The sequence below is a fragment of the Coenobita brevimanus genome, chromosome 25, assembly GCF_032717465.1.
Source record: "Coenobita brevimanus isolate Jiangsu-jjx chromosome 25, ASM3271746v2, whole genome shotgun sequence".
NCBI classification, from domain to species: Eukaryota; Metazoa; Arthropoda; class Malacostraca; order Decapoda; family Coenobitidae; genus Coenobita; species Coenobita brevimanus.
The window spans coordinates 15,134,408-15,256,303 of record NC_136978.1 but is presented as its reverse complement, the minus strand read 5'-3'; the positions used below and the strand labels follow the sequence as shown (position 1 = coordinate 15,256,303).

Sequence of the window (121,896 nt, the reverse complement as noted above, 5' to 3'; positions counted from 1 at the left end):
GAATTCATCTGGATGGATTCCTGCCGAGGATACGACGGGCAAAACAGTGTGACCAAAACCCAGGCGACTCGACAGAGAATGTATCGTACTACAGCATTGAACATTTAGCCTGACACTGAATACATATTTATATTTTAGAATAAATGTCAATCGTTTTGAAACCCTTCTCATCGGCGTGTGTACCAGTTTATAAACAAAGTTGCTTCTCCTTATTCTCTACCGAGTCAGCGACAGCAATCACTTTCCACAGTTACGAGGTGGGGCTCTGGCAACAGTGTGAGAAGCATGCCCTTTGCCGAGGATTACAGAGTGCTAGGACAGGCAGAAGCAGGACCTTCCATGGCTGTGGACGAAGATAGTGATTCTGAGTGTGATTTCGAAGGATTTATGAGGGAGGTTGAGGAGGAGCAACAGCTATTACCCGCTAGTGACGCCAGCAGCCATCCTCCGGGGACCCAGTAGGACTACCTACAGCCTTGGATACCACCTTCCATTCCCAGCAAGCCCACCAACACTATCCTAAAAGGTTAGGTATCATTCATAGCACAGTACCATTTATTATAATTACAATAGTACCAATATATGTATATGTATATGGTAGGTATTTAGGGTGACTTTTCCTAGGGTTGCTGACATAATTCATTTTTCCCCATAAGCTCTATTGTTTGTCCAACACGTTTTTGGTCCAACACGTGACCCATGCATGAAAATATTAGAGTACCTTGTTGGACACGTGGGTACTGTGTATAGGGATTGCTTACTTATGAATGCTGAAGCAGTGTGTGGTGTGGCATGAGTAACAACAAAGAAGAAAGGTATAGCATGGTGGGATGAAGAGGTTAAGAAAGCAGTGGAGGAAAAGAGGAAGAAATGGCTAGAAGAGTTACAGCACAGGGGTGCAGTTGAAATTAGTACATTGAGATTAAGAAGCACAAAGAGACTAGTGAAGAGGAAAAACATGGATGTAAATGATGATCTAAGAAGAAAAATTAATGCAGATTATTCTGGAAGTAGGAACTTATTCTGGAAAAACATGCAGAAATATAGAAGTAACAGTGAAAAGATATGTGAGTGTGAAGGATGTAAGTGGTAGATTATTAACCCATGGGGATGAAGTAAGGATCCGATGGAAAGAATATTTTGAAATTATGAGGAGGAGGCTGTAGCACGGGCCAAACAGGGTGGTACTCCCGAGGGGACTGGGAATGCTGGTGATAGGGAGAGCTGGAGCTCCTGTTTCACTGGCTATTTAACCATCCCCCTTTGGTGACCTTTTCAGTGTGACAGTAACATGGAGAGTAGACCAGCATACTCTCCCAAACATTTCCTCTAACTATCTTATGCACCACACCACATGCACTTTACATTTCACACAACGTATCCCACTACGTTACAGGGGTTGGCACTAGCAAGGGCATGCGGCCAGAAAACTTTCCCCCCGCTACCTAGTGGCGGACTTCTGGGGGGAGGCGTGACGGGGGTTCCGCCGGCACAGATCATGGGTCCAGGGCGAGATGGGGATCAGGCCAGTGCTAGAGGGTACAGGGCATTGCGGTTCCCAGGCTGCCGCTTCCGCCCAATAGAGAGGGGCCCGAACCTGGGAGTAGCGCCCCAGGAGACTGCCCTATTGGTGGATGTATAATGGTGGGATAGTTGCAGTGCTAAGGCACGCTTGGAGGGTGTCACTGCAGCTGTCCTGGCAGGGTGCCCTGAGGCCACTACCACAGCCACTGGTTAGTGGGCTAGGGTTCCCAGATCCATTGCCCAGACCTGGGACTGTGCAGTGACTGGGGCCTGTGGTATGTCTGTCCCCCTTTATTAATCCTGACTATGACAGAACACAAGAATAAGTTTCAAAGCAAGCCTGAGGACAGTAAATCACTCAGGGGGATGAGGGTGGGTTCATGGAATGTGGGAAGTTTGAGGGGAAGAGCGGGGGAAGTCGTTGAGGCATTCAGTAGGAGGTGGGTGGATGTGGCGTGTTTGCAGGAAGTCTGGTACAGGGGTGGATCAGCCAGAAAGATTGTTGGGAAGGACTGTTACTATAAGTTGTTTTGGCAGGGGGGGACAGACGGATATGGGATGTTGGTGTGATGGTTGCGGAGAAGTGGGTGGAATATGTTATGAATGTTATAAGAGTAAAGGGGCCCACACACGATCAGTAATATTGACATCAGTATATTCACATCAGCAAACTGTAAAAACCCGGCAGCCACAAACGGTTCAATATTATTGATCAATATTCAGTTGTGGAGCTGCTGTCAAACTGCCAGCATCAGACGGACTGTGACGGTGCTACTCCTTGAAACTGAAGGGGTTTCTTGATCATTGAGGAAAAGCATATCTTCAAAGTACCATAGACTTGATTCACAAACTTCATCTGTCGCCACTCCTGATTTTTGTGAGTCACAAACTTCTTTTAGTTTCTTCTTGAAATTTGAACAGAGAGTATTGATTTTTTTTTCTTCATGTCATCAATGGTAGCCTCTGGGAATTTCTCTTTGTATTTTCTGTGCAAAGTTTTGTATGACTGCAACTTCTTGTTCTGATCACTATAATCATCTGATTTTACTATCCAGAGGGCTGGAATGTTCCGGTACACTTCAATAAATTCAAGAATAAACTTCCTTTCATCTTTTTTGTGGTGCCTGACATCCTTCCTTCTTGAGCTTTTAGGAGAAACTGGGAAAATTTTGATCAGTATTATCGAAACTACCACACACGATCAATAATACTGACATCATGCCAATATTATTGACAGAAAATCAAACTCATTTTGATGTTGTCAATATATTGATCAGTCCTTCAATATAACCCACACACAGTCAATAATATTGATCAACACCCAAAACTGATCAATATTATTGAACGTGTGTGGGCCCCTTAAGCAATAGGATATTGGTAGTGAAAATTCTATTCGGTAGATAGCTTCAGTTATATCGGCATATGCTCCACAGTAAGGATTGGATGAAGCAGAGAAAGATAGATTTTGGGATGATTTAATACGTGTGGTAGGTGGTATGCGGGATGATGAGATAATGGTTTTGAGAGGGGACTTAAATGGTCATGTAGGTGAAGCAGCACAAGGTTATGAAGGAGTACATGGGGGATGTGTGTATTATATAAGGAATGCAGAAGGGGAAAGGATACTCGAGTTTGGGGAGGCGACAGACATGATTGTGTGCAACACATATTTTAGGAAAAGAGAGAGTAGGTTAATTACGTATGAGTCTGGGGGAAATAGCAGTCAGATAGATTATTTTCTGATTAGGAGGGCTGATAGGAGGTTAGTGAGGGATGTTAAAGTTATAAGAAGTGAGGAGTGTGCGCAGCAGCACAAACCATTGATTTGTGATATGGTGCTTAAAGAATGAGTGATGAAAAAGAGGACTTGTGTACCTAGGAGGAAAATATGGAAGCTGAAAAACCAAGCAGTAAGGGATGCCTTCTATAGCAAGATGAGGAGAGTGGTGGCTGAACAAGGAGCTGTAGACAAAGGCATTAATGAACAGTACAGAGCCCTCAAGAACAATCTCTTGAGAGTTACTGATATAACATGCGGTTGGACAAGAGGACCACCCAGACATAAAGTAACTTGGTGGTGGGATGAGGGTGTAGAAGCTGCAGTTAAGGAGAAAAGAAGGCTTTTCCGGGAATGGAAGAAGGGTGGTAGCAGACAGGAATACTTGGCTGCTAAGCGTAGGGCTAGAAGAGAGGTATATAGGGTGAGGTCTGAGTCACAGAGACTTTTACTTGATAACCTAAATCAAGAGGAAAGGGAAAATATGATATTTAAGGTGGCAAATTAGATGAAGAGGGATAATCGGGATATTATAGGTGAGCAGTGTGTCAAGAATGATGAAGGAAGGGTAGTGGTGAACAGTGAGGATCTTAAAGATTCATGGAGAGAGCATTATAGCTGGTTGTTGAGTGAGGAGTTTAACTGGGACAGGGAAGGTTTGGAGCCAGCTGATCCAGTGTTTGGCCCTTGGCCTCTAATTTGATGCTGCTATTGTGAATGAGGCAACAGGCAGGATGAAGGTGGGGAAGGCAGCAGGTGTGTCTGGGTTGACTGCTGAAAAGTTGAAGGCCTCAGGAGATATAGGGGTGAGGTTAGTCACTGACCTGATAAATGTGATTATCTATGAGTGTGTTGTCCCAGATGATTGGCTGAAGAGTGTAATTGTAAATGTGTATAAAGGGAAGGGTGATGCCCTGGAAAGGGGAAATTATAGAGGTACCGTAAACCGGGGTGACATCGGACACAGGGTAAATTCGGACATTATTTGGGTAAAAAGTTTAAATGCTACACCACTGCTAAAAGAAGGAAACAAAAATAATTATTTTAACAGCAAAATGTTGCATTGGAACTGTACATTTTTCCATATGATTATCTCTTTCTAAGTTAATGTTTCAGTGGTGAATTTTAATTAGTGCAGAAAATACTTAAATTTTTTTGGAAAAATGAGAATTGCAAAACTTTCTCTGGTGGGAACGAGTCATAACACATAGCATGATTCTACAGGTTCAGAGGTTTGTGTTAATCTCTATCTTGAAGACTGAAACAGAAAGAGGGTTAAGATCTGTACTGCAAATATGTCAAAACATGACATGAGTGTACAGTATGTGTATGAATTTTGGAGATTTAAAGGGGTGACTTTGGACACCACAGCTTAACTAGAGACAGATGTGCAGTGTACTCCAAAGCTACATGAATGGGTAGTTGTTCAAATCTCAGATGAGAAAAGAAAGATGATGAAATATTTTGTAGCTATAGTCATAGTTGTTGTGCCAACATTAAAAGTTCGGTTCTTAAAACATGTCAGGTGTACAAAAAAACGTACTTGTCATTTCTAACATTCCGGGTGATGAAATGTGTGTCATAGATGAGTCAGATATTGTAATGTACTTACAGGAACCACTCATGGACAAACAAGAATGTATGATTTTTGACCTTGATGTTAATTCATGGCCACACTAAATCACCATAATGCCAGGTGCACAGTATGATATGCTTTTCATTTTTCTAGTCTGAGACAAAGATATGGTATATTCTTTTCATTTTTCTAGTCAGAGAAGAGATATTATTTAGTTTAGTTTAGGTAGTTTAATCTGAGAAGAGATATTATTTATATAACTTTTGATAGTATCTTTAAATATTTTAACTTAAAGTTGTCTTTTTCTTTGCCAAACCACTATTATCCATTTTTTTCCTTCAAACTAAAGTTCCTGTTACATTTTGATGTGTTCTCTTTATATTCAAGCTCATAGTCGTGCCTTAAAGTAGCAGACAGGCTTGTAATCCCAGTAGTCCTGAAAGTGTCGGCCTATGTAAGTTCAGAAAGTGTCTATTTTTTTCAGTCGTTTTACAAAAATTTCCCTGCACTGTTGGGTGATGATTATCATAAAAACTAAATTATTGCAGTATAGTTTGATGATTTTTCTTTAATATTTTACTTAAAAGGAGGCCATCAGCTTTTAAATTTTTTATTAATATTATCAGTGAATCTTTTCTTTGAAAACACCAACAGATATATCAAAATTTTCAAATTGGTTGCTCTGTATTTTTTTTTAATTTTTGCAGCATTTTTTTTTTAAACTCCAAAGGTGTCCGAAGTCCCCCCAGACTTGTCCGGAAATGCATCTGAGCTACTGGAGGCCTGTTTCAGTATATTTTAAAGGGATGTCCAAAGTCACCCCAGGGCTGTCCGAAGTCACCCCAAAGTGGAGGTGACTTCGGACACCTATAAACTATTTTCTTCCAGAATAATGGAGCTACTGAGGTTTTCGTGTTGATAAGTACTGAGAGGTTACCGTCTCACGCACATATGCAGTACTTAACAACTGTATTTTGTCCCAAATATTTTGCAGCAGGTTGAAAAAACCCTCAAAATCGTCTGAAGCCACCCCAGTTTACAGTATAAAGCTTTTAGATCAGATAATGAAGGTAATGGAGAGAGTTTTAGAAGGTATGATTAGAGAAAGAGTGCATATTGATGAGATGCAGTTTGGGTTTATGCCAGGTAGGGAGACCACTGATGCCATATTCATTGTTCAACAGCTTCAGGAAAAATATAATTGTAGGAGAAGGGATCTGTATTTTGTTTTTGTTGATTTGGAAAAGGCCTTTGACAGAGTACCTAGAGAGGTGGTGAAGTGGGCAATGAGAAAGCTTGGCTCGGAGGAGTGGCTGGTTAGGGTGGTTATGACCATGTATGTGGGTGCTTGCACCCAGGTAAGAGTGAATGGAGATTTGAGTGATGAGTTTTCCATGAATGTTGGTGTGCATCAGGGGTCAGTTTTGAGTCCCATGTTGTTTATACAGTAATAGTACTTGAAACCCTCTCACGTGACTGAAGAAACGGACTCCCGTGGGAGATGTTGTATGCTGATGATTTGGTGTTGATTGCAGAGAAAGAAAGGGAGGCGGAGGAAAGGTTTAGGATGTGGAGAGATGGTATGGGGCACAAGGGCTTAAGGGTAAATGCAAATAAAACAAAAGTGATGATATCTAGGGTTGGTGGCGGTGCTGTCAAAGATGAGGGAGAGTGGCCATGTGCAGTTTGCCACAAGGGCGTGGGAAGTAATTCTAAAACAAAAGTGATGATATCTAGGGTTGGTGGTGGTGCTGTCAAAGACAAGGGAGAGTGGCCATGTACAGTTTGCCACAAGGGCGTGGGAAGTAATTCTATCTTGTGCGGTGTTTGTGATAAATGGGTGCACAAGAGATGTAGTGGTATCAGAGGTAGACTGTGAGATAATGCTGATTTTATGTGTACGGCATGTCAGGGAGAGCAGGTGGAGATTGTCAGGCATGAAAGGATTGAACTTGCTGGTGAATCTCTTGAGTGTGTGGAAGAGTTTTGTTATTTGGGAGACATGTTATGCGCTGGAGGTGGGGCTGGAGCTAGCTCTGTGGCTAGGGTGAGAAGTGGTTGGAAGAAGTTCAGGGAGCTCTTGCCCCTTCTGACATTGAGAGGGCTCTCCCTATGTGCTAAGTTTTCTTTGTATGCAGCATGTGTTAGGAGTGTAATGCTATATGGTAGTGAGACCTGGGCAGTAAAGGAGGAGGATACTCGCCGGCTCAGACGTACAGAAATGACAATGATTAGGTGGATGTGTAGTGTGTCCCTGCGTGCAAGGTCCGGGGGGGCTGGGTTTACGATAGAAGAGTTGAGAGAAAGGATGGGACTGGAGTGTATTGGTGTTGTGATGAGGAGAGGTAGATTGAGATGGTTTGGACATGTGGAGAGGATGGGGGATGATAATTGGGTGAGGAAGGTGAGAAGTGTTAATATTGGGGGTGGGGTTATGAGGGGTAGACCGAGAAAGACATGGGACGAGGTCATTAAGCGTGACCTCAGGGTTAAGGGACTGAACAGGGAGGCTGCAATGGATCGTGCAGCATGGAAAGCCACCATTAGGTGACCAAGGCCGACGCATGCAAGCATGTTGGAGCCTTTAAAAACGAAACAATGAATGGGAATGGAAAGAGCAAAGCAACTGCTAACATGATTGGTTTTAGAGATGTACGGAGAAGGAATGCAGTGTCAGGAAATGTGACACTCGCACAGGTGAAGAATGCTGTGAAGCGACTGAAAAATGGGCAAGCAGCTGAGGTTGATGAGGTGTATGCAGAGATGATTAAGTGTAGTGGAGAGAGTGGAATGAAATGCTTGTTGAAGAAATGTAAGAAGGCGTGGATGAGTGAAACTGTGCCAGTAGAGTGGAAAAGTGTAGTGATTGTACCCCTGTACAAAAATAAAGGTGAGCAAAGTGAGTGCTAGAATTATCATGGCATAAGTTTATTGAATGTGGTAGGGAAGGTATTTGGAAGAATTATTATAGAGAAAGTAAGAGAGTGAGATTAGAAGTCCTAGTGAGTGATGAACAGGGTGGATTTAGGAGTGGCAGAGGATGTGTGAATCAAGTATTTGCAGTAAAACAGACAGTAGAAAAGACGTGTGAGAAAGACTATAAGGTGTTTATGGCATTTATGGATCTGGAAAAAGCATACGACAAAGTGGACAGAGAAGGATTGTGGAAGGTTCTGCACATGTACGTTGTAGATGGTAAGCTGCTAGATGGCGTCAAGTTTTTATGATGGTAGTAAGGCATGTGTGAGGGTAAATGGTCATCTAAGCGATTTGTTCACGATCAGTGTGGGTGTGCAACAAGGTTGCGTGATGTTCCTGTGGTTGTTCAATATATATATGGATGGGGTGATGAGAGAAGTAAAAATATGAGTAATGGAGAGAGGGATGGCATTAGCAGTGATGGGTATATGAGCATCTAAGTGATTGATTCACGATCATTGTGGGTGTGCGACAAGGTTGCGTGATGTCCCGGTGGTTGTTCAGTATATATACAGTATATGGATGGGATGATGAGAGATGTATAAAACATGAGTAATGGAGAGAGGGATGGTGTTGACAGTGAATGGTGATGGATGCAATATCTCAAATTTGTTGTATGCTGATGATGCGTTGCTACTTGCAAATACCGGACCAGAGCTTGGTAGATTAGTGCAGAGTTTTGTAGATGTCTGTGAGCATTGTGCTTTGAGAGTAAATGTAGAAAAAAGTAAAGTGATGGTTATGGAGAGAGAAGGTGGCTCCCAGTGTGATGTTACAGTGAATGGAGAGAGACTGGAATTGGTAAGAGAGTTGAAATACCTGGGTACAGTGGTAGAAAAGAGAGAAAAATGTGCAAAATTAGTGGAAAGTAGAGTGACACAAGGAAGGAAAGTAACTGGTGCTATGAAAGCATTGATAAGAAACAGAGGTTAAAGTGTTGCAGCTGCACTAGGTTTACATGAAGGAGTGTTAGTACCAACTTTAACATACGGATGTGAGATTATGATGTGGCATGGAAATCAAAAGTCAAGAGTAGGAGCAGTAGAGATGGTAATGCTGAGGAATGTATATATGTGAAGTACAGAGAGTGGATAGGATATGGAATAATGTGATTCATGAAAGATGTTGAGTGAGGAAGTCTTTGGACACCAGAATGGAAGAGAGTTTCTGAGATGGTGTGGTCGTGTGGAGAGAATGGATGATAATACAGATATAATGGTGAAAAAGGTAAATCTGAGCGAATTTGAAGGAGGGATGAGGCGAGGTAGGCCAAGAAGGAGGTGGAGGGATATGGTGGATGAATGTGTGAGGAAGAGAGGTATGGAAGTTGGTGAGGCTAAGGAACTGACAAGAGATCGAGCTGGCTGGATGAATTTTGTGCGGAGAAGTGCATAACCAGGGATTTGGCACCCCTTTTTAACCTGACATCGTTTGAATTGACTCTGTCAGATAGGTATATGTGAAGCTACAGAACGTGGTGAAATTTTTTTTTGCCTATGTGATGGAGCCAGGATTCCGTGGATTTCAGTGATGAGTCAGTTGCAATGTGGCCCACTGACTTTGGCAAACTCAGGTTGTCTGGATGTTGCTACTCCTGTCCCTGCCCTAGGGTGAGAAAGGAGGTCCAGATGATGATGATGATGATTTTATTATTTTGAGTCAGTCCAAGTGCCAAACAAAATTGATTCCAGAGCCAGATTTTGCCTGCTGGCTGCCAGTTGAATAGCCCTGCTTTAATGGGTTGATAGGTAAACTGAGTACCATGGGTAATATCTAGGAGAGGTACTGGTAAGTGGTACGGTAATCTGAATGATGCAGTGGTCCAAGTCAAGTGATGCTACCTGCCCACACCAGGATTTGAACCCTGGCATTAACAGGCCAGCAGCTTTGCAGTCATTGATTCTGAACACTCAGCCACAGCAGCGAATTAAAGTAAAAAGTTATTTTTAGAAACTGAGTGACTCTTGTGAGTGGCCTCAACAGTCTTGGAGAGAAAAAGGTAAGGACTGAAAGGTTCAACTTCCAGGATGGAAGATGGTGTTCAGCAAAGAAGTTGAGGACAGGCCACAGATGTTACAAAAACTGATGGAAAGTGAATCAGACACAAATTTATAACCAATTTCAGTCGTAACTGTATTGCTTTTCCAGTTTTTGCAGGAAAAGGAAGAGTTATAGGAAGTCTCTGCATACTCCTGTCCTGTTCTTTCAAAACAAAATTACTTAATTGTTCCCCTGGAGCAAAGATTTTAGTAGGATGAAAAGAGACCTTGGGAGATTCTGAATTCATCTTGTCCATCTTGCCAAAACAAATCTGTGTTAAGAGAGTGAGTAGAATGGAGTAGAATGTATGTTAGTGAAACCAGAGATAATCTTGAATGTTTGTCGCCAGAGGGGCCATGGTAGTATTTAGGTTCTTCTCCCAGAGGATTCCTGGGCCCATATTACTATCTATCTATCTCTCTATCTATCTATCTATAGCCCGACGCCCTAATCCCACAAAGGGTGGCCGCAGACAAAACACCTCCATGTCGCTCTGTTACCCACCATTTGACTACCCTCCCCCAACTCACCCCCCCCTCCCTCATATACCTCTCAACTCCATCCTTCCACCTCATCCTCGGTCTACCCCTCCCTCTCCCTCCCTCCACCTCACCTACATACACACTCTTAGTCAGTCTTTCATTCTCCATTCTCTTCACATGTCCAAACCACCTCAGTGTATTTCTCCTAATCTTCTCAACCACATCCACATCCACTCCACAACATTCCTTCACTTCTTCATTTGTCAACCTGCCCATGTCACTCCACATGCTCCTCTCAAGTAACTCATTTCCACTGCTCTCACTCTTGACTTGTTCCCCTCTTGCAAGGTCCACGCCTCGCTTCCATACGTCAGGGTAGGGATCACAATACTATCTTGCAGTGACTTCTTAACTTCCATACCCACCTCCCTATTTCTCATCACTGCTTTCAGTGTACCAACAACCTTCCTTCCCTGCTGTACCCTTTCACGCACTTCATCCCCCAAAGTTCCATCCTTACTCATCACACTATCCAAGTACTTGATTGCACTCACATTTTCCATATCCTCACCATCCAACCTCACTGCACATATTACTAACGATGGTTAAAAAAAAAAAAAAGTGATTGGCAGCTGAAGGGTGCCCTGGAAGTACACCAACTTCAGCTGGTGCTACAGACCCTAATTACCTGCCTGAGTGACTGATTGACCGAAACGTTTATTGTTGTAAAGGTATACCGAGTACATTTACTGTACAACAAAACGAGGTGCTTTTTCCTCCTATCTCAATTATATTATATGACTGCCAGTCACTCTGGGAGTTTATACTGTCAGCATGGTACTGAAATCCAAATTAAACTCTTCTACTTATACGACTTTTTACAGTTTTGTTAGCCTCCCTGGTTGGTGCTGACCACCTCTGACCTAATGCAATAAACAGGGTGAGCAAGAGCTTTGCCAACATGGAACTACAAACCCTGAAAGTTGTTTGTGCACTTATTAATCATAGGGGCATTTGTCTTCTTAGTGCAATAGGAAAAGTATATGGTAGGATATTTATTGACAGTTGGGAAAATAACAGAGGAATTAGTTGGAGAAGAACAGGGAGGTTTGAGGAGTGGGGTGGCTCAGTGGTAGAGCGTGGACAGGAGATTGTGAGGTCGAGAGTTCACACCTCGCCCGACTAGCTGCCTTTGCTGGGAGGGGTAGCGCTCTCCTTTAACTTCAGCAAGACTGTATGATCTATCTAGGTCTAGCTTGGTAGAATAATCCCTTTAAACAGGGAGGTTTTTAGGAAGGGGAGAGGTTGTGCAGATCAGATATTCATCCGAAGGTCTTTAGTGGATAAGCTTCTAGAGAAGGGAAAGAAGTTGTATGCAACTTTCATGGATTTGGAGAAAATATATGACAGAGTGGGTAATAAGGGATGTGGAAAATAATAAGAATGTATGGCATAAGTGGGAAGCTGTTGAAAACTCTGAAGAGTATGTGTGAGGGCACTAAGACTACACTGTGTGTGGATGGTGAATTGAGTGAATTTTTTTCTTCATGTTGGATTGAAATAGGGATGTGTCATGTCTCCATGGTTTTTCAATCTGTGTATGAATGGAGTTATAAAGGAGATACACGGTAGGGCAGTGGATGTTGCAGCAACCCTAATGAGAGAGGTAGTGTGTGGGAACTTCCTGTTACATTGTTTGCAGATGAGACCGTACTGTATTGGTAAGTGAAAATGAAGGGGAACTGCAAGGCTTGGTGAATGAGTTTGGGAGAGTATGTAAGAGCTGGAATCTAAAGGTGAATGTAGGGAAGAGTAAAGCTGTGGTCTCGAAGAGGAATGAAGTCACTGAATGCAGTGTGAGGTTGCATGAGGAAACGGAAAATGTGAGTGCATTTAAATATGTGGGTAATGTGATGAGTAAGGATGGAAGATTAGAGGAGAAAGTGCTTGAAAGACTACAACAGGGAAGAAAGGTTGCTAGTCCTTTGAAAGCAGTGATAAGAAATAGGAAAGTGAGCTTGGAAGGAAAAGTGGCTACATGATACAGTACCAACTCTAGTGAATGGAGGTGAAGCTTGGACCTTGTTGGAGGGACACAAGTCAAGAGTTAGAACGGTGGAAATGAGTTATTTGAGAGAAGCATGTGGAGTTACATGGAGAGAGAAACTGAAAAATAAGGAAGTGAAGGAGCATTGTGGTGTGGCTGTGATAGAAAGCATTAGGAGAAGTGCACTGAGGTGATTTGGCCTTGTGGAAAAGATTGAGAGGGAAAGACTAACTAGGAGAATGTATGTGGGTGATGTGGAAGGGGAGACTGGAGGGATGGAGTGGAGAGGTATATGAGAGAGGGGGGTGTGAGCTGGGGGAAGGGCTGCGATATGGCAAGGGACAGGACGACATGGAGGCGATTTGTTTGTGGTCACCTCTTATAGGATCAAGGCGTCTGGCTATAGATAAATATACTGTAGGGCACTTGGGTATTTTGTTCTACTAAAAGATTTCATATCTTTTAAATCTGTCAAAACTATCTCGAGTAACCCTCCACTGCCACTGATGTACTGCAGCAGTTTGTTCAACAGTACTAATGCAGAGTGCCAACAATACCATTTCACTGGGGACTATCCATGCGTAATTATATATTGGGCTTCTGATTATGAGAATTTCTTCCGTATTATAGCAGATATACCGAAATAATGTGACGAATATCGGAGTACAAATACATTATTGTGATATTGGAAAAAAAAAAATGGTAGCTTTTACTTTACTGCACACTAGTTTTTCGAAAAATAAAAAGCATTTTCCGACGCTTATTATGTAGAAAGTAACTGTGATTAAAGAATTTGTTGGTGTGTGGCAAGACCCTCCACCTTCTTTTGTTGTATAAGTACTCTGTACCCGTTACAACAATATTCAATAGGCATTTGGTAACGACCGTCCCCAAGAGCAGACTGTCCAAAGTAAGCATCCAAACATGTCGTCGTGGAGGTTTCTGACACGGAGAGTGTGTTGGTTCGGTATATTATAGAAAACACGATATATACCGTACTTCAGTATGATAAACATCACAGACACACAGAGTAAGTCTTTACTGGTATTAAGTATCTCATGTGTTTGCAGATAGTATTGTTTTGGAGGAAGAAGTAGCCTGTTGAGGGTTTGTTACGTGGATCGACCAGACCGTATTGTAATTTGCAACTGAGGTGCCATCATTTGTTTGCTGACAGTATCTGCCTCTGTAGGCCAATCACACCATTTAGTACCATCAGGAGCGGAAGATCCCGGGGCTAGGCTACTCAGTCCGGACATATAAAGCAAGGGTGTCCAGCCTCGCTCGCGCGAGTGGCGAGTTTTCTGAGCAACAAACTTGAACCATCCGTTGACTGAAGAAAGAAAAATATATATATATATATATATATATATATATATACACTGGCAGACGAAAATGATTTATTTTCAAACGGTTTCGGTGACAGTTGTCGCCCTTTTCAGTGATTCTACAGACCAGTAGTGGTAGGCTACATACAGTTGCTGAGAATCTACTTATATGAAGGGTAACCATTTTTTTTCTTCCAACTGTGCCAGATGTGACCTCACTTGACACTCCCTCTACGCTGTCCATGACCAGAGTGAGGGATTGCTAGGGGCAATATAAGAAAGAACAACAACTGGTGTGGAAACGCTTTCGGTATTTCCAACAAATCTCGAGTCTTTCTCAAACAAATTGTACGAGAAACATTACTATAATCATGATAAGTGACTAGTGAACATAAGAATCAAGAGTGATAGTAATTATCTTGGTGAATTTCATGGAAATCCTGAGGTATAATTGAACATCGACAACATGACCCATTACATGGTAAACGTAAATGGTACCGGAACCCAGGCTAGCACCACCACAGGCACAGCCACTGAGTCCATTTCTAAAAAATAGGAGATATCTACCCCTGTAAGGTTTGCAAGGTCCATATTGATACTGGCATAAAGTGCAGTGACTGTCAAGTGTTTATCTGCCTGTTGGTAGACACCTTAATCCCATCAGGGGTGGCCACAAACAAACTGCCTTCATGTTGCTCTGGCCCCCACCATTTTACTGCCCTGCTCCTATCTCACACCCCCAACTCTCATATATCTCTCCACTCCATCCCTCCATCACATCCTTGGTCTCCCCCTCCTTCTTCCTCCCCTCCACCTCACATACTTTCTCCTCATCAGTCTCTCTCTCTCCATCCTCTCCACATGGCCAAACCACCTCAGTGTGTTTCTCGTAACACTTCCTATCACAACCACATTCACACCACACTGCTTCTTCACTGCCTCATTTATCAGTCTGTGTCTCCATGTGACTCAACATGCTCCTTTCAAATAACTCATTTCCACTGCCCTCACTCTTGACTTGTGTCCCTCCAACTAGGCCCAAGCATCACTTCTATATGGTAGAATTGGTATCACAATTCTGTCATGCAGTACCTTTTTCACTTCCATGCTCACTTCTCTGTTTCTTATCACTACTTTCAAAGAACCAGTATCCTATCTTCCTTGTTGTACCCTTTCAAGCACTTCGCCCTCTAAGCTTCCATCCTTACTCATCACACTACTCAGGTACATAATCCACTCTCATTTTCCATTTCCTCCTCATTCATCCTCACTGTACATTCATTGACTTCATTTCTCTCGAAGACCATAATTTTACTCTTCCCTATATTCACCTTTAGATTCCGTTTTTTACACACACTCCCACACCCATTCACCAAGCCTTGCAGCTCCCCTTTGTTTTCACTTAAGAACACAGTTTCATCTGCAAGCAATAGTACCTTACTGGAAGTTTTCACACACTGCCCTTTTTCATTAGGGCCACACCAACATCCACTGCCCTACCTTGTATATGTCTCATTTATAACCTCATCCTTATACAGATTGAACAACCTTGGAGGCATGACACATTCCTTTTTCAAGCCAACCTTCAAATAGAAAAATTAACTCAGTCCACTGTCCACACAAATTGCAGCCTTAGCACCCTCATGCATACTCTTCATGGCATTCAACAACTTTCCATTTACAGTACTCCAGGTATTCTTAATACATTCAACGATCCTTGTCTATCCAGCATGTCATATGCTTTCTCCAAATCCATGAAGGTCACATACAACTTCTTCTTGAGACTTTTCCACTAAAGACCTGACAATGAAAATCTGATCATCACAATCTCTTCCCTTCCTAAAACCTCCCTGTTTTTCTCCAACTAATTCCTATTTCCCTAACTCTGTCAATAAGTATCACCAATATCCCTCTCCTATTACACTAATAAGATAAATTCCCCTATGATTACCACACACTTCTTTTTCCTCTTTTCCTTTGTACAGGGATATAATTATACCTGACTTCCAATCCTCTGGGACTTTACCTTCCTCTCAGGCCAACCTACACATCTTCCACATCTATTCTACTACCACCTCTACCCCTTGCTTCAGCATTTCACCACACGCTTCATCAATTCCTGGGGCTTTCCCCTTTTTGACTTTCTTCTTTGCTTCCACAACTTCCATTCTACTGATTTCTTCATCTCTTCTCACATCCCTCCTTCTCCCAGGCATTCCCCAGCCACTTATACTCGCATTACTTTCATTCATTTTGGGGGAGGCGTGGCTCAATCGGTAGAGAGGCGGCCTGCGGTTCTAACGGACCCAGGTTCAAATCCCGGCTGGGGCAGGGAACAGTTTAAGGATATGAATTTCATTAAATCAGGCTTTACTGATCTACCAGTAGACCCACCGACATGTCGTAAAAATACCCCCGCTAATACAAATACACCAGTCCTGTATGAGACAGCCCTGGCATGTACCGTATTCAATATGGACGGTGGGTGTTAGTGCCGAAGTGGTGACATGTAGAGGTGTATGGTATGTAGGAGGACTGCTGTGCCTTGATAGCAGGCTGTGAAGCCTTTGCCCAGAGTCGAACACATAAAAAAAAAAATAAAAAATAAAAAAATAATAATAATAATTCTCTGTGTCCAAGAATTCCTTAAAGTATTGTCTCCATCTGCTCACTTTTTCTCCCTTCTGCACTAGTAATTTACCATTTTTATCTTTCACTCCCCTACTAACTTTATTGCCACCCTGTCTGACTCTCATTACCTCTTTCCAGAACAGTTTCTTAAATTCCCTCTCCTTTATACTCAAATTCCTTCCAAATTCCTTATCCACTCTCTTCTTACTCTCTCTTATCTTTTCACCCCTCTCTTCCTCTCTGCTTTTAACTCTCTCTTCCATCTCACAACTTACTCCACACCCCTGTTTCTCATCCACTCACTGTATGCTTTCTTCTTTTGTGCCACAGCCTGTCTCACCTCTTCATTCCACCATGCTATTCCTTGCATCCCCTTTCGTCTTCGCTTCACCCCACACACCACCTCGCATACTGCACAGATTTCTTCTGTGAATATCTTGCATGCACCTTCCACGTCCCCCATCTGCTCCAAATCATATTTACTCAGTCGCTCCTCCACTTCTCTCTTATATTCTGCCTTTTTTCCATTCTCATTTATCCTTTCTACCCTCCTTGTATGAACAACTTCCTCTCGTCCTTCCATTCTTCTATTCCTCCATTTCATTTGAACCTTGACTTTCACCACCACCAAGTGGTGGTCAGATAGTCCACTCCCCCAACTACTATACACTCTTGCATCCATTACGCATCTTCTCATTCTGTGATCCACACACACACATAATCAGTCATTGCCTTCTGTTCGTTCAGTTCACCACTTACCCTTCTCATCACTCACCATGTATACCTGTGGATCATTTTGTGTCTGAAGAGGGTATTTGTTATCACCAACTCACTCCCAACACAAATGTCCACTATAGCACTGCCATTCTTATTCACTTTTGCAGGCGCACCCCACTCACCAACTACTCCATCCATCATCACGTTCCCAACTTTTCCATTCATATGCAATCAAAAACACTCTCTCATTCCTTTCGAACTTTTCCATGCATGCTTCTATGTTTGTCCAGAACTCCTCTTTCACTCTGCTTGCACGATCTTGCATTGGTGCATACACACACAATCGTCCACATTTGTAGTTTAACTTTCAATCTTACCCACACAGTCCTCAAGACAACTGATCCATACTCTCCTATATTCTCCTTCCATCTCTTGCACACAACCATATACTGTATGGTACACTTCTTTCTTTGCCCTCTGATTCTCACCCACTCCCTTGCATATATCCCATTCTCTCACACTCTCACATATCCATTTAGTTTCAGTTAATCCACATACAGTAATCACTCCAATATCCGGCGTAATAGAGCCATAGGTAGGTCCGGACATTGCTTCTGTCCGGATATTGGGCCCCAGCTTATGGACTTGTACTTATGAACCCTAACTCAGAGAAACACCTATACAATTCCCTCTGGACATGCATAGCACCTATTTAAGACCCAAATCACACCAATAAGGCACATAAATGACTGAAATAAATGCAAAAGAAACATAAAATGAGGGTTTAGAAGTAGGTTCATACAATAATAAACATTCTGGTGACTGGCTCCTGGACTGGTACTTATGGACCCTAACCTAGCCTAACTCAGAAAAACACCTTCCTACTGCACATGCATAGCTCCTAACACCCTATTCACACCAATAAAGGACATTAAAGAGTGAAATGAGGTAAGTATAGTATGGAAAAAAGTACAGTATGAAACATTCTTATGTCCGGATAGTGGGGATGTTCGGATATTGGGCGTCCCGATATTAGAGTGCTTACTGTACATCCACTTTTGCACCCTCAAGCACCTGTATAATCTCTCACTCTTTCACCGCATCATTTGCACCCCTTACATTCCATTTTGCAATCCATACCAGTCCTTTGTTTGGTCCTTAGTCGTCACCTGTTGGTCAGTCCTGGTCTGAGGCTTCTTATTTGTATTTTTCTTTAGTTGTTTTCCAGGGAGAGGCACTGACCCTCCGCCAGCCCACTTGTTGTCACGTAAGGAACTGGTGTTGGGTATTTGTAAAGTTACCACCCAGCATTATCAATAGTTTCTTGGGTTACAGGAAATCATTTGACTTGCCACTCAGTGTAGAGCTAGCTACCCTAAAAACAGAGTACAGTACCCTCGCGTCCAACGCGGTAATATTGTCATGCATGGGTCACGTGTTGGACCAAAAACGTGTTGAACTAACAATAGAGCTTATGGGGAAAAATGAATTATGTCAGCAACCCTAGGAAGAGTCACCCTAAATACCTACCATATACATATGCATATATTGGTACTGTTGTAATTATAATAAATGGTACTGTGCTATGAATGATAACTAACCTTTTAGGATAGTGTTGGTGGGCTTGCTGGGAATGGAAGATGGTATCCAAGGCTGTAGGTAGTCCTACTGGGTCCCCGGAGGATGGCTGCTGGCGTCACTTGCGGGTAATGGCTGTTGCTCCTCCTCAACCTCCCTCATAAATCCTTCAAAATCATACTCAGAATCACTATCTTTGTCCACAGCCATGGAAGGTCCTGCTTCTGCCTGTCCTAGCACTCTGTAATCCTCGGCAAAGGGCATGCTTCTCACACTGTTGCCAGAGCCCCGTCTCGTGACTGTGGAAAGTGATCGCTGTTGCTGACTCGGTTGAGAATAAGGAGAAGCAACTTTGTTTTTAAACTGGTACACATGCCGATGAGAAGGGTTTCAAAACGATTGATATTTATTCTGAAATATTAATATGTATTCAGTGTCAGGCTAAATGTTCAATGCTGTAGTACGATACATTCTCTGTCGAGTCGCCTGGGTTTTGGTCACACTGTTTTGCCCGTCGTATCCTTGGCAGGAATCCATCCAGATGAATTCCAAATGCCCGTGTTATCGTCGGCAATTTTACCACGTTACCGTTCCGATTTATCATCGTATCCTCGGCAAACCTGGTATGAAGTGCCGTGTGATAGCCTACGGCTTTTTTTTTTTTTTTTTTTTTTTTTTTTTTTTTTTTTTTATGCGAGGAAGAAGGAACCAAAGGCCATGAGCCCGCAGTAACAGTTCCCTCCAAGAGAAAAGCAAAATACAATAGAGAGCCAAATTCAAGATCCGATCATTTTGAGATGCCTGGACACACTACGTTTGAAAGACTGGAGATCATAGGCAGCAGGAAATACAGACAGAGGGAGACAGTTCCAGAGCTGACCTGTTGCATAAATGAAAGACTGGGAGTAACGGTTAACTCTTGCATTAGAGAGTTGGACAGAAAAGGGATGAGAGTTTGCTGCCAGACGGGTGCTACGCGCCCGTCGTAGAGGTGGAGGAATGCAAGCAGACAGTTCAGAGGAGCAGTGACCATTAAAGTAGCAATAGAAAAGAGATAAAGATGCAACAGTGCGGCGAAGAGACAGAGGTTGAAGGGAGTCAGTAAGAGGAGGAGAGTTAATGAGACGAAAAGCCTTTGACTCAACCCTATTGCGAAGAGCTGTATGTGGGGAGCCTCCCCACACATGAGAGTTGTACTCCACACAGGGGCAGATAAAACCCCTGTATAGAGTCAACAATTGTGCAGGGGTAAAGAAAGAGCGGAGTCGGCTTAGCACACCCAATCTCTTGGAAGCGGATTTTACAAGAGATGTAATATGATCCTTCCAAGACAAGTCCCGAGTAAATGAAACCCCAAGCATGTTCAAGGATGATGCAGGATTAAGCTGAATATTATTAAACATTAGTGGGTATACCTGTGGAAGATTTTGTCGGGTTGATAGGTGTAAGAACTGAGTCTTAGATACATTAAAGACAACCATATTATTTTTACCCCAGTCAGAGATATGAGCCAAGTCAGACATTAGGTGTGCCATAGCCTCATCCCTTGTTTCTTGAAGTAACTGTTGAGATGGGCGTTGCAGGAACCGAATGGAAAGGTGAAGGGTGGAGTCATCAGCGTATGAGTGGATAGGGTTAGATGTACAGCTTAGAAGATCATTGATGAATAAAAGGAAGAGAGTTGGTGATAGGACAGAGCCCTGAGGAACACCACTGTTGATAGATCTAGGAGAAGAACGATGGCCGTCTACAACAGCGGCTATAGAACGACCAGAAAGGAAGCTAGCGATGAAGGCACAGATAGAAGGATAGAAACCGTAGGAGGGCAGTTTGGAAATTAAGGATTTATGCCAGACTCGATCGAAAGCCTTTGAGGCTGCCAGGATCTTGTCTTGGTTTTTCATTATGGTCCTCACGTTGGCTTCATGTCGTAGGCCTTGGCAATGTCAACTTTCCTCTCCTCTTTCTTCTTCCTCTCGATGCTTTCTAGCTTGGTGGCCTGAGGGAGGTGCCGACGCTTCTTGGGGTTCTCAGAAGGCTTCCTAGGCATCGTGAGCAGGGTAAAATGCAATAACAAGGGCAGAAAATGCAGCAAGAAAAAAGCACCTTCCAATGCGAATTATGCGACTGAGTGGCGCTGTGGCGGGAGAAATTTAAACAAAACATCACGTGACAGCAGAAGCGTTTTTAATTGGGCGGCATCACGATCACGTCACGATAGCGGGCGGGGAAGGCTACTTGATCAGAAGTTTTCATTGGCTATCATCATCATGGGAATGTCCAGTATGACTGTGTTGGACCGTGGGTGATCGTGCTACAGGTGAACTCAGCGGATTTCGCCCACTTCTCGGAGCTCTGTGCGTGTTATGCTAACACACTTGTGTTGCAGTAATTAAATCGTATTAAATAATACTAATTATTTGCTCTCCGTGCTGGACGTGAATCGTGCTGGACTAACGCATGTTGGACGCGAGGGTACTGTACCACTATACTAAGTTGGTGGGTAATGGGCACCCCCACCTTCCTGTCAAATGTGGATTCATTATTATTGTACAGAAATGCTTACATATTTCCTGAACATGTTCACCACATGAAACATGCAGTACGCTTGCCAAATGTACACCAAGAATAACCATGCAAACAATAAGGAGCTCTACACCAAAATTGAAAATTGTATAATTCAAGAACAAAAGACAAACAAACCTAGGCCTAGGTCTGTACCAGAAGAGCAGAGGAAAGAACATCCCAGAGAAACCACACAAACCACATCAGTCACCCCAAGTGAGCCTAAACCTAATGTAACCTAGGAATCTACTTGTACATTGGACCTGGGGAGCACCAGAGGACCTCATCATGTCTGCACTAGTTCCATCACTTCAGGAAGTTGAACCCAATCAGCCCATGTGAGACCAAACATCAGCTGAAGGCAGCACCCAGTCTGTGAAACCCAAGGCCAGCCCAAACAACCCTTCTGCAGTCGAACCCACGGCAAGGACTGAAGTATGCAGGTACTATAGGTGGGGGATCTGTCGGTATGGTCGAGCAGGACAAAATTGTAAGTACAGCCATCCTGAGTTTTGCTGCAAACTCTTGAGTCATGGACCAAATAGTGATTTAGGCTGCAAGCTGGGTAAAAATTATAGGTTCACTCACCCCTTACTATGTGAATCTCCTCTCAAGAAACATGAATGCTTTGATAGAAATTGACAACATATCCACATTAATGGAACCAAAAGAATTCAAATTGAGCAGCCACCAAGTTCGTAACCGCAGCTGCCCCTCAAACTGAATATTCTAATAAAACCCACCTGCCCCTTTCTGCCGACTCTGCCCTTGTTTTTTTTAGAGTAGATGATGGGGATGAAAACACCATTAGATACCCTCACAAAATTCATGGAAGCCCAGTCATCCATAATAACCAACTACATGACAGCAAATCAGCCAGCTTAAATCCAAACCGGTACCTCAGTCCTGTCTACCCCAGAATCCCCAGAACCAAATGTTTCCCCTGGCTGAACGCTGTCAAAGCCCACTAGAAAGTGCCTTGTTAGGTAATATTCGAGGCTTGTACCCAGAGTTTAACCAGAACATGATACCATTCCTCTCAGAACTGTCCAAAGAGGAAAAATACCAGGTATGCCTTTATTGCCTTAACAGAGTCATACCACACTAAAGAAATATATGATGCTGAAATACAGTCAGAAAATTATGCCCCACTCGTAACTGAGAGGATTGGGCGATATCTTGGAGGTGTCGTAACCTGTGTAAGAAATTATTTGGTCATTACTGTTGATACTTTGCTGTCATTCTCGAAGGGACAAGTTGAATTAAATGTTGTTCATATCAGAGGAATAGCCTTAGTCTTGGTCAGTACAGACTGACCTCCAATCTGCACCAAGGAAAACTTCCAAACTGCAATTGGAGCAATAGAAATGGCACTTGATTCCCTTTCGGCACCAGTGCCAGATATAATTATAAAAGGAGACTTACACTTCTCTGTAATACAATGGCCATCAAGAAAAAAAACAGGAGGCACACGCAATGACAAGGACTAAACAAATGATCTAATAAACCTAGCAGACAAATACTTCCTTTCCCAAGTCATAGAGAAAGCCACAAGAGGTTAAAGTATATTAGACTGGTATCCATTTACAAATAACCATGAACTAATACATGGCTGCCAGTTAGAAAAAACTACTGTATCTGCTCAGACCATAATCTCATCAAGATAAGAATACATTGCAGAAAAGAAGGAAAATATCCAACTGAAGCAGAAATAAATCCTTAAGACCTCAGTGCCCCAACCTTCTTTCATGACAATATTGGATGGGATGAAGTCAACAAAAACCTGCAGTAAATTGGGACCTGACCCTGGAAATCAAAGATCTTTATGGTATACTAGAGACATTCCTGTCTTTGCATCTCCATGTATGCAAGAACTGGATACCACCAAAGAAAACTTCTGGATCAGCTAGAACCAAAGCCTTACCACGGACTAGAAAAATAATCTGAGAAAAAAGACATCTCTATGGAAACAACTCAACTTAGCAACCAGTGTCCAAAGAAACACTAAAAACTTGAACTAAAACCACAGAGATTGAGAGTGAGTCATGACTTGGATGTAAACATGGCATTTAGATATACTTCCACTTAAGATCGGTGTTAGTAAAGAATAAACCCATTGTAACGAAACTGCAGGGGCATACAAAAACCCATGTAGAGACTGTGACATAGTTTACTGTATATTGGTGAAACTGCATGGGATTTGGACACACTTTAAGGAACACAAGTATGCTTGTAACATAGGCAACATAAATAATGCAGTGTATGTTCACTTTTCAGAAAATGACCATAGAATCAACTGGAATTCTTGGAATATTTTGTACAAAATAGTACAGTAGATGCTCGATTTAACAAACAAATTCAGCCAACCCCTATTCTGTTATCTGAAATATTCCGCCAAATCAAGTTCCATAGCCAAGGTTCAGTACAGTATAAGGGAAACTTTTCCAGTATTTTGAGGTGCTTTCCACTGTATCCTTGAACCCACCAGTCAAGCCGAGTTCCTGACAATAAACGTCCAAACCTAACAAATAATGCTAACTCTCAGTGCTACACACAGCAGTCTGAAGCCATAATTAATACCCCTGATTAAATGTATGACAGTACTGTAATCTCTGTATCATCTGGACAGCCATTATCCGGACCATCCATTATCTGTACTTTGTGATGTGGCTGTATTAAACCATTAGTCGAACATTTTTTCCCACTATCTGGATAAAATTCTAGTGTCCGATTGGAAATTATAGTTGCGCCAAAAAAATCCCCCCAGCCGGGTGGGAATAGCCCCGCAGCACCACCGTGTCTGCCTTGTTAGTTCACCCAACGTCCGCGAGAGACCCTCCTCACTCACCTTCAGTTCCCGTTCATCATCTCCATAGTGAGCAGCTCTTCGTAGACAATTATGGTGGAGCATGGTGGTTCCCTACCAACTTCAGGCCTTGCTATTCCTTGCATGCCTCTTCCTAGTGTGTGTGATGATGGCCCCTCCACCTGGGAAAAGGAAGAGGGTAGTGTTGACTCTGGAGAAGAAGCGGGAGATCCTGAGTAAGAATGATGCGGGATGGTCCACTTCTCGCATCCTTAAGGAGTACGATCTGGCCTGCTGAACCCTACACAGTGTCAGGAAAGCCTGTAACAAACTCACCCAGTACACAACAGACTTTGACGAGAAAAACAGACGCAATACCAAATGGAAGGCCATGAGTTTGACCCACCAGGCTGAAGTCAGTTATTGGACATTGATCTGGTACTGGCAACAACGGGCCGCAGGCGTGCTACTGAGAGGCACCAAGTTGAAGGCTGCTACTGAGAGGTTTGCCAACCTTCACAACATCCCAGACTTCAAGCTATCTGCAGGTTGGCTGTTCAGGTTCAAGCTTTGACATAGCCTTCCCAATTGCAAGACCCATGGCAAAGCTTTGGACACTAGTGAGGAGAGAGTGGAGGAATTTCATCAGAATTTGTTAGGCTTGATTGAGAAGAAAGGCCTTGCTCTCAGTCAGGTTCATAATGCTGACGAAACTGGCCTCTTCTGCCACTCAGTGCCCACCAACACCCTGGTAAATAAGGAGAAGCATGTGCCTGGCCACAAGTTGTCTAACCAACATATATCTATTTTGTTTTGTTCCAGTGCTAACAGGCCGCTCTGGCTGACACCCATTGTTGTTGGATGGGCAAAACAGCCCTGTTGCCTTCGTGGGCTGATGGATGTCCTTCCTGTTGCATGGTCCCATTCTGTGAAGGCCTGGTACCTACAAGATCTACACAGATTGGTTCCACAGGAATTTTATCAAGGAAGTCATATATTATCGGACAGAGGAACTTGGAATCCCTCATGACCAGGTAAAGGCTCTTCTCCTGGACAGTGCCCCCTTGCATCCCTCCGAGAAAGAATTGGTTGCAGATGACGATTGCATTGGGTGCATGTTTTTGCCACCTAATTCCACTGCTCTGATTCAGCCAATGGACCAGGGTGTTTTTGTGGCCACAAAGAGGCTGTACCAACAGAGGTTCCTGGATGAGGTGATGGTTGTTCTTGATGACGAGGATGAGCAGAATCGGGCTGGACACACGAGGGCAGAGGACACTGGAAAACCTGTGGCGCTACAACCTCAAGTCAGGTGTGTGCACATGGGGGAGTGCATGGAAGGAAGTCTCCATGAAAACTCTCAAGAGTGGTTGGTCTCGTCTCCTTCAGGGACATGAAGCAGACACGGCATTCTGGGCTTTGACGTGGACGACTTCCATACTTGCCTTCGTACTGCAGACAAGGTTGTGGATGTCAGTGATGTGTGGGAGTGGTTAGATGATGATGGGGGCTATCCCGGCCACCAGGTGTTGTCAGACATTTAGAACACCACTTCTGTTGCTGCTTCCCGGCCAGAAGAGAGTGACGAGGATGATGCGGACAACCTGAAGAAGGGCAGTACTCCAGCCATTCCCTGCCTGAGCACATTCCCGGCCACACCTCGAGCAGATACTTGAGTATGCAGAGCACCCAGAATGTGACAGAGAGATAGTTCCTCTTCTCCTTGTGGAGGATCTCTGTTCTGTGCGGGAAAGTCATTTGACGCCAGAATTGCCACTCTTGTCACCAGTCCAAGATTGACTCCTTTTTCAGGCCTCTGACCCCCACCCAGGTCACCTCTGCTCTGCAACCACCACAGCATCACACCACACCTTCAACGACAGAGCCTTCACCTAGCACGTTGTCAGCCATTGTTCCTCTCCTGGACATGAGTTTGCAGCTGAAGTAGGCAGTCCATCACCACATCCCACAGCTGCTCCCCTGGGCCTACTGCCAGAGATCCTCCTTGCTTTTGACTTGGACTAAACTCTTCAGGCTGTGCCACTAGACCACATGGGATTTATTGTGCTGTGCAACAGCTTTTCTAGCCACAGTACAACGGTTAGAGTCAAGGAAGTAATGGGTTATTCAGCAAAACGTCCAGCGAGGAATTGTGAATGTTTATGTTGATTTTAATCTATCATACTGTACCATACCATGATTTTATTCTGTTTTACCATGATTTCATTCCATTGTACCCTTAGGTTTTTTGTGGCCACTGCTTTTTTCTTGTGTAGCCAGTTTTATTCTAGCAGACTGTACTGTTCCTTGATTTTATTCTAGCTTAATGTACTGTACCATGATTTTATTCTATTTTACCTTGATTTTATTCCATTTTACCATTATCTTTTGTGTGCCCATTCTTGAGTGGCCTTTTTTTTTTTTTTTTTCACTGCATGGCGTGGCCCTGCAGTAGTGATTACCTGTCTGTGGTTGATGGATCTGCTTGACCATGCTAATTGCTTGGCTGTGGTTTATAAGTCTACCTGACCAGACAGAGTGGTGTTAAACAACAAGAACAAGTGTTGTACAATATATTGTAGGAGCCTTTAACACTGGCTTTCAAACTTAGGTTATGTACAAATGGGGGGCAGGGGAGAGGTCCATAATCCGGATGGAGCCATTACCTGGACATGCCTTTGTCTTTGTTACGTCAGATAATTGAGGGATTACTGCATTGTGTACGTGTTAACAGTGATAAATGCACTACTGACTTAGTAATAAAATATACACATAGAGAATAAGGTGAGGACAGTAGTGTACCAAATACTGTAGTGTAGTAAACAGATGGTGATGTGGAATGTAAGGGGTGCAAATGATGACATGAGAGGCAGATTGTCCAGGTACTTGAGGGTGCAAATGTGGATGTATGTGAATTAACTGAAACTAAATGGAGAGGAGAGAGTGTGAGAGAATGGTAGTATGGATGGGGTATATGTGCAGGAGTAGGTGAGAATGAGAGGGCAAGAGAAGGAGTGTGTATTGTTGTGAGTAACAGATGGAAGGAGAATATAAGAGAGTGTGGATCATTTAGCTCAAGGATTGTGTGGGTAAGATTGAAAGTTGGACTACAAATGTGGCCAATTGTGTGCGTGTATGCGCCAACGCAAGATCATGCAAGCAGAGTGAGAGAAGAGTTCTGGACAAATGTGGAAGTGTGCATGGAAAAGTTTGAAAGGAATGAGAGTGTTTTTGATTGGTGATAGGAATGTAAAGTAGGGAATGTGAAGGTTGATGGAGTAGTTGGTGAGTGGGGTGTTCCTGCTGAGATAGATAAGAATGGCAGTGCTTTAGTGGACATTTGTGCCAGGAGGGGGTTGGTGATAGCCAGTACCCACTTCAGGCACAAAATGAGCCCCAGGTATACATGGCGAGTGATGAGAAGGGTGGATGGTGAACTGAATGAAAGGAAGGCAATGATTGATTATGTGTGTGTGGATGAAAGGATGCAAAGATGTGTAGTGGATGCAAGAGCATATAGAGGTTGAGGGAATGGACTTTCTGACCACCACTTGTGGTCAGAATCAAAGTCCAAGTAAAACAGAGAAATAGAAGAAGGGAAGGACGGGAAGAAGGAGTAGATGCAAGGAGAGTGGAAAGGTTACAAGAGGATGAGAATAAGGCAGAGTATAAGAGAGAAGTGGAGGAACGATTGGGTAAATATGGATTGGAGCAGATGGGGAACAAGGAAGGTGTGTGCAAGATATTCACAGAAGAAATATGTGCAGCATGTCAGGCAGTGTGTGGTATGAAGAGAAGGCGAAAGAGGATGCAAGGAACAGCATGGTGGAATGAAGAGGTGAGACAGGCTGTGGCACAAAAGAAGACAGCATTTAATGAATGGATGAGAAATAGGGGCGTGGAACAAGTTGAGCGACGGAAGAGAGAGTTATGTGTAGAAAGGAAGAGAGTGGTGAAAAGATTAGTAAGAGACAGTAAGAAGAGAGTGGATGAGGAATTTGGAAGGAATTTGAGTGTAAAGTGGAGGGAATTGAAGAAACTGTTCTGGACAGAGGTAAAGAGAGTTAGACAGGGTGGCAATGAAGTTAGTAGGGGAGTGAAAGATAAAAATGGTAAATTACTAGTGGAGAAGGGATAAAAAGTGAGCAGATGGAGAGAACACTTTAAGGAATTGTTGAACATAGAGAATGAAAGTAATGTGAGTATAAGTGGCTGGGGAATGGCTGGGAGGAGGGATGTAAGAAGACAGGAAGAAATCAGTAGGATGGAAGTTGTGGAAACAATCAAGAAAGTCAAAATGGGGAAAGCCCCAGGAATTGATGGAGTGTGTGGTGAAATGCTGAAGCATGAGGGAGAGGTAGTAGTAGAATGGATGTGGAAGATGTGCAGATTGGCCTGGGAGGAAGGTAGAGTCCCAGAGGATTGGAAGTCAGGTATAATTATTCCCTTGTACAAAGGGAAAGGGGAAAAAGAAGTGTGTGATAATCATAGGGGCATTTGTCTTCTTAGTGTAATAGGAAAAGTATATGGTAGGATACTTATCGACAGAGTTAGGGAAATAACTGAGGAATTAGTTGGAGAAGAACAGGGAGGCTTTAGGAAGGGAAGAGATTGTGTAGATCAGATATTCATTCTTAGATCTTTAATGGAAAAGTTTCTAGAGAAGGGAAAGAAGTTGTATGTGGCCTTCATGGATTTGGAGGAAGCATATGACAGGGTGGATAGACAAGGATTGTGGAAAGTATTAAGAACATATGGAGTAGATGAGAAGTTGTTGAATGCTGTGAATAGTATGTATGAGGGTGCTAAGGCTGAAGTGCACATGGATAGTGAACTGAGTGAATTTTCCTGTTTGAAGGTTGGGTTGAAACAGGAATGTGTCATGTCTCCATGGTTGTTCAATCTGTACATGAATGGGGTTATAAAAGAGATACAAGGTAGGGCAGTGGATGTTGGAGTGGCCCTTGTGAGAGAGGGCAGTGTTTGGAAGCTCCCTGCACTGTTGTTTGCAGATGATACTGGGTTCTTAAGTGAAGACGAAGGGGAGCTGCAAGGCTTGGTGGATGAGTTTGGGAGAGTGTGTAAGAAGCGGAATCTAAAGGTGTATGTAGGGAAGAGTAAAGTTATGGTCTTCGAGAGAAGGGAAGCCAGTGAATGTACAGTGAGGCTGGACGATGAGGAAATGGAAAATGTGAGTACGTTTAAGTACTTTGGTAGTGTGATGAGTAAAGATGAATGTTTAGAGGGTGAAGTGCTTGAAAGGGTACAACAAAGAAGAAAGGTTGCCGGTTCCTTGAAAGCAGTGGTAAGAAACAGGGAAGTGAGTGTGGAAGTGAAAATGTTACCACATGACAGTATTGTGATACCAACTCTAACGTATGGAAGTGAAGCTTGGACGTTGTTGGAAGGACACAAATCAAGAGTGAGAGCATTGGAAATGAGTTATTTGAGTGGAGCCTGTGAGTCACATGGAGAGACAGACTGACAAATGAGGATGTGAAGGAGTATTGTGGTGTGGATGTGGACGTGATAGGAGGCTTTAGGAGAAACACACTGAGGTGGTTTGGCCTTGTGGAGAGGATGGAGAGTGAGAGACTGACGAGGAGAGTGTATATGAGTAATGTGGAAGGGGAGAGAGGGAGGGGGAGGCCAAGGATGAGAGGGAGCGATGGAGTGGAGAGGTATATGAGAGAGGGGGATGTGAATTGGGAGTGGGGCAATGAAATGGCGGGGGACAGGGCGACGTGGAGGTGATTTGTTTGTGGCCACCCCGTATGGGATTAAAGCGTCTGGCAATAGATAAATGGATAGTAAACAGGGATAGTAAGCTACAGTAAGGCTTACCTCCAAAAGTAGGGGCCCTGCACCTGTTGCAGAAATATGCTTGACACAGGTAACCATACCGGCCCCCTCAAACCTGTGTCAGGCCTGAGTGTGGTTTAGTCACTGTCAGAGTCACCCTCCATCAGCACTTGAGGTGGGACGGGAGTGACAGAGAGGCTAGGGAGCATCAGGGATGGCACTCCATCTACTCATTTATTTGCAATTTATGGCCAAGAGAAAGCCTCATCCTCTCCTTTTCCTGAACCACAAGCATGGTTCATAAAAGCTTACACTGAAAAGAAACACAAATAAGGCCACAGTACCAAGGCAAAGCTGCACACACACAGAGCAATTGTTTATAGTTGGAGTATCACGTGAAGACTGCATCCTGGGCGGAGACATGTGGCAACACCGCACACTGCCGGTCAGGTGAGTGTTTCCGGAATGAGCTTGATGATACACTCGATTTACGGGACTTTCCGATAATTAGGTGGTTTTTGGAATGGAAATTCCATAACAGGATTAGCATCATCATTATCTAATCCTGTGTTGCCCCATGAGGAGCGTAGGAGCCCGGGACTAGCAAGTTGGTCCTGACATTTATGATGAGAGTGACCAGTCTCACTCATCCCTGAGTGGCATTACATGAGCAACAAACCCCAACTACCCTTTGGATAGAAACCCGCACAGGCTTAATCCGATTGGAGCGCCTAATTACCCACTAAATCACCAGGTGCCATAATTTGGTTATATGGTTACTACCCAGCATAGTAAATGGTTTCCTGATGTACAGGAAACCATTTGGCTTCAGTGTAGAGTCAACCATAGGCAGAAGAAGAGAAACGAATGAAAGAAAGAGAGAGAGAGTATAAAGTCACACATAGGCAAAAGGAAAAGGAAAGAATGAAGGTAAAGGCAGAGGAGGAAGGAAGGAAGAGAGGAAAGGGCAGTCACCCGAGGGCAGCATATACTCATTTTAATCGAAATTTTCCCATTAAATTGGGCAAAAAAATACCAGAAAAAAATGATTCCGCTAAATAGGTGTTTGTTAAATCGAGCATCTACTGTAATTATAAGTAACGTGGGATACTAGAAGTTGTATGTCTGGAGAGATATAATAATTTTAACTACAGTGAAGGAATGTATAAATTAGATCCGGTAATTAGAGGATTAGTGGCCAGGTCCTTGCCATCGCTTGTAATCCCTCACTCAGGTTGTGGACAGTGTAGAGGGAGTGTCAGGTGAGATCACATCTGGTGCAGTTGGAAAAAAAAAGAATGTTTCCTTGCATATAAGCAGCTTCTCAGCAATTGTATGTATGACTCTTCATCCGTAGATCCACTGAAGAGGACGACAGCTGTCACGAAAACTGGAAATATTGTACATCTTTTTCATCTGCCAGTGTGGGATTTTTGTATCCTATTTCATTTTCACAATAGTGTGACTCTTCAGCCATCCTTTGGCTACAAGCTCTTATGGGCCTCATCCTGTTTGAGCGCCTTAACCCACTATACGACCAAGCATCACCTGGCTCTATGGCTACTACCAGTGTCGTAAATAGTTCAGGCCATAAGAAACCATTTGGCTTAAGTTAGTACTGTTACTTGGTGTTTGCCAATACTAATCTGATGGCAGCACTACATCAGTAAAGTGGATGGTGGCATCCTTACCTACCACCATTAGTAATCTATCCATCCATCCATCATCTAATTCTACATTGCCCCATGAGGAGCGTAGGAGCCCGGGGCTAGGCAGTTGGTCCCGACATTTAAAAGAGAGTGGCCAGCCTCACTCATCCCTGAGTGGCATTACATGAGCAGTCAACCCCAACCACCCCTTGGATATAAACCTTCACCGGCTCAGTCCGATTGGAACACAGTAATTACCCACTAAACCACCAGGCGCCAAAATTTGGTTATATGGTTACCACCCAGTGTAGTAAAGGGTTTCCTGGTGTACAGGAAACCATTTGGCTTGTCACTCAGTGTAGAGTCACCCACAGGCAGAAGGAAGAGGAAAGAATGAAGAAAAGAAAGACAGAAGAGGGAGTGTAAAGTTACCTGTAGGCAGAAAGACGAGGAAAGAGTGAAGGAAAGGAAAACAGAAGTGGATGGAAGGAAAGAAGAATGGAGGAGAGGAAAGGGCAGACACCCGACAGCAGCACTACATCGAGTGAGTGGATGGTGGGCGCCCCCACCTAAACCATTAGTAATAATAATAATGAAAGATAGAAGAACAGTCCATCTATCCATCATTCAGTATTTGTTGCCCCATCAAGGCCATACTGTTAGTAATTTTTTACCTTTATTGGTAGTAAAGAGACTAGGGAGCATGACCCAGATAAATTCCTCAGTAATCCTTAACCCGCCCTGTACCAACTAATTTATTACAAAACCCACCTCCAAAACCCAACTTCCCCCCCCCCCCCTCAAACCTCCGCTTTTGGTGAAAAACAATAGAAAATTACAAGAAAGTGCTCACCTGTGGTTAAAAATGGTCTAGACAGGTGACCCTCTGACCACCTGATAGTGTGTTTTCTATAGCTATGCTGCTACTGTCGTGTTTTCTATGGTAGGGTAACTATTGGAAGCCATTCAAAACACGTAGATATTAATTTGGCACAAATTTACGTGTAGTACAAGAATATATTGGTTTTCACATAAAAATTTAGGCAGTGTGTGTTGTTTTATTCACGAACACATGAAAATTGCCGAATTCTTGCACAGTTTACTCACTATGACTGTTGTTTCAACGTACATTCTATTTTTCAACTTACATTATACTTTTCCAATAACATTATACCAGTTTCCACCTTATATAACTTATCACATTTTTACAGGCCTCACTGTTGTAGTGAGCTTCCTATTATTGCATATTTACAGGCCATACTGTTATAGCAAACCTAGTATTATCTGAAGCACACACAGTATCAGTAATGTACAGTACTAAAATGTATTAAGGTGTAAAGTGTGGTAGAGGAAGGTGTCCTGTGTACAGTATATGTACCAAAAATCATGCGTGAAATTTGAAAAATGTGCAAACAGCGGATCTTGCAATTTCTAAACATACACCATACATTGTGGGGACTCAGCATGAAAAAAAGTTGCAACGTGCACTGTGCGTTGTGGGTACGGGGCGCGTTAAGGAGACACATGACCACCTTATTTTGCAGTTTTTTTTTTTTTTTTTTTTTTTTTTTTTTTTTTTTTTAAGGGGGGAAGGAGTCTTTGAGTATTGTATTTTATGATTGCATTTTCAGTGTTTTTTATTTCTTTTGAATATAGTGAAAAGCATTTGAAAAGTGATGTTTGTTTACAGTCCCTAACTGCACCAAAGGCGAGCAGATGGCATCTTGTGGTGCGCAAAGGCAGATAGTTGTGGGTGTGGTGAATTACTGAATCAGCACAGCACTTTTAATTGGAAAATATTATAATTTTTATCACTATAGGTTCATACACACCTAATTAACTGAAATCTGGTCCAAAAATGTCTCTAATTTAACAGTTAATAAAAAATCAGGATTCAGAGCAAAAACTTGATAAAGTTAGTGAAAATGTTTTGCCTTTAGCTTAACTACTTGCCTTGACAGATTTCTGTTTAGATTTCTGTTTTGTATAACTTGATTTACACTGTAAATACATTTAATTGCACAACCCCTCAATAGCTGCTGGTGTCAAATGACATTTTACTGTACCAGTGCCGGTGATGTCGAATTAGCATGAGCTATAAAAAACTGCGAAAAAGTATGGGAAGGGAACAAAGGTCACTGGTATGTTTACACGACCCTACTCTACCATCCCAGGCACTTGGGCGGTCACTTCATCTCAGATGTTTTCACCCATATGCTTACATGTTAATGGCACATGTGCCATAATTTTATTAATTCTTCTGCAAATCATAGAGAATCACAGGATGGATTTAGGAAGCTCAAAAACACATTGCAAGGGGCCATATTAGTCATACTGGCCTTCCCCTTTCACAAGATTCCATTCCCAAGCTCCAAAACATTTCACTCCTGTGAGATGTTCATAGGAGTTATTTACCCTTATGGGATTATGGTGTCTGGCAATAGATAGATAGATAGATGATAGTCTTGTGAACGCCGCCCATGAGTCAAAACCTTGTACCTTGCAATCAGTGGAGGAATGCTAAAGTTAGCATGAATATGATCATTATATTTATAAAAACAGTATGCTGATGTTGTCTTTGACTTGATTACACAATAGATAAATCAATCAATCAATCAATCATTTCCTGTGGCACCCTCGGGGATGCATAGGGCCTCGATGAACTCACACCACCACATCCTATCTTGTGCTAACTCCTCAAGATCTCCCCAACACTCATCTCCAGCTTCCCGTCTCATTGTCCTCACCCACGTCTCTTTTCGCCTTCCTCTACCTCTCCTACCAAGTGCCACCCACCCTGGTGTACCTCGTACTATTCCCTGTCTCCTATACACATGTCCTAGCCACTTCCATCGTGAGAATCTAACATATTCATCGATTGGCTGCACTCCCGTTATTTCTCTAATTCTACTATTTGGTATCCTTTCCCACCACTTAACTCCTAATATTCTTCTAAGTGCTTTATTTTCAAACACCAAGAATTTATTCTCCATAGTCACTGTGCTGTACCAAGACTCGTGTCCATAAATTAAGATACTCCTAACCATTACCTTATAAAGTTTGATTTTTGTATGCACAGAAAAATTGTTATTATTCCAAATATTTTTAAGCATTCCCATTGCCTGATTAGCCTTCTTTAACCTTTCCTTGAATTCAAAGTTCAAAGAACCATCCTTGGCTAAATAAGTACCTAAATATTTAAACCTATCAACTTGCTTTACAACCATACCTCCAATTACACATTCCTGCGCATTTTCCATATTCATATTGATTATTTCAGTTTTTCCACAATTAATAACCAAACCCACCTTGCGACCTTCACTCACCAAACAGTCCAACACTCTCTGCATCTCTTCTGGCCCATCACAAATCAAAACTATATCATCTGCATAATCTAAATCCAAAAGTTTCCTGTTCTCTCCCCAAAGTATACCTGCACCGGTTTCTGTTCCAACGCGTTTCATAATGTAATCAATGACCAATATAAATAGTAAAGGCGATAGAACACCACCTTGAATTACTCCGGACTTGACTTCAAACGAATCACTCAGACAACCATCAACCATCACTTTACAAAATGTATCCTCATGCATGTTCATAATGACCCTCACAAACTCCTCTGGTATTCCATAATGTCTCATGATCTTCCCCATAGTCTCTCTCGAAACACTATCAAAAGCCTTTTCAAAATCAACAAAACAAAGACTTAACGGTACTCTCATTTCATTAACTTGCTGCATCAAATGCCTAACTATAAAGATATGATCATTGCAACCACGTCCCTTTCTAAAACCAGCCTGTTCATCCCTCAGAATACCCTCAACCACCGGCTCCAACCTATTTAACAACACTCTACTGAAAACTTTCAAAGCTATCGGTGACAAAGAGATTCCCCTCCAATTACCACATTCACTCAGGTCTCCCTTCTTCGGAACTTTAACAATTACACCATTCTTCCAAACTGATGGTAGTAACCCCGTCACCCATATCTTATTGAATAGCTTGGTCAAGATCATTATTAATCTATCCCCCTCCACTTTAAACATTTCCGGAAATAAACCATCCTCCCCTGGTGCCTTATTATTCTTTAAATGTTTTAATGCTTTCTCCACTTCTGCAAGCCTCAACTCTCCTGTATCTATATTTAAATCTTCCTGAGCAGACGGTATATCCTCTTCTGGTGGTATTGGTCTATTAAGAACTGTCTCAAAATGCTCTTTCCATCTATTTTTAATATCTCCATTTTTGGTCAATAAATTTCCTTCCCTGTCTCTAACTGGTATTTCCTTGCGTTTACCTGCATTACCACTCAGTTCTGTAATCGATTCATATGCTATTCTTTGACTCTGTCCATCATTTTTGTTTATTAAGATTTCAGTCTCTGCAACCTTTTCATCCACACATCTTCTTTTATCTCTCCTAGCTAACCTTCTTACTTCTGAATTCAAACTCCAGTACGCAGCTCTTGCTAATTCAATCTCTTGTTCATCAACGCATTGCATCTCACTCCTCAATTTAGCCTCACCTCTCTTTTTTATCATATCCCACGTTTCCTCTGACATCCATTTCTTTCTCCTGAATCTATGTCTCCTTCCAATCGTACATTCAGCAGTCTCATGCAAAACTTTGTTCACATCCTCCCACATCTCATCTACACTTCTCTCCCCCTCTTCCATAAATAATTTTTTTTTTTTTTTTCCCCATCCATCCATCCATTATCCAATTGTATGTCGCCCCATAAGGGGTGTAGGAATCCGGGGCTAGGCAAGTATGTCCTGACATGTAAGATGAGACAAAAGTTTAATAAAAGTGTGATTAAAATAGCAGTTACTTTAACCCCCCCCCATCCCGATGTTTTCTGGGCAGTGGTACGCCCCAGTCCCGACGTTTTTGGACCTTTGTTTTTTTTTGGCTCAAACATCCGCTTTTGGTGAGAAACACCGAAAATTCATAGAGAAATCGCTCACCTGAGGTTTAAAATACTCGATCCAGGTAGGAGTACCTCCTTACCTTACAGGGTTTTCTATCAGGCTGGCTGCAAAGAAAACGAGTTCTATGGGAGGATAACTATTTCACACCACTCATAAACGGTATTTATTTATTTATTTGGTACGAATTTATATGTAGTACGAGAGTATATTGGTTTTCAAACGGTAATATAGGCATTATAAGCATTGTTTCACTTACTAACTCATCACCATTCCTGACCTTTTTTTTTGCCACATTACCTGATCATCATTTCTGACTGTTTCTTCCTCTAATGTTTGTCCTCCACATTGTCATCGATTGGGGAATCACTCTGGCCCTGAATTTCATACCGTGGCATGACATGGCTTTACTGGCCAGGTCACTGGTAACAGGTGAATTGCTGAGAAAAGGGCATGCAGGGGGGGGAGGAGGTCATGCCAGGTAAGGCATTGTCCCTGCCTGGCATCTTGTAGAGGAAGGTGTCCTGTGTATATGTGCCAAAAATCACTCGCAAAAATTGAAAATTGTGCAAATTAAATTGAAAATTGTGCAAATTAGGGACCTTGCAATGTTGCCGCGTTAATTTACGTCTCCGGGATATGAGTGCACATCATGTAAGGACGTGAATTCACGTCTCCGGGACAAGGCAGGTTAAAAAGCATTACATATTTTTTTTTTTTTTTTTTTTTTTTTTTTTTTTTTTTTTTTTAACTGCCAGTTGTTGACCTCAAAGTGGGGTGAGCCAGGGTGGACTGGCAGATAGCCAGGGAAAAAAAAAAAAAAAAAAAAAAAAAAAAAAAGGATAAAGTGAGATAACCAAAGTACAGTATCTAAATTCCTTCTCTACTCATCAAAGCCTCTTTACTCTCATGATTTCCATTCATCAACCTTTTGAAAAATTCTTTCCTTCTGCTCCTTACTTCATTTCCACGTCTTTCCAGAAGAGTTTCCTATTTTCAGTACTTTATGTTTTTTTGTTTTTTTTCCAAGATCCTCATTTACCTACTTCCCCCCCCCCCTCCTCATAGTAGTGTCTCTGATGCTTTTCTGTCAGTATGCTTTTATCTTTCACTTGAGTCCCTTTTCTGCATCAACTCTAGCCACTTCTCCCTCTTTTTCCTCCACTACTCTTCAGCCTCATTATCCCACCACGCTGTATCATTATCTACTGCATCTGGCTCCTCCACATATTCATCAGCCACTTGTTTGTTTCTTAGTTTTATCACACTTTTTCCCCCTGAGCACTCTCTCTCTCTCTCTCTCTCTCTCTCTCTCTCTCTCTCTCTCTCTCTCTCTCTCTCTCATTCCTCACAGGTCTCAGCTTAATCTTCCATACCACAATCATATGATCAGACAGACCTCGCAGTCGTCCTCTAATCGCTCTGTTATCCACGACACTCAAGCATCTTTCTCTCCACAAGAACATAGTCAGGTTCCTTTCACCACTGTCTACTTTCCGTCTGTACCAGGTGTATTTGTTTGCATCTTTGTGTTTACACTGTGGGTTACAAGTGCACAAACTCCTTTCCTGACATGCCCATCTGATCAGAAAACTAAAAAAGTTAACAGTTGTGTTCATTTTACCTACTTTCCTAGAATGATTTGCCTGCTTTCTTTGAATATTTCAAGTATCTGTTTCAAAATGAATTATTCTTATTTCTGGTGTAACTAGAGCTTCAAATGTCTGTGCGATCACTCAGCTGGCTGTTGATTGTGATAAGCCAAAATTGTTCTCATTGCACTGCTGCATTTTGTCAGTTTTGCCAAATACTGAAAGTTCATAGCAAGTTTCATCTCAGGGGAGACTGCGTTACATCACCGTGTGTAGTTATCTCATTTTTCACAAAGTCTGTCACAAATATAATTCATTCCCTGTCTAAATGGTATGTTTTACTAACTCTCAGTCATCATAGTCATTGAGGAAGTCTTTCTGTTGTCGAAATTTCCTTAGTTGGCAGATGCGTAAGTCGACCGTTTAAGTTCATGCTGTCGCAGACTTGCCTCGTGTGAACAATTCCCAAGTCCTTAAAAGTGCTCCAAACAGTTAGTAGACTTCCTTCATTGTTGTGGTTGGTTCACAGCGTTGGGAGCGATTCACAAGCTTGATGAATAACTCTCACAGTCATTCACAGATTTGTGAACGGTTCACTGGCTTGCGAATTCACAAGGCCCCTTGTGAATGTTCACAGCTAATGATAAATATGGTCCCAGGTGTGCAAGATGATTTTTTTCACATCTGAAAGAAAAAGAAATCAATTTTAGAACTGAAAAAAATGGTTGTGGGGCCGGCCTGGGATGCACGCAGATTTCTGAACCCACGGCCATCTGGGGTTTAATCAATATTTGTGTAAAACAGAAATTTGTCAAGGTGTGTTGGTAATCTAATGGGGAAATATCCACCATTTTTAGCTTGTTTCCGCTCTGAATCCTGATTTTTTATTAATACTGGAGTTAAACACAATTTTTTGACCAGATTTCAGGTAATGAGGTGTGTAAGAACGTACTTGGTGATGAAAATTAAAATATTTTCCACTTAAGAGTGGCAGTTCAATGCCAATTTGGTAAATGAATGCCAATTCAGCATTTCGTCACACTCGACAGACATCATCGAAGAGCACCATTTTTTAACAAAATTATTGCACCGGGAGACGCCATTGTAGTACAGTACACCATTTTTTGATAAAATTACCCTTATCAGGGCCTGTTTGTCCAAATTTAACATAAATTTTCATAAACCAGCCTTGTGTATCGTAACATCCTAACTTATGTTAACCTAACCAAACTCATCCTAACCTAATATAACATCGTATCCTTTATGGAATCATGTTTTCCCCCTTTATTGATGTATCCCCTTCATACCTGAAAACACACTTTCATACACCGTTACAAAATCTCCACTCTCAATTTAACAGTCGTAACTACCCTTGAAAACATTGACACTAGCACTCTTAGCTACATTTTCTGGTAGACTGTTCCACATTTTAACCCCTGCAACACTGATTCTTATCAACCCAGTTACCTTCACTGAGTCATTGTTTTCGGACTTTTGTATACTGTATTAAGTTAATTTTCTGTCATCAGATCAAGTGTTTCTGAGCTCAGTCTCTTCATCACTCTTGTCTTTTTGTAATTTATGCCTCTTGGGTGGGTGTGAGGGTGGCGATAAGTCGCCAGCACCTTGGGAGGTAGATGGGTGTGAATCCTCCATTGCTGGGCTACGAACAAGAACTGAATTACTAAATATGCCATATTTGGCAACTGCTGTGTGGCTGAGCATGGCAGCTGCTCAGATGGCATAGAGGGAGACTCATTGTTCCCATGGAAACCACTGACACTTCCTCCTGCTTGAAATTATGGTCCGGAGACCCATCGCCTCATATGAGGCGATCAGCGTGGCCAGGGGTGGCCAGCATATCTGAATTACTAAATACGCGTTCTTTGGCAAATGCGGTGTGGCAGGGCTTGGCAACTGTTCTGATGGTGAAGAGGGAGACTCAGCATTCCTGTGGAAACCACTGATGCTTCCTCATTCTTGAAATTATAGCGCGAAGACCCATTGCCTCATATGAGGTGATCAGCATGGCCATGGAGGGCCCTGCATATCACCTCATGTGAGGCGATGAGCACGGCAGCGGTTGATTACTGTACTCGTGAGCCAGAGAGTTTGTCTTTGTTATTCTGTGTTCTGGTTTCTTCATTTTGAAGGTGTATCCTCGGGTGATGGTATTCACATCACTCTGGAAGAATTGAGTAGCACTGGCATTCTCGTAGCCCTCTAAGATTGTGAAGGTATAAGTCATATCTCCCTTTCTTTCTTCTTTCAAGTGTTGTTAGTTTCAAGGCAATAAGTCTGTCTGCATAGGTCCGAGCTTAAGGGCATGTCACTGCCCATTTTAATTTGCCAATGTCCCTCTTGATGTATGGGGACCAGGCTTGGGCTGCATACTCCAAGTGGGGACAGACAGTGGTTTTATACAGTGTCAGAAGCATTTCTGCAACTACACGTGTGAAGGTTCTTTTAATCCTCTCCACCAGACTTTACCTTTGCAGCTGTCTTGTAGATGTTAAAGGATGAGTTGTGCTTGAAGTCAGCCTGGACCCCAAGATCTTTTTCCTGTTCTATTTTCTAAAGGAGAATGTCATTCATAAGGTAGTCATAATTTGGGTTGCCCTTGCCATTGTGCATCTTCTTGCATTTGGCTTCATTAAATGTAAGTAAACATTTTTGAGTGTGTCTAACTGAAAGATTTCTTTGTCAGGTGGATCTCAGACTCCCCTGTACGGTTTTGCATTGTCACCTAATAATTTCTCACAAGACTGAGTCTCCTCTAGTAGCTATGTCATTGACGTAGACCAGGAGTAGGAGAGGACCAAGGATGCTGTCCAGCAGTACATCACTTAACACCTTCCTCCAATCTGAATATGAACTCTTAACACAACCTCTGCCTCCGGTTAAGCAGGAAACTTTTTATGCAGTCCAGCGCTTTGTTTTCAGGCCCTACTGCCTGAAGCTTGGCTATCACTTGTTTGTAGGGCAGTGTGTCAAAGGCCTTTTGGAAGATATGTAATAAACGTGCACAGCCTCCTTTGTCCAGGGCATTTTCTGTCTTCAAAGCATTTTTACAACTAAGCTAAACGAGACCTTTTGGACCTTAATCCATGATGATGATCACTCAAAATTCTTCTCCTCTCAAGGTCCTCAATCCTTATCCTGAGTAGTTTTTCGAGGATCTTACAGGAGATTGAAGTGAGACTGGCAGGTCGATAATTTGAGGGAGTCCTCTCTGTCCCTCCTTTTTGAAGATGAGAGCTTTCACAGACTCCCAAGAGTTGCCAGTCTTCACCTGATAACTTAATTTGAAAAATAAAATTACATTCAATTAAACTACTGCTTTGTGTGTTTCCTTTATCACTTTGTTCATTAGTGTAATTTTAAGAACATATTTACTCAGTAAACTGAGGAAAACAAGTTTCAGTATGGTAAAGTTGAAGGGAGTCCCTAAATTAATATACCGTCTAAATCTTGGGACAGATACTGTATTGTTCATGGTGTAAAATTGATTATTCACTTGCTCAGTCTTGTCTTTTAATATAGTTAATTAAATAAAAATTTCAGACATACTGATATGTCCCTATATACAATATAATGATAACATCATGTCATTTGGCCACAAAATAATTATAGGGATCCGATGAAAATTATATGCACGCCTGCGTTAAGTTTTGTTGTTGTCTTCCTGGAAACATCAGTACTTGTGATTTCGGGTGGCAGCTTCATCTTCGTATGATTTCAGCCTCATATATATATATATATATATATTTTAACTAATAGTCAGTCCATTCACTTCAGCATTTGCCAGATGAAAGATTAATATCCTGAATAACTAAATGATCTATCTGTCTATCTATCTATTGCCAGATTCCTTAATCCCATAAGGGGTGGCCACAAACAAGTTGCCTCCATGTTGTCCAGTCCCAATCCAATTCACTGCCCTGCTCGCAGCTCACATCCCCCTCTCATATACCTCTCCACTCCATCCTTCCATCTTATCCATGGGCTCCCCGTCCCGCTCTTCCCGCCACCTCACCCACATACACTTTCCTCGTTAGTCTTTCTCCATCCTCCCCACTTGGCCAAACCACCTCGGTGTATTTCTCCTAACGCTTTCTGTCATATCCACATCCACATCACAACGCTCCTTCACTTCCTCATTTGTCAGTCTGTCTGTCCGTGTAACTCCAGATGCTTCCCTCAAATAACTCATTTCCACTGCTGTCACTCTTGACTTGTGTCCTTCCATCAAGGCCTAAGCTTCACTTCCATATGTTAGAGTTGGTATCACAATACTGTCAAGCAGTGACTTTTTCACTTCCATGCTCACTTCCCTGTTTCATATCACTGCTTTCAAAGAACTGGCAACTTTTCTTCTTTGTTGTACCCATTCAAGCACATCACCCACCAAACTTCGTACCTTACTCATTGCGTTACCCAAGTACTTAAATGCACTCACAGTTTCCATTTCTTCATCCAACCTCACTGTACATTCAGTGACTTCATTTCTCTTGAAGACCATAACTTTACTCTTCCCTACCTTCACCTTTAGATTCCGTTTCTTACACACTCTCCCAAACTCATTCACCAAGCCTTGCAGCTCCCCTTCATCTTCTCTTAACAATACAGTATCCTCCCCCATGTGCTGCAAATCATATTTACCCAGTCACTTCTCCACTTATCTCTTATATTCTGCCTTTTTTCCATCCTCTTGCAACCTTTCTACCCTCTTTGTATGGACTACTTCCTCCTGTCCTTCCCACCTCTTATTCCTCCATTTCATTTGAACCATGACTTTCACCACCACCAAGTGGTGGTCAGAAGTCCACTCCCCCACCCTGTGTATGCTCTTGCATGCATTATACACCTTCTCATTCTGTCATCCGCAGACACGTAATTAGTCATTGCCTTCCGTTCGTTCAGTCCACCACCCACCCTTCTCATCACTCGCCATGTATACCTGTGGATCATTTTGTGTCTAAAGTGGGTATTGGCTATCACCAACCCCCTCTAAATGATAAGTGTTTCCAATTAAACATGCAGGGAGATTTCTAATATTATGTGATGAATGCTGACAGACCACGTGTCGTTTTATGGATTCTAGTAACTGTTCTGCAGTATTTTACTAAGTAAAACATATGCAGACAACTGGTATAAAAACCAATGATTACAATATTGAAGAATGTATGTACTGGTCATCACTAAATATCATGGAAGGGGTTTTAGAAAACATGTAACTGTGTGAGGCAGGAGTAATTGACTGAGGTCGTAATTATATTATCTGGTGGCCACTGGCTACTCCTCAGTTTGCAAGCACATACATTGTGGCAGTTTTCCGGTCCTTTGCATATGTGCTGGTATTTAATGTTCATTTGTATATTGAGACTGGATACACATTCCTTCAGTGCCATTGAGTGAACATCATCAGGCCAGGGCAGAGTTGTCAGAGTGCTCAGATGGCCTCCTTCACTTCCTCTATAGTGAGATCTGTCTCAGTGAGTTTTGATCCAAGAAAGGGATCACTCATCCAAGAATGGGTTCGGGTCCCTGATGTACAAATACTTGCCGCAAGTCTCTGTTCAGCTCTTCGCGGCCCTCTTAGTTTGTTGAACTGAGTGATCAGTCTTGCTTCATCAGTTTCATCAGCATGATAACATCTTTAATTGTAGTTTTGCTTTTGGTAGAAGGCTTTAGGATTGGATTTAATTTTATTGACTACCGTACATTTCTTTCATAGAGTTACTTGGCTTCATGGACTACTGCTGGGGCTTCATTCCTGGACCTGCAGTATCTGTCATACCGTATATCTTAGGCCAGTTCTTCTTCTTCTTTATCTTCTCTATGTGTCTTCCTTGTTAATTTTGTCAGTCACCCGCTGCATCATCCACTTTGGTTTCACTTTTTTTCCATGCAGCCTTATGAGTTTTGCCAGGACAGAGAGCTGTACTGTACTACAGTTTTGTGTGTTTGCGGGAACTTGTACCACATCTCATCCACTGAAAGATCACTGAGCTTCCTTGCCAACTTGACAGCTTTGAAAAGATTATTGGCTGCTTGGTAGTCACGCTTGAAAGAGATCAGTTTTGGTTGCTAATCTGTCTCACTGTCAATCCCTCCCTTTACCTGAAAGTTGAAAGTGAGTACATTGTGATCAGTGGTGCCCATAAGTGTTTTGTACTCCTATGTTGTCCACTTCTAAGTGATTGTTCATAAGGATGAGATCTAGGAGTCAGGGCAAATACTTCCATGACCGTGGGTGAATTCCATGACATGTTGATACAAGAAGGTGTCATTGTATGTCTTGTAGAAATTTATCGGTGTATAATGGATGCTACCTGCTACATGTCTGTTTGCCCAGTTGATTTCTTAAAAATTAAAATTCCTGCAAATCAGAGCCTTTTTTTTTTTTTTTTTTTTTTTTTTTTTTTTTTTTTGAGGAAGAAGGAACCAAAGGCAAACGAGCCTGCAAAACTATTCTTTCCAAGAGAAAACAAAATATAAGAGAGAGCCAAATTCAAGATCCGATCATTTCCAGATGCCTGGACACACTGCGTTTGAAAAACTGGAGATCATAGGAAGTAGGAAATACAGACAGAGGGAGACAGTTCCAGAGTTGACCTGTTGCATAAATGAAGGACTGGGAGTAACGGTTAACTCTTGCATTAGAGAGTTGGACAGAAAAGAGATGAGAGCTTGCTGCTAGACGGGTGCTACGCGTCCGTCATAGGGGTGGAGGAATGCATGCAGACAGTTCAGAGGAGCAGTGACCATTGAAGTAGCGATAGAAAAGAGATAAAGATGCAACAGTGCAGCGAAGAGACAAAGGTTGAAGGGAGTCAGTAAGAGGAGGAGAGTTAATGAGGTGAAAAACCTTTGACTCCACCCTATTGAGAAGAGCTGTATGTGGGGAGCCTCCCCACACATGAGAGTTGTACTCTACACAGGGGCGGATAAAACCCCTGTATAGAGTCAACAATTGTGCAGGGGTAAAGAAGGAATGGAGTTGGCTTAGCACACCCAATCTCTTGGAAGCAGATTTTACAAGAGATGTAATATGATCTTTCCAAGACAAGTCCCGAGTAAATGAAACCCCAAGTATGTTCAAGGATGATTCAGGATTAAGCTGAATATTATCAAACATAAGTCGGTATACCTGTGGAAGATTTTGTCGGGTTGATAGGTGCAAAAACTGAGTCTTTGATGCATTAAAAACAACAAGATTATTTTTACCCCAGTTAGAGATATGAGCCAAGTCAGACATTAGGTGTGCCATAGCCTCATCCCTTGTTTGTTGAAGTAACAGCTGAGATGGACGTTGCAGGAATCGAATAGAAAGGTGAAGGGTGGAGTCATCAGCGTATGAGTGGATAGGGTTAGATGTACAGCGTAGAAGGTCATTGATGAATAAAAGGAAGAGAGTTGGTGATAGGACAGAGCCCTGAGGAACACCACTGTTAATAGATCTAGGAGAAGAACGATGGCTGTCTACACTAGCGGCTATAGAACGACCAGAAAGGAAGCTAGAGATGAAGGCACAGATAGAAGGATAGAAACCGTAGGAGGGCAGTTTGGAAATTAAAGATTTATGCCAGACTCAATCGAAAGCCTTAGAGATGTCAAGTGCAATGACAAAGCTTTCACCAAAGTCCCGAAAGGAGGATGACCAGGAGTCAGAAAGGTAGATGAGAAGATCGCCGGTGGAGCGTCCCTGACGGAACCCATACTGATGATCACAAAGAAGGTTGTGATAGGAAAGATGCTTTAAAATTTTTCTATTAAGAACAGACTCGAAAACTTTTGAGATACAGGATGTTAAAGCAATTGGACGATAGTTAGAGGGTTGGGAATGGTCACCCTTCTTTGGGACTGGCTGAATGAGAGCAAACTTCCAGCAAGAAGGAAGGGTACAAGTTGACAGACAAAGGCGAAAGAGTTTGCCTGGTCCACTTGTACTGTACATTGCTTATTCTTTTCAGAGAGGCCAGTATCTTGAATTGTATTCAGCTAAGGATCCTGGGGGGTCTGCTCATGCATGCTAGAAGTGATTTTCTGTCATTCTATGAAAGTTTGCAAGCCACTGTTTCTATTTTCTCCCACACATATTCAGTAAAATTTTCACTATGCAAGTCCATGCAAGCTAGAAGAACATCCCTACCGCTTAGGGTTTCCATTTCTTTTTTGTACACTCTGCATGTACAGTACATGTATTAATAAAACTGGAATGCAGCATCTCTCCTCAATTTGGTTTTTGATTACTAACTTTTACACATAATGCATTAGATTGCTGTATCTTGTTTACACCATTGACGTCTGTGTGCAGGCATTTTAGGACAGTGATTGGGTTTGCTGTTCATATGAGCTATCAACCATCATTTCTTTCAGTCTTCCCTTTGATATAACCAGCTTTTTCCCATGGCTTTGTTCCTTGTTTATCACTTGGCTTTTTGCATCTCATTCCTGGGCAAGTTCTTTGTAGGCTAGTCTCTTCTTGAGTGTTCTATCTGGGAATATCTTGATGTGTTTATCTTATAAACATTGCTCAGTTTTCCACTCCCTTCCTGTGTTTTCCATTTAATGTCTTCCCTGTTGAGCACATCCTTAAGCAGTCTTGGTTTTGAATGGCAAAGATTTGCTTTATCTTTGGGATGATTTAACCTTCCATAGTGGCTGATTTGATGTCTACAGTTTAAGTATTCCCAGTTTGTGCTGCAATCTGTTGTTCTAGTTGTACATCACTATGGTTTTCTTCGTCATTAGCTGCAGCTTCTGTAAACCCTTGCAGAAGAAAATTTTTCTTTCCATTAACTTTCTCTTCTTCATTAGCTTTAAATCGATTTAATTCCTTCCACACTTTAGGTTTGAATTCTTCACTTTCACTATTAGTCAGTTTTCACTTCCAGTATTTCTAACGTAGAGTTCAACAATGCCATTTTTTGTTCTAGGTCTTTCATTTTACTTCCTATCTCTTTTAAAAAGTTCTTAGCCTTTAACAGTACTTTGATATCTCTTGAAAACACATCGCAAACAAAGGGTCTTCCAGACACAGCTAAGAAATAAAATACTTCTGGTGGTAGGTCCTGGCATTCTGGATGATACCACTGTGAACACCCATCACACATCCAATCACTGTCCTCCAACATGGAGTCCTCTGAACAGGCTTTGTTAATACTTCCACCACTTTCTTGATCATCCATAGTTTTGTTTATGTTAGGTTTACCCCTATTTTGTAGTCCATTCTTGGATCCTGTGCTAGGTTCTTAAGACATATCTTGTCTCAGTTGTTTGGCTGTGGACTTAGGGGGGCCTCTACATTTGTTTGGATTTCTTTTGTCAGTCTGCCATCGTGGTAGAGTGATCAATTTTTCTTCCTTTAACCCCTTTGTTACCGCATTCCCCCTCCCTCCCCTGCTCAGTCGTTGTCGTCCCCCCACCCCCATGAAACTGAAAATTTCCCCCAGGTGTGGCTCTTTCGTGGGGTAGTATTTATTTTATCATTACATCGTTTCTATTTGCTTTATATTATTTATTTTTGTACTGGTAAGTAGATATTGACCACGAGATGTGTTTTTGATATGTTAAAATAATGTACATAACAATATTACATGTCTAACCAATTGATTTAGTAAACATACAATATACAGATAAATATAGTAGATAGAGATATAAATCAATGAATAGGGAAGAGAATAATGATTGTATTATTTACCTTGTAAGTATGAAGAATGAGGTAGGTGGCAGGCAGGTCAAAAGTAGGTGGGAGTGGGGTGATGCGCTTCAAGGCCAAACTGTTACCAGAATCAGTATCACTTTCCCTACTACTATCGCTCACTTCACTGTCATTCTCGGTCATGTACTCCTCATCAGAGTCGCTCACAGTTATGTCAGATTCTGTTTTGTTATCGTCAGACACTTCTAAGTCTCTATCCAAGTCAGATTAATTGTCGTAGGACGCCATGGCACTGAAGTAAATCCAAAAGCACTGACATGTGCGGCTGCTTGAAAAACAGTACGGTGTGTTCCCACCCATTTTCCCGCGATACCACCACTGTTGCTAAGCTAGCGAGAGTCCCCATACCAAGAAGCATTATCTGGCTATATTATATCACATGTTATAGGGCATTATATATACCAAATTCAAAATATATAGGGTACAATGACCTATACAAAATATCCGAGTCATTTTTGTAAAACTATGTCCCATGGTAGGGGCATATGGCAGGGGAGTGCGGCATCAGTGACAGTTACCATATGTCATCACACATGAGATCACAAAGCACCCATATCATGGAAGAGGAAGCCCAATAGGCCCCTATAATGATCATGAGTGTCTTGATACTCACGATTTATTCGGTACCGCTGCTGATATTTCATTTTGAGTACAGGGGTACACATTTCGGAAATTTGCTAAAGAAGGGGTTAATAATTCTGTGGGTCACTTTTTGCACTGATTTTTCTACCTCGGAGCCTCAACACCATTTAATGAACTTGCCTTAGCCCAGTTTTCCTCACTGGTAAGCTTAATTTTGAAGAAAATTCATGTTAAACTGGAGCTGCACCCACACACATGCACTTCCTATCTATTTCTATCTACAGCCAGATGCCATAATCCCATAAGGTGTGGCCACAAACAAATTGCCCCCATGTCACCCTCTCACCTGCCATTTCACTGCCTTCCCCCCAACTCACACACTCCTCTCTGATATACCTCTCCACTCCATCCCTCCATCTCATCCTTGGTCTCGTTCTCCACCTTGATTACATACACTCTCTCCATTAGTCTGTCACTCTCCATCCTCTCCACATGGCCAAACCCCTAATGCTTTCTGTCACATCCACATCTACCCCACAACACTCCTTCCTTTCCTTGTTTGTCACTCTGTCTCTTCATGCAACTCCACACGTTCTTCTGGAGAAATAGACTGACAAATGAGGAAGTGAAGGAGCATTATGGTGTGGATGTGGATGTTCTGTGAATTTTCCCCCTGGTAGCCTAGTGGGTTAAGACACTCCACCTGAATGTTGCCTATGAGGATTTATATCTATGAGATGGATGGAGGTTTGGAGGGTGAAGTGCTTGAAAGGGTACAGCAGGGAAGAAAGGTTGCTGGTTCTTTGAAAGCAGTGATAAGAAACAGGGAAGTGAGCATGGAAGTGAAAAAGTTACTACATGACAGTATTGTGATACCAACTCTAATGTATGGAAGTGAAGCTTGGACATTGTTGGAAGGACACAAGTCAAGAGTGAGAGCAGTGGAAATGAATTATTTAAGAGGAGCCTGTGGAGTCACATGGAGAGACAGGCTGACGAATGAGGATATAAAGGAGTGTTGTGGTGTGGATGTGGATGTGATAGGAAGTGTTATGAGGAACACACTGAGGTGGTTTGGCCATGTGGAGAGGATGGAGGGTGAAAGACTGACAAAGAGAGTGTATGTGAGTGAGGTAGAGGGGGGAAGAGGGAAGGGGAGGCCGAGGATGAGATGGAGGGATGGGGTGGAGAGGTATATGAGAGAGGGGGTGTGAGTTGGGAGCAGGGCAGTGAAATGGTGGGGGACAGGATGACGTGGAGGCGATTTATTTGTGGCCACCCCAAACGGGATTGAGGCGTCTGGCAATAGATAGATAGATAGATAGATGGATGAGTTTACAGTATTGGGCACATGATGCCATATAGGTGAGAGTGAGACTAATCACCTTTGTCTTAAGTGTCAGAAATGAACAGCCTAGCTTGGGACCTCTTTGCATATTGTGACAGTAAGTGTATGACAAACATGCACTTCCTCTGTTACAAAATTCATAGAGGTCCGAGGCTAGGCTACTCATTTCTGATACATAAAGTGACGGTTACCAGTCTGACTGCCCCCTAAGTGGCATCATGTGACCAGTACCATAAACTCCAGCCATCTCATGGACATAAGTCCTCAGAGGCCACATTCAAGTGATGGAGTGCCTTTTTGGATGAGTCCGTGACAGTTCGTTTAAAAGTAAATTGTAGCACTGCCACTATAGAAGGGTTACAGAAAACACAGACAGAAAGATGGAGAACTTTAATACAATAATCTTAATTCGAAGATTAATAAGCTACCACAGAATTTGTTAAAATAAATAATGTTAATGAAACCGGGTGAATAAACTCGAGCATGCCCCTACCCCTAAAGTTTGAATGGTTATATAACTTTTCCACTGCCAACTGTACTCTTGTGGATCCCCCAGAAGTTCGGTTTCAGATCAGCTCACTGCTCAGTGAAATGTTGAACAGGTCATTTTAAAAGATGCTAGGGAGAAGCACTAAACAGGAGTAGAAGACATGGCAGTTAGGCAACAGGTGCTTGGGCAGCTCCTCGGCTCATAGGTGACAACTCTCAGGTAATAGGATGCATCCCCGCTTGGCCAGGTTGTGGTACGGCCTCAACTACAAAGGACTGACACAGTAAACAACAACAACAAAAACAGTTGAACTAGGATAAAGTCGATAGATGTTTAGTTTAAAAAAAAAAAAAAAAAAAAAAAAAAAAAAAAAAAAAGGTTTTTGAAACAAACTGCACTAAATCAAGTACTCTTAAAAAGAAATAGCAAAAGTAAACTCATATGAAAATACAGACGTGTGCTCTTGGCAGAAGTCAATGAGAGTGTGAGGACAGGTTCATCAGTCCCACTGAAATCAGTTCTGTTTTATGCTCAAGGCTTCACGAGACATTGATGAACCAGCTTCAGTTAATCAGTTAATTACAGGGTTCAGCGAATCAGTTACATAGTTCGAAAGGTTTAAAGGGAAAATAGCGTGGACAAACGAAGCACTGTTTAACCCCTTAAACGCAGCCGTGCACAGTCGTTCCCCCCCGAGTGGTGGGGTTGTATCGCGGTCTGAGTACCTGTAGGAAAATGTTCGCCAAAAATCAGAGATTAACCCTAGAACGTTATACTTGGTATGGCAGATAGTACTTACATTCAGCTTTCTCCAGAGACAGATGTTGAGCCTTTGTGGACTACCCAAGGACTTGTGGAGACTTGCAAAGTTGGGTAACCAAATCTTCACTTTCACACCTCCAGCAACCTGGTTTCCCCTCTACCACAGCCCCATTCTGTCACAGTAAACTTTATACTACAACGTAAAGGTAGTTAGGATTCCGTATTTGTACAATAAGCACTGAAAATAAGGCTAAAATCAACGGAGCGTACGGCCGACATGCACTGTGGCGGCGGTCTTCCCGTCACCCAACAAACATTTCCATTTTCACAGTTAAAAACATGTATACTACATTATTTTCAATCATGTTACTTCCCAAAAGATCACCACGGCGCGCTTTTTATTCTGCCTTACGCCCGCCACTTTATTCTCGTTCCTGTCGGCCGCTTGCACTGACTGGGAAGAGCTAGAACTCGCCATAATGTCACTTTGAAAGCCTGCAGTAAACTGATGCTAAACAGGGGCAAACCGTGAGAAAAAAAGCTAGTGTTACAACTGGGGAAACAAGCGTTTCCTAGTAGCATAAACTGCTTGTGAGAGGAGAGCGCAGATTTACAGTTCTGAGCGCTCAGAGCGCTGCCATGTATCACAGCCAGGCTGGCCGGGCCGTGGGGGGGGGGGAACGCGATACTTGGCAACAACTGAGGTCAGTAGTACAAAGGTAAAGTATGCTAGTTGTAGCTAAAGGGTGGTGGTACTGATAGACAATACCAGCTGGAGCCTGCTTGCCCGCGGTTATTCAAAATTTACTAGAATCGCAAACGCGACGACCCGCCACTATGTCCTTTTCGCCGAGCGTCGCAAACGCGACGATCCGCGTTTAAGGGGTTAATTTAATGATTTGTTCATAGGAAAAAATTAAATGTATCAAGATAAATAAATTTCCCTCACAGCCTTTACCCACGAGACTACCAGGGGGCAGATTCACAGAATATATATAAGGCACCAGATTCCCTAGCATTGTCTAAAGATAAGGTACTGGGACAGATATAGTCATTCATAGAGCATGGGTGCGCCGCCATCTTGCAGTGATACCTGGTGTCGCAAGATAAGTGCAAGGAGTACATACATTAACATACACCACAACATGGAAACAGTGCATTTACTGTTTATGTGATCCCTGGGCCCCATGATAGCTTCTGAACCTCATCTACAGAAGTCAGTGTTATTAAAGCAATAATGGAAGTGCTACAGTGAGAAGAGATGTGCCATAATTGTTTTCTTCCTTACTGAGAAAATCTGCCAATATTCAGTCATTAGTAAATAACAGGAATATGTAATTAACCCTTGTGTTACCATTCAACGCAGACTGTGTCCTACCATGAGCGAGCACTTGGGACACGGGCCTCAGCGCCCAAGGCCACACACTGAGAAACTCCCCCTGTCACCATGCTATGCCCATGCACTCAATAGTTCATAAACAGTTTATCCTCACACCCTTATTTATGCTTCGATTATCACAATTTTTTTTCACCGTAATCCTGAATAATGTACTGCACTTGCTTATGGTGTTGTAAAAAAGATCAGCCAAATGTAAATTATGCCTTAATTTATTTTTTTTTTTTAACTTCAGTTTTTCTCATAGAAATGTCATTTTTATGGTAAATGTTACTGAGAAAAAGTTATAGGGAATTTACTTGGCTACATTCTGGTGTATAAAGAATTACTGTAGGTCAGTTAGGGATGATTTTACGGAACAAGAAAGGAACTTATGCTTGAGCAAGACTCATAGCACACTGACTGGGGCAGTGGGGTGACGCTGGATGTGTTGTGGGTTGAGCGCGGCAGAGGGATACACGGGGATGCAAGTAGTGCTTTGTTCTCACCCAGAAGTGGATGCAAAATCATTCTGTAACCAAAAAAATGGGCCATTTCATTCCACACTACTGGCGTCGGATGGTAACATGCGGGTGATGTGTGCACAGATGCAGCCTGCGTCGAATGGTAACTAGTGGTTGAAGTTTGCACCACACCCATTAAACACGAAATGGTTAACAAAGGTAGCAGAGGGAAAACCTTCGGGCCATTTAAGCAGACAATGTGGGAAGGGTATTTTTTCTAAATTACATCCAACTGACCAACACTGAAATTAATATGCTCAGGTGTAAGTCAGTTTCTCTTCTATAAACATCTGTTGCAAATGCATTTTTGTACAGTGGTCTCATGTCCATCACATGTTTCTTTAGTACTGGTTACCTTCAGTATGGTCAACATTCAAATATTATGTAAAAAGATATTAGTACAGAACACTTACGTTAACAGTTTGCTGCCACAGATGTGCTTGGTGTGTGTGTGTATTTACCTAACTGTATTTACCTAATTGTGATATACAGGAAATGAGCTACGCTCGTGGGGTCCTGTCTCTGTTTCTCAGTAAGTCAAATTTAGCTTTAAACTTGTTTAATTTTTTAGACTGGACGATCTCTTTGTCCACGCTATTCCACAGGTCTATACATCTGTAAGGAAAACTATATTTCTTGATATCTTGCAAGCAGCTTGGCTTCTTCAATTTTGTTCCGTGTCCTCTTGTTGCTCTCGAATCCCATAAAAACAGATCTTCTTTGTCAATTTTATCTATTCCCATCCTGGTCCGGAACACTGCAATCATGTTGCCTCTCTCCTTTCTTCTAAGGAAGGCAAATCCAGCTTTTCCAGCCTCTTTCTGTACGACATCTCCCAGACTGGGGACCACACTACTGCTGTGTATTCTAACCTGGGGCAAATCATGGCCCCTATCAATTTCTTCATCATCTCATCCATACAATGATAAGCTTCTCTTATATTAGTCAGGAGTTCATACGTCTCTCTAACTGTCTTGTTAATGTGTTTTTCAGGTGACAAACTGTCCTGGACCAGCACTTCCAAATCTTTGTCTTCTCTCACTTTTGTGATCGATTCATTACCCATCAAATAATTTAGTGATGGCCTCTTGGTACTTTTTCCCATTTCCAAAATTTTACATTTTTTTGCACAGAATTTCAATTCCCACATCTGGCTCCATTTGTGTATCCTATCCAGATCCTCCTGCAGCATTTCACAATCCTCCTTAACCTCTACCTTCCTTAAGATCTTTGCATCATCAGCAAACAGACTTGCATAACTGTTCACTCCATCTACCATATCATTTATGTAAATCAGGAACATTACTGGCGCCAACACCGAGCCCTGTGGGATTCCACTCCTTACTTCTTTCCATCCAGGCATCCTATTCTTTATTACTGTCCTCATTTGTCTGCCTCCCAGAAAGTCTTTCATCCATTCCAGGAGGTTCCCCTTCAGTCCTCCTATATGCTCTAGTTTCCACATTAGTCTCTTATGGGGTACCTTGTCGAAGGCCTTCTCCAAATCTAAGTACAGTACAACAGACCCTAGTTATCCGCGGGGGTTAGGTTCCACAGACCCCCGCGGAAGGCAAATTTCGCGAATACTCAAGTCATCATCACAAAATGGCATATTATTTCCACATAAGCTAAGCACATCCCTGAAAAAATAAAAACATACTTTAAGATATTACAAATACATATTAACACTCACCAAAAGACTGTGTTTTCTTCATAACCTTCGTACAATGATGACGATTGCTGTATAGATGACGATGATTGCTGTATGATGACAACGATGATTGTAGTGCAATTCCTACAGTGCCAGTGTGGTGAGGCGACGAGATGTGTGGCGACACTGTAGGTTAGCTGTGAATCTAGTCTGACCCATCTGACAGGACTCTAGATAACACCTTACGCTCTGTCTCTGGCTCAGAAGGATTGCTTTAATTCTTTACTTGTTTTGGGGGAGCCATTTTTCACTTACACAATGAAGTACAGTATAGTAGAGTTGTAAACATGAGAAGGACGACGACGACGACGTAAGTAACAAACTGATTGGTGTTTACAATAAGACTGGCAGAGTGGTGGGAATGCCTGTGGGTGTGGGTATCCTAGCTATAGCAACAAAAGAAGTGCGTGTTGCGTGCCAATTTCAAATTGAGTTACGGTGTTTAGTACTGTATTAAAATGTTTCATCCGCTTAAACTTAAATCCGTGGATGCAAATTCCACGGATAAATAGGGTCTGCTGTACACACAATCCACCCAACCATCTCTCTCCTGAAGCACGTCAATCGCTCTTGAGTAAAAACTCAACAAGTTGGTGTGTCTGTGTGATTTGGGGGTGAGGATGGGGGGGTTGCTATTTCCAGGAAGCTCCAAGAGAGGTGCCACAGACAGTGAGAATGTGTGTTGGCTGGGAGAGGTACAGTGACTAATCAAAACGATCATTTGCGTGTGACGTCACTGAGTGTCAGTCTTCCTGTGCTCACCGGTGTACTGACACCATAATAGTATTTTAAGCAGTGATATTGTCCAACTCACAGCGTATTTCAATACATACTGTATGTTGAATTGCATTTTTGCTTTTTGGCCTATCATTGTTGACAGCATTCTGTAGATTTCACCCCCCCTCCCCCCTCTTTAAGTACAGTATTGTAAAGTCTTCTATGATCAAAATAATTTTCCCCATAAGGTTTATTATTTGTTCAGTATGAACTTAGTCCAGTATGGCAGTGTTATCTGATCTAGTTGCTGTACTGGACACAAGGTCATTTTTGTTGTGGAACCCTTGTCTGTCTGATCAAGGAGACCCACCAACCAGAGGTAAGTAACCGCCCCTGCACGGCTTTCCCGTTCAGTGAACCAGTGTTCCCATGCCACTGACTGCCTTGCCACAACAAGATGCAGGGATTATTGTGGAGGCTTGGTTCCTGGGTGGATGCCACATTTGCATCTCCACCCAATTAACAGGGGCACCATAGTAGGCTCCACATTACCCCATTATATGGCTGTGTGGTTACCACCCAATATTGTAAATGGTTTCCTGAGTTAAAGGAAGCCATTTGGCTTGTCACTTAGTGTAGAGCCACTTGAAGTGGAAACAAGAAGAATAAATTGTGATAGGAAGGATGGGAGAAATAGGAAGAGAGTAGGACACACAGAAATAGTACGATAGACAAGTAGGAGGAAGTAGGCAGCTCTATGTCAAATGAGTGAATAATGAGCACCCTTACCTACCACCACAGGCTCACTGTATAGTGTATTAAGTAAGTAAAGATGTAGTGCTGCCTACTTCTTCCTTAGCCTTTATCATTCTTTTTCTGTGCCTGCCCTCCTCTCTTCCTATTTCTTCCATCTTTCCTGTCACATCTTATTGCTTTTCTTTCCTTTACAGGTGGCTTTACATTGAGTGACAAGCCAAATGGTTTCCTGTAAGCCAAGACACCATTTACAACACTGGGTAGTAACCATATAACCAATCCATATGTGCTCCCTACGCGCCAGCAAGTGGTTTGGTGCAGGTTAGTGCCCCTCGCCATAAAACAAATAACTGAAAGTCAAATGGCCACCCTTTACAGAATTATGGCGTCTGGCAATAGAGATAGATAGAAGTAAATAAAGAGGAGGGAGGGGTACTTCTCTGGCCTTTTACTCCTACAGTTAGGGAATCAGCATTAAAATTAGGTTAGGTCAGGTCTGGTTAGGTTAGGTTACCTCTCCTTGCTATAGCATCTACATAGGTTAGGTTAGGTTATCTCCCTTTGTTATGGCATCTACTTTAAAACTGAGTTAGATCAGGTCTGATTAGGTCAGGTTTTCCCTTTGTTATGGGATCCATGTTGAAATAAGGTTAAGCCATATCTAGTTAGGTTAGGTTAGGGTTTCTCCCTCTGTTATGGCATTCATGAGAAAATTAGGTTAGGTTAGGTATCTCCCTCTGTTATATATGACATCCACCTTAAATTTGGTTTAGGTCAGAAGTGTTTAGGTTAGGTAAGGTTATATGTCTCTGTTATGACATCTGAGTTAAAGTCAGGTCTGGTTAGGTTAGGGGAGGGTATCTGCCCCTGTTATGGCATTTACATTAAAATTAGGTTTTGTCAGGTTAGAGTAGATTTTGTACAGTTACGATATGTCAGTTTAGTTTACTTGTTCATTCCACAGGACTAAGCCAGTCTAGTGTTTGAGTAATCATCCAAGTTAGTTATGTGCTGAATAAAAAAAAAAAATGATAAGAATTTTAGAGCAGTGCAAGAGATAATATAGAGCAAAGAATTACTGTAATTAGTAGTTTTCCAAGGGCAATCGATGGCACTGATGGGACCTGTATTCCCATCAAGTCACCAAAAGAGAATAAATGTGTGTTAAAAAAACAAAAATAAATTCTCAGTGTTGCAGCAGTTTATTAATTCATCACTGGAAATATGGAACATCTCAGGTTCTAGACCCATTTATACTGGACTTTGGATATACAGTACTGTAATGGGCTCCTTGGCCCTACCAGACAGCTTTTTGTATATACCAAGCCAAGGTCCAGTAGAGAGAGTGCATCCAGCAACCTGCTGGACAAATTTGTTAAATACTGTACAAAACTCAGGCCCGCTGTTTCTGCTTTTCATTATTACCTATTGAAATGAGAGAGAACATTAGTTCTATATTGCCTGTTGATCTGTTGTACACTGTATCAAGGAACGCAGGCCAAACTCATACAGTACCAGTACTAATTTATTACATCTTGTAATTTGTCCTATGTTGGGTACCTACCAGACCATTTTTCAAATACAGTATATCGACACTAGAACTGGTATAACGGGTCCCTTTCAGATGTCTTATATAATGTAAGTATATCAGATATACTGTCCACCTTTTCCTCTCATTAATCCATTATAATGAGGTCTTACTGTATTTCTTTCTCCCTTCATGTTGCCATTGACTCAAATAAATACAGTAGCCTAATGAGATAGTTGTTTCCCTATATTAGTGGATGGATGCACTTTGTATTTACACAAGGGAGCTTACAATGGAAGAGTTGAGAGGAAGGATGGGACTGGAGTGTATTGGTGTTGTGATGAGGAGGGGTAGATTGTGATGGTTTGGGCTTGTGGGGAGCATGGGGGATGATAATTGGGTGCAGAAGGTGAGAAGTGTGAATGTTGGGGGTAGGGTTGTGAGAGGCAGACCAAAAAAGACCTGGGACGAGGTTATAGAGTGTGTGACTTCAGGGATAAGAGACTGAATAGGGAGGATGCCAGAGATTGAGCAGCATGGAGAGTCACCAGTAGGTGATTGAGGCCAATGCATGCAAGCATGTTGGACCACATATAAACAAAACGAAACAGCTGATGAGAAGCTCCATGATCGGTTGATTGTGCGAAAGGTTTGCTTGTGAGAGCATCTGTCATTGGCTAAGCAGAAATCAGTTGGTGTGGTATAGTTAACACTATACTGGGCCAACCTTACATAACTTTACTACACCTTTCCTGGGCCAGGGATGAGTTTCCAATGAAATACTCGTGCAAGTCTGGCGTGTTCAATAAATTGTTGTGCCTGTTGCCACATATTTGAGCCATGAAAAATCGCTAAAACTTGTCATGCCACCACGTGATTGGCCCAGAATCGGTCAGCTAACAAATGACATGTCGGCATGTCATCGGCCCAGAATAGTGTTAAGACAGGCTAAGTGTATGAACTCGGTAAGGCACCTATAAAAATGGTAGTGAACACCAAACTGCTGTATGTGTTTGTTCTGGTGTGTCACGAATCAATTCGCGACATTTCCCTTTTGTGAGAAGCCACGAACTATTAGTGGAAAACTCACTGTGTATCGCTCAGCTAACCGTTTCTCCCTCCATTTCGGAGTATACTTTTCAAAACATTCGTCACTTTCAAAAGTGACCGATTTAATGCACGTCACTAAGTGCTCTACTGAGCGATACAATTGTTTCTTTATCGTTCGCCTCTGCTTGCCTAAACCGTTAGCCACGCCCTCTTCCGGTAGCTTGTGCGTCCTGCCTATGCATTATTTGAATTCAGTCTAGTGTTTGTTGTGACGGAGGAAGGTCCTGTGCTCCAAGAAGTGTGAGAGGTCGCTAGCACCCAATCTCCACTGAGACAGTTAATCCAGTCCTCCCACCCCTCGGGTGATACATAGCATTCATCGACTGGTATTTCTTTTTTGTATAATCCTAGTTTAAGAGTTTAATTAAGGTGTTTTTCCTAGGCGTAAGTATTTAGCTTTTGTGTGAGTGAGTGAGTGCGTCTCATTTAATTTGATTTGAATTGTAACGTTAAATTTATTTTTTTGTGATTAATAAATTTAACAGTTCCTTTCTTGAGCTCAATGTAAAGTAAAATCTTGTTTCATTTAATCCAAATTAAGCTTATTTTCCATATAGCTCCTAGCTGGCATAAACGTTTGCTTTCATAACTGGTACTTAGACCAGTCTTGTTGTATTAACTTAAAATCCGTTGTGCCAGGAGTTAATGCATCAGCAAGAACCTGATGTTATTATTATTAGTATTAGTTATTTATTGTCAGGGGTGAAATAACTTTCTCCAGAGGCTAACAGTACAGTAATTCAGCAATTGTGAGTAATTAGTCTCTGCTGTGTACTGTTGAGAAAGTTTATAAATTCTCGATCTTAGAGAATCGTAGCAAGTCAGCGTAAAGTAATCGTTGCTTGATGTAGCAAGACAATCATTGTCTCTGCTCTTCAATATTATTGAATATTATTATCAATTTAAATAATATTTAAGCATTTATATTTCAAAATTACCGTGATATTATAAAAACCCCGTGACACGGTGCCTTAACCCTCCGCATCCCGTTAACGTATGGGTACGTTATAACGTTTTTTCATGCTGAGTCCTGTCAACGTACCCATATGTTTTGCAATTGCGAGGTCCATCATTTGCACATTTTTCTAGTTTCGTGCCTGATTTTTGGTAGGCATACATGGGAGACCTTCCTCTACCCGCCACCAGGCGGTGACACCGCCTTATCCTGCAGGACTTCCCCCCCCTTGCATGCCATTGTCTTGGCAACTCACATGTTAGCAGTGACCTGGCCAGTAAAGACATGTCATGCCACGGTATGAAATTCAAGGCGAGAGTGATTCTCCAATCGATGACGATGTGGAGGACAAAGATTACATGGCACCAGAGGAAGAAATGAGCAGAAGTGATGAGAAGGTAACGTCGCCAAGGAAGGTTCAGTATGTTGATGTGTTCAATGAGTGAAACAATGTTTATATCGCCTATATTATTGTGTGAAAACCAGTACATTCTTGTATTACTTATAAATTCATACCAAATGAACAAATATCTACCTATTCTGAGTGGTTTGCGATAGTTACCGCTGCCATCGAAAATGCGACAGCCGCAGCGCAACTCCAGAGGACACTGTACCAGGTGTTTAAAGGGTCACCTGGATAGCCCATTTCTAAGCACAGGTGAGCATTTTTTTTTTTTTTTTTTTTTTTTTTTTTTTTTTTCCATAAAATGCAGAAGTTTTAGCCAAAAAAAAAAAAAAGCTTTTCGAAAATCTGCCGGGATTAGAGCCCCCACAAACTCCTGAAAGTTGCCAGTGTTTGTTGGATCACTGAATAGCGTGGGTTCATTATCCACTCAGAGCTGGCATACCTTCCTTCAAAAAAAATCCTATTGGGATTATTACTCATGCATAAAGCATTATACCAGTGTTATAATCTTCTGAGATATTTTACGATCCTCTAAATGAGATTTACACTGAAAAGTTCTCCATAGAGTTTATTAACCGTTTAACCGCGGGCTTGTTTTGCTTTTTCTTGCGGCTCCCGCGGGCATATTCGCGCTCCGACAGACTCTCTAAAAATATTTGCCAAAAATCAGTTATTAGTCCTAGAATATTAAAATCATATATGCTTATGGCACATACCTTCAGCTTTCTCCTGGGGTGTTTGTTGAGCCTTCGTCGAGTACCGTAGGACTTGTGGAGACCTCTGAAATTGGGTGACGAAGTCTCCACTTTACACTTCCCAACAACCCGTAATATGATTACCACAGCCTGATATTATCACTAGAAACACTAATCTATGATTCTCAAATAGTTTGAAATCCATACTCCCCCCAAAAAAAACACTGTGAAAGCAATGAAAATTACGAGGGCGTATGACCTTCCCACTTGCGCTAGTTCGCTGCTGGTGTTCTGTCATTTATTATTCATAAAAACACTCACAGTTTATATTTCTATTACTATATAACATACATATCTTCAGTCTTTATCCATAAGTTTCCTTCAGTAATAGTAGTTTATTGTCACTGTAGGCATTCAATTTCTTTCAGTAAAATACGTAGCATTCACTTTCTCATCCTGTATACTAGCATTGAGAGTGAATGTCACTTTCACCTTCACTCTCATAACTCATAGTATTCATACATGCTAGAGTGAAACTTTCACTTTCATTCTATCTATCTATCTATTCCCAGACGCCTCAGTCCCGTTTGGGGTGGCCATAAACAAATCGCCTCCAAGTCGCCCTGTCTCCCGCCATTTCACCATACACTCCATCAATTCCTGGGGCTTTCCCCGATTTAACTTTCTTCATTGCTTCCACAACTTCTATCCTACTGCTTTCTTCCTGTCTTCTCACCTCCCTCCTTCTCCCAGCCATTCCCCAGCCACTTATACTCGCATTACTTCCATCCTCTATGTTCAACAATTCCTTAAAGTGTTCTCTCCATCTGCTCACTTTTTCTCCCTTCTCCACTAGTAATCTACCATTTTTATCTTTCACTCCCCTGCTAACTTCACTTCCACCCTGTCTTACTCTTTTCACCTCTTTCCAGAACATTTTCTTAGTCCCTGCACTTTGCACTCAAATTCCTTCCAAATTCCTCATCCACTCTCTTCTTACTCTCTCTTACTAATCTTTTCACCTCTCTCTTTCTTTCTACATATAACTCTCTCTTCCGCCTCACAACTGCTTCCACGCCCCTATTTCTCATCCATTCATTGTATGCTTTCTTTTGTGCCACAGCCTGTCTCACCTCTTCAGTCCACCACTCTGTTCCTTGCACCTCCCTCCGTCTTCTCTTCCTTCCACACACCACATCACATGCTGCACATATTTCTTCTGTAAATATCCTACACACACCTTCCACGTTTCCCATCTGCTCCAGTTCATATTTGCCCAATCGTTCCTCCACTTCTCTCTTATACTCTGCCTTTTTCTCATCCTCTTGTAACCTTTCCACTCTCCTTGCAACTACTCCTTCCTCTCGTCTTTCCCCTCTTCTATTCCTCCATCTTAATTGAATCCTAATTCTGGCCACCACCAAGTAGTGGTCAGAAAGTCCACTCCCCCAACCTCTATAAGCTCTTGCATCCATTACACATCTTCGCATCCTTTCATCCACACACACATAATCAATCATTGCCTTCCTTTCATTCAGTTCACCACCCTCCCTTCTCATCACTCACCATGTATATCTGTGGATCATTTTATGCCTGAAGAGGGTATTGGCTGTCACCAACCCCCTCCCAGCACAAATGTCCACTAACGCACTGCCATTCTAATCTATCTCAGCAGGCACGCCCCACTCACCAACTATTCCATCCACCTTCACATTCCCTACTTTACCATTCACATCACCGATCAAAAACACTCTCTTATTCCTTCCAAACATTTTCATGCACACTTCTACATTTGTCCAGAACTCTTCTCTCACTCTTCTAGCACTATCTTGCGTTGGCGCATACACACACACAATCGCCCACATTTGTATTCCAACTTTCAGCTTTACCCACACAATCCTTGACCCAACTGATCCATACTGTCTTATGCTCTTCTTCCATCATTTACTCACAACTATACATACTCCTTCCTTTGCCCTCTCATTCTCACCTACTCCTGCACATATACCCCATCCATACTCCCGTTCTCTCACACTTTCTCCTCTCCATTTTGTTTCAGTTATTCCACATACATCCACTTTCGCACCCTCAAGCACCTGGACAATCTCTCTCTCTTTCACCTCATCATTCGCTCCCCTTACATTCCACGTTCCGATAACCATGTCCTTTGTCTGGTCCTGGGTCGTCATCGTTTGGTCAGTCCTTGTCCGAGGCTTCTTGTTTGTTTTTTTAGTTAGTTGTTTTCCGGGGAGGGGCACTAACCCTCCGCCAACCCTTTTAGTCGCCTTTTACGACAAGCAGGGATGCTGGGGGAGTATTCTTGAAAACCCCCCAGACCCCCAGGGGGGTGAAACCCCCCCTGTAAATCTTGCACAACTATGCTCTGAGGAAGGAATTAATGTCTTGCATCCCCTAAACCTAATAATTTCCTGGTCTTATTATGTACAGTAATTAATAACCCAGCAATTACAAAGGAACTACCTCCCATTCAAGTAAAAAGGAACATTACTCCCTTGCATTATTTTAGAAACTCTTGTGGCAAATTCTTATGCAAAGTTGCATCCATTATGCCACCTCTCCATGCCTTCCTCCATGCTACATAGGCATTTGGTAGCGCTCATGACTGGACTGTCACACTGTCATATTGCAGACCTTATGCCTGTCAGAATTCTTTTATTTCCTGAATTGCTTCTGTTTGGAGCTCACTTTCCCAGAGTAGTTTTCCCCCAAACTTCAACCAGTAGCAGTTAAGTCCAGCTGTTACAGATCTTTTATGAACAGAGGACACCAGTAATCTGGTGTATGGGTTATTTTTTATTTAATATGTGTTTCCTTCCTCTGTTCATCTTCTGTAAAAAAAAAAAAAAAAAAAAAAAAAAAAATGCAGGGCAAATGAAGATAAAGAGCCCCTTATATATATCAGTATGGCTTCCCGAGAAAGATAAGAGCAGAAAAACAATTCCATAAGGTATTAAAAAGAAAAAACAGGAGAATCAATTTTTTAGATTATCAAGGGAACTGCGTATTGTACAGGCATGGGGAGGGGGGTGGAAGTAAAGCATTTTAAAATAAAGTGAATTTTCCATGTATCAGTAAGGTCTTCTCGGTAAGGTAAGAACACAAACACCAAAATCCATAAAGTAAAAGTAAATACTGTAAAACAGATAGTTGTATTCAGTAAGCTGAGGTTCATTTCTTTTTGGTATTCCATGTTTCACTGCAGTTCTCATTGTGGTACAAAATCTGAGGAAGCAACAGTAATGAAAAAATTTACCTAACAATTACCATTCTAAAAAATGTGTGTGCTATGCATAAACTCATGCCAGTCTTTTCCCTACATAGGGGTTAATGGACCCTTCTCCCCCCTGCTTTACAGTATGGCACTAACCTTCCAATCAAACTGATTTAATGGTCAGCCAAAAAAAAAAAAAAAAAAAAGTGCATCATGCTACATCATGTTTATAGGATATGCTATTGTGTTTTATTGTACTAATTACCAATTCATTGTTATGTTACAGAAATTGGGGTTGGATTTGCTGCCTTTGGGGTAACTTTCATCTTTCTTGGCATCATCTTGTTCTTTGACAAAGGGCTACTAGCCATTGGAAATGTAAGTACAGTATGAATATACTAGTAGTACAATACCTTGTTTTGCTAATATGGTGCTTGAAGCTCTCTCATGTGCCTTCAGAAATGGACTCCCATGGGAGATGTATGCTGACGAATTGGTGTTGATTGCAGAGAATGAAAAGAAGGTGTAGGAAAGATTTAGGAAATGAAGAGATGGAATAGGGCGCAAGGGTTTGAGAGTAAATGCAGCTAAAACAAAAGTGATGATATATAGGGCTGTTGGATGTATTGTCGAAGCAGAGTGAGTGTGGCCATGTGCAGTTTGTCACGAGGATGTAGGAAGTAGCTCGATCTTGTGCAGTATTTGTGATAATTGGTTGCATTAGAGATGTACTGTGGTGATGTTAGAGGTGGGCTGAGAAATAATGCTGATTTTGTGTGTGTAGTTTGTTCGAGAGAGCATGAAAAGATCGTTAGGCATGAAAGGATTGATCTTGCTGGAGATTCTCTTGAGTGCGTGAAGGAGTTTTGTTTTTTGGGGAACATATTATATGCTGGAGGTGGGGCTTGAGCCAGCCATGTGGTTAGGGTAAGGAGTGATTGGAGAAAGTTCAGGGAGCTGTTTCCTCCTGACATTGAGACGGCTCTTCCTCCGTGCTAATGGATCTTCGTATGCAGCATATGTTAGTATAATGCCGTGTAGTAGTGAGACCTGGGCAGTAGCAGAAGAGGATATTTGTAGGCTCAAATGTACAGAAATGACACTAATTATGTGGATGTGTAGTTCATCATTGAATACAGGGGCTGGGGGGCTAGGATTACAATTGAAGAGTGTAGAGAGAGGATGGAACTTGAATGTATTGGTGTTGTGATGAGGAGGGGTAGATTGAGATCATTTGGGCATGTTGAGATTATGGAGGATGACAGTTGGGTGTGGAGGGTGAAAAGTTTGAATGTCAGGGTATGGTTACTAGCGGCAGACCAAAAAAGGCCGGGGACGTTGTCATAGAGTATGACTCCATGGATAAGGGACTGAATAGGGAAGCTGCAAGAGATCATGCAGCGTGGAGAATCATCATTAGGTGACCATGGCCGATGCATGTAAGCATGTTGAAGTCTTTATAAAGGATACAATGATGTGATGTGACGAGCATGCTATTTCAGGACAGTGGCAGGACAGCAGCGCAAGTAACAGTAGTTTGTCATACTGTATCTCTGATGTGCATGCTTGAAGCTGCCATTAAATGCTTCTTATATGCAGTTGCAGTGCTGTCTGTAGGTTGGTTGTAGTAGAGGAAGTACTGTAGGAATGGCTGTAACCATTTTACCTTTTTACACGTTGCAGATAAAAATACAGGCAGCCCTCCACATGCGCGGGGATTAGGGGATACAGACCCCCGCGAATGTGGAATTTCCACGAATGTTTGGTGCGCCCTCCCATGAATACCTCTACAGCCACAAATCACCCTCTGTGAACAAGTGTGCACATGCTGTACCTAATAAACAATATCTGGGACCTGAAAGCAACATAAAATATCACAAATAGTAACAGACCAATTGTATAAACAGTTTAATAACAAATGAGTTTTGATTGGGTACAGTATGGGTGTACTTAGTCAGGGTAAATATGTACAGTAACCCCTCTTTATACGATGGCTCTTTATATGATATTTTGCTTATACGATGTCGACATTTTAGTACCTCATGCTCGCTATACGATGGGAACAATTCGCTACAACGATGGATCGTCCATGGCTCAGGGAACAGCGAACGCAATGCAAACATCCCCACATGATTGGTGCTGGACAACACACGCTCGTCCACCAGTCCAGCCTCATCAGCCAGCCCTGCCCAGCCAGCCAGTTCTGACAGTGATGAGTAAGGGCTGTGAGGCCCTTACCATCCCTTAGCCTTGGAGTCGGGACAATTCGCCATCAGGACGATTCCTCGTCATTTATATACATATCAGTTTAATTAGCAAGTACACTAGTTTTTTAATTAAATGAGTTATAAATGTGATGGTGGTTTATTGTTTCTGTAATAAATGTAAAATATGGCATCAGATAATGGATATTAACTGAAAAAAATATAAATATATTGAAATGCAAATCAGGTGATTTATGATCTTTCCTTCATCGTTCAACATAAAGCTACATACGAGACATTGGCATTTATATAAATTCCTAATGAACTTAAGTGAACGATCAACATACTTTAGAATTATACAAATAGTCTTCATATTACGTCTATATAAATGTTTTGGGACAATTCGCCATCACAACAATAACAAGACAATTTGCCATCAGGACTTTTCGCCATCAGGACGATTCCCCGTCGTTTATTTACATATCAGTTTATTTAGCAAGTACACAAGTTATTGAATACTTGTACCTCTTCAAAGTCATTTTAGAATATACCCAGGGTGTTTTAGTACCAATGGAAATTAATGAAGACAGCTATTGGTGATGATAGAATATAATTCAAAGTCAACTGCAGCGAGGTAGAAACAATTATTGTCTCAAAGTGCAACTTATAAATGATATCCAAAGCCTACGCTATTGAATGAACATAGACTTTGATGGATCCCCCTGAAAACTAGTTATTAACCCATTCTTTACCGAAAATGTGTTTTGATGTACCCCCGTACATCGCCTGTAAACACCAGTGAGACACCGGAACCGCTACCGTGGTACGCTGGTACACTCTTTATTGAATGGCAGCTTATGGGCCTCAGGATAGCCCTGTTTCTGAGGACCTCGTGTTAGCAACGGCTCTGTGTTTTGACAACAAAGACTGTGACGAAGTTCTGACGAATTCTGACATCATAAGATATGTCATGACTGAGTTGTGGTGGCACCAATGGCTTGCTCACTCATCTGTGGTGTAACCTCTTTTAGACCAATCATTATTTAATGGCTGGGAGAAGAAGAGATGAGAGGAGGGAGGAAGAGATCAGTAGGGCGGAAGTAGTGGAAGCGATAAACATTAAGTTGGGAAAGGCCCCAGGAATTGATGGAGTGTGTGGTGAAATGCTTAGGTATGGGGGTGAGATTGTTGTGGAGTGGATATGGAAGTTGTGTAGATTGGCTTGGGAAGAGGGAAGGGTTCCAGAGGACTGGAAATCAGGTATAATTGTTCCTTTATACAAAGGAAAAGGAGAGAGAGAAGTATGTGGTAACCATAGGGGTATTTGCCTACTTAGTGTGACTGGTAAAATATATGGTAGAATACTCATTGATAGGGTTAGGCATATGACAGAGGAGCTAGTTGGAGAAGAACAAGGGGGATTTAGGAAGGGAAAAGGGTGTGTAGATCAGATATTTGTTCTAAGATGTTTAGTGGAGAAGTATCTAGAGAAGGGAAGGGAAGTGTATACTGCCTTCATGGACTTGGAGAAAGCTTGTGACAGAATAGATAGGCAAGGTATGTGGAAGGTATTAAGAATATATGGAGTGGAGGGGAAATTGTTGAGTGCTGTGAAGAGTATGTACGAGGGAGCTAGGGCTACGGTGCGTGTGGATGGTGAGCTGAGTGAGTTCTTTGATCTCAATGTGGGACTGAAACAGGGTTGTGTGATGTCTCCATGGCTGTTTAATATATACATGGATGGGGTTGTAAAGGAGGTGCAGGGTAGGGCAGTGGATGTGGGGGTGGCTCTAATGAATGAGGGTGAGATTTGGAAGCTTCCGGTGTTGCTGTTTGCTGATGATACAGTGCTGTTGAGTGAAGATGAATGGGAGTTGCAAGGTTTGGTGAATGAATTTGGGACAGTGTGTAGGAGGAGGAATCTGAAAGTTAATGTAAACAAAAGTAAAGTTATGGTGTTTGAGAGGAATGAAGTCACAGAGTGTGCAGTGAGGTTGGATGGTGAGAATATGGAGAATGTGAGTGCATTCAAGTACTTGGGTAGTGTGATGAGTAAGGATGGAACTTTGGGGGATGAAGCAGGTGGAAGGGTACAGCAGGGAAGGAAGGTCGTTGGTACACTGAAAGCAGTGATGAGAAATAGGGAGGTGAGTATGGAAGTTAAGAAGTCACTGCATGATAGTATTGTGATCCCTACCCTGATGTATGGAAGCGAGGCATGGACTTTACAAGAGGGGAACAAGTCAAGAGTGAGAGCAGTGGAAATGAGTTACTTGCGAGGAGCATGTGGAGTGACGTGGAGTGACAGGTTGACGAATGAAGAAGTGAAGGAATGCTGTGGGGTGGATGTGGATGTGGTTGAGAAGATTAGGAGAAATACACTGAGGTGGTTTGGGCATGTGGAGAGAATGGAGAATGAAAGACTGACTAAGAGGGTGTATGTGGGTGAGGTGGCGGGAGGGAGAGGGAGAGGTAGACTGAGGATGAGGTGGAGGGATGGAGTTGAGAGGTATATGAGGGAGGGGGGGGTGAGTTGGGGGGAGGGTAGTCAGATGGTGGGTGACAGAGCGACTTGGAGGCATTTTGTCTGCGGCCACCCTTTGCGGGATTAGGGCGTCGGGCTATAGATAGATAGATAGATAGAATAAGTATTCAGCGTTAGGCTAAATTTCAATGCTGTAGTATGATATATTCTTTCGAGTCGAATGGGTTTTGTTCACACTGTTTTACCCGTCATATCCTCGGCAGGAATCCGTTAAGATGTATTTCAAATGCCCGTGGTATCATTGGCAATTTTGCCACGTTACCGTTCCGATTGACATCGTATCCTCGGCAAACCTCGTATGAAGTGCTGTGTGAATAAGTTTCGCTTAGCCTGTCTTCAAACTCGACGCATGATAGTGGTCTTGCGGTGCGTGATAGCATGTATGGTTGTGCATTTGATGTGTGCGCGATAGCAGATAAATGCGATAGCTGAACGCGCGATAGCAGGGGGTTGAGTGTACAGTATATAAACCAACAAACAAAATCTGAAAGTCATCATGCAGTAAGACCTCACTATAATGGACTACAGTAAAACCTCGATGTAACTGACTTCAATAGATCGGAATTCGCTTTTACTGGACTTGAGGAGCTACCGGACTAAATTCCTATATATCTGAAAAAGTCTGATAAAGCTAGAAGCAGTCCGGACTGCCTGACCACTTCAGCAATGTTCATCACAATAAGGTAAATAAATGACATGTTTATCAGTGTACGATATTGTACAGTATTATTATATATATTATGCCATTTGATTAAGGTAGTGAAGTTATAACACAGTACAGTATTACAAAAGTAGTCAGAACAGTTTAAAATCCATTCATGCGATCTAAACTAATGTCTGATATATCGGGAAAAGTCAGGGTTAGCAGGGGGAAGTCCGGATGTCGCTTTTATCGGAATTTCGCGTTTTTCAGAATGGTTTGGGCCCCAATTTGTCTGTTATAGTGAGGTCTTACTGTAATTGGGGCCCAAACCATTCTGAAAAATGTGAAATTCCAATAAAAGCGACATCCGGACTTCCCCCTGCTAACCCGTACTTTTTCCGATATATCAGACATTAGTCCAGATCGCACGAACGGTTTTTAAACTGTTTTCATTACCACTGCGGTACTGTACTGTGTTATAACTTCACTACATTAATCAAATGGTATAATATATATAATGATACTGTAATGTACACTGATAAACATTTCTTTTATTTACCTTATTGTGGTGAATATACCTTAAGTGGTCAGGCAGTCTGGACTACTTGTGGCTTTATTGGACATTTTCTGATATATAGGAATATAGTCCGGTAGCTCCTCGAGTCCGATAAAAGCGAATCCTGGTCTAATGAAGTCTGTTATCGAGATTTTTACCGTATATGAGTCTTGAAACTCAAGCTTCATAAACTGTACCCCTAAATTGCATCTAGGGGTATCAGTTATCAAGGTATACCTGTGTGCGTATGTATATATATATATATATATATATATATATATATACATATACAGTAATCCCTCCACTATCCGATGTAATAGAGCCAAAGGCATGTCCAGAAAGTGGTCCCGTCCGGAAAGTGGGCCTCTGCCTGCTGGACTGGTACTTATGACCCTAACCCAGCCTAACTTTGAAAGCCACCTAAATACCTCCCTACCGGACATGCATAGCATTTATTTAAACCTATTTAAGACCCTATTCACACCAATAATGGGCATAATGCATGAAATAAATGAAAAGGAACCAGAGAATGAGGAATTAGAAGTATGACAAATACTTAGCAGTGTACAGGGTACTTACAGCACGTCTGTGGCCGCCTCCTCTGGGGCTGTGGTAGTTGTGAAAATGCTCTTGAAGCACATACAGTAATCCTGTGTTGTGCTACACTTAATTCTTTGCACTGTGAGTTATAATTGTTTAACTTCACATTCTGTTCTTCATTGCACCATGCCAGTTTCAGCTACCAGTTTCAGCTGCCACTTTGCACTCCACTTAATCCTTCTCACTCAAAATTCTAATTTCTTAACACTGCACAACACCGTAAATGCCCATGTGGTCTAGTGGCGAGGTATTGCAGTTTATTTATAGTTTATTCACAAAAACAAGCACGTGCGGCATCCATTGTGATGAATGTCTTCCCTGGATGATGGTTAGGCAGTTAACTGGGGACAGGGTTGCCAGATCTGAGCTCGGCCACATTACCAAACTCCTCAATTTTCATCACCAAATTTAACTTTTCATTACCAAATTCTGAAAGGAAACATTTATTCTTCACTAATTATATGTACAAATGGAAATAATCACTCTCCTTATAATCAGCAGCATGTTTATTTTTGCACTATGTATGCTAGCAGATTGATCAAAGAGAGCAGACAGTCCACCGTCTCCATTCTCTATATCTTCATACATGTGAAAAATCTGTTTGGTAATGGATCATGCTGATTCACTACCAAACAAACTTTTCAATACCAAATTGGCCCACATTTGGTAATGAAAAATACCAAATGGCAACCCTGACTGGGGAGGGGGCAGGAAGGAAAGGGTGAAGGGGCTGTGGTGTAAACAGCTGTTCAGCGCTGCGTGGCAATTTCAAATTACAGGTGGGAAAAATTTCAATTTTTTTTTTTTTTTTTTTTTTTTTTTTTTTTTTTTTGGTTCCAAAGGTCCAGGCCCACAATGTCCGGTAAGTGGGGAGTCCGGAAAGTGGGCGTCCGGATAGTACAGAGATTACTTATATATATATATATATATATATATATATATATGTATATATATATATACTGTATATATATATATAATAGATATATAATAGATATATATATATATATATATAATAGATATATAATATATATATATATATATATATATATATATATATATATATAAGTAATCCCTCCAATATCCAATGTAATAGAGCCAAAGGCATGTCCGGATAGTGATCCTGTCCGAATATTGGGCCCCAGCCTCCTGGACTTGTACTTATGGACCCTGACTCAGAAAAACACCTATACAACTCCCTCTGGACATGCATTGCACCTATTTAAGACCCAAATCACACCAATAAGAGACATAAAAGACTGAAATAAATGCAAAAGAACCATAAAATGAGGTTTTAGAGGTGAGTTTATACAATATTAAACATTCTGGGTACATACAAGTCTACACTTTTCCTATTATACTAAGAAGACAAATGCCCCTATGATTACCACACACTTCTTTTTCCCCTTTTCCTTTGTACAAGGGAATAATTATACCTGACTTCCAATCCTCCGGGACTCTGCCTTCCTCCCAGGCCAGTCTGCACATCTTCCACATCCATTCTACTACTATCTCTCTCCCATGTTTCAGCATTTCACCACACACTCCATCAATTCCTGGGGCTTTCCCTAATTTAACTTTCTTCATTGCTTCCAACTTCTATCCTACTGATTTCTTCCTGTCTTCTCACCTCCCTCCTTCTCCCAGCCATTCCCCAGCCACTTATACTCGCATTACTTCCATCCTCTATGTTCAACATTTCCTTAAAGTGTTCTCTCCATCTGCTCACTTTTTCTCCCTTCTCCACTAGTAATCTACCATTTTTATCTTTCACTCCCCTGCTAGCCTCACTTCCACCCTGTCTTACTCTCTTCACCTCTTTCCAGAACATCTTCTTACAGTCCCTCTACTTTACACTCAAATTCCTTCCAAATTCCTCATCCACTCTCTTCTTACTCTGTCTTACTAATCTTTTCACCTCTCTCTTTCTTTCTACATATAACTCTCTCTTCCACCTCTCAACTTCTTCCATGCCCCTATTTCTCATCCATTCATTGTATGCTTTCTTCTTTTGTGCCACAGCCTGTCTCACCTCTTCAGTCCACCACGCTGTTCCTTGCACCCCCCTCCGTCTTCTCTTCCTCCCACACACCACATCACATGCTGCACATATTTCTTCTGTAAATATCCTGCACACAGCTTCCACGTCCCCCATCTGCTCCAGTTCATATTTGCCCAATCGTTCCTCCACTTCTCTATTATACTCTGCCTTTTTCTCATCCTCTTGTAACCTTTCCACTCTCCTTGCAACTACTCCTTCCTCTCGTCTTTCCCTTCTTCTATTCCTCCATCTTACTTGTATCCTAATTCTGGCCACCACCAAGTAGTGGTCAGAAAGTCCACTCCCCCAACCTCTATAAGCTCTTGCATCCATTACACATCTTCGCATCCTTTCATCCACACACACATAATCAATCATTGCCTTCCTTTCATTCAGTTCACCACCCACCATTCTCATCAGTCGCCATGTATACATGTTGATCATTTTATGCCTGAAGAGGGTATTGGCTATCACCAACCCCCTCCCAGCATGAATGTCCACTAACACACTGCCATTCTCATCTATCGCAGCAGGCACACCCGACTCACCAACTATTCCATCCACCTTCACATTTCCTACTTTACCATTCATATCACCGATCAAAAACACTCTCTCATTCCTTCCAAACTTTTCCATGCACACTTCCACATTTGTCCAGAACTCTTCTCTCACTCTGCTAGCACGATCTTGCGTTGGCGCATACACACACACAATCGCCCACATTTGTATTCCAACTTTCAGCTTTACCCACACAATCCTTGACCCAACTGATCCATACTGTCTTATGCTCTTCTTCCATCTTTTACTCACAACTATACATACTCCTTCCTTTGCCCTCTCATTCTCACCTACTCCTGCACATATACCCCATCCATACTCCCGTTCTCTCACACTTCCTCCTCTCCATTTTGTTTCAGTCATTCCACATACATCCACTTTTGCACCCTCAAGCACCTGGACAATCTCTCTCTCTTTCACCTCATCATTTGCTCCTCTTACATTCCACGTAGCCATTACCAAGTCCTTTGTCCGGTCCTGGGTCGTCATCGTTTGGTCAGTCCTTGTCCGAGGCTTCTTGTTTGTTTTTTTAGTTAGTTGTTTTCCGGGGAGGGGCACTAACCCTCCACCAACCCTTTTAGTCGCCTTTTACGACAAGCAGGGATACTGGGGGAGTATTCTTGAAAAACCCCCCTATCCCCAGGGGGTATATATATATATATATATATATATATATATATATATATATATATATATATATATATATATATATATATATATATATTTACAGAGCATCGTCATGCGGTACAAGAGCTACCTGCCTTTTTTTGTGCACTTTCCCCCCACCTCCTACCTTCCATGGACGGAAGAGGCTGTCATGGAGGCTGTAATACAAGACGATGAGTACTTGGAAAGGCAGAATAACCAAGAAGTGAGTGAAGTGAATGAGCAGGAACGTGGAGAGCCTTCTATGAAGGATCTCAGTGATTTGCTTGTTTATGTAGACTTGGCCAAGGAGATTGTGAAATCCTTTGAACGTGATGAGGGAAGGTGTAGTGAGTATTGGTTACCTAGAAAAAGCTGTGCGTTTTTACAAGGACCTGCATTATTATAGAGTTAATGAGAAACATCAGGAACTCATCACCCACTATTTTGCCCGGGTAAGGGCAGAAGCTGAGCCTGAACCACAGCCTGGCCCTTCACACACTGAGGACGTGGATGACGTAGCATCAGTCATCTCTGAGGCAGACTTTGAGGGCTTCCTGAGGGAGGCTGAGGAGCTGGAGAAGGGAGAACAGCATGAGGGAGCACCCCCATCTCATGCTGAAAGGTTCTAAGTTCTTCCCAACACCACCCCACTTCATTCACTTAAGCAATATTGTCATAGGATTAAGGTGAGATCCCTTAACATTGCTTATTACTATTTAATACATTCACTGAATATTCCTAAATTTGTATGTTTGTGTTTGATGGTGCCTAGATAGGTGTAGGTAGGGTGCTTTGGGGGGTGGTTGGCCAAAGTCCAGACCCTAATTAATTTTTCACATGAGTTATTATTTATAAACCACGAATTTTGTAAACCGCGGCAGTGGTCCAGACCCAAATTGCCGCGGTTTATGAGGATTGAGTGTACTGGGTGTAATGCAATGTATGACAAAAAATTACGCCAATGATCTATCATGTAATTTTGAGTATATTTTATTCAATAAACATAAGCCCTCTGTGCCCCCAGTTCAGTACCCAGAATTCGGCTGTTTAAGTGTGAAAGTTTCGTAGCTTGAATGTGTCATAGGGTGGGAGTTTCGCAGGATGATAGGAGATGAATATTGTTAGATTATACTGTACTATACATGAAAACCCCATATCCAATCAGTACAAATAAGTTTAAGAAGAAACTTTACATAGAGTACTGATTCTTGAACATCACGTCATGCATTCCTGCAATTCTTTAGCACAAATCGACTAATTAAGGATTAAGTTCAAATTTTATGGATTGCAAGGGAGGGAGGGAGGAGCGGCTGGTGTGTTATTGCCAGTTATGTAATATTTGGTTTGTAGGCTATTGCTACCAGCATTATCATAACACCCACAGCTCATTCAATGAAAAAATGTTATTGTAAAGCAATATTAACGTCATTATTTATTACAATTTTTCCACTGCAAGTAAACATTGCACCATCAGGTATCTCCACATGTATTCCCTTGCTGCAGCACTGGCTTTACCATCGCAGAATCTGTAAAAATAGACGATATCTGCATATTCTTCATTGCTGTACGTACGTGACATGCTGTTTCATGAACAACTGAAGCTGAACCCAGTGAACAACTGAACGCGGAGAACAGTATTTGAAGTGTGTGCCTCGCCTGCAAGTTTTCCCGTTCAAATTACACCATGGACACAGGGTTGCCAAGTCCTTATCATCAGTATCGCTAGTTTAGTCCTGAATCTTGCTAGAATGTTGCTGCAAAATGTCGCTAGAAAATACAATTAAATCTCTAGAATATTACCTAAAACTAGCAAAAATATCCAGAATGTAGCTAGATATCATGTTGCCAGATGTTAAGCAGTGCCACAAGGTAGAAGCAAAAAATAGATCTAGCTGCGAAGTCGTTAAATTGGCAACCCTATGTCACTATTCTTACATCATCATCATATGAAAGAAATGGTGCCATGTTTACTTGCAGCAGAAAAATTATAATAATATTATTACTCCTGACTTAAAGTGACTCTGGTCACACATTACAATAATGTTGTTTCGTTGAATGAGCTGTAGGTGTTATGATAATGCTGGTAGCATTATAATACAAACCAAACATTACATAACTGGCAATAACACACCAACCTCTCCTCCCTCCCTCCTCCCTTGGAATCCATAAAATTTTAATTAAATCCTTAATTAGAGTCGATTTGTGCAAAAGAATTGCTGGAATGCATGACTTGATGTTAAAGAATAGGCTGACTATGTAAAGTTTCTTCTTAAACTTGTTTATATTGATAGGATATGGGGTTTTCATGTACAGTTCAGTATAAGCTAATAATTCTTGTCTCCCATCACCCTGCAAAGCTCCCACCCGATGACATTCAGGCCACAAAACTAAACAGCTGAATGCTGGGTACTGAACTGAGGGCACAGAGAACATATGTTTATAGAACAAAATATACTCAAAATTACATGATAGATCACTGGTGTAAGTTTTTGTCATATGTCACATTACACCCTGTACACAGTAATACCTCGATATACGATACCCCTAGATTCGATACCCTGGTTTAATGATGGGTTTTGATTTTTCTCACCGATTTTGATGATATTTTAGACTAAAATTGTGTGTTTAGGTTGATTTATAAACTGCTTTTAGACTTCAATTAATGTGTTTTAGCCACAGGTGGGGTGAACATTGTCATTTTGGGGTACAGTTTACTAAGCTTGATTTTTTCCAGACTTATATTTGATAATTTTCAGATTATATTTGTTGGTTTAGGTGAGTTATTTACAGGTGTTAGGCTTAGGTTAGCTTCCTTGACAGCTGTTAGGCCATTTTGATTGCCTTTAAACCTGGGTGGGTTTTTGACTTGGTTTGGGAGGAAACCCAAGGCTAGTAAACGGTCCACATTGAAATACATGTTAAAAGTATCCCTATATACGATACCCCGCCTACCGATGGGGTTTTACCTAACCAATTAGATCTTTAAACCAGGATATGCCTGTATATACCTGTATATACAGTAATACCTGGACATATATTACAGTAGAGCCCCCATTTATGCGTGTTCAGTTTATGCGTTTCTCCATTTATGTGAGCGGCAAAATATTCATTCAATAATTATCAGTTTATGCGAAATTAACTCATTTTATGCGGCTCGCTACACATAGTGGCCTAAATTCGGGGAGAAACGCAGTTATGCGTTGCACTCCATCAGTTTAGGTGAGGCTGTGGTGGCCTGGCTGGCGCCGGGCTGAGAGAGAGAGAGAGAGAGTTCACCGAAGATCATAAAATTTTATACTTTATTCTCTACCAATGTATTCATGCAATATGTATTTTAAGGTAAAAGTAATAAAAAATAATCGATTACTGACCACAAAAGTAATCGAAATAATTGATTACCGGAAAAAGTGAGTATTGCCCATCACTAGTGGATGAGTGGAGGGTTTCAGGACAATTCGCTGTCAAGTCAGTTCGCTGTCACAACAATAACAATTCACCGTCATTAACCCCTTAACCGCGGGGCGTCACTTTCGTGACGCTTGGGAGCAAGGGATCATACCGCGGGGTGTCGCTTTTGTGATTCTGTGTTATTTTGAATTCACCCGGGCTTCCAAGTGGGGGCTTGTATCATCTATCAGTACTGCCAATGTCCAACATTAGTCAGCACTCCTAATCTCATCTGTACTCCCATCCATTGTTGACAATTTAGCCATTTCTCCCCGTTCTTGACTCCCCTCCCTACCCCCCCCTCCATTACCCTATCCTCTCGCCTGCCCGGCCGTGCTACGCTAAGTAAATCTTCCCTGGAATTTTTCACTGATTTCATCCATTGAAATAAGCCCTATGTCCTATTCTTATACCAAATAATATATACAAGAAAGAAATAAGGTAAGTGAGAGTGCCAAACACCTGGAATTGGCTAATTATCACCTGACAACACCTCACGTGCACTCGTTCGCTAATTTTCGCTGTTTTTTTCCCCTTGAAATATGCCCTATAATCTATTTTCGTAATAAATATACATGTAAGGAGGGAAGGGAGAAGCCTAAATGATATTTACATTCACCTGGAACTACCTAATTTATAATGTATTGTCTAGATTTCCTGCCAATCATATCAGTGCTAAACAAAGATGTTTCAAGATCTAACATTGGTAGCTCTGAAAATATATCTCCTAAGTAGGCCTCTAATCTATTTTCGAAATAAATATACATGTAAGGAGGGAAGGGAGAAGCCTAAGTGATATTTACATTCACCTGGAACTACCAAATTTATAATGTATTGTCTAGATTTCCTGCCAATCATATCAGTGCTAGACTTAGCTGTTTCAACAAGTAATATTGGTAACCCTGAATAACCCCTTAGCAGGCCTCCACGCTAGCCCTCCGTTATCAGGTTACTCTCAACTTCCGAAGTGAGAGTACGTATGTTTCTTCTTGCTGACTTCAAGGCCTTTTTTCACCCCCATGCAAATGGCCCTGTGACCTTTACCCCCTACTAAACTTCGTGTGGAAAGAGGTAAAGGGCTGACAATTGATAAAAGAGTGACTACGATCTTTCTATTGAGTAAAACAGTGCAAGTGGAATTGTAAATAATGTGTAAACAGCAAGTGAAAGTAACGAATGTAAATATACGTGAACAATGGAAAACAGTTTTATAAGTTATTTCAAGTGACAGTGCACAACACAGTGTAAATAAAATAGAAATGTAAATAACGTAAATAAAATAGAGAACGTAAATAGAAATGTAAATGAGTAGTATTATAAGAATACGAGTATATACCCTAGGAGTAATGAAAGTGAAAGTTTCACTCTAGCATGTCTGAATGCTATGAGTTATGAGAGTGAAGATGAAAGTGACATTCACTCTCAATGCCAGTATACAGGACGAGAAAGTGAATGCTACGTATTTTACTGAAAGAAATTGAATCCCTACAGTGACAATAAACTAATACTACTGAAGGAAACTTATGAATAAAGACTGTAGATATATATAAGTGTTATATAGTAATAGAAATATAAAGTGTGAGGGGTTTTATGAATAATAAATGACAGACTACTAAGAGCGAACTAGTGCCAGTGCGACGATCAGACGCGCTCGTAATTTCCATTGCTTTCACAGTGTTTTTTTTTTTTTAGTATGGATCCCAAACTACTTGAAAATTGTAGAATAGTGTTTATAGTGTTTGTATCTGGCTGTGGTAATCATATTACGGGTTGTCGGGAAGTGTAAAGTGGAGACTTCGTTATCCTACTTCAGAGGTCTCCACAAGTCCTACGGTAACCGACGAAGGCTCAACAATCATTCCAGGAGAAAGCTGAAGGTATGTGCCATAAGCATATATAATTTTATTATTCTAGGACTAATAACTGATTTTTGGCAAATATTTTTTGAGAGTCTGTCGGAGCCCAAATAACCCCGCGGCACACGCAAGTCATTGGTAAACAAGCCCGCGGTGTAGGGGTTAATGAAGACAGCTATGGGTGACGCTAGAATATAATTCAAAGGCAACTACAGCGAGGAAGAAACAGTTTAATTATTGACTAAAGGAGCAACTAATAAATAATATCCAAAGCCTACCCTGTTGAACATAGACTTTGATGGATCCCCCTGAAATATAGTTATTAAAGTATTGATTAATTAATGATAAATATATTTGTAGAATGACGAGGAATCGTCCAGGGTGCGAATTGTCCTGACCGGGAATCATACATGTTTTGACGGTGAATTGTCTGATGGCAAATTGTCTTGGAACCGAGTGGAGTTGCCGCCAGCTGGCGGTAAACAACCATTTGTACATTGTTCTTTGTTTATTATTGTACCTTAGTTTGAATAAATATCATTGTTCTTTATAATGGATGAGTATTAATGTGAATATAAGAGGTAATCATAAGTCTAACCCCCTAAAGTGGGGATCATCTGTCCACCAAACTCCATTTTTCCCATAAGGCCTGTGGTTCCATTTATGCATGATTGTTTTCCAACCAAATTGTCACATAAATGGGGGCCCTACAGTACTCCTTGATGTGATACCCCAGCTTAACAATGGGGGTACAGATACCACCAAACTCCGTTACACGATGGCCAAGCCACGGTTTAACGATGGGCCCTCCGACGTCACGTCCATAGGTGATAGGCCGAAATTTTGAATCTGTGCATTCCAATTACCAGCTGAACCCACCCGTCTCCCAGGATGCGCAAAAACGCTCACTCAGGCCCCTAGCCATCACTCAACTCGCGCTCATCCATATCGTTCTTCTCGCACCTGCCATATCAGAGTAAGGAACTCTCTTACGCTGGCCCACCATGCATTGTGTTGCACCACCAACATTACACAAGCTGCTATTGTAGTACATCGTAACTGTGTATGAGCAGTGCCGTGAGTAGAGCAGTGATAGTAATTGTGTGTGGAGTGCGATATTGTGTGAATTGTAACCTAAATAAGTTTGATCATGTTTGGTAAGGGTGCTGCACGAGGTGGGGCTAGTGGTGGTGCTAGTGGAAGCCCTAGTCGGGGTGGTAAGTGGCCTGCTAGTGTTGGTGCTGGTGATGTTCCTGCGAAGTGCGTGTGTAAAACTGTGTCTCTAGAAGTAAAGCTAGACATTCTTAACCCCTCCGCGGTAACCGGCATCGAATGACGTTTAGCCGGTAAATGGTCGCAGGTGTCGAATGACGTTTAGCTGGTAAATGGTCCCAGGCGTCGTTTGAGGGCGGCCTATAAAAATCAGCGCAAATTTTGAGGAAGTGAACGAACGTTCTGAACGTCTTCAGACTGACCTACGCTACACTCCCATACATACCATCAAGCGGTTCAGAGCCTGCTGCTGTGATGAGTGGATTTTCAATTTGTTCGCTTGTGGCCATGCCTAGACAAGCACAACTGCACTCATTATCTCAACCCAGACAGAAAATATCATCTTTGTCCTCTCTTGCGAAACACACACACAACCACCCTGTCTACAATTATAAATAAACACAGGCATAAACAAAAAGACATGAAAATAACAGAAAAATTAAATTCTGTGTGGTATCTTTACCTGATTGCTCTGGTTTGTTGCACTGTTTTGAATCGTTTTACATATTCTTTGCCTTTTACAAGCATAACAAGAAAGTTTTCTGTGTTCTTGTAATGCTTTCGTGGGTGGAAAAGCCTCCTTTCCCTCCCTGCTAATCAGCTCGTGTGAGGTGTGAATGGCAGGTCGTCTTGCATTTCAACCCTCTTCGTCCAGCCTGTGCACTCAAAGAATGACATTTATCTCATTTAGGTCTGAAAACAGAAACTCTTGCCTCCCTTTTCCAACAAATTCCACCACCCAGACTACAAAAATAAGTCGATACTACCATAAACACAATAAACACCGAAAAAAGCCAAATAAATTCATAATATACTTTTTTACATTCAAACCTCGCATATGTATGTATTGAGAAACTTCAAAATACACATATATAGTTATTTCTCACCTTTTCTGCACCATTGACAATGTTTTTTTTTTTTTTAGTTAAAAAAAAGGTGCAGTGTTGCATCACTTCAATACCTAAGTGTGACTAGTATCAGCTGCCTATATTTACGCAACTTCCGCGTTCAGTTGCACGCCACAGGATGGGTCTAGGAAGCTGAAATTTGCACTGCCATGTACGTTGGAACTTTCTCTTCAATATGGTTAGGGGAAAAAAATCAATTTTCAAAACTTCAGAAAATGGCCCCGGCATTGGCCAGGGGCACACATAAAATTCCGGACCCACGGCCACTGAGGGATTAAGAGCTACGACAAAGGTGAAGGTGCGCTTGCCATCACCTCAGCTCTCCACCCGGCCCAGTCGACTGTCTCCACCATTATCAAGACGAAGGAGGCCATTAAGGCTGCTGCTGGGGAGGTTGCAACCTTATCTGCCTCCTGTATCACCTACTAGAGAGAGCCTGCAATGGAGGAGCTGGAGCAGATGCTGCACATGTGGGTGGAGGATCAGAACCAGTGGAAGGCACCCATGAGCCAGTCAGTTATTTGCACTAAAGCTCTCTCACTATGGGATGAAATCAAGGTGAGACGGGATCTTGGTGATAGTGAGACCTTCAAGGCGACCCATGGGTGGTTTGACCGATTCAAGAGGCGAGCTAATCTCCACCACGTGAAGATATACAGTGAAGTGGCGAGTGTAGATACAGTGACTGCGGTGGCGTTTCCTGACGAACTGAAACGCATCATTGCAGAGAGTGGCAACAGTGCAAAGCACGTCTTGAATTTTGACGAGACTGGGCTCTTTTGGAAGAGAATGACCTCCAAGACATGTCTTACAACAGAGGAAAAGTCTACGCCAAGCTTCAGTCCCTTGAAAAACTGTATGACACTCCTGCTGGGAGGCTAGGCCGAGGGCGGCATCAAGTTGCAGCTGCTCCATGTCTACCACTCCGAGAACCCCATGGCTCTGGTGGGGTATGTTAAAGAGAACCTTGGGGTGTTTTGGAAGTCAAACAAGAAGGCCTGGCTGACCTCTGATATCTGTGTGTCATATTTCCCCTCGTACCTTTTGTGTCCTGAAGAGGTATGCCTCATGGGAGAATTTCTCATGGTGGTAGACAACGCGCCTAGCCACCCTCCCGCATTGAAGGAATGGGCAAGCAACATAGAGGTGGTGTTCCTACCCCCCAACACCACAACCTTGTTGCAGCCAGTGGACCAAGCGGTGACTGCTACGTTCAAAGCGTATTACCTCCTCCACACCGTGCAGCAGTTGGTGAGGGCCTGTGACAGTGATGATAGGACAACAGTGCAGCAGTTCTGGAAGGGCTACAACATACTCCACACCCTAGAGAACATTTCTGCAGCGTGGCATAAGGTTAGCCAGGCCACCATGAACGGTATGTGGCGGAAGCTATGGTCAGAGTGCGTGCATTCCGTCACCAACATCCCTGAGGGTGAGCAAGCTCCTCCAGTGCAGCATGTGTGGCAGGACATCATGGAATTGTCGCACAAGGCGGGCTTTGTGGAGGTCATTGAGGATGATGTGGAGGAGGTCCTGGAAAGCCACAGGGAGCAGCTCAGCAGTGAGGAGCTGCTCAATATGGAGATTCAGCAGGCAGGAGGCACAGGATGATGAGGTCGTCCCTGAAGTGTGAGCTTTCAATATACTGTAACAATCCTGAGGGACATGTTAACAAAGCTAGAAGAAATCACTGCGCTGATGCTCTCACACGACCCTCTCCCAGGATGAAGCAGGGATGCAGCTGATCGGCTGGAGGAGGGGATGAAGATGTACAGGACGATGCTGAAGGAGGAGAAGAGGGCGACCAGACAGACAACAATCACTGCCTTCTTCAAACAGGCCCCCACCATGCCAGCAAGCCACAAAAGATCTCCCCAGCCTTCAACCAGCAGAGCATCTCTGCCTTCAACCAGCAGAGCATCTCCCCAACCTTCAACCAGCAGATCATTCCCCCCACCATTGACCATCATAGAAACACCCAGGGTCCCCTCCCACTGAGGACTAGCTTGGCCTGTAGTGCTGGACCTAACCTCCATCCGATCCCCATCTCCAGTGTCACCTGTGTCTCCACTAAGGCACTCCGCCACTTCATCGCTGCCTTCCTTGCCCTGGTCTCCATCTCCCTCACCACTTCGGCCACTGTCTGTCTCCCTCGCCACGATGTGAGCAACCGGAACTGCCTCCATTGCTACCTGATCAGTCATCGCAGCATTCTCCCATGCCACCTTACCGGTCATCACAGCTGTCTCCCTCACCACCGCCTCTGTCATCCCATCGCACTCCAGTGCCACCCCAAGAGCCATCACAATGCTCCCCATCGCCACCACCTGAGCCATCGCATCGCACCCCATCACCACCGCTTGAGCCATTGCATCACACCCCATCACCACCACCTGCCTCATTGCATTGCACTCCATCGCCACCCCCAGAGCCAGCGCATCAGTCTCCCGCTATGGCCACCCCACCTCGCCAGGCATCCCCCCTCCTCCCCCTTCTGACCCTCCCCTAGAGATGGGGTTTGAGGGCTTTGAGGAGGTGGATTGAGTGGTAGGGAGTACCACATGTCCCCTAACCTTGGAGGGGGGGGGGGAGATAGCAAGGATGATGGCCAGGACCAGACATGGACTTACAAGAAGTAAGTGATGAGAGGTGTTTGATATTTTCTAACCAATTCCTTATGATTTTCAGGCTTTATTTAGTGGTTTCAGTGAGTTATTTACAGGTGTTAGGCTTAGGTTAGCTTCCTTGACAGCTGTTAGGCCATTTAGATTGGCTTTAAACTTGTTTTTGGGCTCATTTGGGTGGGTTGGACTTGGTTCAGGGGGAAACCCAAGGCTGATGAACGATCCACATTACTTTACATGTTAATAGTACCCTGATATACGATACCCTGCCTTAACAATGGGGTTTTACCTAACCAACTACATCGTTAAACTGGGGTATGCCTGTACACACACACACACACACACACACACACACACACACACACACACACACACACACATACACACACACACACACACACACACACACACACACATACACACACACACAGTATGTATCGCTGGGTTATGAAGCTTATGCATTTCCCACTGGCCCACAGATCCTCTTCCTGGCTGGCCTGGCTTTTGTGGCAGGACTGGACCGGACATTCCGCTTCTTTTTCCAGCGGCACAAATGGAAGGGTTCTGGAGCTTTTTTTGGTGGCATCCTTACTGTCCTTGTGGGGTGGCCGATTGTAGGCATGTGTATTGAATTGTATGGATTTGTTGTCTTGTTCAGGTGGGTTTTTGGTGTTTCATATTCAACATTCCTAAAGTTTAATTAGCAGTAATGTTTATGTGTCTATCAATCTATTGCCAAATGCCTTAATCCCATAAGGGGTGGCCACAAACAAATTGATTCCTTGTCGCCCTTTCCCCTGCCATTTCACTGCCCTGCTCCCAGCCCTCACTCCCTTCTCTCATATTCCTCTCCACTCCATCCCTCCATCTCATCCATGGCCTCCCCCTCCCTCTCCCCCTCTCCACCTCACTCACATACACTCTCCTCATCTGTCTCTTGCTGTCCATCCTCTCCATGTGGCAAACCATCTGAGTGTGTTTCTCCTAGCGCTTCCCATTACATCCACATCCACACCACAATGCTCCTTCACTTCCTCATTTGTCAGTCTGTTTCTCCATGTGGGTCCACATCTCTTTTTCTCCTTTCAGCTCTCCCCTTAGGGGTCACCACAGCGGATCACCCGTCTGCATCTTACTCTGTCTTCTGCATCTTCTCTTACACCTACCACCCGCATGTCCTCCACTACATTCATAAACCTTTTCTTTGGCCTCCCTCTCTTTCTCCTGCCTGGTAACTCCATTTCCAGCATCCTCCTCCCGACATACTCCTCATCCCTCCTCGGCACATCTCCAAACCATCTCAGTCTTGCCTCTCTACCTTTGTCCCCAAACTGACTTACGTGCACTGTCCCTCTAGTATGTTCATTTCTAATTTTGTCCAACCTCGTCACTCCTAGTGAAAAACGCAACATCTTCAATTCTTGTACCTCCAACTGTGCCTCCTGTCTTTTTGTCAGTGGTACTGTCTCCATTCCGTACAACATGGCTTGCCTTACTACAGTCTTATAAACTTTCCCTTTCATTTCTGCAGAGACCCTTCTGTCACAGATCACTCCTGTCACCTTTCTCCACCCACTCCATCCCGCCTGCACTCTCTTTTTTACCTCTGTACCACACTCTATGTTACTTTGTACAGTTGACCCCAAGTATTTGAATTCATCTACCTTTGCCACCTCTACACCTTGCAGCCTCACGGTTCCCGTGTCATCTCTCTCATTTACACACATGTACTGAGTCTTGCTTCTGCTTACTTTCATTCCCCTTCTCTCCAGTGCATATTTCCATCTCTCAAGCTCTGCCTCAGCTTCGTCCCGGCTCTCACTACATATCACAAAATCGTCCGCAAACGTCATTGTCCACGGAGGCTCCTGTCTAATCTCATCTGTCAATCTGTCCATCACCATTGCAAACAAGAAGGGGCTCAAAGTCGATCCTTGATGCAATCCCACCTCCACCTTGAAACCCTCAGTCATTCTTACTGCACATCTCACTGCTGTTACACTATTGTTGTACATGTCCTTCACCACCCTCACATACTTCTCTGCTCCCCTCAAATAACTCATTTCCTCTGCTGTCACTCTTGACTTGTGTCCCTCCAACATGGTCCAGGCTTCACTTCTGTATGTTAGAGTTGGTATCACAATACTGTCTTGCAGTAACTTTTTCACTTCCATGCCCACTTCCCTGTTTCTTATCACTGCTTTCAAGGAACCAGCAACCTTTCTTCCTCGTTGTACCCTTTCAAGCACGTCACCCTCTAAACTTCCATCCTTACTCAAACCTAAATGCACTCACATTTTCCATTTCCTCCTCATCCAACCTCACTGTACATTCACTGACTTAATTTCTCTCAATGACCATTACTTTATTCTTCCCTATATTCACCTTTAGATTCTGTTTCTTACACACACTCCCACATTCATCCACCAAGCCTTGCAGTTCCCCTTTATCTTCTTTTAACAGCACATTGTCATCTGCAAACAACAATACGGGGAGTTTCCAAACACTGCCCTCTCTCATTAGGGCTGCATAAGCATCCACTTCCCTACCTTGTCTTTCTTTTATAACCCCATCCATATACAGATTGAACAGCCTTGGTGACATAACACATCCCTGTTTCAATCCTACCTTCAGATAGAAAAATTTACTCACTTCACTATCCACACGCATTGCAGCCATGGCACCCTCATACATACTCTTCACGGCATTCAACAGCTTCCCATTTACGCCATGTATTTGTAATACTTTCCACAATCCTTGTGTATCCACCCTGTCTTATGCTTTCTCCAGATCCATGAAGGCTGCATACAACTTCTTTCCTTGCTCTAGAAACTTTTCCACTAAAGACCTAAGAATAAATATCTGATCTACACAACCTCTTCCCTTCCTAAAACCTCCCTGTTCATCTCTAACTATTTCCTGCTATTTCCCTAACTCTGTCAGTAAGTATCCTACCATACAGTTTCCCAGTTACACCAAGAAGACAAATGCCCCTGTGATTTTGACACACTTCCTTTCCCCTTTTCCTTTGTGCAGGGGAATATCAATACCTGACTTCCAATCCTCTGGGACTCTACCCTCCTCCCAGGCCAGTCTGTACATCTTCCACATCCATTCTTCTTCTATCTCTCTCCCATGCTTCAGCATTTCACCACATACTCCCTCAATTCCTGGGGCTTTCCTCATTTTGACTTTCTTCATTTCTTCCACAACTTCCATCCTGCTGATTTCTCCCTCTCCTCTCACATCCCTCTGTCTCGCAGCCATTCCCCAACCACTTATATATACATTACTTTCACTCTCTATGTTCAACAGTTCGTTAAAGTGTTCTCTCCATCTGCTCACTTTTTCTTCCTTCTCCACAAGCAATCTACCATTTTTATTTTTCACTCCCCGACTAACTTCGGTGATACCCTGTCTAACTTTCTTTACCGCTTTCTAGAACATATTCTTACATTCCCTCCACTTTACACTCAGATTCCCTCCAAATTCCTCATCCACTCTCTTATTCTTTGCTAATCTTTTCACCTCTCTTTCTTTCTGCATATAACTCTCTCTTCCATCTCTCAACTTCTTCCACACCCATGTTTCTCATCCACTCATTGAATGCTTTCTTCTTTTGTGCCACGGCCTGTCTCACCTCTTCATTCCACCTTGCTGTTCCTTGCATCCCCTTTCCTCTTATCTTTGCTGTACACACCACCTCACATGCAGCACATATTTCTTCTGTGAATATCTTGCACACAACTTCCACATCCCCCTTCTGCTCCAATCCATATTTACCCAATTGCAGTAATGTAATTAAGCCTTATTTGTATTTTATTTTATATTTATTAGAGACTTATCTGAGTGTCCAGCCCATTTCACATAGCATGCTGGTAATTGCTTTCCTTCTCGTATGCATTTCCTTTCCATGTTTTATTAACCCTAATTCTCCCCAACCTTAGGTTGACTTGCAGCCTTTGGTTCTTTCATATTTGGTTAAATAAAAAATGTTGGAGTTACAGCCTTGCATAGGTTTGATCTTCAGAAGATGATTCTTGATCATGCCTAGTGTCAAAGTCTAAACATGGACTCAGTATTACAGTTTTTATTACATCTTTGAGTTCTTTTTCCCAACAGTTTTGAGCAACACTCAAGAAGTAATTAACAGGCTTTGGCCCATTGTTTAGCTTCCAGTTTGTAGAAAATATCACTTGTACCATGGCCAACCCCTGTACTGGAATTCCATAAGAGAAAGCATGGCATAATGTCATTTTTGTGTATGTAATGGCATTAGGGGTTGTAAGGTAGCCATCTGCCATTGAAAAAAAATGGCCTGTGCTGCGCACACCATTCACACACTTGATGTAGTGCTGCTCTCGGGTGTCTGCCCTTTCCTCTCTTCCATCCTTCTTTCCTTCCATTCTCTTCTGTCTTTCTTTCCTTCCTTCGTTTCTCATCCTTCTGCATACAGGTGACTTTACACTCCCTCCTCTGTCTTTCTTTTCTTCATTCTTTCCTCTTCCTCTTGCCTGTGTGTGACTTGACACAGAGTGACAAAGCCAGATGGTTTCCTGTACACGAGGAAATCGTTTACTATGCTGGGTGGTAACCATATAACCAGATTTTGCCGCCTGGTGATTTAGTGGGTAATTACGACGCTTCAGTCGGATTGAGCTGGTGAAGGTTTATATCCAAGGGGTGGTTGGGGTTTATTGCTCATGTAATGCCACTCAGTGATGAGTGAGGCTAGTTGCTGTCATCTTAAATGTCAGGACCAACTTGCCTAGCCCCAGGCCCCTACACTCCTCATGGGACAAGGTAGGATTGGATGATGAATGATTGAGCCTGGGGCCAGTACTATTCAAAAGAGAGTAATATGGGTTTAGCTGTTGCCGCTACTGGATGGCAAAAGTTAATCTAGATGAGAGTAAAGTAATAGTTGTAGAGAGGAGATTCATTTTGTGTGATATGCTGGTGAATGAAGTGAGACTGAATTGTTGGAAGATTTTAAGGATCTCATAGCAGTGATAGAAAAGAAAAGATAAACTGTACTGAATGTACTGAAAAGATGCAGCAAATGAATCAGCAGTCATAATTCCTCTCAGAATGAAAAATATTGTGCCTTGTATACACTGTAATTCCAAAGATTGAGGAAATATTTCCAGCTCTGTGATGAGATTGATTGATTGATTTTTTTTTTTTTTTTTTTTTTCAGTGGATTCTTCCCAGTTGCCATTAACTTCCTGCGACGGATGCCAGTCATTGGCCAGCTGCTAAGCCTCCCTTTCATCAATGGGGTGAGTATACAGGAAATTTTTGTTGATTTAGAAGTGGTATGGTAAACCTGACTTGGTGTTATGTACCTGATAGTGATCTCTAAATATGATTAGGCAGCAGAATGTTGCATAATATAGGTGAATATGGTGGTCAGTTAAGAGGATATTTGTAGAAAGGTGGGATTGAGTCCAAGTGAGTTACCACAGTGAAGGGAAAATTACTTCAGAGACAAGGTAGAGGAGTGTCAGTGCAGAATTTTGAAGCTTGTCCACATTGTTCTTTGTATTTGAGAAGAAGTTAGAGGTTTAGTTTATAGGTGAAGTATTTCTGCCTTCAGATTATTTTATTCAGCTTTATTGAGATATTGTCTAGTAAGGGGGTTAATAGCTGTTTAACCCCTCCAGTTTCAGAAGTCTGTCTAACAAGAATAAAATTGTCCAGTGGTACCAAGAATAAAATTAGAATTACGTACTGAGGCTGAACAGGAATATAGTACAGTACGTCATTTTTACTGTATAAGCAACTAGTTTGAATATAATATAATTAATGCATTTTGTATTATGACTGCACTGAAACAAGGAAAACCCTTAAAAATTATACTTAACTGCCACTACTAAAACTGCCTCTGCTTTTAGTTATTCTTACTGTGTGCACTGGTGTTGGGTATTTGTAGTAATTCTTTATTTGACATGACTCCTTGAGTTAACTACAAGCCAGGAGTGGAACTTCCCTGTGTAGTTTAAAGTTTTACATATACAGGTATGAGAGAAAAATGTACCCATAATTAATTTCAAAACTTTTCATTGGCATCAACTTTTGATGTTTCAGCTGTTGCCCGTAGACAGCTCTGCATGAGTATTAAAGGTAAATGATCCACAGCTGTCTTGGTGGTGGCCATACTTATTACAACATTTAACCTGTGGAATGCAAGTCAAAGCTCAGGCTGTGCCAAAGAGACCTACACCAGATTTGTGCACTCCATGGGTTAAATGAGTAATGATTGTGGTTTGGGTTAACTGATTGCCCTTGTAAGCTCTAATCTCCCAAAATGATGAAAGTGGCATTTGTATATGCTCCAGTTCTAATACAGTAAAGCCTCATTATGTGTCTTCTTTCTGTTTTCTGTTTTTGCTATTATGTTAACGATAGATTACGGAAAGAGCGCTTATTAAAGTTCCATTACTGCATACTGTGTAAAGCTCATTTGCCTTTCTCCCAGTTGACAGTACTGTACCTGTTGTATGGAAAGTTATGGTAAAGGTATTTTGGAACACATCCCTGAAATATAAAGAGGATGCCTATACTGATTTATTCACCTTAAAGACTAGAAAGATTGTTAAACTTACCCTTTTTCCCAGTATATACAGTATTTTTAAATGTAACCCAAACCACACATACAGTAGGACTGCTGCTAACAGGTTGTAGCCGTGGGAAATTAAATAACGGGGCAGGGTAGTGTAACCTTCAGGTGGCTCTGCACTGAGTGGCAAGTCAAATGGTTTCCTGTAATCCAGCAAACCATATACTGTACACTGGATGTAAATCATATAGCCAACAAAGAGATGCCTGCTAAGTCTAGTGAGTGGATGCAGCACATAAGGATGTAAATGGAAGGGGTAGTTGAGGTTTGTTATTCATATAATGCCACATGGGGGTGAGTAACTATCACTTTTGCCGTAAGGGTGTAGACTCAGTAGCCTAGCACCAGGCCCTTACACTCTGGGCAATAAAGAATTGGATGATGGATTACTGGATAAGATACATGAACACCACCTCAGCAGTACAGACTACATCCAGTGTCCAAAAGATTTAAGCCAAGTTAGTTTAGATAATTTTTCGGATACTGAAGTGGTTATTACATGAGTTATATAGGGATTATGTTAAGTGGCCATAGAGGTTTTCACTTGGTGAATTTAGTTAACCCCTACTAAGTGCAGAACAAACTCTTAGATCCAAAATAGTTGGATCCAAAGAATATATAGAAAATGGAATAATTTTTTAAAGTAGGTTCATAATGATTACTGTGAGGAAAATGACATAAAAGTAACCTACAGTACTGTGAACAGTAGATGCAGTTAAGTAACATGTATATTGATAATAGATCATTTGTTGTTATGCCTATTCATAAATATATCATGTCTTTAAATGTGCATGGATTGTGTAAGGACCTTTGATATCAACATCTCTCTATTGCCTTAAAAAATAATTTGGAAGGTGGAGGATTTGGAAATCAAATCATCAGATTTAGGAGGTTGTACTGAACATATAAAATCTCAGTATACTTATTGCACACCTGCAACATCACAATACATACCACGAGTCAGAATTTCATGCAGTAATATCCTAAACCTGTACAATACCCTGTACAAGCAACAGTCATTGTAGAATGTACAGTAACACAACTCTGAACACCTGCCTTTGCTGGCCTAGGTTTACATCTTGGGAACACCAGCTGATCTACTATTAGCAGAACAGTTACCGAAGATAGAGCTTATTGTGACTTTACCCATCCAGTCCTAACACGGTAATCTTCCGTTTATCCAGCGCTGCACTATCTGACATATGTCATTATCCAGCAAGGAAAAAAATCTGGTAGTATTAAAAGCAATATCCATTTTCTGTTGCATGATTTAACAGTGTGCATGGAGCATGGAAACTGAATTTTTCAAACAGTCTGGTGCTCCCAGCAACTCCCCCACACTACCTACAGTGGCAGCATAAACAAAGGCTGCTCCCCATTCCATCCCAGTCACAGAGAGTAAACTGTCCAGTATTGGTGCACATTAAGTTTGTCATGAAGTTTGTGGCCTTTGTCGCCATACCAGAGCATTTGCAGAGGCTTATGTTACTTGCTTTTTTGTTGTGTCCATGTTTGTAGCTTCTGTGGAAAATAATAAAAAATATTTACATAAAAACTGTATGTATGAAGTTGGTGCCAGCCTATCTGCTTTGTGTAATGTAACTTATAGAGCTAGTCACCTGCATTTGGCTCTGCTTATTTCCATCCACGCACCTTGTTAATAATTAAAATAACATTACCATAACGTATGAGGTGCCTGTTACTAGAGGGGCATAACTCCCAAATTGGCCATTTTCTTTTTTTTTCCCTGCAACACTTTCCTCCACCATCACCCTGCCTCATGGTACTGTTTGCCAAAGGAAGCTTGACCCTAAAGTGGGTGTATATAGGGTTGAAAGTTACCTATCTATAGATTGCAAAAAACCAGGACCAAGTTTGGAGTTCAGTCATTAACCCCTTAACTGCGGGGCGTCACTTTCGTGACGCTTGGGAGCAAGGGATAATACCGGGGGGTGTTGCTTTTGTGATTCTGTGTTATTTTGAATTCACCCGGGCTTCCAAGTGGGGGCTTGTATCATCTATCAGTACTGCCAATGTCCAGCACTAGTCAGCACTCCTAATCTCATCTGTACTCCCATCCATTGTTGACAATTTAGCCATTTCTCCCCGTTCTTGACTCCCCTCCCTACCCCCCCTCCATTACCCTATCCTCTCGCCTGCCCGGCCGTGCTATGCTAAGTAAATCTTCCCTGGAATTTTTCACTGATTTCATCCATTGAAATAAGCCCTATGCCCTATTCTTATACCAAATAATATATACAAGAAAGAAATAAGGTAAGTGAGAGTGCCATACACCTGGAATTGGCTAATTATCACCTGACAACACCTCACGTGCACTTGTTCGCTAATTTTCGCTGTTTTTTTCCCCTTGAAATATGCCGTATAATCTATTTTCGTAATAAATATACATATAAGGAGGGAAGGGAGAAGCCTAAGTGATATTTACATTCACCTGGAACTACCTAATTTATAATGTATTGTCTAGATTTCCTGCCAGTCATTTCAGTGCTATACATAGCTGTTTCAAGAGCTAACGTTGGTAGTACTGAATATCCCCTAAGTAGGCCTCCACCCGGCCCTCCCTTATCAGTTCACTCTCATCTTCCGAAGTGAAGGTACGTCTGTTTCCTCTTGCTGACTTCAGGGACTTTTTCACCCCTATGCAAAGGACCCTGTGACCTTTACCCCCTACTAAACCTCGTGTGGAAAGAGGTAAAGGGCTGATAATTGATAAAAGAGTGACTACGATCTTTCTATTGAGTAAAACAGTGCAAGTGGAATTGTAAATAATGTGTAAACAGCAAGTGAAAGTAATGAATGTAAATATACGTGAACAATGGAAAATAGTTTTATAAGTTACTTCAAGTGACAGTGCATAACATAGTGTAAGTAAAATAGAAATGTAAATAACGTAAATAAAATAGAGAAATTAAATAGAAATGTAAATGAGTAGTATTATAAGAATACGAGTATATACCCTGGGAGTAATGAAAGTGAAAGTTTCACTCTAGCATGTCTGAATACTATGAGTTATGAGAGTGAAGGTGAAAGTGACATTCACTCTCAATGCTAGTATACAGGACGAGAAAGTGAAAGCTACGTATTTTACTAAAAGAAATTGAATCCCTACAGTGACAATAAACTAATACTACTGAAGGAAACTTATGGATAAAGACTGTATATATATATAAGTGTTATATATTAATAGAAATATAAAGTGTGAGGGGTTTTATGAATCATAAATGACAGAGTACCAAGAGCGAACTAGCGCAAGTGTGATGGTCAGACGCGCTCATAATTTTCATTGCTTTCACAGTGTTTTTTTTTTTGGAGTATGGATCCCAAACTACTTGAAAATCATAGAGTAGTGTTTATAGTGTTAATATCTGGCTGTGGTAATCATATTACGGGTTGTCGGGAAGTGTAAAGTGGAGACTTCGTTACCCAACTTCAGAGGTCTCCACAAGTCCTACGGTAACGACGAAGGCTCAACAAACATTCCAGGAGAAAGCTGAAGGTATGTGCCATAAGCATATTTAATTTTAATATTCTAGGACTAATAACTGATTTTTAGCAAATATTTTTTGAGAGTCTGTCGGAGCCCGAATAACCCCGCGGCACACACAAAACATCGGTAAACATGCCCGCGGTGTAGGGGTTAAAGGGGCATATGTCATGGGAGGTGGGAGCTGGCAGCCATTCAGTGAGCGAGAGTCTTACAGTCACCATTATTGTCATCCTCCTGCTTGGCTAATCATGCACATATCACTGTACCAGGTAGCACTGGTTTCTGTTAAAAGCCCATGCTGTGAACATTCTGCCCTGTGTCATCAGCTTTATCATGTTATTATGTTATTTGGGCAAGAAATACACATTGAAATGAGTTCTTCCAATAGTGAAGATTGGGAGCTGGGTTAGGTGCACGTCCGGAAGTGTAGCAGGCAGTCTGATAATTGGAAACAAAAGACTGCTAAGCAGATTAGAGGCAGAGGAGTCTGACTCGGTCAGTGACTTCCTCGAGTATTAACCCCATCTCCCACTTCCTCAGTCAATCCACCCAAAGATTACTGACCCTGAAAGAGTGGTAAATGTCCATATTTTAATATTTTCACTCATTTCCTAATTAGTATGTTCATAGAGGTCACCTTTTTGAGGTATAGACTTAAAACATTGGTAAATTTCAGTCATTGTTTTATATCTGTCTCTAGCCCGACGCCCTAATCCCGCAAAGAGTGGCTGCAGACAAAACGCCTCCAAGTCGCTCTGTCACCCATCATTTGACTACCCTCCCCCCAACTCACCCTCCCCTCCCTCATATACCTCTCAACTCCATCCCTCCACCTCATCCTCGATCTACCCCTCCCTCTCCCTCCCTCCACCTCACCTACATACACCCTCTTAGTCAGTCTTTCATTTTCCATTCTCTCCACATGTCCAAACCACCTCAGTGTATTTCTCCTAATCTCAACCACATCCACATAACTGATTTTATAACTAATGTAAATTTTGCCTCATGTGAGGGTTGCAGCTTGACCCATGCAGACCTTCATAATGCCTCATACCAGGTCTGCAACTGAGCAAGAGGTGAAAATTTAATGAGAGAGAGAGAGATCAAACTAATAAAAAATTTTACTGTTTTTTGCAGGGCTTTGGAGTCAGTCCCCAAAACACCTGACTCCGACTCCGATTCCAACTCCTTGATTTTGTGTGTCTCACTTTGACTCCAACTCTGACTCCGACCCCTCAGACTTTCTTTATAATAATTTTGCCATGATGACTTACACAAATTACAATCACTGTGGGGTGGTACTTAGGTGAGGCTGGGTATATGGGTGGGTTGCACTGATTTGCACATGCTCAAAACTCCCACCTCACAATTCACAGGCACTGGCTGATGCTCTCATGTCATATTATACTATTACCATTTCGTTCCTAGCAATTTTGCATTAAAAAACTCACCTCTAGATTCTAGAATCAAGAAAGTATCTGGACATGTTCACTCAGTGGGAAATTTGCTGATCGTGGTGTCTTTTTACACTCTGTTCTTGTCGTTCTGTCAACAGATGGCAGCACCTGTGTTTGTGTTCAACATAAATGAAGAACAAAAGAACAGCAAACAAGTCCAAAATAAAGATTGGAAAATAAGAGAAAAGAAAAAAAGAACTGCAGCAGCAACAAGAAATAAAACTAAAGGAGCTGCCATTCAAAAGGCAATAGCTTCACATTGCATCTACATGTTTAAAAATTTCTTGCTGGTGGTTGGAGTTGGAATTGGTGTCAGGACTATTTTAGCAACTTCGACTCTGACTCCAGCATCACCATAATTGCTTCCGACTCCAACTCCATGACTCCAACTCCACAGCCCTGGTTTTCTGTACTCTTACAGATGATGTTATGGAACACACTTTTGTTCCTGACAGGATTATTTTTATGAGGACAGTGTACATAGGGGTGTAGAATAAGTGGGAAAAAAAAAAGTAAAAAACAAGAACAAATTAAACTTTACGTCATCAAAAAGTGCACGACCAAATCATTCTTGTGGTTACATACACAATACATACAGTGGAATCTCCCAAATTGCGTGATCCTAAACAGCAGATTCATAATATACAGCAACAGTTTGCAGTATCAGTAACTCGCGGAAATTATATGAAATTTGCAACTGCAGCCTCAGAAGTGAAGCTTTTCTGATGCCTCGTGTAATACACACCACCATTACTTCAGGCTGTCATGTCTAGCCAGGCATTAACCAGTTGATCATGGCAATTACTAAACCAGTCATATTCAAACAGCACTTACTATAAGCCAATTACAGCACTTCCCCCCCACTCCAAGCATGAAGGACGCGCGTGCTTGAGTTCTGGCACCTGCCCGGCATAGTGCATTGTCTCCTCTCTGTTGACAGCGTGTGGTTCCAGTGTGGTTTATGAGAGGATTCCCCCCCCCCCCATGTAAAAATGCCTGCTCGTTGTTACCATGGCTGATCATGGCCCCTCTAAGCCTACAACTTCTTTGAGGAAGGGACAGAAGAAAAAGAAGCCAACATTAACTTACACCCAAAAGTTAGATGTAAAGTAATCCCCCTTTTATTCAGATGTCCATTATCTGTACGATCCATAACCCGGACGCTGTGTGTTCTGGCTTTATTAATCCATTATACATACATTTATCCATTTTATGTGGATAAAATGCTTGCGTTCGGGTGGAATTATGGCTGTGGGAACTTTTTTGCCTACCCGGGCTGGAATAGTCCTGTGGCACTGCGTTGTCTGGACCGGTAGTTCACCCAGCATCTGCTAGAGACCCCCTCCGCTATTCCCAGTTCCCGTGCATCGACCGTGTAGTGAGCAGCTCCTCTCGTATAGTTGTCATGGCGGTGCACATGGCGGCTTTTGTGGTTCTTCCCTGCCTGCTTCAGGCCTTGCTATTCCATGCATGCCTCTTTCTACGGTGTGTGATGATGGCCTCTCCACCACAGAAAAGGAAGAGGGTTGTGATGACTCAGGAGAAGAAGCGAGAGATCTTGGATAAGGTTGATGCAGAATGGTCGATGTCCCGCATCTTAACCTCTCCTTTCCGGGCTAGTTATAGCACCGTTGTTCTCTCACTACAGGACTTTTTCTGAAAATACTGTAGCTTGTTTTCAAACCTTAATACTGTACAGTATCTTGGAAAATGTAGCAGTTAGGGAAACTAATTAAAGACCATATTACTCACCAACTCTTCTTCCTGTGAATGAAATTATCCCCATGTCTGTAGGTCGTTGCGTCAGTGAGTAGTGACGTGAGGTAGAGGACTAATTTTTGCCATGAGAACAGGATGTATTCATGTGTCTGCCCACGGCCCCGACTATGGCTTTGCTCTCAACATGATAACTTCTCCATTACTAGATAAACTAGACACAGGTGTCCAGTGCACACCGTATGGCATTATCACTGAGTCCATTCCTAGTATCCTTGGAAAGAGGCTTGGCAGGGGTGGATGAGGCAAAAGTCCACATGAGGCGGGAACAGAATCAGACAAGAAGGATTAAGAAAAGATCGTTTTATACCTGGCAGAGTCACAGAGACAACTAAAGTATGGTTGGCTCGGCTGGTGGGAGTCCCTCTCTAGCTTTTGGTAATAAAGTAGTGGCTACTTCAAACTGGTGCAAAAACAAGTGTGGTTCTGACTGACACCCGGCTCTGCCTGGCCACCAATTTCTTGATGGTTTTGACCAACACCTGACAGTTAGGGGTTAAAGGAGTACAACCTGACCTGCTCAGCCCTACATGACATCAAGAAATCCCATGGCAAACTGACCCAGTACACGGCAGACTTTGGCGAGAGAAACAGACACAGTGCCGAACAGAAGGCTATCGGCTTCCTTAGGCATGCCAATGTCGATCGTTTGATGAGTCTGCTTGACCATGGTAAAGTCTTGGCTGTGGTTTATAGGTGTGCTTGACCAGATTGAGTAGTGTAAGTGTTGTAAGATGCACTGTAGTGGCCTTTTACAGTGGCTTTCAAAGTTAGGTTATGTACAAAGGGGGGCCAGGGGAGAAGTCCATTATCCGGACAGAGCCATTTTCCTGACAAGCCTCTGGCTCTATTACGTCGGATAAATGGAGGAGTACTGTAATAAGGAGAGTTGGCGGCGGGTGAGAAGAAAGCCAAAGTTGCCCGCCATTACGGACTCAACGAGGACAATTTCTCCAACTGGCTTCGTTGTTTACCAACCACAGCTCCAGCTAAATGCTTCAGTGTATCATGCATTCTGTATTTAGAGGTAAGTTCATGAAAATGCCCAGTAGCTGTGGTAATCCAGGAATAATAACAAGTAACTGTGCAAGATTCATTTCAGTAGAAAATATGGAAAGGCTGTGCCTGTTTGGTAAAGAATTTATGCCAGAGTAATTCTTTACCAAACAGGTGCGGCGATTCCACATGTATAATAATCAGCTCATGATCTCAAGTTAAATAATTTTGGTACATATGCAACACAGATAGTTAACTGTTGAATTGTGACTGCAAGAAGTGAGTGGAAAAAAACAAAAAATACCTGCACTATATTTTAGGGTATTCAAGGAAGCGGGCAGGCTGCCATCGGCAGTGTTTACTGACAATATCTCCAACTGACTGCATTGTTTACCAACCATAGCTCCGACTGGATGCGTCAGTGTATCACGCATTCTAAATCCTCATTTATAGCTTTCTGAGGTAAGTTTATAAAAATGCCCAGTAGCTGTGGTAATCCAGGAATAATAAGGAACTTCAGAAAGACTCGTTTCAATAAAAAATATGGAAAGGCCACGCCTGTTTGGTAAAGAATTAAGCTCAATGAATCGACGACTTACTACGACACAGAGGCAACTGAGGGCAATGACGACACTGCATCCATTTAATGAGGAGGAAGCAGCACACTCACCCCATGCTGAGAGGCCATAGTCCGCCTCAGTCCGTGGAACCCATCCTTCCTCCCTCGTCTGTTCAAGGAATGTCGTCAGAGTCGGGTAAGAATTTTGCAATATTGTTCATTCTCATTAACCCCTAATGCGCGGCCATGAACAGTCGACCCCTCCCCGGGTGGCAGTGTTGTATCGCGGTCTGAGTACCTGTAGGAAAATATTAGCCAAAAATCAGAGATTAACCCTAGAACATTATACTTGGTACGGCAGATAGTACTTACATTCAGCTTTCTCCAGAGACAGGTGTTGAGCCTTCGTGGACTACCCAAGGACTTGTGGAGACTTGCAAAGTTGGGTAACCAAATCTTCACTTTCACACCTCCAGCAACCCAGTTTCCCCTCTACCACAGCCTCATTCTGTCACAGTAAACTTTATACTACAACGTACAGGTGGTTTGGAATCCGTATTTGTACAATAAGCACTGAAAATAAGGCTAAAATCAACGGAGCGTACGGCCGACATGCAGCGCGGTGGCGGTCTTCCCGTCACTCAACAAACATTTCCATTTTCACAGCTAAAAACATGTATACTACATTATTTTCAATCATATTACTTCCCAAAAGATCACCGCGGCGGGCTTTTTATTCTGCCTTACGCCCGTCACTTTATTCTCGTTCCTGTCGGCCGCTCGCACTGACTCGGAAGAGCTAGAACTTGCCATAATGTCACTTTGAAAGCCTGCGGTAAACTGATGCTAAACAGGGGCAAACCGTGCAAAAAAAAGCTAGTGTTACAACTGGGGAAACAAGCGTTTCCTATTAGCATAAACTGCTTGAGAGAGGAGAGCGCAGATTTACAGTTCTGAGCAGTCAGAGCGCTGTCATGTATCACAGCCAGGCTGGCCGGGCCGTTGGGGGGGGGGGGACGCGATACTTGGCAACAACGGAGGTCAGTAGTACAAAGGTAAAGTATGCTAATTATAGCTGAAGGATGGTGGTACTGATAGACAATACCAGCTGGAACATCCTTGCCTGCATTTATTCAAAATTAACTCGAATCGCAAACGCGACGCTCCGCCGTTATGTCCTTTTTGGCGAGCGTCGCAAACGCGACGATCCGCGTTTAAGGGGTTAAATATGCTTTACTAATTTCTTTTCAAGGTTGTTAGTGTTCTCTTGTGATCAGTTTGATGTAGGTTTGAGGGTAAAGGGACAACTTTTCCAAAATTGCAGACTCATAGGTAATTTTCCCCATAAGATTAGTTATTTCTAACTCACGGAATTCACAAATTGCGGCGTGTGCCCAGTCTCATAACGCTGCAATTTAGGAGATTCCACTATACAGAGTACTTACGTGTAAGTGCCAAAACCATGAAGAAATTTTTTTTTTGCACACTTTAACCTTAACCTTTGTCATGCTGCAGACCTCAATATGAGGCATAATAAATGTCTGCATGGGCCATGCCATATACAGTACTGTACAATTTACATTGCTTATAAAACAGTGACTAAGGAGAGGTAAACTATCTTACAAAGAATCAGCCCGGCAGAGGTTAAATTACTCAAAACTGTTTTAGCAGTTATGCTCCTCTGGTAGCGGGCACCTTATAGGAGTGATTGTGTAAGAATTACACAAAGAATATATAAAGGTGGCTATTGGAAAATCATTATAGAGACAGGTTTTGCATATTGACAGGGGGACCTATACAGGGTTTTATAGGGGTTATACTCCCTGTAGAGGGGTTGGGGGAAGTACAGCATTATCTGAAACAATGCATTATCAGACTGGGCCTTGTCAGAATTATGACGGATAAATAAGGGATTGATCTATACAGTAAAAGCCTGATATAATGAACGCGGGATAAAACGGAAGCTTGAGAAAACGTAATGATTTTTTCCTATAAGGTACTCGTAATATTCTGGAAGTTTACCGTTCTGTCGCAGGGCGTCAGGTTTCCATAACGGAAACAAGCCAGTTTGTCCGTGGCTGTGGAATAATCGTGATGCACCGGATCATTTCCGGTTGATCACGAGGTGCGGGGCTTTGTCACAGCTCGTGGCAACAAATCACTTTGTCCCAGGCCGGGTGAGGCCGCTCACCTCGCCGCAGTCTACCAGCAACCCCCACACAGTTCAGATCTTCTCTCCAAGTGTGTGTGATTACCTTGGCATTACAAACTTTTTTGTGCCTTTTCTGTAGAAAATAAGCAAACGAATCGTTCGCCATGCCTGAAAGTGCAGGAAAAAAAGAAAAGGGTGAGGCTTTCTCTGGGCCAGAAATTAGAAATAATCTCGACATATATCTGGAGGTCTGTGTCAGGCATAATTCTACAAACAGGTCATATCTCCACCAATTGGAGGTGAGTTTTTTATTGTTTTATTTTTTATTATAACTTTATTATTATTATTATTATTATTATTATTGTGGGTTCTGACTGCTCTGTGTGTATCATTATGACTAGCATAGGCAGCATGTGTGTGTGTAACAAAAGAAGCTATTTGGTAGTAACTGTGTATAGGCTTCAGGTCATGAGTTAGGGAAGAAATATGGGAAAAATTGCAAATTTCCGGAAAATTTCATTCCATCTATGGTTTTGGAATGGAAGCTTGAAAAAGCGGAATATTTGATAAAATGGAATTTGAAAGCAGTGATAAGAAACAGGGAAGTAAGCATGGAAGTGAAAAAGTTACTACATGACAGTATTGTGATACCAACTCAAACGTATGGAAGTGAAGCTTGGACGTTGTTGGAAAGACACAAGTCAAGAGTGAGGGCAGTGGAAATGAGTTATTTAAGAGGAGCCTGTGGAGTCATATGGAGAGACAGGCTGACGAATGAGGATATAAAGGAGTGTTGTGGTGTGGATGTGGATGTGATAGGAAGCATTATGAGGAACACACTGAGGTGGTTTGGCCATGTGGAGAGGATGGATGGTGAGAGACTGACGAAGAGAGTGTATGTGAGTGAGGTGGATGGGGGAAGAGGGAGGGGGATGCCGAGGATTAGATGGAGGGTTGGGGTGGAGAGGTATATGAGAGAGGGGGGTGTGAGTTGGGAGCAGGGCAGTGAAATGGCGAGGGACAGAGCGACGTGGAGGCAATTTGTTTGTGGCCACCCCAAACGGGATTGAGGCGTCTGGCAATAGATAGATAGATAGATAGAACAGGGATTGGCTGAATTATTCCATTATATGAAGCTTTTACTGTATTCAGAAAGTACATAAAGAAGCACAGTACCAACAACAGATATCATATAATGTTCAGGAACACAATTGTCATACCTGAATGCTGAAGGAAAATATGACCATGATTGTGTGGCCAAAACAATAACATTGGTGTAGTGTTACCAACTTAGCGTTTAGTGGCAAATGATTCAGTGTATTGGCAATTTCCCACCCCTACTAGCAAGTAATCTAGCTGTTTTATGGAGATTTTTACAAAATTGCAAGAAATCTGGCAGTATTATGGAAATTTTTACAAAGTTTTTAAAATATTTTGGGTACTTTGTACATTTTCTAGTATTTTTTGTGAGATTTTGTATTTGGCTACATTCTAATGGTTTTAAGAGCATGTTTAGTGGTATTTGTGGTTTGGGATTGGCAGCCCTACTCTGCTGAATGGTTCAGTTGCTGCTGAAAGGATCAGTTTTGTACAGAATTTTGTATTGGGACTGTAGATAAATGAGAATCCTGATGCAGATATTGAGGGATGTTAAATTAGAATGGCTATTCAGATGAGTGAAAATTCAGATATTGGTCACTTAGGTACCAGAGGTTGGCTGTACTTCAGTGGAGCTACTTACCAACAGTAATGCAACAAGAGTTGTGTCATACTTTGGGGACTTTTATCATAATGTTTTATTGTTTGTATGTCATTATCATCATCTAATTCTGTGTTGCCCCATGAGGACTGTAGGAGCCCGGGGGTAGGGAAGTTGGTCCTGACATTTAAGATGAGAGTGACCAGCCTTACCAGCCTTACTTATCCCTGAGTGGCATTACGTGAGGAATAAACCCCAACCATCCCTCGGATGTAAACCTGCACAGGCTCAGTCTAATTGGAACGCCTTAATTACTTACTTAACCACCAGGTGCCATTATTTGGTTATATGGTTACCACCTAGCAGTAAATGGTTTCCTGGTGTTCGGGAAACCATTTGGCTTGTCACTCAGTGTAGAGTCACCCATAGACAGAAGGAAGAGGAAAGAATGAGAGAGAGAGACAGAAGAGGACGGAAGGAAAAAAGGAAGAGAGGATAGGGCAGTCACCCAAGAGCAGCACTACATTGAGTGGATGGTGAGTGCCCCCACCTACCATTCATTCATTCATTTATTTTCTTGTTATTTGTTCATTTATCTTCAAGTGTATTACAGATGGTCATACATTGTACTGTACATTCATTGCATGAAGTGGGAAGAAAACTTCACAGTGACTAAATTGAGTAGTATCAATCAGGACAGTTATATGGCATTACGGTGATGAAGATGTTTTTATAGCTTGTTGTAGTGGATTCAGCAAACTTTGGTGGTTTGGAATGTTGCATTTAAAATAATTATGTATTGCAGAGAAAAATGATCCAATTTGGCATTTCTACTAGAAGTTTCTTTGTGAGCCATACTGATTTAGTTTTATCTGAATTACACATACACAAAAGAGTTATCAGATCATTAATGAAATGCATTTTTTAACAGTGTAGTGTAGGTTTTGACACTTCATTAATTGATGCAATTTTTTTTTTTTTTTTTTAGAATACCACCATTCATTATGATTGGTTATTTAGCTAAGTTGAAAAAAAGCAAAAACAACTGGGATGAAGAGAAGACAAAAGGAGGCAAATGAAACAGCATAGTGGGATGAAGAGGTGAGACAAGCTGTGGCACAAAAGAAGAAAACATATAGTGAGTGCATGGGAAGCAGAGGCATGGAGGAAGTTGAGAGACAGAATAGAGAGTTATATGTAGAGAAGAGGAGAGAGGTGAAAAGAATAGTAAGAGAGAGTAAGAAGAGTGGATGAGGAGTTTAGAAGGAATTTGAATGTAAAGTGGAGGGAATATAACAAAATGTTTTGGAAGGAGGTCATGAGAGTAAGACAGGGTGATGAAGAAGGTGGTAGGGGAGTGAAAGATAAAAACGGCAGATTGCTAATGGAGAAGGGAAAAAATGTGAGCACATGGAGAGAACATTTTAACCTCTTAACCGCGGGGTTGTTTTTGCCTGACTTGCATGTCTCCCGAGCATATTCGCGCTCTGACAGACTCTCTAAAAATATTTCCCAAAAATCAGTTATTGTTCCTAGAATATTTTAATCACATATGCATATGGCACATACCTTCAGCTTTCTCCTGGGATGTTTTTTGAGCCTTCGTCGAGTACCGTAGGACTTGTGGAGACCTCTGAAGTTGGGTAACGAAGTCTCCACTTTACACTTCCCGACAACCCGTAATATGATTACCACAGCCTGATATTATCACTAGAAACACTATTCTATGATTCTCAAATAGTTTGGAATCCATACTCCAAAAAAAAAACATTGTGAAAGCAATGAAAATCACAAGCGCGTATGACTTTCCCACTTGACATCGTTCGCCACTGGTGTTCTGTCATTTATTATTCATAAAAACACTCGCAGTTTATATTTCTGTTACTATATAACACATATATATATCTACAGTCTTTATCCATAAGTTTCGTTCAGTAATAGTAGTTTATTGTCACTGTAGGCATTCAATTTCTCTTTCAGTAAAATACGTAGCATTCACTTTCTCGTCCTGTATACTAGCGTTGAGAGTGATCTGTCACTTTCATTTTCACTCTCATAACTCATAGTATTCATACATGCTAGAGTGAAACTTTCACTTTCATTACTCCTAGTTTATATACTCGTATTCTTATATTACTGCTCATTTACATTTCTATTTATATTCTCTATTTTATTTACATTACTTACATTTCAATTTTAGTTACACTGTGTTATGCAGTCACTTGCAGTAACTTATAAAACTATTTTCCAGTGTTCACTTATATTTACATTCATTGCTTTCACTTGCTGTTTACACATTATTTACATTTCCACTTGCACTGTTTTACTCACCAGATAGATCGTAGTCACTGTCTATCATTTTCATTGACAAATTAGCCAGTTCACGTTCCACAGTCACTTACCCCTTTACCTCTTTCCGCACGAGGTTTAGTAGGGGGTAGAGGTCACAGGGCCTTTGCATGGGGCTAAAAAGCAACGTAATTGGGCAGGTGAGAATCTGACGTGCTTTCACCTTGAAAGACGACAGTAAACTGCATACAGTGTGGTGGCCTGCCTGCCTAGGGGAAATGCAATGCTGCCAATGTCAGCGGGGTGAAAGCTGCTAATATATATGCTATGAAATGATTGGCAGGAAATCTAGACAATACATAATAAATTAGGTAGTTCCAGGTGAATGTAAATATCACTTAGGCTTCTCCCTTTCTTTCTTATATATATTTTTATTGTGAGAATAGATTGTACGGCATATTTCAAGGGGAAATAAATAGCGAAAATTAGCGAACGAGTGCACGTGAGGTGTTGTCAGGTGATAATTAGCCAATTCCAGGTGTATGGGACTATCACTTATCTTATTTCTTTCTTGTATATATTATTTGGTATAAGAATAGGGCATAGGGCTTATTTCAATGGATGAAATCAGTGGAAAATTCCAGGGAAGATTTACTTAGCGCAGCACGGCTGGGCAGGTGAGAGGAGAGGGTAATGGAGGGGAGGTAGGGAGGGGAGTCAAGAACGGGGAGAAATGGCTAAATTGTCAACAATGGATGGGAGTACAGATGAGATTAGGAGTGCTGACTAGTGTTGGACACTGGCAGTACTGATAGATGGTACAAGCCACCACTAGAAAGCCCGGGCAAATTCAAAATAACACAGAATCACAAAAGTGACGCCCCGCGGTATGATCCCTTGCTCCCAAGCGTAATGAAAGTGACACCCCGCAGTTAAGGGGTTAAGGATTTGTTATACATAGATAATGAAAGTAATGCAAGTACTGTATAAGTGACTGGGGAATGGCTGGAAGGAGGGAGATGAGAAGGGAGGAAGAGGTCAGTAGGATGTAAGTAACAGAAGCAATGAAGAAAGTCAAAATGGAGAAAACCACAGGAATTGATGGAGTGTGTGGTGAAATGCTGAAGCTTGAGGAAGAGATAATAGTAGTATGGATATGGTAGATGTGCAGATTGGCTTGAGAGGAAGGTAGAGTCCCCAAGGATTGAAAATCAGGTATAATCATGCCTCCGTACAAAGGAAAAGGGGAAAAAGAAGTGTGTGTAGTCTTAGGGGCATTTATCTTCGTAGTGTAATAGGAAACGGTAGTACAGTAAGACCTCACTATAACAGACTAAGCCCAAACCATTCCGATAAAAACGACATCTGGACTTCCCCCTGCTAATCCAGACTTTTTCTGATATATTTGACATTAGTCTGGATAGTATGAATGGTTTTTAAACCGTCTTGACTACCACTGTGGTACTGTACTGTATCATAACTTCACTACATTAATCAGATGGTATAATATATATGATAATACTGTACTGTACACTGATAAACATGTCTTTTATTTACCTTATTCTGGTGAACATAGATGAAGTGGTCAAGCAGTCCGAACTGCTTCTGGCTTTATCGGACTTTTTCCGATATGTAGGAATTTAATCCGGTAGTTCCTTGAGTCCCATAAAAGCGAATTCCGGTCTATTGAAGTCCGTTATATCGAAGTTTTACTGTATACTTATTGACAGAGTTAGGGGAATAATTGAGAAGTTAGTTGAAGAAGAACAGGGAGGTTTCAGGAAGGGAAGAGGTTGTGTCGATGAGATATTCATCCTAAGGTGTTTTGGGGGGAAGTTTCTAGAGAAGGGAAGGAAGTTGTATGCAGCCTTCATGGATATGGAGAAACATTTGACAGGTTGGATAGACAAAGAATGTGGAATATATTGAAAATACCAGAGCAAATGGGAAGCTGTTGAATGCCATGAAGAGTATGTATTAGGGTGCATCGGCTGCAGTGCGTGTGGATGGTGAATTGAATGAATTTCGCAGTCTGATTGTTGGATTGAATTTGGGTTGTTACATATCTCCATGGTTGTTCAGTTTGCATATGGATGGAGTTATAAAAGAGATACAGTGTAGGGCAGTGGATGTTGGAGCAGCCCTAATGAGAGGAGGCAGCATTTGGAAACCTCCTATTCTGGTATTTGCAGATGATACTGTATTGAAGGCAAGTGGGATCTGCAGGGCTTGGTAAGAGTGGGAGAGTATGTAAGAAATGGAATCTAAAAGGCAAATGTAGGGAAGAGTAAAGTTGTGGTCTTCATGAGGAATGAAGTCACTGAATGCACAGTGAAGCTGGATGGTGAGGAAATGGAAAATGCTAGTGCGTTTAAGTACAGTACTTGGGTAATGTGATGAGCAAGGATGGAAGTTTAGAGGATGAAGTGCATCAGAGGGTACAACAGGGAAGAAAGGTTGCCAGCTCAATAAAAGCAGTGATAAAAAATAGGGAAGTCAGCATGGAAGTAAAAATGTCACTGCATGAGGGTATTGTGATACCCACTCTAACGTATGAAAGCGAAGCTTAGACCCTGTTGTAAAGATACAAATCAAAAGTGAGAACAGTGGAAATGAGTTATTTGAGAGGAGCATGTGGAGTTACATGGAGACAGACTGACAAATGAGGAAGTGAAGGAACATTGTGGTGTGATGTGGATGTGATAGAAAGTGTTAGGAGATACACTGAGGTGGTTTGGCCATGTGGAGAGGATGGAAAGTGAGAGACCAATGAGGAGAGTGTATGTGAGTGAGGTGGAGGGGTGGGAGAGGGAGGGGGAGACCAATAATAAGATGGAGGAATGGAGTGGAAAGGTATATGAGAGAGGGGAATGTAAGCTGGGGGGGATAGCATTAAAATGGCAGGGGACAGGGCAACATGGTGTTTATTTGTTTGTGATCACCCCTTAAGGGATTAGAGCATCTGGCTGTAGATAGTTAGAACTGCATATACTATGATTCATGAATATTGAATTTTCCTGCCTTTTATAAATCAGAATCATACTATTGTACATGTATAGTATCATGTTCTATTTACATACATAAGAGCTCAATATATAGTACAGTAATTAATGTAGTAGACCTTTGCTATAACAGACTAATTGTAAGAAAGCCAGGTTCATTAAAGCCGAAAATTTGTCATATCCAAGGGTCCCCCCCTTAGATGTGATTTCAAGCACATCTTTGAAAATATGTGAATACAACAGCATATTCTAGTACTAAAAATGTAAACTTTGCCCGTTTTACACCAACTTGGCCAATAATTTTGCCTTTTGCAGCTTATTTCACATCCTTGTCATAGCACTTCTTCACGACTAGGACAGTGTTACTATAGTCTGTTATTACAACTCAACAGTTGCGATGGGAAGAGGGTCACTTCAGGCCAGGTTGGAGTAAAAAGGGTAGGAAACATGTATTTCAAACCATTGCATGCCATGTAATGGACATTGCTTATTAATTATAGCTGAAGAAAGTTTGATGGGCTTCATGGCATCTGTTAAACCTGATATTCACTATATTGGAGTTTGCCATACAGTAGTAAGGGCTTGCTGTAATTGTTTCCTGGAGGCAATTTGGAGCTTTAGAAATGACGAAAACCGTTTATGATATTGAAAAGGAAAAATGCAGTTTAAACTGCACAAATCTGAATGTGGTGCATCCCCAGTACCAGTTAACCTAATTAGCAGCAGGCCTACTGTACTTTTCTGTGTCTGTACCAATTCTTCCAGCTAAGTAATTTCTCATTCATTTGTAAGGTTCTTAAGTTAATTTGATTCGGGTAACATTTCTTATTTTGTCCACAATTAAGTCAGACTGTTTTATTGGTCATCATGTGTTACAGGATTTAAAGTATCACTTCAGAGTTCCTCATTTTTCATTAGAAATGAAGGGCCTTCCTCTCCTTTACTGTATTCTCAGACGTTGATGACTGTTACTTTATTTGGGTAATATTTATGAGATTCCAGTCACAGCTTACATATTTAAGTGTGTTTTTCTCTGTCAGAGCATATGATGCTGCTTCAGTATACAGTACCTTATCTTCTCATCTCTCTTTAGTCATGCGTGACATAGCCTTCCCACATCCTGAAAACAGTGTACTGTGTTAGGTTGCTCTTCAGTATTTCTAGTTCATCACAAGTATACTATGGTATGACAACACTCAAGATACAGAAATAAATCTTATGAACAGTGACAAACAAAATACAGTACCCTTGCATCCAAGATGGGTTTGTCCAAGATGTTTCGCATCCAAGACGGAGACCTTAAATAATAATCCAATATATTGCCGTAATACAGTTACAAACGTCAATACGGAAACAACGGTTCATAACGGCCCAAATCCGACGAGAGTACAGCTATGATGGTCTCACCCACTCCAAGACAGTTCCCATGCCCGGGAGAGTGACGTGGTTGCGATGTTGTCCAAGAAAATATTGGCATCTGGTCACGTTATGAGCAGGCGGGACTTGCTTTGTCTCCACCAGAGCGTCGTGATCCCGTGGACACAGTGTGTGTTGCACTCAGTGTTTGCTGCTAGGTTATTGCCACTCCTTACATAACCATGCCAAGGAAACCGTCTGCTAATCCCTTGAAGCACTGCCATCTACCTCAGGCTACTAAGCTGGAGATAACAAGCTCAGAAACACACACTTTCAAGGTGAGGAAATTTGTTTTGGTGCCAAAATTGGTCTAGGTTGATGTTTTTACGGGTACTTTTTGAAGATTTTGTGACAATATTAATTTTTTCCAAAAGGTCTTGCATTGATCCAAGACATTTGTCGTCCAAGACGGGACCATCAGGCGACAATATTACCATCTTGTACGCGAGGGTACTGTACAATGATAGGCTCACCACAGAAATCCACATGTCATGCTTCTCTCCCCAAACACAGATCCTCAAAACACCAAGTTATCATTCTTATCGGCTAGTTCTTACCCCCTTAGTAAGAACTCCACCATTCCAAGTGTTACATACGACAGATGTGTGAGTCTTATTATATGCAGTAACGTCATTTAAAAAAAAAAAAAAAAAAAAAAAAAAATGTGTGTGTGTGTGGAGAGCAGTTCATCCATCATCCAATCCTACGTTGCCCCATGAGGAGCGTAGGAGCCCGGGGCTAGGCAGTTGGTCCTGACATTTAAGATGAGAGTGATAGAAACACAAAATTTGGACAGGAAAAGAACCTGATGACATCAAGCCATGAAAGCATCCTCACTTGAGTGGGGCTCAAACCCATCTCTGCACACCAGGTCTAAAAGATGAGTGGCTCCCAATTGATTAAATTTTTCCCCTTTTTAAATATGATCAGTTGTCGTTTCTGCATACAACCTGTCAGCCATCATGTCCGGGCCAACTTAAGCTCACTTCCTTAGACCTTATAGACCTGCTGTGGCAAGATGGGTTCAAGTTCCGTGCAAGCAAGGTTGCTTTCACGGCACGTAGTTAGCATAACTTGTCATTTCTGCATACATAGAGAACTGCAACAGTGCTATATAAATATTTCATATACCGCTATGGCATTAAGCTTTGCGTCCACGGCCTGGTATCCCTCTATGTTGTTGTTGTTGTGGCCACAGGCTCATCTGGACATAATCCCATCGGGCTGTGGGCTAAAGTTGAATTCGTGAATTAGATACAAGGTTACCCTGACTAAAAGCTAGCTGGTACAACTTTCTGTTAGGACTTCACATCCCGCAAAGGTGTTGATCAGGATTTTCATCAGTAATTTAGTGGTAGGTGGGTTAGCTCACCATTCACACACTCGATGTAGTGCTGCTCTCGGGTGCATGCCCTTTCCTCTGTTCCTTTGTTCTTTCCTTCCTTCCTCTTCTGTCTTTCATTCTTTCCTCTTCTTTCTGTCTGCGGGTGGCTGTACAAGCCAAATGCATTCCTGTACAGCAGGAAACCTTTTGCAATGCTGGGTGGTAACCATATAACCAGATTGTGGCGCCTGGTGGTTTAGTGGGTAGTTAAGGTGCTGCAGTCGGATTGAGCCTATGTCGGTTTATATCCAAGGAATGGTTGGGATTTATTGCTTTCATAATGCCACTCAGGGATGAGTGAGGCTGGTCACTCTCATCTTAACCTCCTCGCACACGCTGATGCAAAATGAGTCAAAGTGGTGTTAGGCTGAAGAGGAATCGATGACACACTATGACACACTTGTTGGTGTTGGTCTGAAGGGATGCTGGTTAGGCCGTTTGGAGCAAAAATATTCACCAAAAATTAAGCTTTAGCATGAAATTTGTCAATATTTGCTGCATCATAGGGGAGGATTTGTATTTCAAGGCCAACACTCTCAAATAGTCAGCTTTCTCTCGGTTTTCAGTGGGGGCAGGGAGGGGTGCGCACACGCAGTTTTTGGCAGTTTACCTGAAAACTATTGGTCATATCAAAATTCTGAAGACACCACTTGAAAAGCTCGCAAAATTTTGCATATAGATGTATGCTTAGCTAGTGCATGGTTCAGACAAAATATTGCAGTAGGGTGTTGGGAAGTTAATTTCACTGCGGAAACAAATTACAGTAAACCGTCAATATAACGAACCCTGGTATTGCGAATTTCTGATATAACGAAAGGACAAATTGCGACCGAACTTCCCCCGGATTTTGCGAACAAAGATCGCTAGTGAGGGGGAAGTCCGGGAATCAGCCCACGGTGACAACAGCATCCCTTTCCTGGCACAGTAAGTGTACTGTAATAGTACCACATTATACTGTATTCTTATGATAGGTATTGTATTACAGTAATATGTACAACTTCATACAGTATTGTAAATACTTGAACAACTTCATAAACCATTGAATTCTCCATGTAAAACTTCATAGAGTTATTTTTGGTTATGTTTGAGCACGTAGAATCGAATGACTCCCCTTATAATTGTAGCAAACTGAGTTTGGTAATCCCTGGGAAATACCGACCCCTCGTATATAACGAATTTTTGGACATAGTAAACCTCCCCTCCCCGCAATTAGGTCGTTATGTCAAGGGTTTACTGTATTCTCATTGTATTTTGGTACTTTCACTGTACTTTTACTCATCAGTTTAGTGTGTTTTTATTAGCTTATCATATAGAATAAACATCAGCAAAAATGATGGTACTGTATACAGTTAATACCAGTATAACCAATTTCAGGGGCAAATAAAATCCATGGGAATGTTTTCCTTTGTGTATGAGTCTAGGCTGCCTTTGCAGCATTTTCTTTGATCATGTCACCCAAGCTTACAGAAAACTTTAGGTGAACGAAGAGGTTAAATGTCAGGACCAACTTGCCCAGCTCCGAGCTCTTGTGCTCCTCACAGGCAACACTTGATTAGATGATGAATGAGTGAATGAAATCTCTGAGGAGATAAACAACTGTAAATGAGAAAAGTATAGCATCTGCCTTTAAAAATGAACACACCATTGGCAGGGAGAAAGTAATGAACTATATAAAAGCCTGGTGAGAAGCTTGAGCCAGCTTTGGGTCAGTTGTTCAAGTTTCCTACTCCAAATGCAAACGACCTAGGATCAGGTCTCCAGCAGAGGCAGAGAGGAGAATTTTGTCCGACATAACTTACAGTAATCTTCCAGACTTCTTATTCCTTTATGATGTCCCAAGAACAAGACACCATAGATCATATTAATATAACATCATAATGTGTTATCACAACATTAGCTGGTGATGCAATGACACAGTCATTATGCGATGCAACTGAGCGTTTGCCGGGTATCACGCTATCTATCCATTCATGGATCTTTGAGAATCAGCATTGAGAGGTGAGTTGCCTACTGGGCGAATCTTCTGCATGAGGCAGGGTGCCCCCTGGATGAAACAGCCATGAGACGTGTGACGCCCACTGAGTGTATCAGCATTTAGAGCCTTGGTGCCCGGCACTGGGGCAAGAGGAATGGAATACCAGCAACCTTATGAGCATCACAGTACAAGCAGTGGTATCAGAGCATGGCAATGTGGGGACAGTGGTAATTGCCACCATCAAATGAATCACGAAACAACAATCTCACCAGGGGAGTCCTATCCCAAAGAAGGAAAATCTAGCCCACCCAAGACAAGGAACAGGATGTGGAAACCTGCTTAGAAGCTGAAGCATGGCCCCTCTAAGCTTAAGTGGTTGGAGGGGAGGGGGGGTGAATACCACACCTAAGCACAATGGAGGGAAGGGGAACACTGGGACACTGATTACTCGCCCTACCAATCCCTGGGCCACTGGAGAAACAGACAGCTCTGAACCGGCAAGATGTTGGTAGGAGACGGCATGTGGATCATAGTGGATCATGTACCCTATCACCCGACACAAACAGCACACCAAAGATAGGCAGGAGAACTGGGACCCAGGCAGGCTGATCTTTCCACTTGCCAACACAGCCAGAGCACAAGTGGATGGAGAAAGCACCTGCGAAACACCACTCCACTCGTCAACCAACCTGCCGCGCCCATGCCACAAGGTAATACTGTGCATGTGCAGAAACCTGTGAAAAGACTCTAAACTGTAATGGAAAAACAAAGCTAAAGTGGTAAAAAAAAAAAAAAAATGTATCCCTGATAACCTGGAAACTTACAGAAGCAGAGGTAAAAGAGAAAGAGTGAGGAAAAGGGGGAAAATGGGAGAAAAAAAAATGACTCATGGGTTGGTCACTAAAGGGGAAGAGTGGAAAGGAGAATACCACTCCAAAAAAATAAAAATCTGAAGAGAAAGAAACACTTACAGGTGGTCCACATTGTAACCAGTGCTTCACAGACCAGAAGATAAAACAGTGGTACAGACAGGGTAAAAGCACAAAAAAGGGCAAAAGACAGCCTCATTCAGGTGGGCTTCTAGGAGAGCACATGGAAAAAGAATGAAAACAAACAGCTGACAGTAACATGCTCTAAGATAGTGTTTCACTGTCCTGGGACTTAACACGGCTGATTACCAGGAGAAGTTCCATAGGATGTAGGTGCCCTTGCCAATGTTAGTTTGTCGACATTATTTTTCTCTTCTGAGCGAAATATGTTACCTAAAGCCATGGCAGTGTCCCAGAAAGAGTAGTAGCTATTATGGCATTGCATTTCAGCAAGCATCGTACTTGTCTTTCATTCATATTGTATTGTTTATAGAGGCTCCAACATGCGTGCATGTGTTGGCCTTGGGCACCTAATGGCGACTTTCCATGCTGCTCGAACTCTGACAGCCTCCCTATTCAGTCCTACATCCCTGCAGTCACACTTTATGACCTTGCCCTAGATCCCATTTTGGTCTGCCTGTCTCACAGTCTTACCCCCAACATTCACATTCCTCACCTTCTGCACCCAGTTGTCATCCTTCATCTTCTCAGCATACCCAGACCATCTCAATCTACCCATCTTCATCACAACAAAAGTTTTATACCATACAAGTATAGGTCTTGGCCACCTCTTGCCTGCTCATCAGGCCGCTTGATCTTTGGCAGCAGCTCTGGTTAGTCCTTTTAACCTGACATATCGTGGTAGGTGGGAGCCCTGGAGACACCCATCATCCACTCACTTGATGTAATACTGCCAACTTTTTCCTTCATGTTTCTCATTCTTTTCTGTGTCAGTCCTCCATTCTTCGTATTTCTTCCATCCTTTCTGTCACTGTTTATTACTCTTCTTTCCAATTCAGGTGGCTGTACACTGAATAACAAGCCAAATGGTTTCCTGTAACTCAGGAAACCATTTACTATGCTGGTTGATAACCATGTAGCCAGATAATAGGGTGATGTGGAGCCTACAATGGTACCTCTTTTAACTTGATGGAGACATAGATGCAGCATCCACCCAGGAACCAAACCTATACAGTAATCCCCATGCCACCGCCATGGGGTGATGTACAACAACCCTTAGATATTTATGCAAGACCTACTGTACCCCCGTGACTTTGTAGTTTGCCACTTAACATTCTCCCTTTGGCATTTACAGTATATATATCCATTATCTTACTCATTCAGGTAACCTCTTCCATTATCTCTGCATGTCCATACCCCCTCAGTCATCTGTTTGCATCACATCACTAGTAAACTTTATTCCAAACCATTCCCACAGTCCTGCACTATCCAACCTGTTCCTCAGGGAGACATTACATATCCATCTCACCATCTTCCTCACAGTCTGCACCAGCTTGTTAATATCCTCATCCTCATCTGGTCATACTTCACACACAGACTTCATACACTTACCCTTCTGTGTGTTGTGTAATGTGAGAGTCCTCTCATCATCAGTTGTGGTAACAGTTGAACTTCTTCAGCCATTTCTGATTCCAGCACTGTGCACTGATTATATAAACCAAATAGCAAAATTTGTTCACACACTCCAGGGCATTTAAATGATTCCCCATGCATATGGTATAGTGTACTCAGAATCCACATTTTGCAGCGTACCCAGCACACCATTGCACCTCTTCCGCATCCAACTGTCGCAGCCATTACACAGAATTGAATTACTACCCACACCCTCTGTACATGTAGCACAATACCTTTCTTGCAGCGCAGTATTAGATATGTTTGATATACATATTTCAGTTAATGATATAGTTATTCCTCCCTTGGTCTCTTGTAGTTTGTTGATCGTATGGCGGGTGAGTCCAAGATGAACGTCTGACGCTGCCCAGAATAAAGCCCCAGAATGATCTGATCTTGTGTTAGAATACAGAGAAAAACAGAGTAAGGAAAGATCAGAGGAGAAAAAGAAGATACGGTAATGCGGGAAAGGTAAGGAAGAGATGTCAAGGGTGGAAGATAAAAAAAGATTGAAGAGAGGTGTGGAGGGAGCATCAGTAACTGCCAGCAGAAAAGACAAGAAAATGAGGTGAGGAACACAACACAAGAAAAAAAGAAACAATGATTGAATTGACAGGCATGGAAAGGAAATACTTTATGAAGGCAAATAATTCTGATAAGCTGCTGAGTATGTAATTTGTTTGATACCCTAGACATTGGTTGTATTATTAAATGTAAAAGGTTATCAGCTGTTAATATTATTAATGTTTGTGTTTGTATTTGTCCAGTTAATCTTTTATACTCAGGTTTATTATTGGTAGCCAGAATTTGTCTTCACAGAAGGATAAGTCTATATACAGTTGTAAAAATGAAGAGCAGTTGTAAGATACAGTCTAGAATTTCAACCTGTGACTCAAGCACATAGCTTATAATGTTTCCTGTAAACTTGCGAACTTTTCCATATTTTGTATTCGTATGGAATCAATTTGATGCATTATACAGGCTGGTCCATATATTTTACTGCAGTCCAGTAGATATTGTGTATTTTGGAGATGGTTCACTCTGCTGATGTGTGGAGTGCAGAGACTTTGGCTGTTCATGAAATTGATAATCAACCATACAATCAGTCAATATTAAAAAAACAGACTGCAGTATAAAGAATGGGATGGATTATGGAAACTACAAAATATGAAGGGTAGACACTTGTAACTCTGACTGGACCCATGCAGTACATGAGAATTTGCTGTCTAAGAGGCAAAAGAGTGTAATGTGTGGACCACCCTTTATATGCTGTACTGAATAGAGGTGGCAATTGTTCATACTCTGCCTATATTTTATTACGTGATGAGTGTCATGTTCACCGTGTTTTTACAAAATGTTCGCTTCATAAAACCCGGTGACAGTTTTCCTAGTAGGTGCCAAGTTCTATGCACACAGTTCTCATTGTAATTGCTTAAAGCATAGATTTATTAAAAATATATATCAGATATCCAGATTGTCAACATAATAATTATAAAACACTGGATAGCTGTATGCTGTATATTATCTTCCTCCATTGCTTAATTTTTCAGGTACATATTTAAAAGACTCAATCATGAAGTTATAAAAATATTTTATGAGAGTGGTCTTCATTTTGATGATAGTGGATACAGTGCATTCTCAGTTCCAGAAAGCTCAGATCCAAAGGCTTTATGGAAGTGGAAAATTTTGCAATACAGTATTGTAATGATAACTAATGGAAAATTCATGTAATATATATATATATATATATATATATATATATATATATATATGGATAGACAGATAGCCTACAGTATCTGTCTATCTATCTATTGCCAGACGCCATAATCCCATAAGGGGTGGCACTAACCCTCCACTAACCCACTTGTTGACACGTAGGGAGCACGTACACTATGGTTTGGTTATATGGTTACCACCCAGCGTTGTAAATGGTTTCTTGGCTTACAGGAAACCATTTGGCTTGTCACTCAATGTAAAGCCACCTGTAAAGGAAAGAAAAGCAGTAAGAAGTGACAGGAAAGATGGAAGAAATAGGAAGAGAGGAGGACAGGCTCAGAAAAAGAATGATAAAGGCTAAGGAAGACGTAGGCAGCACTACATCAAGTGAGTGGATGATGATCGCCACCATACATTGGAGTACCGTATACTAATAAATTTTTTGTTCCAATTCTTGTCAAAAAAAAAAAAAAAAAAAAAATCCTGGTCAGTCTCCAATTATGCATCTGTTGTGTGAGGACCAGTGATGTTGACACTCCTTTATCGCAAGAAAGAAGTATTTTGAAAGTGATATTAATGAATTTAAGAGTTTATACTGTATGGTGGGGGGAGGGAGGGGCAATCACGATCCACTCACTCGATGTAGTGTTGCTCTCAGGTGCCTGCCCTTCCTCTCTCTTTTCCTTCCTTCCTTCCTCTTCTGTCTTTCTTTCCTTCATTCTTTCCTCTTCCATCTGTCTACAGGTGACTCTACATTGAGTGACAAGCTAAATGGTTTCCTGTACACCAAAACCATTTACTACGGTGGGTGGTAACCATATAACCAAATTATAGCACCTTGTGGTTTAGTGGGTAATTGAGGCTCTCCAGTCGAATTGAGCCTGTGCAGGTTTATATCCAAGGGATGGTTGGGGTTATTTGCTCACACAATGCCATTCAGGGATGAATGAGGCTGGCCACTCTCATCTTAAATGTCTGGACCAACTTGCCTAGTCCTGGGCTCCTACAGTTCTCATGGGACAACACTGGATTAGATGATGAATGAATGAATGTACTGTACGGTGTGTAAAATTTCTGGTTTTCATGGTGCTACTTACCTTAATGAATAGATGAGTATATAACCTCCATGCTCTTAGGTTGTAATAAAAAATAATCATCAGTAATTAAAGATTTATTGGTATTTAAGGGGTAATTATACTTCATTAAATTATAGTAATGAGTTGTTAATTTTTTGCACTGTAATTTGGTCCTGAAATTACTGCATATTATGCTCGCTGAGGAAGTTCATTTTCAAAAATAATACCGTAACATAATTTTAAAGTGATTTGTAGGTACCCTTCAGAAACAGCAATAGTGTACTTAAGTGATCTCAAGAGTTTTTATATATTCCACATGAAAGTAGTTTACTGTCTAATGAACTGCATTAACTTACCCCTATGAAGCTGGTGATGTATTCTGAAACATATTTTTGCCATATCGTTGTGATTCTGTAAACTTTGGAGAAAAATGTTTGTAATGAGGTTAGAAACAGTCTCCATCAACCCCCTCACAACCTGATTAATAAGCTGAATATAATCATCTGAAAGCAGCAAGAATAAGATTTAAAATGTCATTGGATAAAGGGATTAAGTATTTTCATTCATATCAAAAGACAAGGTAAAAGAGATTAAGTACAGTATTGAGACAATGAAGAAAAGGATGAGTGATTTGAAGAAAATTGATAAATTTGTGTTGAAAATGGTTACATTTTATGAATGCAGATTAGAAATTTACCACAACCCTGCTGTGTTCATCCTCATTTTTATGCAACACTACTGTACATAGACTGAAGGTTTAAATGTCATGGCCAAATGTTTACACCTGTAAATAACATCATAGATAGTGTGTTTGTAAAAGCAATGAATGTTAATCACTTCAGTCCTTTGATGCATTTTATACTGTATTTTGATGCAGTCTGTTTGTCTGTAGCTAGACACCTTAATTCTGGAAAGGGTGGTTATGAAGATATCATCTCCCTGTTGCCTTGTCCTTTGCCAACAGGCTGCCCACTCAATCACACACCACTTTCATATATCTTTCTACCCCATCCCACAACCTCATCCTCAGTCTTCAGTCAATTTTATTCATTCTTAGGAAAGATCTCTCATACTCAAGGAATAAATGAAGCTTGTATATAACTTCTCCAGATCCAAAAAGTAAGGTAGTGAAGGTGGTAAGAATAAAATTTGAAATATGACAAGAGTGAAGGGGTTAAGTATCCCATTTTCATCCAATATATTTAAGTGTACAAACTGAACCCTGTTGAAGGTTATTGTTGTGTGTGTGGTGTATATGTTGATGTGAATGTTTTTTCATCTTATATACATCAGAATCAGAGGTCCTATTCTTGTTGGTTAAGGAGGCCCCATAGCACCTCTTCCTAACTAGTTTATTTTTGTGTATAGCATGTTAATATTCTCATTTATGGTATTCATGCAATCAATACCAATCTTAGGGGGAGCGCGGTAGCTCGGTGGTAGGGTGTCAGGCTTGTAATCGTGAGGTTGCGAGTTCGTGCCCTGCCCGGTGGCTGCTGTGCTGGGAGGGGTAGCGCTCTCCTGTAACCCTAGCAGGGCTATATGATCTAATGAGGTCTAGCTCGGGGATTAATCCCCTAAATACCAGTCTTAGAAAGATGTACTAAGTAGCATACATTAGAATACAGTTGATCATTTTGTAAAGTTCTTCCATAATTAGGTTGCTGATGAATGAACCCCCCTCCCCCCCCATTCACAAGTGAGAAGCTTTTCTCAAAATTGTGTCACTAAAAGTAGCATTTTCTCTGTACATATCCTGGACTGTAAGTGAGTACAGGCTGTAGTTGGGTGTAGTTTGCTGATAATATTATTAAGGATGAGATGGATGAAAGTCTCCAAGGCTAACAAGAAAACATGCCCAAGGCTTGTATTCATGGCAGCTTAGGAGGTTTTCAGGCATCTCTTTCATACCAATGTTTCATTTGCCAGCATACTCCCCAAGACATATATCTCTATGTGGTTACTGTACACTGCACCATATGTGCTTTACACACCACACAACATACCCTACTGTGACATGGGTAGGTGCCACCAAGGGCATGCAGCCGGAAAACTTTGCCCCCACTACCTAGTGGTGGACTTTAGAGGAGGTGTGGGGCGGGTTCCATCACAGTCCTCCTGTCTGGGCCTTGCTGTGTGGATAGGGCCTATGGCTCATCTCAACCTTTTATTTATTCCAGCTATGGAATAGAGAGACTGCTTGAAATTGAGCAGTGTGGTTAGCCACCATTGAGTGACCAAATCTGAGATATTCAAGCATGTTGGCACCTTTAAACAAAACAGTGTATGAAGATACACTGTTATAGCATGAGAATTATATGTGATAAATAGCTAAGAAAGAAGTGCTGGAAAGCCTCCTAAACATGAAAGAATACAGGCTCAAGTGTTTGTTTCATTGATGGTAAGAGCTCAGTCCTGCTGAAGTTGTAAAACTGCTTCTTCAATGCTCAGCAGAGTTTACCACCTCAGGATTTGCTTAAGAGTTCTTTGAGTGACTGTTGTGCTGCAGTATAGTAATGAATTACAAATTTAAAATGCACAAGTTTTTGTTCCCTCATTGCTTGGTGAGAAATGCAGGCAATACTGGTAATGTACAGGGTGGTCCATAATTAATACTCCACTAGAAAATTACCTGATGGTATGTTATTTATTTTGGGGACATCTTAACCTGATGGTTTGGGTGTGGGTGTGGCAGTTAGAGTAAGAAATGGTATAAATGTTGCAGGATAGACATTGACAACACTGACTGAGCCATCTTTGAAACACACAAGAAATCGCTCAGCAGAGCGAAATAGGAGCCTTATATGTCACCTGCATACTGTATTACATACACATACAAAGAGAGCAGCTATTACCATCCATAAGTCACTCCAGTGTAATCTTCATGTGTGATGTGGATATTGACATAAATATTGACAAAAATAAATGGTTACTTTCAGTAAATTTTCTGTTTATTTCATAGTAATAAGTGACTGATGATTACCAGTGCGGGATTGCTTGAGAGTGAAATGTGGCTACAAGCTTGGCCTAGAAACTAAGATACATGTATGAATCAAAGTTCACATTGATACACACAATTAGACATCTTCATATTCATCTTAAAATGTGGTTTGTAAGATTACTGATTAGATATCAAGGTTATAAAATGTTTTAACAACGATACATTTCTGGAAATTAGGAAATGTATCATTATGAGAGTTTTTTCACTTTTAAAATCACAGCTTCACACAGTATTAAATGAAGCTCAGTTCTACTGTGAATTAGTGGTACCGGTAGGTGGGGGCACTCACCATCCACTCACTCGATGTGCTGCTTTTGGTTTGTGCCTTTTCCTCTCTTCCATCCTTCCTCTTCTTTCTTTCTATCCTCTTTCTCCAGCCTGCTTGTGACTTTACACTCCCTCTTCAGTCTTTCTTTCCTTCATTCTGACCATGGGTGACTCTACACTGAGTGACAAGCCAGATGGTATCCTGTAGACCTGTACACCAGGAAACCATTTAATACGCTGGGTGGTAACTATATAACCAAATTATGGTGCCTGGTGGTTTATTGGGTAATTAAGGTGCTCCAGTCAGTTTGATCCTGTGTATGTTTATATCCAAGGGGTGGTTGGGGTTTATTCCTCACGTTATGCCACTCAGGGATGAGTGAGGCTGTTCACACTCATCTTAAATGTCAGGACCAACTTGCCTTGCCCCAGGCTCCTACAGTTCTCATGGGGCAACATAGGATTGGATGATGGATGGATGGATGGAAAATAATTGTGCTACCCATACCATACAAATAAGTAGAAGCAAAGCTGTAGTATTGTAGCTGAATGGTGTGTAAGGCACTGATTCTTATCTCACAGGTCACAAATCAAATTTTGGTCATCACTTTGAGTGGAAAGATAAGGGTTATAAATGAATGTCCAAACTTTTTCGATGAGGA

At 41.9% G+C, this 121,896-nt stretch overlaps 1 protein-coding gene across 3 annotated transcripts; it reads left to right on the top strand.

Annotated features, from left to right (window-relative positions):
- The first annotated feature begins 13,332 nt into the window (after positions 1 to 13,332).
- LOC145393869 (vesicle transport protein GOT1B) lies at positions 13,333 to 116,913 on the top strand. 3 transcript variants are annotated; one of them, XR_013896259.1, is made up of 6 exons: positions 13,333 to 13,455; positions 64,226 to 64,317; positions 84,318 to 84,496; positions 89,039 to 89,120; positions 89,505 to 89,597; positions 115,494 to 115,536. XR_013896259.1 is itself a non-coding variant. In XM_080267928.1 (5 exons), exons 1-5 carry the CDS (start codon positions 13,431 to 13,433, stop codon positions 115,533 to 115,535), a joined length of 420 nt encoding a protein of 139 aa, XP_080124054.1. In that variant the 5' UTR covers positions 13,333 to 13,430; the 3' UTR covers positions 115,536 to 116,913. The 3 variants fall into 3 exon arrangements, 2 of the variants coding, with proteins under 2 accessions (XP_080124054.1, XP_080124055.1); XM_080267928.1 differs by lacking the exon at positions 89,505 to 89,597 and having other exon boundaries at positions 115,494 to 116,913; XM_080267929.1 differs by lacking the exons at positions 89,505 to 89,597; positions 115,494 to 115,536 and adding an exon at positions 89,929 to 89,985.
- The last annotated feature ends 4,983 nt before the right edge of the window (positions 116,914 to 121,896 follow it).

Bases quoted from the DNA above. Each gene is read 5' to 3' on its own strand.
- LOC145393869 (XM_080267928.1), top strand. From the start codon at position 13,431: ATGATAAACATCACAGACACACAGA. The intron at 64,318-84,317 runs GTAAGTACAGTA...ACTGGCCCACAG, and splicing joins GGCTACTAGCCATTGGAAAT to ATCCTCTTCCTGGCTGGCCT. The intron at 89,121-115,493 runs GTGAGTATACAG...GGTCTCTTGTAG, and splicing joins GCCTCCCTTTCATCAATGGG to TTTGTTGATCGTATGGCGGG.